The sequence below is a fragment of the Lygodium microphyllum genome, chromosome 11 (assembly GCF_053477565.2).
Source record: "Lygodium microphyllum isolate KBCC chromosome 11, Lygodium_microphyllum_v1.1.10, whole genome shotgun sequence".
Classification (NCBI taxonomy): domain Eukaryota; kingdom Viridiplantae; phylum Streptophyta; class Polypodiopsida; order Schizaeales; family Lygodiaceae; genus Lygodium; species Lygodium microphyllum.
This window is the reverse complement of record NC_141145.1, coordinates 72,260,737-72,391,197: the sequence shown is the minus strand read 5'-3', so window position 1 is coordinate 72,391,197 and position 130,461 is coordinate 72,260,737. Positions and strand designations below refer to the sequence as shown.

General features: G+C 41.5%; 2 protein-coding genes and 1 pseudogene across 5 annotated transcripts; 1 reads left to right on the top strand and 2 right to left on the bottom strand.

The window, feature by feature from the left end:
• The first annotated feature begins 9,194 nt into the window (after positions 1–9,194).
• On the top strand, positions 9,195–78,273 carry APTX (APRATAXIN-like protein). 4 transcript variants are annotated; one of them, XM_087687710.1, is made up of 7 exons: positions 9,195–9,365; positions 49,114–49,343; positions 63,297–64,102; positions 68,109–68,581; positions 68,663–68,898; positions 69,012–69,182; positions 77,272–78,271. In XM_087687710.1, the coding sequence occupies exons 1-7, from the start codon at positions 9,242–9,244 to the stop codon at positions 77,584–77,586; spliced, it is 2,355 nt and encodes a 784-aa protein (XP_087543836.1). In that variant the 5' UTR covers positions 9,195–9,241; the 3' UTR covers positions 77,587–78,271. The 4 variants fall into 4 exon arrangements, with proteins under 4 accessions (XP_087543836.1, XP_087543835.1, XP_087543838.1 ...); XM_087687709.1 differs by having other exon boundaries at positions 68,109–68,898; XM_087687711.1 differs by having other exon boundaries at positions 9,350–9,484; positions 68,109–68,898; positions 77,272–78,272.
• On the bottom strand, positions 54,522–58,056 carry LOC148028951 (uncharacterized; annotated as a pseudogene).
• A 20,696-nt stretch (positions 78,274–98,969) lies between the features above and the next one.
• Positions 98,970–120,035, bottom strand: LOC148028949 (uncharacterized). Its single transcript, XM_087687708.1, has 2 exons — positions 119,452–120,035; positions 98,970–100,108 (listed from the first exon to the last, which is right to left on the bottom strand). The coding sequence occupies exons 1-2, from the start codon at positions 119,576–119,578 to the stop codon at positions 99,348–99,350; spliced, it is 888 nt and encodes a 295-aa protein (XP_087543834.1). The 5' UTR covers positions 119,579–120,035; the 3' UTR covers positions 98,970–99,347.
• Positions 120,036–130,461: the final 10,426 nt, after the last annotated feature.

Below are 130,461 nucleotides of genomic sequence, written 5' to 3'. Positions count from 1 at the left end.
CTTCCCATTCTCATTATCCATCATTGACTCTTCATGATTAGCCACCCCCCCTCATTCTCTTATCCCCTTGCTACCGTTTGGCTCCCACACTAACATGTAGAGTTGCATTTTGGGGCTAACTGTTGCGATCTTGTACCTTCAGCCATTGTAGTCACATTGTTCCTATCTCTGTCTCCTCTTTGTGTTCACTTTCCTTTCCGTTGAGAACTCTTGTAGATTTACGGAATCTTAGTGTATTCCATTCAATAAAAGATAAAGAAATATTGCAAGAGGTGCCCTTTTTGGGGCTAATAAATTGTCCATTGTCCAAGATTAAGTGGTAATGTTGCATCTACAGTTTATGTGATTTTTCTTATTGTTGTAGCTAGTGTAAATCAAGTAATTAAGAGTGTAATGTTGCACTTGACTGGAAGTCTAAGCATTGCTCTAGTAGTGAAATTGTGTTGAGTTGAGTATTACGACAAATATGTCTTCTTATAGTGAAATGGGATCAAATAGTGATGATGCATCTCAATCTGAAAATGCACATAATGAAGGGGGAAATGCAATGATGAATCTTGGAACAGGCTCATAGCATGGATAGCGAGAAGAAAATGTGGGTGTTGACCAAGAAGTGGGTCCTTCTAGGCAACAAGATGTTGGTGACTAGCAAAGAGTGTAAAGAAATACCCTAGCATAGAAATACAAATACAATGGACAAAGCATAAATTGAATAGAACATAGTTAGGGTTAGGGTAACTCAGAGACGATGAACACAATGAAGAATTTGAAATGAATGAATCTATATAATAGAATGCTCATGCAACAAATATACTATGCAATGAATGAATATTGTACCCTGAACTCTTGTGTTTGTAGGACCAAGGTAGAGGCAAAGAGCTAGAGAGAGTGTTGTATTTTGACGGATCCCAAAACGGAACAAGGCAGCCTCTAAAGATTTTTGGATGCAGTAATGTAGCTGTGCTCTGTTGAGGTTGGATTAGTGTTAGATAGGCAAAAGAGGGTGAAAACCAGCAAATGCAAGATTTTGGAGGTGGAGACAGCTTGGGTGCTAGCAAAATGATCAAAACACAACATTTTGATGGATGTGGTGCACTGAACGGCAGCTAATCAGTCAAATGCAGGAGTGTGGAGGGTCATCAAGTTGCATAGGCAGCAAACACAACAAGGAATAGGCCGTTAAGCTGAATGCAGCCTTCTAGGAAGGAAATGACAATTGGCAGCAAATGAGGGTGGAACATGCACGGGGGAGACTAGAAATAGATGCCAAATGGGTGTAAATAATATCGGTTATCTTTGACTAAGATGCCCTTCATGAGCAGGATGTGGTCAACAAAGCTTTAGCGCCTAAAATGTTCAAAAATGAGATTGAATTGAATGGGAGGGAAGGCTGTCTATTTATAGAAAGTTTGGGGTCTCCTAAATTAGGGCTTACATGTGGGACACTACAACTCTCTCGAATTGCTCTTAGTTTAAAAGAATGCTCAAAGTTCATTAATTAACTTAAGTTTCTAAGTTTTAGGGTTGTTTAATGAAAGCTAATGGTAATTTAGCTCAAGACCCCCTCCAAGGCCTAAAGATGGACCCAAAAAGGGACTATAAACAAGCTCATGCCCTTTTTCATTTCTTTTCCCGTTTCCCTATGGTGTGCTACCCCAAAGTAGTTAGGGCATTGGGCAAAAGGTGTATGTCGGCCGCCTAGTGACCTATCAAGGCTATAAAGGCAATGGTTATCTTAGCAAGGGAGCCCAAATATTCATCCCAAAGAGGAGAGAGTGTCAGACAAAGGGTACTTGTGGGTTGCCCAGTGGCCTACTAAGTCGTGCTACAAAGGTGGATGGAAGCACAATGGAATCTTTTTTTTTTGGGAGGGTTTTTCAAAAAGATTTAGCATTAAGTTAGCGTTTTCAAAGATTTTTTGGTTGATTGAGTAATAGTGCTCCAAGGGGAGATAGGGATGGTTAGCCCCAAGATCTTCACAAAACAAACCAACCCGTTCCAATCGCTATTGGGTGTCGATGATGAAGGAAATAGGCTGTGTGTGGAAAGAATCTATGATGGGTATGTTGAGAGGCAAAAAAGAAGAGTAGAAAACAAGCTAGAAAAGCTAAGCAAGGTTATTTCCAAGGTACACTTTTCCATAATTGCCTGCATTGAACATAGCAAACACTCCATGCAAGGAGTTACATGGAAAGAGGCACTAGAGTCTATAATCCAAGTCTGAGTGACACCATCATCAACTGACAAAAGTGCATCAATCACATCAGCCTTGGTAATCTACATATCTTGCATGTGACATACAAGGGCACCATAATCAACTGCACATAATACATCAGTCTTTGTATCTGAAAGCTCCTCTATGACTACACTGGAGGCCACATTGGCCTTTTCCTTGCCTTTGGCTACCTCAAATACATATGTCTTATCCTCTTTCTTCTTTTTGTCTCCTACACTCTTCTTTCTCTCTTGTTCCTTCTTGTAGTACATGCAATCAAGCTTCTTGTGGCCCTTCTGACCACATTGATAGCAAGTAATGTCACTATTTTCCTTTCCTTTGCTCTTGCTTCTGTTTCTCTATCCAACATTTGCATTTTTCTTTTCAGCCCTGCCTCTTACATTATAAGTTGAGTTGCTACCTTCTCCACTAGACATACGTTTAATTTCTTCATTCAAGATTAAACCCCTCACACCATCATATGAGATATTGGGGTTATTACTTAGAGAAACCACCAAGGTCTCCCAAGAATCAGGTAGTGTCATGATAAAAAAAGATCCCCCTCAATTTATCATCAAAATCCAAATTTGCATCCTTGAGCTGATTTAAAATGCCAGTAAATGCACTCAAGTGCTTAGTTGTTGTAGGCTTGGACTCATCCAGTCGCATATTCACCAACTTGCGCATTAAATGCAACTGATTAATAAGTGTGGGGATCTCATTGGTAGTTTTCAGCTTCTCCCATATCGCATAACCTATATCTAAACCTTTAATGTATGTCAAATTTCAATAGTGACACCCATCTTTATGTAAACCACGACGTTTTTGTTAATGTTGGCCCAATGTACATCAGACATTTGTACACGTTTATCTTCCTGCAAAGCATCCTCACAATCGTTTAAGAAAAATATGTCTTGTGTACGGTTTTCTAAAGGCCAAAGCCTTGACCATCAAACCGTTTGATTTCCAACAAACTCTTAATGTATGAATAGGAAGAAGTTGCAACCATTTTTATCACAAGCACAAGAGTAAATGCACTAAACTACAGAAGCACAAGCTGAACCAGCAAATACATTGTTGTTCTTCCCCAAACACTAATAAAACTGTATTGTTTATACATAAACCAGCCACCACACAAGCAAATACTACAGAAAGTTACCAAAGTCTACACAAAACCCCAAAATTCCAGGTCCAACAGTGCATAAATGTCAGCCAATCTTTCCCAGCTAAGCACAATTTCATCAAAATATGAAAACCCCCAATTTTTTGGGGTCCAATGTCAGAAATTTTACTCAAAATAGCAAAATTTTGACAAATTTGGCAAAACCCCCAATTTGATTGAGGTCAACACGCATTATGTCTGCAATTTCTGACATGACTGGTATTACCAGGCATAGATGGGATCAAATGTAGGAAAAGCCCCAAATTCTCAAGCTGAAATTTGCACAGATTTGAAGACTGTGCTTCCAATTCGTGAATCCCTGTTAAGGCAAATGAAAATTTAGAAATTGAAGAAATTTCCAATTTTTAAAAAAACGAAGGGGGGGGGTTTTTCTGGTTGACCCGCCAGGGCGTTGCATGCTTGCTGCCCTCAACTCGTCACTCCCTGCCCGCTAGTGTCGCCTACTTCACGCCCATCCATCGATAGTCGCTTGCTTGTCGCCAGCTCACGCACAGCACCTGCCAGGTTGCCCACGTCTGGTAGTTACATGCGCCACCTGATCGATTGTTCGCGATGTTCCACGCCCACTCGTTGGATGCCATCCCCTGGTGCAGACTAGTCACGGTGGTCATCGGCATGGTTGCCCGACTCCAATTTGTTCACGAACTCCAACTGACTCCTTGCTAGACATGAACTCTAGCTATCTCCCTGCTGGACACCAACTCTAGCCATCTGCATGCCTAACAATCTTGTACCATAAGCTTTGATACCAATTGTTGAAGCTCAGCTCGAGGAGTGAGCAAGTAAGTAAGAGTGATTGAGAGAGAGTGAAGATACTATTGGGGTGTACCAATAATGTGTTGGTACATAAAAGAAAAAAATGTATTTATACTTAGGGCACATAAGGGTGCATTCACATGTACAACTAAATAATGCACGTGTACTATACATGAAAGTGAAAAAGGGCCTTTATCCCAACATACATTGACTCTGATTATGCAAGACATGCAGACAATAGGAAGTCCACCTCTGGCTATGTTTTCACTTTTGCTAGAGGTGTTGTTCCTTGGATGTCTAGGGTGCAAAAATGCATGGCCTTATCTACTACAAAGGCAAAGTATATATTGCAGCCACTGAGGCTTACAAGGAGGTTCTCTGGCTAGGTTGTCTGGTGGTAGACCTTGGGATTACTGATGTGGTCCCTACATTGCATTCCAATTCTATGAGTGCTATTCAGTTGACCAAGGATCTAGTCTTCCATGCGAAGATGAAGCATATTGAGGTGCGCTACCACTTTATTCACAAGGCCATTGAGGACAAGTCCATTGAACTTGTCAAGATCCGGGCAAGATCTCAACAGATCAAAATCCTGTCGATCTACTCATTAAAAGTCTCTTAGCAGAGCGCTTTGCCTTCCTTAGGAAATTGATGGGCATTGGATGAAATGACATCTTTCCTCATCCTGTTGTACTGATAAGTACTTTTCCACTTTTTTTCTTGTTCTCTCCTCACTAGGGCACATTCGCCTTTAAGTGGGAGGTTATTAAGGGTAAAGGCACATGTGCCTAGCCACCCGTGTATTAGTTACACTGACAGTACCCGCATACTCACACACCTGTACACTACAAGTGGCAAGTGCCCATCACTATCACTTCATTTTTTATTCTTTCAATGGCATTTGAATAAAGGAAAGGCCAGTCACACATTGTGACTATCAAAGTTCCCACATTGTGTGTGTCTCTCTCTCTCTTACTCTTGCTTCTTTCACCATAGCTCTTGCTTCTACTTCGTGCTTCCACTTCATGGCTTACCCCCTTCACGTTTTTCTGAAAACACAACTTTCTTCTTGAAGGCAATAACTTTTGATGAGGGAGTTACCTTAAATTTCCTTACACGCGATTAGGGTGTACTTGCACCTAGTTATAACCTAATAATTTGTTTAGAAAATTATAAGCCAGTCTTCTCACTACTCTCTCGAGTACGTGCTCAGTGTAGGGTAGTGGATAGTTATCTCTCTTTCTTGCAGCATTGACTTTTTAATAGTTTACGCATACTCAAATTTTGCCATTCTTGTTCAAGACAATCACTATGGTTGATACCCAGTCAGTGTGCTGGATTTCGTAGATGAATCTGGCCTTTAACAACTTATCTATCTCTTCCTTGGCGGCATGTGCATGCTTTGGATTCATCAAGTATGGCCACTACTTAACGGCTATTACATAAGGAGTCATCAGGATATTATGGGTTATGACCCTCGGATTGACTCCTTTGAGTTCATCCAAGGACCAAGTGAATACATCTATATACTCTCATAGGAGAGCAGCGAGATCAGTCTCCTCTTACTCATTCAGGTCATCACCTATGAACACGGGTCGACGCTTTTCCCCTTCCCCTGCCAAGTTGTCTTCCTTGATCCTAGTAGGCCCTTAGATAGGTTCATTTGCTTGTCCTTGCCTCTTAGCTCCTAACAAGATCATTGCGCTATCACCCTTTTTGAACTTCGTGAAGTGCTTAGTAGGTCCTGGGGTTTCTGTTGTTCTTCGACTTCCAATCCCCTTGGTTGCTTCCTCTTGTCCTCCATCAACCACCTACGCCTTAGGTGGATTGGGAGGTCCCCTTTGGTATATTTGGCCTTAGGTGGTTGGGGCATTTCTGGGTCGCTCTCAGAGCTCACTTCTGACTTGGAGTCAAACTCACAACCTTATCTAGAAGAAGGAGTTTCCCTTGGTGGTTGCAACTCCGAGGTCGATTCTGTTCTAAGGAGTGGTACAACACTTGGTTGACCTAATCCCACTTGCTCGTAGTCTATCACCCCTAGGTGGTCCAACCAAGTATGGTCACAATCTGTTCTGAGGAATCCTCTTTCAATCCTAAAAACATTAGCTTTCTATTGCTTGGAGTCTACTCGTATTTGTTCAATCACTTGGCCATTCGTGTCATACTCTATTGTGTCGACTTCTTCCTCACTTTCCTCATTTGTAGAGTAGTAGTCTTCATACTTGTCATTCGAATTGTTATCGTCTGATAGCTCATCGTCCCCTAAGTTTCTAGCCTCAACCCTCTTCTCGTCCGTGATCAGTGCCCTATTATACATCAGGTTCAAGTTGTGCACTTTGGTCCACTACCACTTTAGCTCGTCCATGAGATCCTTGAGGGGTTTGAGATTAGCAGCAGCCCTCTCATCAAGTATTCAAGGGTTCCCTAGAGTTCGAGTTTGTTAGATGGAATGTGAAAAGGGACAAGTGTTGGTTGTCTGCTGCTAGGGCTCTTGGCCATCATGCAAAGTGGTATTGATGGTGAGGCCTTACCCTTCGCCAACTGAGGTGTTATGGCTTTATGGGACTCACTGAGCTATCCTTACAGCTTGCTTACAATCCTCTTTGTCATTTGACAAAGGCAGGTTGATGGTGGCTAGCACATGCATCCAATCCCGCTCATCCTTGGGGCATGGGATATGCTTCATTAGTGTCCTGTAAGAATTCCTAACACGTGAGACTCCTTTCAAGATAGCGAAGATGGCATCTAGGTTGACTGGCATGCTTTTCCAGGTATCCATATTGACTCTTATAGCCTCCACTATGTTGCCCAAGAACATGAGACTGTTGCCCCAATCTTCTTTCACTTGTGCATTTTGCATTCAAGGTGGGCCAGGTGGGCCTAGTAGGATGTCATAGTCCATTCCCTTCATGACTATGAAATTTACTGAGAATTGGACTCTTGCTATCTTCAAGGGCCAGTCTTTTAATAGACTTTAAGACGCTTGATATAAAAAATTGGAAAGAGTATATTGTATTTATCAATGAAGTGAAAGTGTTTGTGTGAGCATAACCTCTCTTGTGGCCTCTTACAATAAAAAATGTACATAATTTTTCTCATAAAGGATTTGAGCACACACAACAATCAATGGATTCAATAGAGAAAGCTTACTAGAATATAAGAAGAGCTAAGAAATACAAAATTGATAAGAGTAACTAAAATGGAAAGTTGGTGAATAAGAAGGAAAAATAAGACATGAACATGTTACAACACTAAAGAGTAAGATCCAAGGATACAAGTAACAAGATGTGTGTAAAGCAATGTGTTTAGTCACAAACAAAGAAAAGGTTGTTCCATTCACCAAGTATGAATAAGAGGGCCTTCACACAAAAACTATGGCCATTACATTGTGCGTTTATTGCTCTCTCATTTTAACATTTGTTGTGGAAAATACACCTTGCTTTGCAAACTATTCCTCTTTGGGCACAATTTATACAAAATCCAAAAATTAAGATTTTTCATACCTATGGCTTGTGTGAAACCCCTCAAAGACATTTGCATGCATCTGTAAGATGAATCTTGAATGAAGTTTTTTGGGAGTTTTTAAAAATATAAATAGCAATAACAAATAGAAAATCAATAGAAGTATATGAAAGGAAATAGAGGTGAATAAGGAGGCAAAATGAATTGAATGTGATTGTTTATGAAGCTACTTGCCAAGAGGCATCACTATTATTCAAGAGAAACAAGGTCCACATTGTGTATGAAATTCCTTGTGTATATCGAGTACCCATGCATGTCTCCTTAAGTATGGCAACAATATGGGCAAAATAGAAAATGTGATAAGCATGGAAACATAGTGACAAGATCATGGCAACCAAATCTTCAATGTACATGAGCAATCCATAAGCACTATAATTATTTTTCTAAATCGGACATGTCCATACTAGCTTGTGGCACATTTAGTGGGGGTATGCGTATCTGAATAGTATTTCTTTTGGCGGCATGCATGCTTTGAACAAAATCTAGTTGCGGATGTGCAAGCCTATCTTTTTGTTGGGTTAAGGCCTCAACATGTACTTAATAGAATAATACTAAGAAATATAAAGAAAATCTGCATTGTTAAATTTTTTAGTATTTCATAAGAAGTTTTAGACATTTTTCCATATGCAAAAAAAGCTATTTTTCTTCGTTTTCCTCTATAGTGTTCAACATCATAAGCTTTTGCTTGGGAGGAATTGTATACCTAGGTAGGTGCGATTGGGGATAAGGGGATGCATGCCTCCACATAGTGTTCAACATCACGAGCTTTTTCTTGGGAGGAATTGCATACCTAGATAGGTGCGATTGGGGATAAGGGGTTGCATACGGCCACATCCATAGTGTTCAACATCATGAGCTTTTGCAAAGAGAGGGATCACATACCTAACCAAGTGTGGTTGGTGTTAGGGGGCTATGGCAAATACCTAGCTAGGTGCAATTTGGGGGAGGGGATTGTAGACCCCCACCTTGGGCTTGCCACAATCCCCTACCTGCAACAACACCTACCGAGGTATGTAGTCCCTCCCTTAGAAAAGTTCACGATGTTGCTACAATTCCCAATGTGACAATTATAGGGTGAAGGGGCCAATAAAGTGACACCCTCTAAAAGTAAAACATACCCACCCCAATTGAGTGACAATTTCACAAAAAAGATGTTGCTTTTTTAGCCACTCAATATTATGATATGAGTTTTTTAAAATTATAGATGAGCTTAATGGAAGTCAGACGATTGAGCCATGTAATTTTTTTTGTATTTTGTATTTTGTAAAACCTTAAGGCAATGCATCCTTGAGTGTTACTCTATTGGCCCCTCAATGTCACTCTTTGATGAACCCTTCATTTATAACTAGGGCTACTCGATAAAAACATTAAAATGCCCCAACATTTTTTTTTGAGCTTTATAAGATATAAATAGTTTGACCATTAAAAAATATTTATAAAACTCACTTGGAAAAAAAAGTTATAATGGAGGATTGTTAAATAGCACACTATCGACCCCTTTACCGTCGTGGGAATTCATCTCAAACTTCTTGAGTCTTAATTATTTTGACTAATGAAGGGGCATCATGAGTGTGAACGTCAATCTAGACAAGTTCAATCCGATGAAGCGCATCTGCAAGTACGGTCGTGATTGCCAGCGGAAGAATCCCGAACATTGGCGGAGCTTCTATCATCCCACAGAGAATGCAGGTCCTTCGTTTTAGGGTTTTCTTTCTTCTGTTTTTTTGCTCTTCCCTTCGCAGCCATTTGACATACGAGGAAACGCATGTGCAATTAGCTGACATTGCATCACCTCTCTACTTGCTTGGGTGAGTTCCTGCCAAGTGTGGATATCAGGACTGCTCGCCAAAACCATTCATTATAATTAGCTTGTTTGCTGCATATATGTTTGCAACCGATATTGGCTAGAGAGAGTGAGTGTTGTCCTTGCTTGGGCTAGGCCTTCATGTCTGACTGTGGGGGCTACTAAATTTTGGTCAAGTCTAGGGTTGTTTGTTTGAGAAAGTGAAATGGGAAATTCATCTAACAACTTGTTGGTTGAATGATTAGGCGTAGAGTAATGATAATTCATAGAATCCATTAATTTGTTGGTTGAACGATTAGGCGTAGAGTAATGACAATTTAAATAATGCATTGCATGTTAATGGTCACATCCTAATAACGGGTACTTATCTTACATTTCCAAGATGAACATTAGGAAAGTTGTCTTTCTCACAAGAAAACAATTGTTTTGTTGGGATTAGAGGACATGCTCTGAAATGGGGTGGCCACTCTATTTCATAGGGAATCTGCAATCAAGAATTGGTATTGTGAATAGAGACCTAGAGATGCAAAGATCGAGAGACCCGTTTTATTTGGTTGGGATTCTAGGCTGCAAGTGGCAAAGGTCAGGGCTAAATGTATTACTTTCTACTACTTCCTCTTGGCACATGACACCTCCAAATATGGCATAGACACAAGATATCCAGAGAGATCTAAGGAGAGGAGGAAAATGTAGGAGGGACTTTCTCCCCGTATAACACACGTTTCTAAGATTATACGGTACTCAAGACTAAAAGTGATGCTATTGGTGAGAGACTTCAACAATGGGAAGGTGATTAGTAGACATTGCATGGCAGTGATTTCAAGGAGAATGCAATCTAGTTGTACCCCACCCTAGAGGAGGACTATGGATCACCAAGAATATCTCATGATACAAGAGCAATTACACCTTATACTCATGAGCTATTGGAGCTAGGATTGTGGCACCATTTTCTTATGCATAAATGAATGAGGGACTGGCCACCATTGTCTGAGGGGGGGAGGGGGAGGCCCCAGGAGGGGGGACTTTCCCACATGGGGGAGGGAGTAGTATAATGAACATCCTTATCGGGATCTTGAGAGAGAACCCAACTGTACGTGACTTTTTAATATAGGCCTCCTACTACACTTGCCCACAAATCTATATTCACCTACCACTATCATTCATTTCACTAGGAGTGTAGCACTAAACTGGCATTTCTACATTCATGCGTCCTATTTTGCATTACACCTTGCATTACCCCTTGCATCAACTATTTGTTGCATTGTGTTTATGTGAAGTCGGGTGTTTGTAAGGGATGACAACCTTTGAGAGTAGGCACGCTCCAAATAAAAATAGTGGCACTGTGCAAGTATTCTTCCTTTTACCTCATCAAAGAGTGCTCGACTTGGATACCCTTGTACAACAATCACATTTTTGTTAGCAAATTAGTCAGTTCATGGTTGAGTTTGTACTTGTGGTACAATAGGCTGGGCTCAGAGATTATCTAGGCATTTTATTTGTCACTATTTATGGGGATTTGGCATTATTTGCAGCCAGTTGGCCAACAATGTTGGCCGACCAGTCATATTTTTGGCATTTATTTGCCCTATTTATTGTTAGGCTCCCTCCTCCTCATTCATTCATCATCTGTCAGTCCATGGAGAGAGGAAGCATGTGCCAGTGCCTCCACAGTCGATGACTCACATTGCTTCTATACTGTCTTATGTCTTGGTATATGGATTCCATTTCCCGAGCATACATCTGAGTTCTCATCTATATTGTGTTCTTTCTTTCCCTTTCTCTTTTGTCTTGTGTAATAGCAATTTATTAGAGCTTATGTTTACGCTTCCATTGCTGCACCACTTATGATATGGTATTAGATTTCAGGATTTGTGTTTCTGCTATGTTTTCTTGTTGATTTCAGGCCTGTTTTCACCCTTGCTGATCAAGCGGCTGCTGCTCCAACCAGGCGCCTTGTTTTGCTTGCATTTTATGCTGACGTCAGCATCCGTACAGCCTATGCATTCATTTCAGCCTGCGTTTTGGTGTCTCAGTATCTCCTCTTGGCTGGGCGCTTGCATTATTAGGCCGTTTTTATTGCTAGTTCTTGACTTTTTACAGCAGCTTTTATCTTATTTTGATTAGATTTTGGGTTATACTGTATGCGAACTCTTGCTTTTTGTAGTCTGTGCTCGTGGTTTGGCTGTGTTCCCTCTCCAAATCCCTTCTTTTCTCTACTTCTTTTCTAAATCCTCTAGAGATGGCTCCTCCCTGCACATCCAGTGATGACAAGCTCCATGGCCCTGATTATTGCACGTGGAGTGCGGTGATGAAGGCTTGGTTTATCCAGAAGCGGTTATGGTACGTGGTTGGCGGTGCTATGGCATGTCCTCAATAGCCTTCTGTTCCATCTTATTTTGATGAAGACAACCATGAGGAGACAGTGCTTACATGGGATTCGGATGATGCCCGTGCTTATTTAGTATTACTTCGGTGTATTTCCAAAGAAGTCCTACTGGCGGTCACCTTCTATAGGACAGCTTCAGATGTATGGTCGAAGTTGCAGTTGTTGTACGAGGCTTCTTCCACCATGAGGGCCATTACTCTCTATGGCTAGCTCCAACAACTGAAGTTTGAACCCAAAGATACGATTCAATCATTCCTACTTTGTATTACCCAACTCCAGGACTAGCTTCGCACTATGTAGTCTGCCCTATCAGAGGCATGTCTTGTTGGTACGGTACTCTACAAGCTTCCTCGGGAGTTTGATGGAGTGGCGAATGCTTTACGGGCATAGACATCTACGACTCCTGTCAGTTTTTTTCATATGTTCTCGATGCTACTTGAGCATGAGGCGACTTTGCGACTACAGGGGAGGCTTTTGTTACATCATGGAGGTTCAGGTGAGGCTCTTGCTGCTTCAGAGAGGGGTTCAAAGACAAAGAAGTCGAAGGCCCAATGTTACCACTATGGCAAGAAAGGTCATTTAAGGAAGGACTGCAAAGAGTTAGCGGCTTCCAGGAAGAAAAAGGAGCAGAAGACGAAGCGGGATGTGGACTCCTCCGATGACTCCTCATCTATCTCAGATTCCAATTCCGATCCTCCGGGCAAGGCGAAGTCCAAGGTGCGGAAGGGATCCTCTTCTTCTGATCGTGGGAAGGGCTTAGTGGCCCCTTCCTCAGCTACTTTCTAGTGGTGGTGATGAGGTCATCCCTCACAACACTCCAGTGCCAGAGAGGCAGTGTGAGAGGGTGGTGAGATGGGGCAGCCGTGCCTCATCTATATTTCTATACAGATGCACAGAATCCAGAGAGTGACATCCTTGACGCCTTGATCGAAGTCTGGCAGGTACAAATCCTGGAGCTGGAATTGATATCCAGGTTAATGATGGGCTGGTTCTTTGATAGAGAGTGGGTGGCTTTTGTCTGGAGCTCACACGAGGGGACATTTTGGCGGTATGGCCAAAGAAGGGGAATTCATGGTCATTTATGTGCTGTGGCATTGGTGATAGGATGGTCACGTGTGCTACTTCAGAGGCATTGTTGACAAACATTGAGAGTTGCTATGATCTTCTCTATCTTCAGCAACTGGTACGATCGACATCGACATCAGGTTCTCTCCGAGGCACCTTGGCGGTGGCTTGCGCACCCACTACTTGGGTATCCATGGTTTTACTTTGGTGGACATTGTTGTATGTACCATGATGCAACATTATCATTGTATATTGTATTGTATCAGATCACCCATGATTTGAGAGAGGGTGTTACCAGATTAGTCAGTTCATGGTTGAGTCTGTACTTGTGGTACAGCAGGTTGGGCTCAGAGATTATTTAGGCATTTTATTTGTCACTATTTATGGGGATTTGACATTATTTGCAGCCAGTCGGCCAGCATTTAATGCTGGCCAACCAGTCATATTTTTGGCATTTATTTGCCCTATTTATTGGTAGGCTCCCTCCTCATTCATTCATCATTTGACAGTTCTTGGAGAGAGGGAGCATGTGCCAGTGCCTCCACAGCCGGTGACTCACATTGCTTCTGTATTGTCTTATGTTTGCTGGCTGACTAGTCATACTTTTGGCATTTATTTGCCCTATTTATTGTTAGGCTCCCTCCTCATTCATTCATTATCTGACAGTTCTTGGAGAGAGGGAGCATGTGCCAGTGCCTCCACAGTTGGCGACTCACATTGCTTCTGTACTGTCTTATGTCTCGGTATATGGATTCCATTTCCCGAGCATACATCTGAGTTCTCATCTGTATTGTGTTCTTTCTTTCCCTTTCTCTTTTGTCTTGTGTTTTAGGAGTTTATTATAGCTTATGTTTAAGTTTCCATTACTGCACCACTTCTGACAATTTTCTTCATTACTTCTACACCTCTTCACTGACACCCTTGCCACATAATGGTTGTTTATGGGGGATCCTACTGTTCATTTATTGCCTTTCATTAGAAAACAAAAAAGGGCCCATTAAGCTTGGGCTACTGAAAAGATATCTATTGCTGCTGCAATTTTGGTAGGCTCTTGGAGACTCCATTGTGACACCCTTGGTCCAAATGCCTTGGTCTCTTTGGGGTGGAACTTTTGGGGTAAAAGAGGGCAGAGTTAGACTCTCTCTCTCCCTTGGGCACCTTTTTGGGCATGAGAGGGGGTGCCGAACTACTAAAATCAAAGGCCAACATTAACACAAAATGATCATGCATTAAGGCATAATTTTACTTCACAAAAACAACCCAAAAAATCATTATAATAAAAAATGCATTAAAATTTTCAGTAGGACAAATGCCAAAAAATCTCCTTTAAAAGGACATGTTGTGGGCATACTATCTCAACCCAAGTCATTATCATCACTTTGCCTTCAAGTCATTAGCCATTGCCCATGCTCTAGCTGTCCATACCCCTTGGAGAAGGTGCCGCCTAGTGTGAGGTCTCACTATGTTGCCTACTGGTTTGGCCATTCTGTTCAGCCAATCACCAGTAACTGCTAGTTGCTGCGGCTTCGCCCTGCAGGATGTCACTAGCATTGGAGGATTGTTGCCTAGCTTGAGGACATCATCGCCGAGTTGTCGCCATCATCTACAGCCTGCATTTTACTTGTTGCAGCCTGCATTTTTGGCTCTTGGTGGATAGCCAGCTGCCATCATCATCATTTACCTCTTTTGCTGTTTTTGGAGCTGCCATCGTGAAGCTGCCACGTGTTGAAGTTGGAGATGGCAGCTCCAAGCTCAGTACATAGAGTGAATAGTAGAGAGAGAGAGTGAGAGTGTAAACACAGCTTGACAAACGATTAGATTCAAAAGTGTGTAAGTCAAGTACAAAGTACAACCCTTAGACTTTAGGGTCGTGTAAATGCCTTAAGGTGCATTCACACCCGAAATTGGGAAAAAAAACCTCTCTTAGGGAGAGTAAAAGTGCCCCAGTGTCCTATTGTAGATCACGACACTCCTATGTAAGTGTAGGTGTGAGTCAAACACAACAAATCCCCGTAGAGTGAAAAGTGATCAGCATACAAGGATCATCCACGAAAGGAGATCAAATTTAAAGCATTGCGTAATGCTTCAAATTTGTCACGAGGAAGAGCTTTGGTAAAGACGTTTGCCACATTGTTGTTGGTAGCACAATAGACAAGGTTGATATCCTCTGCATGTAGCCTCTCTTTGACAAAGTGATAATGTATCTCTATGTGTTTCGTGTGTGCATGAAACACTGGGATTTGTGGCACTGCAATGGCACTTTGATTGTCAATAAATAAAGGGGTAGACTGTGTGACATATATATCAAGATGAGCTAATAAACATCTCAGCCATACACATTCATCTGTGGTAGTTAAAGTTGCCTTGTATTCAACTTCACAGGACGACGTGGCAATAATGACTTATTTCTTGCTAAGCCAAGAAATGCAAGACGAGCCAAAAAAAAAAAGGCTTCCACTTGTAGAGTAATGTGAATCAAAGTCACCGCCCAATCAGAATCACTGTAAGCATATAACTATAGTGGCCCTCCCTTGGCATAAAGCAATCCAAGAGTCCTGGTGCCTTGCAAGTAACGAAAAACACGCTTCACAGCTTGCTAGTGTGACATGCGTGGGCTGTGCATATATCTGCTCAAGGCTAAAATTGCATATTGAATATTTGGTCTTGTGTTTTATAAATAAATGAGGCATCCAATTGCTGGAGCATATGTATGAATGTCAAACAGATCACTATCATCATGCAAAGACAGCTTGAGTCTAGTTTCCATCAGTGTGCTAACTGGCTTGCAACCTAGAAGCGAAATCTCTCAAGGAGCTTACCAATATATCTGGATTGTGACAATCCAATGCCTCTAGCATCATGAATAAACTGAATGTCCAAATAGTAATTCAAAAGTTTGCTGCAAAATTTTCTTGAATGCTGAAACCTGATCAGCATGTGTCCCTGTGAGCAGAAGATCATCCACATAAAGACAAATGACCAGCAAAGATGCCCCCTCTTTGCACATGTAAAGAGTAGAATGTGGTGGGCTATTAAGGAACCCTTGGCTGAATAAAAAAGCATCAATTTTTGCATAGCAAGCTCATGGAGCTTGCTTCAAACCATACAAAGCCTTTTGCAGCTTGCATATCAAGTGTTCAGATCCTTCAACTGCAAAACCCATGGGCTGCTGAATATACACTTCTTTTTGAAGTTCCCCATGAAAAAATGCAGTTTTAGTGGCAAGTTGGTGTTGAGAAACCCTTCACCCGTAGTTTGCGTTTTTTGCGTTTCTGCGTTTTGCGTTTAGGGTTTGTAGCCCCAAAAAGGGGTGCCATCCTAGACTGGCTGCGCCCATATATAGGCCACTCTCTCATTCATTCCTTACGGCTGATTCATTCAGTCCGTCACCTCCTCTCCAGCCTCTCCACCGCCCTCACACCCCTTCAGGAGGACATTGCGGTTCGTGGTTCGTGGCTGTCTTCATCATCTTCATTGTGCTACGACACCCTTGTTTCCTTGTATCACATTCACTCCATGATTCAGAACTTCATCATTCCATTCATTAGAGTTTCTTCTCTCTTCTCTTCTTTTTTCCATGTTTGCCGAGTTCACTCCGTGTTCCTCCCCGCAAACCCTATTGTCTCGCTGGTACGTCATCTTTTGACATGGTATTAGAGCTGGATCTGCTCAAACAATGGCAAAGATCCTCCACTCCAATGACGGCAAAGACCGGTGGCGAGTTTGGCATCCACTTCTCTTCTTCTTCCGCTGCATCAATATCTCATTTTTGCAGGTTTCAGGTGTTTTCAGCTTGCTGTCCACACCCCTTTGGTGGAGGACATCGCAGTCTCAGCTGTCCCTTGCTGTCATTTACAGTCTGGTGCCTATTTCCAGCCTTCCAACCGTAGTTTGCAGCTGTTTGCAGCAGAGAGACTGTTGCTGATCACTCTCCATTTAGAAAACAATCTCGGTTTTGCAGATTTCAGGTATTACAACTTGCTGCCCACACCCCGGACTCGAAGGACATTGCGGTTCATGCTGGCCATTGTTGTCTACAATAGTTTGGCCCCTGTTTCCAGCCTACCACACACTATTTGGAGCTGATTTCAGCATGCTAACTGCTATTGCTGGTTTTTCCTTCGTTTTTAGTCTTTCTCTCTCCTCACATGTGTTTTTAGTATTTCTCTCTCCTCATCAGAGAAGACAAAGGCTGGTGGTGGGTTCGGCATCAACATTTGATTTCTCTATCATTTCCACTGTGCATCGGGAGATATCCTTTTTCTCCCACCCACCTTCCCTTATCCAGTTTACCACACCGGTACTATGGCGTCTCCCCTGACAGATTGCTCTTCTACTGGGTGTTCCTACTACGGCACGAACGGTCATCTCACCGAAGACTATTGACATCGACCTTTGCTCCCCACTCCTCCGGAGTATATGTGTCTTCCACCAGGCACTCCTTGTGCCATCTCTCCTTTCTGGGCCTCAGAGATTGTTCTGCATCGGCTATCAGTATATTATGCTCAAGGCAATAAGCCACACCCGATGGGCACTAAGTCCTTTCGAGCACATGGAGGCTCTAAGACCTTACAAGGTGATAAGCCCTCCTAGAGACCACCCCACTGTGCGGAGGTTTCACCCACCCACTTCTGGGTACAGTGGCTTCCACGGCACACATCTCCTCCACAGTTCACTCTCCTGAGAGCCTGCGACTGTTCCCCACCCTTGGCTCATCCTAATCCTCATTCTTTTCCACCCTCTTCCACTAGAGTTCGAGAGGCCAATTTTGGGTGCTTTCCGGCTGCTTCTTCCGAGCCCCGGCTACCTTCTTTGGCATGATTGGCGGTACTTCCTTCGTCATCAGATGCTTCACAGTTCGTGAGCCATGAATGGTTGGATTCCCTTTCTCTCTCAGACTGGGATTCAGAGGGGGATTTTCTTACTTCGCCCTCAGAGGGGGCTTCCAGTTCTTCTTCGGCTTCAGAAGGGGCTCCTACTTCTACTCCTTCTGATTCAGGGAGGGACTCTATGTGCCATAAAGTTGTTCACACACCACCACCTTTCACTTTTGAGGAGTGGCTCTCATTTGAGAAGCCATTTTCTCTACTCATACCTAGGATCTAGAGGATCTACCTAGATCAGGGACCTTGGATCTTCAGTAGCGACTTGGTGGCTAGGCCTTCATATTTCTTTCAGCATGGAGTCACAGAGCTAGTGGCTTCTCTCCGGAGTTTGAGTTTCGGGTTCTACAGCTCATCTTGTCTTCTGATTATCTTCAAAGGTCTCATTTCAGGTAGTATTCTCAGATTACAGGGTGGATCTTCTTCGTCCCTTGGTCAGCATGGAGCCAACTCCCAAGATCGAGTACGTGCATATCCTTCTGGTTCTCGGTACCACACAAAGTCGGACATTCCTTCTATTCATTGTATGTTTTCATCATCTTTGTACTAGGGCGCTTGGGCAAGTGAACAATTTTCCCATGAGGGACACTGTCCAAGTGGCACCTGTTGCATGAGCATTTTTCAGCATATAGCATTCCCTCTCCACCTTACTTTTCTCTTGTTCCCCTTTTTGGGCTTGAGAGGGGGTGTTGAGAAACCCTTCACCCTTCACCCGCAGTTTGCGTTTTTTGCGTTTTTGCGTTTTTGCGTTTTTGCGTTTTGCGTTTTGCGTTTAGGGTTTGCAGCCCCAAAAAGAGGTGTGAGGGCGATGGAGAGGTTGGAGAGAAGAGGTGACAGACTGAATGAATCAGCCGTAAGGAATGAATGAGAGAGTCCTCTACCTCACTCTTCTCTTGTTCCCCTTTTTGGGCCTGAGAGGGGGTGTTGAGAAACCCTTCACCTTTCACCTGCAGTTTGCGTTTTTTGCATTTCTGCGTTTTGCGTTTAGGGTTTGCAGCTCCAAAAAGGGGTGCCATCCTAGATTGTTGATTGTGCCTATATAGACTACTCTCTCATTCATTCCTTATGGCTAATTCATTCAGTCCGTCACCTCCTCTCCAGCCTCTCCACCGCCCTCACACCCCTTTAGGAGGACATTGCGGTTCGTGGTTCGTGGCTGTCTTCATCATCTTCATAGTGCTACGATACCCTTGTTCCCTTGTATCACATTCACTCCATGATTCAGAACTTCATCATTCCATTCATCGGAGTTTCTTCTCTCTTCTCTTCTCTTCTCCATGTTTGCCGAGTTCACTCCTTGTTCCTCCCCGCAAACCCTACTGTCTCGCTGGTACGTCATCTTTTGACAGTTGGTGCATAATCCAACCATAATGGGCAGCCAAAGCAGCCATACACCTATCAAGACAATCTCTCCAACACCTCTAACAGGATAAGATGCATTGTTGGCACATTGTATAGATTTACCAACAGGAGCTGCAACAACAAAGGTAAACAAATCCCTACGGGACCCAATGTGCTTGGAAGCACCACTATCAAAGGACCAAGTGCTAGCATCCTCCGTAGAGTTAAAAGCTCTATTTGCCTAAGAATGATCATAATTGGAAGTGTAAAAATAGTAGCCACGGTCAACAACAAACGACACGGACTCTGTAGCAATTGCACTACAAGGTGTATCAAAAACAGACATCTCAGACTTCTTTTTCTCCTTGGCAATGCGTTTCTTGCATTCTGTGATGTAATGACCTAGCTTTTTACAAAAATGGCACTTGCCCTTCTTGGCTTGCCTGCCCCTTCTGCTTCTTGTTCTGTGAAGTGCCTAAACTTCTAGAACTCTGCGGAGCATTCATAGACTGGTTGCCCCTGCCCTTCCGTCTTGCCATAAAAGCTTGTTCTGAGGCTACAACATCCACCCCCATGTTCTTCCTTGTTTGCTCTTCTTCTAGTAGCAAACCAACCAACCGTAGAAAGGTAAGTGGCTGCGGAGAAATTCTCATTGTGAGATTCAATTCCGTGTGAAAGGCCAAATAAGAAGGTGGTAAGGAATTCAAAGTAGTAGAGATTATTTGTGCATTAGAATAATACTCATCTACATTCATCAACTGCTCACGCAAGTCGTGAATTTTGTTAACATGATCTTCCATAGCATCATCTTTGTCCATCTTCACATTTTCAAGCTTCTTTTTCAAGAAAGAAATGTGTGTCTCATTTTCTCTGCAAACATTTGCGCAAGTTTAAGCCATGCCACTCATGAAGAAGTAGCGGATCATATATGCGGGATTATGGATTGCTGAACTACCAATGCAACAAGTGACAATGCTTGGGCATCCGGAGTGTTCCAAGGCTTTTGTGCAATTGTTCTCTGGGGTAGTGGCTGAGTTGGAGCTAGCCTTTGACCACGTGCTCCTTGGGGAGGAGTTGTAGGAGCTACAACTCTAGGAGGGACTTCTTTACCATTAACATACTCCCAACGATTTTTAGCAACAAGCACATTCTTCATCATGAAGGACCACAAAGAATAGTTATTGCTATCCAATCTATCCTCTTTGGATACATAAGTGAATATATCACTTTGTCCTTGATTGGCCACGATAAATGTCACTCTTCCAAAAAGGCACAAGTGCAATAACCAAAGTTGGATTAACCTGGAAATCTGCAAATTTCCAGAAATTACAGCAAACACCAAGCTGTAATTAACAAAATTGTGTCACACTTGATCACTACTGTCCCAATGTGCCGACACTTTTACAGATTTCAGCAAGTAGCATGCTGCCTAATGCAAGAACAGTGCTCAATAGCACTAAAAACACAAAAGCCCCAAAATTTGACCATCCAATGTTTACAATTTCAGTCAATTTCAGACTGAAACTTCAGTACGTATGCCAATGTCTGGCAAACATGCAAAAAGCCCCAATTTTTTGACCCAAATTCCAAGAAATTTCTGCAACTTGTGCCCAAAAGCACTTGTTGAAGAAGAAATGCACCTTTCCCCTGCAAAAGCCCTTTGTTGTAGCTCTGATTTTTCAAATAAAATGATAAAATATACTTGTGATAGCTGAGAGCAAACTGAGATGAGCGGGGCTCGAGCTGTGCATGCTGGAAGTACAGGCGGGACTGCCCAAGCTGGCAGGCAGCAGCCTGGACGAGGCTTGGCATGGAAGCTGTTCGGGGTGAACCTCGAGCTCTGATACCAAATGTTGAAGATGGAGATGGCAGCTCCAAGCTCAGTACATAGAGTGAATAGTAGAGAGAGAGAGAGAGAGAGAGAGAGAGTGTAAACACAGCTTGACACACGATTAGATTCAAAAGTGGGTAAGTCAAGTACAATGTACAACCTTTAGACCTTAGGGTTATGTAAATGCCTTAAGGTGCGTTCACACCCAAAAGTGCGGTAAGTGACCGAACTGTGTAACATAAACACACAAATAAAGAATAATGTAACTCTAGGAAAAAACCTCTCTTATGGAGAGTAAAAAGTGCCCGGGTGTCCTATTGTAGATCATTGACACTCCTATGTGAGCGTAGGTGTGAGTCAAACCCAACAGTTTATTGCTGTCATAAATAGTGAACAGTCGATCAGGTGGCGCATGTGACAACCAGGCGTGGCCAACTTGGTAGGTGTTGCGCGCGAGTTGGTGATGGATAAGCAACTATCGGCGGACGGGTGTGAAGCAGGTGACACAAGCAGGCAGGGAGTGACGGGTCGCCAGCGGCAAGCGGGCCACGTGACGCCCTGGCGGGTCAACCGGAACACCTTGGCGGGGCTTTTCATATTTTGATGAAATTTTGCTTAGCTGGGAAAGATTGGCTGACATTTATGCACTGTTGGACTTGGAATTTTGGGGTTTTGTGCAGAATTTGGTAAATTTCTGCAGTATTTGCTTGTGTGGTGGTTGGTTTATGTATAAATAGCAGAGATTTATTACTGTTTGGGGAAGAACAGCAGTGTTTTCGCTGGTTCAGCTTGTGCTTCTGCAGTTCAGTGCATTTACTCTTGTGTTTGTGATAAAAATGGCTGTAACTTCTTTCAGTTCAGACATTAAGAGTTTGATGGAAATCAAACGGTTTGATGGTCAGGGCTTTGGCCTTTGGAAAGACTGTATGTAGGGCATATTGTTCTTAAAGGATTGTGAGGATGCTTTGCAGGAAGATAAACATGTACAAATGTCTGATGCAGATTGGGCTAGCGTTAACAAAAAGGCTGTGGCTTACATAAAGATCGGTGTCACTGATGACATTTTGATAGACATTAAAGGTTTAGATATAGATTATGCAATATGGGAGAAGCTGAAAACTACCTATGAGATCACCACACCTGTTAATTAGATGCATTTAATGCGCAAGTTGGTGAATATGCGAGTGGATGAGTCCAAGCCTGTAGCTAAGCACTTGAGTGCATCTACTAGCATTTTAAATCAGCTCAAGGATGCAAATTTGGATTTTGATGATAAGTTGAGGGCAATAAGAAAAGTACATTGAAAAGGTACTGGACAGATTTAACATGGTTGAAGCTAAGCCTTTTGGGGTGCCCTTACCTCCATACCTTAAGCTTAGTAAGGCCAACAGCCCAAAAGATGACGTGGAAGCAAATGCTATGAAGGGAGTCCCTTATGCATCTGCTTGTGGCTCTCTTATGTATGCTATGGTTGCTACTCATCCAGACATTGCTCATGCAGTGGGAGTTATCAGCAGTTTATGTCAAATCCTAGCAAACCACATTGGGAAGCTGCCAAGTGTATTCTTCGATACCTAAAGGGTATACAAAGAAAGTGTATTTGCTATGGGCAGGGTGCACTTAGTTTGCAGGGTTATTGTGATGCAGACATGGCAGGTGACTTGGACGCTCATAGGTCCACTTAGTGGGTATGTCTTTACAGTTGCTGGTGGGGCCGTTTCTTGGTGCTCCAGGTTACAGAACATCGTTGCACTGAGTACTACTTAAGCTGAATACATATCAGCTATTGAAGCTTCGAAGGAAGCTATATGGTTAAGCAGACTTGTAGAGGATCTTGGCATGTCTATAAGTACTGCAGTGTTGGGATGTGATAGCCAGAGTGCTCTGTATCTGGCTAAGAATGCCGTGTATCATTCACACACAAAGCATATAGATGTGCGATATCACTTTATCGGACAGATTTTGGAAGATGGTGTAATCACATTGACCAAGATCAAAACATAGGACAACTTTGTAGATGTTCTCACTAAAAGTCTAAGCAAAGCTCAGCATGAGCATCGCATACGACTAGTGGGAGTTGGTTAGAGGTTCACTTCGTGCAATCAGCTGCATTTATTGCAGATCGGTAGTTTTTTCAGCTATTCGACCAGTGCTGGTCGCCTTGCTTATTTTATTGGTATATTCTCACCTATTTGTAGCTCGCTGCATGCCTACCCATCTTCCTTGTCATTCCAAGTGGTGAAGAGATGGGCTCGAGGAGATACCTTGACTACCCACTTGTATATCTTTTTTGCATTTTTTGTTTCTTTTCTCTCTCTCTTTTTCTCGTATTCATTGTCTTTAGTCCTGTCCCTATGCTTCTGCATTCACGACACTCTTAACAACCACTCCCAAGAAAGTCCAAATAGCAACAAAACTTACAATGCAACTTGCAGTATCCAAGAAAGAGCATGCAATTCCAAGTACCAAATATTGTCAAAGAATCCAAAAGTATCAAATACAAATGCATTGTAGCCACAGGGTAACCATGCACGTAAGCTAACCGTGCTTAAGAGATCTCAAACAACTATGAGATCTACCAAGCTATTGTTGGTAGTCATGTTTGTCATGCCATGTCATCTCCTACCTATGAGCAGTCTAAGTCAGATGAGGACTTTAGGAGCTCTAACATGTCTATCGCTTATTTTGATGGAGGAGATAGCTCATTCTAGAGCACTCGCTTTATTGCCTTGCAGTGCATTTTCTTCTCCAGTTGAGATTTCGTGTGCATTTTTTGACCAATTTCTGCATTTGTCAGTTTGCCTCACCTACAGCACACCGTCCACCCTTTCTGGTGTTTTTCTAAGATTTACTTGCATTTTAATAGCATTAATGCTAATCGGACCAGCATTAAATGCTGGTCGGCCAAATTTTTTAGATTTCCGTTGTCTCTGTTCCTTTGTCTTTGTGTTTCCATTCCTTTCCGTTGCGCACTCACATGGTATCACACCATGGTATTGTTGCCTAAGAGAGACACAGAGCTGATTTCTCGTGGAGGAGACCATCCCAAACTACCAAGTGGCCTTGTCACATCAGCGTTTTATTGGGGGTAAAGGCACCTATGCCTAGCCGCCTGTGTATTAGTTACACTAACAATTTCTACATACTCACTCACCTGTATACTGCAGGTGGCGGGCACCCATCACTATCACTTCATTTTATATTCTTTCAGTGATATTTGAATATAGGGAAGGCCGGTCACACATGTTGACTATCGGAGTTCGCACATTGTGTCTCTCTCTCTCTTACTCTTGCTCCTTCCACCATAGCTCTTGCTTCCACTCCGTACTTCCACTTCACAGCTCATTTCCTTCAATTGGTATCGGAGCCATCTTCCCCAAGAGCTTGAGCCTGACCCGGTATTGCTTCAGCTTGTGAAGAAAAGCTTCAGTTCACAGTTTCAATGGCAGCCATGGATTCTTCACGTCGAGGCATGCATTGAGCTCCATCTCCTACCCAGCTTCTTCCCCCCTTTGCAACTTGTTCCAGGGCATCACTCAGTTTGTTTGAGCACCGTAGAGTGCTCCCAAGGCCTCAATACCAGCAACAAGACCAGCAACAAAAGCAGCAGCAACAGCGTGAATTGCACTTGTTGCTGCTGTCCACTCCCTGACAATCTCAGCTCCATCCTCCTACTCCTGCACTCCTCTTGACTCTTGGCAATCTTTGGAATCTTCCCCGACATCTTTGACATGACTTCCCCGACATCTTTGGCATGAGTTTGGGCATCAATTGGAGCTCCTGGTTCAGCCATTAGCTCATAGTTTATGACAGTTTGTAGTATTACAGTTTTGGACCTGATTTGAGCACTCTTTTGCTCAGTCTTTACAGAGGTTTTCATTGCTGTTTATAACAAGGTTGAATGCTATTTTATCAACAATGAGAACATATACCTATTGCTCCCGGGTGCTTACCGATTATTCAGGGTGATGTATCAATGCTTATGGTTCATGTTACATGCTTGGTTATGCTCCCCGATTGCTTTTGAGTTGCGATTGGAGCTTTGAATCTTGACATTGGCTGTCATTCACTATTATATATGGTTATTTGATGCTCGAGTAAGTGTTTTGCAAGTTACTAGGGTTGGATGCTCCTGGATATATGCTACTTGGACCTTGGATGTATGGATGCCCTCCACTTGATGCTTTGAGCTTTGTTTGCTCGTCTAGCATTGGATTTTTTATTCCAATGGGAGCCACTTCTTAACATTTTGGACATTACATTGAGCTTTTGGTTATGCAGTTGAGTTTGAGGGTCCTACAGTGAGACCATGGGACTTGGTGACATGTACATGCTCTTATCATGCTTTATGTACACAGTTGATGCTTAATAGGCTGATTTGACATTCCTCTTGGGCTGGCCCCTATCTCTATCACGATGTTGTCAATGATATATGCGTCTTGGTTGGTTATGTATTGAGCTTCTGTTACATTGCTCAGTCCGTTGTGCTTGCAGTTGGTCTCTTCTGTTACCCATGAGACCCACTCTATGCATGATGGCTATACCTATGGGATGTATCTTAATCTGATACACTGATTCTTTGACGGTTCTTGGTGCCAGTTGCATATTCACTCACTGCTAGTTGGAGCTATTCCTTGGCAGTTGCAGTTTGTCTTATATCAGTGATTGCCCATCTTTGCCTTGATCTCTTATTGTTGTACTTCATTTTCAACATGCTGTAATTGAAATTTACTGCACTATTTATGCGAGTAATGTTAGACAGTCATTTCTTGGACAGACGGTGGACAGCAGATCAGCGTAGGGTGCCACGTCAGCAGGTGCCACATCAGCAGCCTGCAGTTGGACAGTTATTTGGGCATTATTTTCTTACAGTCGGCTGCATTTAATACAGCCGACCTAGTCATTTTTATGCCTTTTCTTTTTTGGCTATTTATAGCCAGTTTGTGGCACACTCCAGCAGTCATTCATTATCAGATTCTGATCTTGAGATGAGTTGGCTGAAACAGATTGTGCTCAGGCTGACGGAGATCGAGGTCATCAAGTCGGAGACACATGCAGATATTTCCTCTGCCCCCGTGTATTTCTGCACTCTTATACAGCATACTACACCGCAAATTTTCTGCGTTTACACTGTCTCCTTTTCTCTCTCTCTCTCTCTCTCTCTCTCTGTATTCACTCCCTCTCAGTCTTTGTCCTACACTTCCGCATCGCTGCACTCTGACATGGTATCAGAGCGGTGAAGATGGACTGACTGAGGGCTGAACCTATCTGAAGAGGAGATTTCAGCGTGACACAAGGCTGCGTTTCCAGGATTCGAGGGCGAGCGGGAGGGCTGCGCATTGGATCAAGGCTGAAGCAAGCGTGAGTGTGCGGGAAAGGAGTCTAATCGGTGAATTTGCTATAGGTTATTGCTGTTCGAAGGGGAGGAAGACTGTGTTTGAGGCCTTCCATTGCAGATTTTACCTTTTCATCACCTCCGGCGGGTGAAGAAGGTTTGGGCAGCAAAGGAAACAACCCTAGAAGGCTGCATTTTCACAGTCAGAGGGGGCTGATTTTGCGTTTGTGCAGGTATCTCAGGCTAACATGTCTATAGAGACTGATTTGGAGTTCCAGGCGATAATGGACAGGAAGGTGCCTGTCCTGCAAGCTCTTCCATCGGATCAAAAGCTTGATGGTGACAATTACCGCATCTGGCGGGTGATGATGTTTGCCATTTTGGAGTCTTATGATTTGGCGGAACTGGTGATGAAGGAGATTAACAGACTCTCGATGAGGGATGAGTCCAAACTCTCTTCCAATGCTCGCGCGGAGTTGACCAAGGCCCAGTCTTATTGGGATAAACTGAATGCCAGGATTCGATCTTTTCTGTTTCTGCTCACATCAAGCACTTGACGGTGGCTCGAGAGATATGGCTGGGGCTTGATCAAATGTACAACCGGATGACCCTGATGAAGAGGTTTTCTTTGGAGGTGCAGACCTTGTTCGTGAATAAGTCTTCTTCGCTTCGGAAACACATCAACAAGCTTCAGATGCAGGTTCAAAATGCGGGGAAGCCTATTTCCTCTGAAGACATGGCGATTACTTTACTATCCTAGTTGCTGCCACGATTCGGTACTTTTTATCCCGCTCTTATTGCATCAAGGCGAGAGTCGACTCTTCGGTGGGAAGAGTTGGTTCTTATGGTCTTGGACCAGGAGGAATAGTTGAAGGGACAGATGCTTCCAAATCAGAGGCTTTGGTTGGTCAAGCCTCTCAGATCGGGGAAGGACCAAAAAAAGGAGGAGGACAACAAATCCAAGAAGGACAAGGAGAAGGAATCGACTTGCCATATTTGTGGAAAGACCGGTCATTGGAAGAAGGATTGCCCCGACAAAGACAAGAAGGACACCAAGAAGGACACGAAGGATTCTGGAGCAGTAGCTGCACCCTCATCAGCTGCTTTTCTACACTTAGCAGTCATTGAGGACTCTACACTGAAGACTTCTGATGCTACGATGGCAGCTCCCCAGACTCGTGAGTGGATCGTGGACAGTGGTGCCTCCCGGCACATGACTCCTTCTCCCGTTTGGTGTTGCCCATTTGCGACCTTCGTGTGGGCAGATTCTCATTGGAGACAGCGCTTTTGTGTCTATTGCTGTGCGGGGTGAGATGCTGCTTATTCCAGATGCACGTGGTGGTACCCACACTTTCAAGGTGTTGCATGTGCCAGGTTTGGGGTATCATTTACTTTCGGTCCATAAGATTTGTGCTCTTGGCCTCTTGGTGGAATTTGACAGTGATATTGTTGGAGTCCTTGATCGTGGATCGAGGAAGGTTCTCTCTACAGGGTATGAGGAGAATGGTGTCTACAAATTCAAGTCTTCTTCAGCTCTTCTTTTCTTCTTACTTCTCAGACACGGTCCGAGTTATGGCATGCTCAGTTTGGCCACCTGAACTACGAGTACCTTCGGAAGGCGTCGCGAGGGTCGTTTGTCCGAGGATTGCCGAACATAGTGGTGAGACATCAGCCATGTGTCTTCTGCATTCGTGGGAAATTGCATCGGGATGTGATTCCCAACAAAGCTTCTAGGCAGTCTACTTCACCCATGGAGCTTGTATCTACGAATCTTTGTGGCCCGATGAGGACCGAGTCTCTGAAGGGGAGCTTGTACTTCATGTTGATCGTAGATGACTACAGTAGGATGACTTGGGCCTATTTCTTGACTTTGAAGTCGAAGGCTTTCTCTCACTTCAAGGATTGTCTTCTCTTTGAAGAGAATCGTTCTGGCCGGCGATTGAAGACCTTGCGTTTAGACAAGGAAGGTGAATTTATGTCTAATGAGTTTGCTCATTTTTGTGCAGATAAGGGCATTCACCAGGAGTTTGCTGACACCATCACTCCCCAAGAGAATGACATTTTGGAGTGGTGTGATCGAGATGGCGCACACCATGATGGAGCACCGACAGACACCTCAGTTTCTATGGGCTGAGGCAGTGGCTACCGCAGTTCACATTCTCAATCGATCTCCCACTTCAGCCGTTGACAGGATGACACCTTTTGAGGCTTACTTCGGGACTAAGCCTGATGTCTCTTATTTCGGGATCTTTGGGTGTGACGCTTATGTACACATTCCGAAGACACAACATAATAAGTTCGAGGCGGCTTCCCGACGACAGGTTTTTGTTGGCTATAGCTCCCAGTCCCAAGGTTATCGTTTGTTTGATCCCGTCAAGCAGGATGTCTACACGAGCCGAGATGTGCGGTTCATGGAAGTTCCGGCCACAAAGGGGGGTGAGGAGCACCCCGTCCTTGGAGATCCAGGAGAGAGTTGGGCTCCCGAGACAGTTCCTTTGGAGCCAGAGTCTCTTGATGGAGATTCTTCTTCTGATTCAGAGTCTTCTTTTTCACCGGCCACCCGTGAGGAGCTTCCGCTGGTGGATGTTCCTGAGTCTTTAGCAGTTGGAGAGCGACGGGGAGAGGTTTGTCCTCCTCGTCGTTGGACCTGTGAATCACTCTGAGATTCAGGGATCGAGGGGGTCCTTGAGGAGTGGGAACCGCAAGATGGACCGCGGAGGTCACTGAGGAACCAAGCACATTTTTCGGAGCTTGTTTGCTCCAACTATTGTTTGCTAACCCATGTTATGCAGGATTGTGAGCCCACTTCAGTAAAGGAGGCTTTGCAGTCTGATCATTGGCGGAAGGCCATGGAAGCCGAGTTGGAGGCTATTGAGAGGAATGGCACTTGGTCTCTTGTGCCTCGTCCGTCTCACAAGAAGGTGATTAGTGTCAAGTGGGTCTTCAAGACCAAGTACCTTAGCGACGGTTCTTTGGACAAGCACAAGGCTCGCCTTGTTGCTAAAGGTTTTGCTCAGTGCCGAGGCATTGATTTCCATGATACTTTTGCCCCCACTGCTCGTATGGCGACTATTCGAGCTGTTCTTGCCTTGGCTGGCCATAGGAGATGACTTGTCTATCAGTTGGATGTGAAGTCGGCCTTTCTGAATGGTGACTTGCAGGACGAGCTCTATGTTGAGCAGCCTCCTGGCTTTGGATCCTCGGATGGAAAAGTTTACCGGCTGAAGAAGGCCTTGTATGGCCTTAAGCAGGCTCTACGTGCATGGAACAAGAAGATTGACTTGTTTCTTCAGTCGAAGTTGGGATATCGGCGCTCCAAGGCCAATCGGCAGCTTTATGTGCACACTTTCGAGGTTGGTCGTGTGTTGTTTGTGTTATATGTTGATGATTTGATTCTGATAGGGAATCATGCACATAAGGTCCGAGAGACCAAGATAGCTTTACATTAGGCATTCGAGATGACGGATTTGGGGCTTCTTCATTTCTTCTTGGGTCACGAGATTTATTAGTCTCAAAGGAGGTACATTCAGGAGCTCTTGGTAACTTTTGAGATGGAGACTTGTCGGCCTATTACTGCTCCTATGGATTCAAATTGGAAGGGTGTTGCTAAGTACAACAACCAAACACTCCCAGCTATCGGGCAAAGTCATCAACAAGAAATCAGCCTTCAGCTTATCATTGAAGGGCTGCAAACCGGAGTTCTGCAATTGACTCAAAATCCCTATGAAAGCACTCAAATGCTCAGATGCTGGCTTAGACTCATCCAACTCCTTGTTCACAAGCTTGTGCATGAGATGCACTTGATTTGTTGGATTTGTATTCTTATAAGCATCCATTAACCTTTTCCCTATAGCATAAGTTGTATCGATACACTTAATGTCTGTAAGTGCATCATCAGATACAACCATTTTAATATATGCAATGGCCTTCTAGTTGAGTCTAGCCCAATCCTCATCTGTCATAGCTGTAGGCTTGGTTTCCAAGAGAGTATCATTATAGTCCTTGAGAAACAAAATGCCTTGCATCCTGTCCTTCCACAGATCAAAGTTAGTGCCATCAAACCTATTGATTTCAAGTAGGGATTTAGTGTCACTGTTGCTAGAAGCATCCTGTCCTTCCACAGATCAAAGTCAGTGTCATCAAACCTCTTGATTTCAAGGAGGGATTTAGTGTTACTCTTGCTAGAAGCATAAGTGGCCATTTTTCAGCAAAGTGCCAAGTACCAATGCTGTATTTTATGTCAGCAAATAACAGGCTGATATTCAGCTAATGTCAGCCAAAAATTTCAGGACATAAGAGCAAGATTTGATCAAATACATGTACAACAGTATAAATGATGACTTTCATCAATGTAACTGAAATTTCAACATACATTCCATGCATACATCATTGCAAAGCAACTCCCACTTCAGCAATATCACCAATAATACATCTGCAATAAGCCCAGACCTGCAAATGATCACTAAGACTACTGCACCATGAATATTCAACAATACATCAACTCAACAGGAGCTGCGTAACATGTGTACTGCATACATATGTACCCAAAAGCACTTCTGATACACGAAAAAACCACCAAAATTCTATGCAATTTCTCCAAAATCTCACAAGTGGGAGATAATAAACTCAAATTACATTGCTTACAGCAACAAGATTGCTTTAGCAACGTCACCAAAGTGCATTTCACACATCAATTTTGCCAAAATTCACAAATTTCAGCAAAAGCCCCAAAATTTCACTGACCAATCTGCCCCGATTGCATTAATACATGTTTCCGAGAGCATAGAACAGGCAAATTTAGCAAAATTTCACAAAATTTTGCATATACCCTAAATTTCTTGGTTCCAAATGTGCACCAATGTCCGTAAATTCGGCTCAACTGAGCAAAATTTCATTGATACATAAAAAGCCCCAAAACTTTTAAAGCCAATGTGCACAATTTTTGCAATTTCCGGGTCAAATGTCATTATTATGCATGAACAACACCGAATCTGGCCTGCGTTGCTTGTGACTTGCTGATGTGACATATAGCAACCAGCATGACTTGTCGTGAGCTATAAAGTGACTTCTGCCAGTTGTCGTCAAGTATCACTTGGTCCATGTTGACTTGAAAATGTCGCATGTGACCTGTTGTTGATTGTTGCCTGCTTACCACGCCGTTGCTTGTTTGTAGAAGTGATGATTTGCGTTTTTCTTTGTGCGCGTGAGATGAAGCTGACTTGCATGGACCTCGGGAAGCGTGCACATCTAAGCCACAAGTGTGATACCAATTTGAAGTTGAGAGTGCACAATAGAAGTGTAGATCAGAAGCATGAGCAACAGTGTTGAGTGTGAGAGAGTGAACACAGAGATAGGTGTAACAGATTGTGATGGTACACAAAGAAAAAATATATTTATATGTTAGGGTACAATAAGGGTGTGTTCACACCGTATAACTTTATACATGGAGACGAAGGGACTTTACACCCAACAACAATGTGACAGATCCTATCTCGAGTTGCATAGGGGTTAGTGAAGTGTGCCGAATGCTCTGGCGCTAAGGCGAAATGCTGAAGCTGAGAATGAAACTTAGGTAGTAAGCCTTGCATCAGCTCAACTATAGCAGAGGCATTACGAGCCTTCCGTGAGCGGACGACCTCGTATGGAACAAGTGCAGGATCGGGTTGGAGTTCCAATCCCTGCACAAGATCCCATAGGTTCTGGGAATCTAGGACATGCCTTATCAAATTAGACAAAGTGGTATAGTTAGACCCGTTGAAATGAGTCTTGTCATTGAATGACTTCTTGGCAGATGAGGAGCTAGAACCATGAGGTGTCGGTGGAGGGGGATAAGTGTGATGTGGTGGTGGATAAGATGGTGGAGGATAAGGAGGGGGATAAGAAGTAGGTAGCTATTCTTAGATGGTATGTTCGGATGAAGCTGAGAATGAAACTTAGGTAGTAAGCCTTGCATCAGCTCAACTATAGCAGAGGCATTACGAGCCTTCCATGAGCGGACGACCTCATATGGAACAAGTGCAGGATCGGGTTGGAGTTCCAATCCCTGCACAAGATCCCATAGTTTCTGGGAATCTAGGACATGCCTTATCAAATTAGACAAAGTGGTATAGTTAGACCCGTTGAAATGAGTCTTATCATTGAATGACTTCTTGGCAGATGAGGAGCTAGAACCATGAGGTGTCGGTGGAGGGGGATAAGTGTGATGTGGTGATGGATAAGATGGTGGAGGATAAGGAGGGGGATAAGAAGTAGGTAGCTATTCTTAGATGGTATGTTCGGATGAAGCTGAGAATGAAACTTAGGTAGTAAGCCTCGCATCAACTCAACTATAGCAGAGGCATTACGAGCCTTCCATGAGCGGACGACCTCGTATGGGACAAGTGCAGGATCGGGTTGGAGTTCCAATCCCTGCACAAGATCCCATAGGTTCTGGGAATCTAGGATATGCCTTATAAAATTAGACAAAGTGGTATAGTTAGACCCGTTGAAATGAGTCTTGTCATTGAATGACTTCTTGGCAGATGAGGAGCTAGAACCATGAGGTGTTGGTGGAGGGGGATAAGTGTGATGTGGTGGTGGATAAGATGGTGGAGGATAAGGAGGGGGATAGGAAGTAGGTAGCTATTCTTAGATGGTATGTTCGGATGGGAATATTCCATCCTAAATTTGAATGTTGTGCTCCCTGCAAAAACGGTTAAAGACTTTAGAGAAAAACTTGCTGCTGTGGTTTACTCGTACGCCTCGAACTTTGAAAGTTGGTGGTTTTTCAGCAAATGTCTTCCAATCATAGAAGTTGGAATTTGCCTCGCTTTTGTATCCTAGGAAATAAGGCCACATACTTGCTAAAATCAACAACAATAAGCATTAGGTACTTAGCCATCCCAAGGGAGATTGTGCCAATGCTGCTTGCCCCATAAACAGATAGGGTATAAAGTGTGGATTTTGGGGGGGGGGGGGGGATCTAGAAGCCCCTCTATGATCTTCTTCTGAGAAGCACGTCGAATGGAGTTAAAAGTTAGGTGCCCATAATGGGCATGCCAAAGTAGCCCAAGCTCATGGGAAGACTACACAACAAGGGTGATGAGCTTGTAAGGCCCACCGTCTTGTGTACTTGTCCAAATAAGAACACGTGTGGAAGAATCCTCAATGGTGACAATATCCTAAGACCAGTTGAGTACCTAGGTGTGTCAAACCATGGACAAAAGTAGTTAAAACCCAAATACAATACATAAAGAACATTGGCTAAAGAATCCTGATGATTTGGTGAAAGGGGAATTGTCCCCAAGGGGAGGTATGAGGGAACCACCAGAGGAGTCCGTGGGGGATGGGAAGGAATTTGTGGAAAAGATAGTGCATAACCCGTAATGGGTGTAGCGATAGACAATTACCTCGGAGGACCATGCATAAGAGAAGGGGAATGGAGTTTGTAAAGCCCACTCTCTTGCCAACCTATTGCGATAACAGCCCTTGTAGAAGAATCCTCAATATAAATGGCATGCTCGGTGAAGACAACTTGGGTACAAAGCCTAGTAAGACTGTAAACTGAGAGGAGGGGAAAGCCCAAGATCGGAACATAAAGGGCCTGTGAAAGGGGGCTCGACCTGCGCGGTCGGGAAACAAGGGTAAAGTGCCAACGCCACAAATAGGCACCGATATAATGTTACCAATAATGACTAAACCCTTAGAAGAGCATAGATCCTGCAACAAATCACCTCTTTGAGTCATATAAGCAGAAGCTCCGCTATCAACCAGCCAAGGCCTCTCAGAAGATGAGGAAACCATTGAAGAAGGCTCCTCCAAGTCAACAATATGAACGAACATGGACTCATGGGTGATCGCTAGAGTGGAGGTAGAAGGCTTGGACGTTTTAGCTCTATCCTGCTCCTGGACGAAGGTGAAGATACTTCTTCCAACATTTCTCCTCTGGATGTGTCTCCTTTCCACAATATGGGCATTGAGGCTTCTCCAAGTTGGAGTCAGAGTTTGAAGAACTCTCTTGTCTCTTAGCCTTTGACTTTTCTTCTTCTTCTTTTCTCATTCCGAATCTACAACAAAAGCTTTGGTGGAGGGGGATCCACTAGCTAGCTCTTTGGCGCATCATACTCGAAACAAGTGGGGCAAGCTCCTCCCATAGAAGCTTCTCATGGGTCCTCGATGTAAAAAGGCTGATGTGGAAGAGATCAAACTAGGGAGATGGCAGCTGAGTCAAAAGAATCATGGCCATATGCTGTCTTTTGATGGTACAAATAAGCAAGCTTTGTCCACACTTACGTTGGTTTCCACAACTTGCGTACATGCACTAGGACAGAATCTTGTAAGCTCATAAGGAGCAAAGATCGAGCTCTAGAATTGAGCCGATCCCATAAGGCCGCACGATCCATCGATGATCCAACTGTGAGATCCTCCATGTTGGGTGTAAAGACCCTTACGCTACTCTTGTGTATATATTTATTGACACATGTAAATACACCCTTGCGGGTGTAAGTGTACCGTACCCAGAGTATAAATACATTCTTTTATTCTTTATGTGTACCACACTGGTACACACCATCTCTCGACTCTTTCACTCTCTCATTGCATTGAATTGCTGCACACACCTCGATTGACGTGCACATTCCTTGAGTGCTTCCTCTCACACTCTTCAAACTGGTATCAGAGCATTCACAAACGTGTAGATCTGTGTAGATTTATGCCTGAAAATTTGGGGCTTTTCCCGGATTTGATGTTGTTTATGCTAAACAGTGATATCTGACCCAGAAATTGCAGACATTGTGTGCATTTGCCTCAAAAATTTGGGCCTTTTCTTACACAAGTGAAATTTTGCTCAGCTGAGCCAATTTCACTGTAATTTGTGCACATTTGGACCTCAAAATTGGGGGTTTTGCAGAATTTGTAAAATTTTTGCAACATTTGTCCGTATTTAATACTTGAAGTAGTGCATCTACATGTGACACACATAATCTTTTTGAGATTCGTAAATTTGATGGCAAAATACATGTACAAATTTTTGTCAGCCATCTCCATGACTTATACACAAGGGCTTACAATCTAAGGCAAAGCTTTTTTTTTTAGAAGGAACATCCGAGTCCTTTTGCCTATCTTTGATGCTTTGGTTGTTGAAGGCATAACTTCACCTGCTGTAGCTGCATGCACCTCCTCTCCTTCAATGTCCAAGCCTCCACTTCTTGTCGGTTGTATACAATTGGTCATTATGTACTTCAAGAGCTTTGCTCTTATATACCAAATGTGCTCACTTGTATAGCAATCCCTTGTAAACTGTCATACATTTGTAAAAAAATATTTTTAGTTCTTTTTTATTTTTTACGATGGACTATTTTGTAATAAAACTCTATCTTAAAGTTCAATATGTTTCACATTACCTTTATAGATTTATTATCATGGTTGATATCAAGGGACTTACTATTGCTTATATAGTTTGGGAGAAACTCAAGGCTACATATGAGAATACAACTCCTGTCAATAAAGTACATCTTATGCGAAAGTTAGTCAACTTGAAGCTTGATGAGTCCAAGCCTGCCTCAGAGCATTTAAATGCTTTCATTGGTATTTTGAGTCAGTTATAGGATGTAGGCTTGCCAGCTTTTGATCCTAAGCAGAGGGCTATCTTCTTGCTCATGACTTTGCCAGATTCATGGGAAACATTGGTTGTGTCATTGAGCAACAATTCCAACTTGACGCTTGATGGTGTGCGTGGTTCTATTCTCAACGAAGAGATTATATGAAAGGCAAGTGGAAAAAATAGTGGATCATGCTACAATGTAAGAGGACGAATTGAAAAGAGGTCAAATGCTGCAATTAAGAACAAATCACCGCAAAAGCAAGGAAAAATAGCAAGATGTCACTTGTTATCAGTGTAGATGCAAAGGGTATAAAAAGCCCGATTGTAGGTACTATAAAAAGCAACAAGAATGCAAGAAGCAGGTTAGTGCAAAAGGTAAAAAGAAGATGGCAGCTCTACCCCCAAAGAAACAGAAAAGGCAAATGTGGTATCTAATGTTGTTATTGAGGAGATAGAAGAAGATAAAGATGCCGATTTGTTGGTTGCATCTTTGGATCCACATGCTATGACATTGGAAGACATATATATCACTAAAAGGGATGTGATAGATGCCTTGTTGTCAACTCATGATGGTTTGTCACAATCGTGGATTGTTGACAGTGGTGCTTCATTTCATGTAACTTCATCTTCAGAGTGTTTTTCATCTTATACAGAAGGTAACCTTGGGAAAGTCTATCTAGGCAACAACCATACATGTGATATTGAAGGAATGGACACCATACATCTAGCTCTTGAAAATGGTCAGGAATTGATCCTTCATGATGTTAGGTATATACCTGGCATTAAGAAGAGCTTGCTTTTTGTGGGCAGCTAGACAGTAGGGGCTACTTTACCACCTTTGGTGGTGGAATATGTAAGGGTTTATGCTAGTTACTAGAGGTGGTAAAAGGGAACTCTATATTATCTCCATTGCAAGGCACTTCCTGGAAAGTTTGTTGCAGTTGTTGAACTGCAGTTACACATGGAGTTATGGCACAAGCGTCTTGGACACATGAGCCAAAAGGGTTTATAGGCACTTTCTTCACTTGGAAGAGTTGATGTGAAAAACTCAAAACTTGACTTTTGTGATGACTGTGTTTTGGGAAAACATATCAAGAGTTCATACTCTCATGGAGCCTCTAGGAAGGCATGTATCTTGGATTTAGTCAATTCTGATGTATGTACCATGCCAATAAAAACTCATAGTGATTGTTGTTATTTTGTCTTTTATTAATAACCATTCTAGAAAGCTATGGGTTTACTTGCGTAAGCAAAAAAGCGAGGCATTGGACGCCTTTAAAAAGTTAATGCATTTGTTAGTACTTTAAAGGGTTTAAAATTAAAATGCATAAGAACAGACAATGGGGGAGAGTATGTATCAAAATAATTCAATTAGTTTTGTGATGTCAATAGGATTAAATGGGAGCTTATAGCTCCTTATAATCTGTCATATAATGGTGTGGCTGAGTGAATGAATCGCAGGTTGTGTGAGAAGATTCGGTGCATGTTGTCCATAGCTAATTTTCCACAATCGTTTTGGGGAGAGGCACTTAAAACCGCGGTGCATATTTGCAACCGATCTCCACACCGTGCACTTGAAAGTGGCATCCCTGAAGAGGTTTGGTCTGGCAAACCCGCTGCATATGACCACTTAAGGCTCTTTGTACATGTACTTGTTGATAGCAGAACCAAACTTGACATGAAATCCCATAGAGGCATTTTCATGGGTTATGGAGATGAAGGTGAAATGGGCTATAGAGTTTGGATTCCAAGCATGGAAAAGATACTATACAGTCGAGATGTGGTATTTAATGGTCAAAGCTGCTGAAAAATGCCACATCTAATGATTTGGACAAAAAAAAAGTGAAATTTCAACATGATCAGCCACTTGAATAGCCATCAACCACTGAAAATTCAGCTCCATTTGATATTGGTTATGATAATCAGCGCATCATCATTGAGCAAGATGAAAATGGGCAGCAAAGGGATGATGAAAATCAGTTTGGGTAACAAAATCGGCATGCTGAAAATGAATTATAGTAGCTTGAAAATGTATTATAGCAACCTGAACATGCAGTTTATTAGTCAAATAATGAGGTCATTGGCATTTCTTTGGATGTGGATTCATTGCTTGATAACACAAATCATTGGGTAAGAAGGTCTACACGTGTTAGGAGACACATATAGAGGTTTGATCCATCTTTGAACTACATTTTACTCACAGACGAGAGTGAGCCTCTTATATATAAAGAAGCATTATCATGTGAGTTAAAGAAAAAGTGGGAGCTAGCTATGCAAGAAGAAATGAAGTCATTGTATCAGAATGATACTTGGGATTTGGTTCCATTACCCAAAGATAGGAAAGCTATTCCTAACAAATGGGTCTATAAAATCAAGTGTGTGGATGACAAACCCAAATATAAAGCCAAGCTTCTGGCCAAGGGCTATACACAAAAAGAGGGGATTGACTTCCAGGAAGTCTTTTCAGGTGTTGTCAAAATGACCACTCTTTGGGTATTGTTTGCTATTGTAGCATCTACGGATCTTGAACTGGATTAGATGGATGTTAGAATTGCATTTCTACATGGTGATTTGGAAGAAGAGTTGTTCATGAAACAACCAGAAGGCTTTGTTATGTCAAGAAAGAAGCACTTGGTGTGTAGGCTTAAGAGAAGCTTGTATGGTTTGAAACAGGCTCCTAGACAGTGGTATAAAAAGTTTGATGCCTTTATGCTCTCACATGGGTTTAAAAGAAGCAATGCAAATGATAGCTTATATATAAAGAAGGCTGATGATGGAAGCCTTATAATACTTCTGCTTTACGTGGATGATATGCTTATTACTGGTAAGCATAAAAGCGAGGTTCATGCATCGAAAAGACAGCTGAATTCAGTATTTTCCATGAAGGACTTGGGTGCAGCTGAACACATTTTGGGCATGCGTGTGACAAGAGATAGAGAGCAACATCTCTTATTTCTCTCACAAGAAAAGTACATCAGCAAAGTACTTGATTGTTCTTCTATGGCAGATGCTAAGCCACTTGGTGTTCCTTTACTACCATACCTTAAGCTTAGGAAAGTAGATTGCCCAAAAGATGATAAGGCAGCCAACTCTATGAAGGGTGTTCCTTATGCTTCAGCTTGTGGTTCACTCATGTATGCTATGGTTGCCACTAGACCTGACATTGCTCATGCAATGGGAGTTGTGAGCAGGTTTACGTCAAATCCTGGCAAAGCACTTTGGGAAGTAGTGAAATGCATCTTCCAGTACCTTAAGGGCACACAAATACATTTGATCTGCAAGGGTATTGTGATGCAGACATGGCAGGTGACTTGGATACTTGCAAGTCTACTAGTGGGTATATATTTATCTTGACTAGTGGGGCAGTTTCTTGGTGCTCTAGATTGCAAAAGATAGTAGCACTTTCTACCACTGAGGTTGAATATATTTCAGCCCACTGAAGCCTCGAAAGAAGCTATTTGGCTTGGTCGTTTGGTCAAGGATTTTGGGCTACCCACCAAAACACATGTACTTGGATGTGATAGCCAGAGTGCTGTATGCCTGGCTAAGAATGCCATGTTTCATGCATGTACCAAACATATTGATCTGTGGTATCACTTCATCAAATAGGTTCTGGATGATGGTCTAGTCACATTCATTAAGATCAAAACACAGAATAACCCTGTAGATGTTCTCACCAAAGTCTTGCAAAGGCTCACCATGAGCATTGCATTTGACTAGTGGGCGTTGATTAAAGGTTCGCTTAAGACCTTTAAGTGGGAGGTTGTTGGGTATAAAGGCCCTTACACTACTCTCGTGTATATATTTATTTACACATGTGAACACACCCTTGTGGGTGTAAGTGTATCATACCCTAAGTATAAATACATTCTTTTATTCTTTGTGTGTACCACATTGGTACATACGCATTTGGCCTGACAGTTTTTAAATGCAGCCGACCTGACAAATTTTTTGGCATTTTCAGTATGCTATAAATAGCCTGACACCAACACCCTTTCATTCATGCAGTTGCAGATCTCAAGGTAGAGATCAGGCAGATTGCAGCAGACTTCGAGGTGTCCAGGAGGGAGACATTTTCGAGGTCGAGATACACAGACATACGGACTGCGTCCGTGTACATATTTGCATTCCTTTGTATTCAGCATACTTTGTACATCAGATCTTCTTGTTCTTTTGGCTCTCTCTCTCTCTCTCTTTCGTAAAGTCTTTCTTTTTTTTTCGTAAATCATAAAGTCTTTCTCTTTCTCTCTCTCTCTCTCTCCTCTCCGTGTTCACCCTACTCATTTAGTCTTGGTCCCACGCTTCTACACCGCTGCACTCTGACATGCTATCAGAGCAGTGAAGACAGATTGACTGAGTGAAGACCCTTCTGAAGAGGAGATTCCATCGCGACATAAGGCTGCGTTTCTAGTGTTCGAGAGCAAGCAAGAGGGCTGCGCATCAAAGCAAGGCTGAAGCGAGTGTGGGCGTGCGGGAAAGGAGCAAAGTTGGTGATGTTGCTGCTGTTCGAAGAGGAGGGATGAGTTTTTGGCCTTGAAGTGCAGCTTTTACCTTTTCATTGCCTCCGGTGGGTGAAGGAGCGCGACGAGCAAACCCTAGTCCTAGCAAGTTGTATTTTCACAGTTAGAGGGGGCTGTTCTTGTATTTTGTAGGTGAAGATGTCTTTTGAGGCCGAGATAGAGGTTTAGGTGATCATGGACCGGAAGGTGCTCGTTCTACCGGCTCTTCCACCAGATCAAAAGCTTGATGGCGATCATGGACCGGAAGGCGATCATGGACCGGAAGGTGCTCGTTCTACCGGAAGGCGATCATGGACCGGAAGGTGCTCGTTCTACCGGCTCTTCCACCAGATCAAAAGCTTGATGGCGAGAACTACTGCATCTGGGGGGTCATGATGCTTGCCATTTTGGAGTCCCATGATTTGGTGGAGCTTGTTATGGAGGTTATCCATCGTCCTTCTTGTGAGACGAGTCCAGACTCTCTTCCAGTGATAAGGTAGAGTTGGCGAGGCACATTGGGATAAACTCAATGCTTGTATCCGCTCGTTTTTATTTCTCTCATGTACTACAGTTGTTATCTTTTATATTGAGCATTTGATGGTGTCCCGAGAGATATGGCTGGAGTTGGATCATATGTATAATCGGATGACTATCATGAAGCGAGTTTCTTGGAAGTGCAGATGTGGACCATGAGTGTCAACAAGTCATCGTCCATGAGGAAGTATATCAACAAGTTGAGGCAACTCCAGATGCAGGTTTAAAACGCAGGGAAGGTGATCACTTCTGAAGATATGGCGATAACTCTCCTGTCACAGTTACCGCCCTGATTCAATGGTTTTTATTTTGCCTTGATTGCTTTAGGGCGGTTTGAGGCTCTTCAGTGGGGGAAGAGTTAGTTCCTATGGTCTTGGACCAAGAGGAGCAACTGAATGGAACCAATGCTTCAAAATTTGAGGCCTTGGTTGGTCAATCCTCTCAGAAGAAGGGGAAGGACCAAAAGAAGGAGGAGGATAAATCTAAGAAGGACAAAGATAAGGAACCTACTTGTCACATTTGTGGCAAAATAGGTCATTGGAAGAAGAATTGCCCTGACAAGGAGAAGAAGGAGATCTTTAAAGGATTTCGGAGCGGTGGCTGCTCCCTCATCAATCACTTTCCTCCATTTGGGGGTGGTTGAGGATTCGCCCTTGACAGCTTTTGATGCTGTGTTGATGGCCCTATACACTCAGGAGTGGATTGTTGATAGTGGTGTCTCGCGGCACATGACTTCTTCAGCAGGTTTTTCTCATTTGCGGCCTTTGCATGGCTAGATTCTCATTAGTGATAGTTTGTCTATTCCCATATAGGGCTAGGGCAACATGCATCTTATTCCAGATGGACATGGTGGTGCCCATGTATCCGAGGTACTTTATGTGCCGGCTTTGGGATATCATTTTCTCTTGGTGCACAAGATTTGTGTCCTCGGCCTTTTGGTTGAATTCGATTTGGATTCTTTTCGGATTCTTGATCGAGGATCGAGACAGGTTCTTTCTTCAGGATACGAGGAGAATAGAGTCTACAAGTTGCGGTCTTCTTCTGCCTTGACTTCTCTTCTTCTTACCTCTTAAACTTAGCCGAGCTTTGGTATGCTCGGTTTGGCCACCTCAATTATGATTACCTATGGAAGGCGTCTAAGGGCCAGTTTATTCGAGGTTTGGGGGATATTGTGGTGAGCTAGCAGCCTTGTATATTCTGCATCCGTGGGAAGGAGACTCGTGATGTTGTTCCCAGCAAGGCTTCGAGGCAGTCTTCCGCACCCTTGGAGCTTGTTTCTACTGATCTTTGTGGATCAGTGAGGATGGAGTCCCTTAGCGAGAGCTTGTATTTCATGCTAATTGTTGACGATTACAGCAAGATGACATGGGCCTATTTCTGGAAGCTCAAGTCGGAGGCTTTTTTCAACTTTAAGGAATGGTTGTTCTTTGAGGAGAACCAATCGGGGCGGAAGTTGAGGACATTACGATCAAATAAGGGTGGAGAATTTGTTTCTAATGAGTTTTTTCGTTTTTGTGCAGACTGTGGTATTCACAGGAGTTTACCAGTACAAACACCTCTCAGGAGAATGGCATCTTGAAGTGGAAGAATTGCAGTGTGATCGAGATGGCCCGTACCATGTTGGAGTATCGTTGGACACCTCAATGTCTTTGGGCTGAGGCTATGGCTACTGCAGTTCATATCCTTAAATGTTCCCCTACTTCTGCTGTTGTTGGTACGACTCCTTATGAGGCGTACTTTGGGTCAAAGCCAAATGTTTCTTATTTTAGGGTTTTTGGGTGTGATGCCTATGTTCACATCTCGAAGACACAACGTGACAAAGTTGAAGCGGCTTCCAAAAGACAGGTGTTTGTGGGCTATAGCTTGCAGTCTCAAGGCAACCGATTGTATGATCCTGTTAAGCGGAATGTCTACACGAGTTGTGGCATTTGGTTGGTGGAGGTTCCAGCCCTAGAGGGGGGTGAGGACCACCCTGTTCATGGAGATCCCAGTGATAGTTGGGCCTCAACGATTGTTCCTTTGGAGCCTATGTCTCTTGAGGACTCTTCTTTGGATGAGAAGTCTAGTTCCCAGCCATCGGATTCACCGATTGCTCCTCCGCTATTAGTGGACCTTCGAGAAACTTTAGCAGATAGAGAGAGACGCAGCGAGATGCGACCTCCTTGTTGGGCCAGTGACACACTTCGAGATTCAGGGATCGAGGGGGTCCCTGAGGAGTGGCAACTGCTGGATGGACCACGGAGGTCACGGAGGGACCAGGCACATTCTATGGAGCTTGTTTGCTCTAACTACTGTTTGATGTCCCGTGTTATGCAGGATAGAGAGCCTACCTCCGTGAAGAAGGCTTTATAGTGTGATCATTGGCGGAAAGTGATGGAAGCTGAGTTGGGAGGCTATTGAGCGGAATGGCACTTGGTACCTTGTGCCTCATTCCTCTCATAAGAAGGTGATTGGTGTCAAATGGGTCTTCAAGACCAAGTACCATAGTGATGGCTCTTTGGACAAGCACAAGGCCCACCTTGTTACTAAAGGTTTTGCTAAGTGACTAAGCATTGATTTCCATGATACTTTTGCCCCCACTGCTTGTATGGTGACGATTTGTGCTGTTCTTGCCTTGATTGGTCATAGGAGATGGCCCGTCTTTGAGTTGGTTGTGAAATCGGCCTTCTTGAACGATGATTTGAAGGAGAAGATCTATGTAGAGCAGCCTCCTGGCTTTGGATCCTCCGATGGGAAGGTTCACAGGTTGAAGAAGGCCTTGTATGGCCTGAAGCAGGCTTTGCGTGCTTGGAATGAGAATATTGATTTGTTCCTCCAAGCAAAGTTGGGCTATCAGTGCTCCAGGGCCAATCCGTAGCTTTATGTGCACACTTTAGAGGGTGGTCGTGTGTTTTTTGTTTTGTATGTTGATGACTTGATTATTACAGGTGACCATGCACAGAAGGTCGAAGAGACGAAGGCAGCCTTACATTAGAAGTTTGAGATGACGGATTTAGGACTTCTCCATTTCTTTTTGGGCACGAGATTTATCAGACTCAGAGCGGGATTTTCATCTCTCAGCAGAGATATGTACAGGAGCTCTTGATGACTTTTGAGATGGAGGATTGCTGGTCCATTTCTACTTATATGGATCCGAACTGGAAGGCCACTTCACACATTCTCCTTTGGCAGATGCTACCCGCTACCTTCAGCTGATTGGATCATTGATTTGGCTTCTCCACACATGGGTTGATCTATGTTTGATCTATGTTTGGCTGTAGGTCTCTTGGCTGGGTTCATGAGTGAACCTCAGCAAGTGCATTGGCAAGCTGCTTAGAGAATACTACGGTTTCTAAGGGGGACCTCTGATCTAGGGATTTACTATCTAGCAAGTACAGGTGATTCTGATCTTGTCCTTGCAGGTTGGAGTGATTTGGATTGGGCTGACGATGTGGACCACAGGTGGTCTACTACAGGCTATTGTTTTACATTGGGTGCAGGTGTTATTTGGGAGTAGGCCAAAGCAGCCCACGGTAGCCCTATCTGCAATTGAGGTGGAGCATCGGGCCGCTCTTCTACCACATGTGAGACTGTGTGGCCTCGGAGATTGTTGGAGGACCTTGGCTGCCCCCAGACTCGTCCTACTATTCTGCGGTGTGACAATGAGAGTTGCATTGCCTTGGCATGGAATCCCGTATTCCATGCTCGAACGAAGCACATAGAGATCGAGTATCACTTTGGCTTGCCCAAATGCAGAAGGAGGGAGGTTATAAGCGTTGCATACTGCAACCTTTGGAACCCCAAAGCACTGCCTCTGGTCATGTGAGAAGGGGCAGCTTGTGTGGAGAGGAGCATGCCGCATCCTTCGCCGTATAGCACCCAGCCTTGGGTGTATCTCATAGGGAGCTTTCTGCTGGCAAGTAGTCAGCCAGGGCCGTCACCTTTTGTATGAGGCTGGGATGCAGGACATGATATTTATGATCGAGGCAGGGTCGTGCGCAGTGGTCGGTCTGGAGGCTCTACCCATCCGCCAGGTACTGGAGCCCATAGCAGACCGCTCGGAGATATGGGAAATCATAGGAAGTCTTACTGGATGGCATATATGGAAGGCGCGGTGTCAGGAGGCTTTCGGTGGAGAGAGACTTTCAGCACATGTGACCTTAGCAGAGCTCTGGACCTCCATCATCCACTCCCTCTGCAGCCGATGGGATCAGAGTCCAAGGCTCGTCAGGAGCTCCGTGGTCACTTCATGTGTACTTGGGGCGGCCAGGGTTTGTTCTTCATGATGCAGGTAGGCAGCCCTAGTTGGTGATATAAAACAACCCCCCCCCCCCCCCCCCCCCCCCCCCCCCCACACAATCGCTTCTTGCCCCCATCCCCCCAGACCACCTTGAGAGGCTTGTATACATGATGTATTGGTGACTTTGCATCAGCTCCAGCTAGTTTGTTGAGCATGAGCATTCTGTTGTAATCAGTTTTTTGAGTAATATAATCAGCCACATTTTACTTGCAAAAAAAAAGCAGCAGTTTTCCAGCCGTGTAGTCATTTGAGAGAGTTTCGGTGTGTGGAGCAGGTTTGTTCATCTGTCAGTGCCACATCAGCAGCAGCCACGCAGGATGCAGTTGGACTGCCACGTGGCAGTTCAGTTGGACTGCTGTACTGTCGGCCAGATTTGCAGCACAGTCGGCTGCATGTAATGCAGCTGACCTGATAGTTTTTTTGGCATTTTTCAGTAGGCTATAAATAGCCTAACACCAACACACTCTTTCATTCATGCAGTTGCAGATTTTAGGGCAGAGATCGGGCAGATTGCAGCAGATTTCGAGGTGTCCAGCAGGAAGACATTGTTGAGGTCGAGATATGCAGACATATGGAGTGCGCCCGTGTACAGATCTGCATTCCTTTGTATTTAACATACTTTATACAGCAGATCTTCTTGTTCTTTTGGCTTTTTTCTCTCTCTCTTCTCTCTGTGTTCACCTTGCTCTCTCTCAGTCTTGGTCCCACGCTTCCGCGCCATTGCACTCTGACACCTTCCTCTAGATGATGATGCTTGAGCACCAAATGCAGTTGCCAGCTAGTAGGAGCTTGTGTTTTCAGCAAACACAGATGTTGATGGCCTCCTTTGCAATGTCCACGAACTTTGTGTCACTCTCGGATACCATGCTTAGATTTGGTGTGAGAGTGCGCAATGGAAGAGAAACACGAATACAGAGAGAAGTAGAAAGAGAGAGAAAGATAGGAAGCAGAAGATGAAGGAAAAATATTATATTGACTGAAAGAGAATTTTGATACAATTATGATGGACTGATGAGTTTGTGCACGCAGCCCAAAGCATTAGTAAGGGCACCAGATCAATCTAATGATGACGGTAGCACCGGAGACGGAGGAAGATGATGGAGTTACAGTGTACATTTGCCAAGGAAGGAAGATGATAATTTGAATGACTACCAAGTGGGGAATGGCTATAAATAGCCACACAACCCCTAAACTAGTCGACTGAAATCTGGAAATGCCATGAATGCTGGTCGACCAGCATTTAATGTTGTTCGTGGCATAATAAATGTCTAGAAAATGACAAATGGCAACCAAAAAATCCGATTGGCAAGGACAATGTCTGGCAGGTGTGGACAACCTGGGAAATGGAGAAATTGCTCTTGGAAAACACACTAAAACGCGACAAACAAAAGAAATGCACCCAGATAGCCACTCTAGAATGAGTAGCCTCCCCCATCAAAACACATGACAGACCTATCAGAGCTCCAAAACTCCTCATTTGACTCAGATTGAGGCTCATAGGCAGGAGACGACAAGGCATGCCAAACATGAGTGCTAACAGGAATGACTCAAATGGTGATTCCATATTACAGAGGAAAGCTGACTTCTCTTATGGCATGGTTGGGTTAGATCAATACCCAGCGGGTTTGTCTATGCGGGATATGGCCTTCCTTGATCTCCTGTACTGTGATACCTATTGTCCTTTGATACTTGACTTGGCATGGATCAAGGATCTTCTTGTTCTACAGGAGTGGAGTGATGCTCCTCACGCATATGTAGGCTAGAGGGAGATGATTGTGATAGGGCAATAGTTGGGCATGTTGATGCTTGAGATACATTCATATGATGGGTTGGATACTAATGGAGCTTTCTACATGCATCAACTTAGTTTGGTGAGTTCAAATCTTGGAGTTGTAATTGACTTCTAGGCCCATGATGGGCTGTTTGATAGAGAGTAGCCTTTGCTCCTAGTTTGAGCTCGCATGAGGGTCCACTTTAGTGATTTGGTTGAAGGCGGGGAATCCTTGTTCATGGTGTGCTTCTGCAGGGCATTAGTGCTAGACAAAGAGATTTAGCTATTTCCACTTTCTGTGATCGGGGTTTGAGTATGCTTGACCTTGACTCGGTGCTTATTCTTAAATGCCTTCTAGAGTGGGAGCCATGATCCAGAGCTAGAGTCTTGTAGTATCTCTAGTGGTGCATTCGAGTACTTTTAAGTGTCGTCTTCGAGCATCCTTTGTCATTTTTGTATGTACTATGGTGGTACAGGCTTCTGGCAAATCATTGCTATGGGACGTGGTGACGGTTCAGGGGCTTATTGTTCCCCATTGTTGTATATTTTATTGTGCTGACCACCCATGGTTTGAGAGAGGGTGTTAGTGATGTACATTTCATGGGTGTTCGGCATTTATTAGGCTTTGTATTGGCCGCCTTATGGGCATTTGGGCAGTCCATTTTGGGGCTAGCTCATTTGTCTTGGGTCTCTCCTCAGTGTCTATATATACTCCATTCCTGCATTCTTATAGTATTAGAGAGAGGGAGTCTGGAGGTATTACTGTGGTCAACACACGTGCCATTCACTTGTGTGGTTTGTAAAGTACATCTCTTGTATTGTGTTGTGGATTCCATTGCCTATTCATTCTTTGAGTTCTTGTGTTCTTGCAGTCTATTACAGCAGCATCTCTCGCTTCCATTGCTGCCCCTATTCTGACAAGTACACCTTCTGCCTTGTCTTAGATAGTCCACAATCAGCCACTATCAACCATGTCTAGTGCAACCATCATGAACTCTCCTCCTTGCTCCCTTTGATCCATGTGTATGCAGTCTGGCTCCATGCTCTTGTTGATGATCAGATGATGATGATGATGATTATGTTGACAAACAATCAATTGCAGATGACAACTGATCAACTGCAAATGTCTTACTTTAAGTAGGCCAAGCATAGATGCTTATCTGGCCACTAGTTCTGATCTATTGTTGTCAGAGTGCGAACATGTGGCCAATTTGCACGTCATCACATGACTCGTTTGACATGTGGCAGTTGCGGTCATTGACACTTCTGCCTGCCACATGATCATCCTGCTTGTGCCTTCATTGGTAGATTAATGGAAACCTTAATGTGGGTGGTGCCAAGGTCTATTACGTTGGGAGCAGCGCACTTTTCAAGGTACAATAACGGAATTTTCTCCTATTCTATTTCAAGGTGGAAACCTTAATGTGGGTGGTGCCAAGGTCTATTACTTGAGAAGCAGCACACTTTTGAAGGTGCAGTAATGGAATTTTCTCCTACTCTATTTCAAACTGAAAATGTGTTTCCAACCTTTGAGAATTAAAAATCTGAAAAGTTCAGGGAGAGAATGACTTGGTGGCACAATGGTTTACTGCCACTAGTGTGAGTCCCATGGTTGCACAAAATATCCATTACTCATTGAACCTTTTAAATGCCCTTTGTGTAAGCTATCCATTAACTATTCACATAGTTTATAATTTCAATAAACACAGCTGGACATCAATACCCTCCCTACAGAGGTCAATATCAAGCCATTGGGCATGTACATTGAAGGTAAATACAAGTGAAGGTGTTAGCAATATTCGTAGATGTGAAATCTATCTAATATTCATAATACAAATTGGAAAGTGTTTCAGCTGTAATGTTATTGTATCTGCATATGTAGTTTGTTGCAGAATTCATGGTTTTTGGTTCTTTCTGATAATATTGAAGAAAAGTTCACAAGATTTGTATGAACATTGGTTTCTTTTGTGATTTTTACAAGTATCATAGAATAGCCATCATATGCTAAGGGTTGTTTTTGGCTTTTTCAAGTGTTGAAGAATACATCACAAGTTACTTTGCAAGACCTTGTTCTCTTTTGCATTGTATATAGATGTTTGAAAATGTTTGCGATTGTTGGATTTATACAGAGGACCTAGGTGGTGATTTAACTAGTGGGGAGCAAAATCATGAAATACTGGACATGGATATTGATAAGTTTTCCTTGGACCACATCAAGCATCACATGGAAAGTGTTCCTATGATTGAAAGCTCAAAAAAGCTACTAGTAATTCTTGTGGGATTACCTGGTAGTGGCAAAAGCACATTTTGTGCTAAGATGTTACAAAGTCAATCTTCAAAGTGGAAACGGATATGTCAGGTATTTAAGTGGCACCAATCACACCTATTTCTTTATGTTTGTGCTTCTCATGATATTATCTTAGGCTAATAAATTGGCTCTCTAATTCATGCATGCCATCTACTTTGAGATCATGGGGCTTTTGTTCCAACATCTTAGGCCGACTGGCAGAGTTGATTACAGGTTAGCTTACATTGGGAGGGATACTATGGTGATTCACACATCCTTGTGGCTCTTGCCCTCTTCTAGGAGACTCTTGTGTAGAGGTCTTGCCCTAGGTGATGCTAGTTGTGGGTGGCCAGCATCTGATCTTGTGAATGTAGATATGTGGCTCTTGGCCTAAGACCAAGCTGTGGAGGGAATAGCAGCACCATGTGGTGATTGCTATGTGAGTGTGCTCTTCTCAAGAAAAGGAAAAGAGTGGGGGGTTGGCATCTTGACAGTGGAGTAGCACTTGAGGCCGGGAATTTCCAACAATAGTGGCAATAGAGAGAACATCCCACTCCTCACCTAGGTGAGTACACTTTTCACCATTTTTATTAATGCCTCTAGTTTTTTCTTCACACTGATTCAGCACACATATCATGGAAAGTGAAGCTGGAACATAGCCAATGCCATCAATCAATCAACAATGAGGTGTATCCATGCTCTATCCCTTAAATATGATGGCCTTATGATAATGTTGTGAGATCGCTCTCACTTTTGATCAGTTTAGTACCATGTTGGTAGAGGGGATGTGTTTGAAGGCTGGAAATGGAGGGAATGCTACATTCTTGACCACGGCCAAACCTGATGGTGAGAAGAAGGATAAAATAAAAAAGTTCAAGAGTAAGCGAGCTAAGAGAAGGTAGTGTTAGCACACTGGTGATACCTGCTGGTGATTTCCAGACTACAAGAAGTTCTGGATAGTTTGGCCTTGGTAAACTAGAACCTACAATATCCTCAACAACACCTATTTTTGCTCTTTTTGTTCCACTTGCAGCTTTCAAAACACCACTATGATGCTTTCAATTCCATGCACAACGCTCTAAAGCCCCTTGGCAAGCAGTACATGATGCATCATTTAAGTCCACAATGGATAGTTGGTTTCATTCAACTTGTCCTCGATAGCCAACATATAGAATACATCATTGTTGCCAGCCATGGCCATTGACTATAATTGATGCAAAAGTTGCCTCTATAGAGAAATATATGCACAAAAACAACCTGCACTATGTAGCATAGTACATAGGATATTGTAAGGACTTTTACTTTTGCTAAATTGACTATTGTTGAAAATTTTGCACAAAAGGACAAAATAGACCACACTATTGGCAATAGTGCAAATGGAGGTTGAAATGAACATGATTAAAAGATGCAAAGGTTTATCAAGCCTCATTCCAATTGGAAGAAATCAAGCAGAGGGTATTGATGGCTTTGCCCAAGAGGTTGAAGTTAGCAATCTAGATAGCTCATGTGTGAGTCTGAGGCCATGTGCATTTTATTATGGCTCTGACCAACATTAAATGTTGGCCAACTTGCTGCCATTTATGGTATATTTGTCCTATTTATATTGGGCTCTGTCCTCGGTGATAGGTTCTATGGAGAGGGAGCTGGTGCTAGTGCCTACGAGCCAGCGACTCACTGTTGTACGCGTCATTCTCATGTTCAGTATATGGATTTGATTTCTTGAGCATTGTTTTGAGTTCTCTTCTTTGCAATGTTCTTTTGTGTTTTTCTCTTTTGTCCTTGTGTTCCAGAGTTTATTATAGCATCTGTTTTTGCTTCCATTGCTACATCCACTTCTGACATCGTATTGGATTTGAAGATCAAGATTCCTGCTGTTGTTTTCTATTGTTTTAGGTCTGCGTTTTGGCTTTTCTACTGTTGATTGGACTTGTTTTTGATTGTGCGACTGATTTCCAGTCTGAGTGACCATCTTTTGCTAAATTTCGGCCCAATTTTTACTCTTTTTCTCAGCATTTTACAGTCTGCCATTTGGGTTTTGGGGAGAGCAAGTTGAGACGACCTATTTTTATGTAGGATGATTACATTTATTGCCAGCAACCACAGTAAACCATTTAATGAATCTCTTGTAATAAGAGCATAATCCCAAGGAACTTCCAACTTTATGAATGCTAGTCAATTCTAGCCATTCTACAATAGCCTTGACTTTTTTGGATCCATCCAAATTCCATCTTTGGATACAATATGGCCCAAGTAGCCATTCTACAATAGCCTTGACTTTTTTGGATCCATCCAAATCCCATCTTTGGATATAATATGTTCCAAGTAGTGAATCTCTTCTAGGAAAAATTCACTCTTTTTGCCATTCACATAAAGTTTGTGTTTGCGGAGTTCTTGAAACATTATTTTCAAGTGTTGCTTATGCTCTTTTTCAGTTTGAATGAATGAAAATGTCATCAAAGAAAGTACTTGTAAACTTTCGATATGCTCCAAAGATTCTTTTCATCATTCTATTAAAGGTTGTAGGAGCATTCGTAAAATCAAATGGTAGCGCAAGAAACTTATACAAACCAAAAACTGTTTTATGAATATCTTGAGAAGCAATCCTTATTTGATGGTAGCCACTCTTTAAGTTAATTTGGCTGAATACTTTGAATCAATCCAATCTATCCAAGATATCATCAATTCTCGGAATGGAAAACCTATTCCAAATTATGATTTTATTGAGGGCCTTGTAGTCCATACATATACGCCAAGATCCATATTTCTTCTTGACTAAGAGGATTGGAGAGCAAAAAGGTGTGGAACTGGGTCTTATTAGACTCTTCTCCAAGAGCTCGATCACTTGCTTCATAATATCCTCTTGTTATGTTAGACTCACATGATAGGGTGGCCTATTTGGAGGTGAGCTCTCAGGAGTGAGATCAATGTGGTGTTCTTTTGGCCTCTCTAGTGGTAACTCGTCAAGTAAAGCATCCGCAGAACAATCTTCATACTCATTTAAGAAACTCATTCGGTCCTTGTTTATATCTGAGATAGACTCTTTAGTTCTAGACTCTTTGTTAGAATCTTTGACAAAAATCAAATATGAGGAAATAGACTTTTTTATTGCTTCATAAATTTGTACATGGGATAAGATGGGAATAGAGTTTTCTTCCACTCCCACATCAAAAGATACATTTTTTTCTCTTGAAAGGGAATCTAAACTTATTTTGATTCCAATCAATAGCTGGATCTGTTCTTCTATGCCAAGATACTCCTAATACAAAATCACAATGACTAAGATCTCCCATGACAAAACTCTCATGAATTACATAATCTCCTATCTCAATTCGTAGTTTCCCAAGAATGGGAGTAACTTCAGACTCTATTCCTTGAAATGCAGTACTTGACATTTTTGGTGTTTCAAACCTCTCCTTTGGTAGATGTAGAGCTTCAACAATTTGGGGATGGATATAATGATGTGTAGCCTTTGTATCAAAATGAATGAGAACAGATTGATTAGCAATCTTATCTTAAGCCATAAAAAGCTTGCTTTTCTCTGGTGAAGTTTCATCCTGTTGTTGCAAGAATTCCTTAGGTACAACATTTACTTGAGGTGTCTTTTGGGGCTGGTTTTCCTTCTTTGCCTTATTAGGTGAGTGACTAGCCATGTGTCCTTGTTTTTCACAAGAGAAACATTGTCCTTCTCTTGTATATTTTGCTAACTTTTGATATGTTAGTTTCTTTTTGAATGGCAAAGGTGGTCTACCTCCATTCTTTTGCTTTGGTTCTTATTTATTTGACTTCTTTTGGTTAAACATCTCGGTCTTCTTCCTTTGTGGTTCTTCTTTTGAGGCTTTACCAAGCATCCATGGCATATACAGTCCTTCAACTTCTAAGGCTGTATCTTGGGCTGCTTCCAAAGTATCAGGCTTTGTCATCTTGACAGCTCGTTGTACTATCAGATGTAATCTATAGATAAACTTTCTCATCACCATATTGGAAAGAACTTCAATAAGAGATGTAAAGTTAAGAGAAACAGCTGCAAATGTGTTGATATATGTTTCAACATTGTCTTGTTTCAGCAAATCCCATTCTTGTCGCACATCGGCTTCAAAGGATGAAGGTTGAAACTTCTTGTTGAACATCTTAAACTCTTTCCAAGACTTGGGTTCCTTTTCCTCTTGAACAACTTTGAGCCATCAATTTAAAGCAACGTCCTTCGGATGCATTTTAGCCATCCTAATTTTCAATTTTTCTACATGATCTTCACTACTAAAAGTAGCATCAAACTGTGTAGTAAAAGATACAACTTTCTAAGAATCTCTCTTACTATAGAAAACACCAAACTTAACGCTTTTCTCTCCAAGTTTGAAGTCTCTTTTAGCATTGTTTTCCTTTACTAAAAGCATCTTTGGAGATTTAGCTACCATGAAAATGACCGGTTCTTTGACTTTCTCCTTGCCCTTCTCCACGGAGAGATTCTTGGGGACAAGAGAAAGCAGCTTGTGTATGATGAGACTTTGAAGTCATCGCTTGGGTGGATCCTCGAATGATAGGTGATGCGTTATCTTTCATAGACTTAGTTGCATAAATAACATTGATATGTTTTATGTTGAGATAGGTCTTCACAGTCGTAATACCATCTGTCTCAAGAGCCTTCTCAGTAAGGAAATCTTCAAAGACCTCCTCTTTAGCCCACACTTTAGCCATTCTCTTCATCAAAGCTTGAATTTTTGGATCGGCTTCCAACTCCTTGTATCTTTGTATCTTCATATAATCGGAGAAGCATACAAATACAAAGTGTTGGGAGCCTGTTCATCAAAATCCTCCTCTTTGCCTCTTGACATGGTGAGAAAGTTGGGGCCAAAGATCTTGTTACCTAGAAAAGTTCTTGCAAAGAAAAACTCCTTATTCTAATACCATTGTAAGCGTGGGGAAGAACGTGAGAATGAAAAAACTTTGAACTTAACCAACTCGACCAATTATCACTATGAAAATGAGAGAGAGAGAGAGAGAGAGAGAGAGAGAGAGAGAGAGAGAGAGAGATGAAATGACCTTTTACGAAAAAAAAGAGAGATGAAATGATATATTAATGTCTACAAAATGCCAAAATCCCCTATGAGACCATGAGTTACAATCATGTGTATGATGGTACAACTGTTTGGGCAAAATATGTAGCACAAAGCAAAATAAGAAAGGAAACTAACTATGGCTATGTGTAAAACATAGAGCTCTATCTAGTAACAATGAGCTCCAAATGGTACAATCTCATGTGGGTATGGAGGGCCTAGCTCTAGCCCGAGCAATAATCCCCTGTATCTACCTATGAAGGTGTCGTCGGTGTCGGTGTCGAGGCCTAGGACGTCTGGATCGGCTAAGTTGAACTGCTCGATCAATCAGTACTCCTTGTCTGTGTGGACTGTGGTGGCGAGAGAGGCTCTCGTATGGACTGTGGTTGTAATTGTATTGAAGTCTTTTGAGTCTCCTTTGCAATGAAGTTTGTGAGCTGCCTTTGTGAAGGGCCTCCGTGTCTTGGAGCAGCTGTACTCCTGAGGCTTATGTCACGAAGCCGTCATATCTCAAGAAGAAAGAGGCTAAGGCATTGCTGATCAATAAAATCCATGACTCTGGATAGTGGTCCAAATCTGTCTCTAAAGAGACAGTGGAAACGACCACGGACCTCATAATATGCTGGGCAGCGGCAGATATAATGATCCTCTGTCTTTGGCTCTAATTGGCATATCTGGCATATGCGCTTCTCTGGTGGGATGGATCTATATCTGCCAGTCTCAATCTCTAGTTGATGTGAGGAGGTGCGCAACTGAACAATAGTACATCTAATCCCATGGGAAAGGTGAGTGTCCATGTATCTCGGGCGAACAATAAATCCATCATCTGTAGTATGAAGGAAATGCTCGCGGTAGAAAGCCATCTTTATCCCTAGCTCCTGCCCTGGCATCAACCATGTCCGCCTGATATCTAACTGGGTAAGATGCATCCTGATGATCTTGCGAATCTCTAACCTGCTCAGATCAAGAGATAGTGCATTAAAGGAGTACTGGAAGGGAGGTAACTTGTCCATGCTAAAGCCATGCAGCGCAAACCAAGTTGACATCTGTGCATACCAACATGAAGTATCACCCTCTCTGGCAAGCTGCGTGGAGGACTCAAGGGCCAACTGTGCATATCTGTGTCTGGGTAAGTCCCATAGGCTATGTATGTATGTGACCAATCAGGTGAGGGCCTTTACCACAATCGGTGTAGTTGCTAGCTCGGCTCTGATGATCTCATGTGGCACTGAGGCCTTATATATGATCATCTTGGATATCATGGACACTAGGGGTTTCTCCATTGACTTCCATCCGTTATAAGTGTGCCCTGATCTGCTATGGTGGTCAAGATTGGGTCCCCCATATCTGTACTTCATAAAGTAGTGTGGATGTGACTAGTGTATCGAAGAGCCATAGCTTGGTGTGGGGTTCTTGGAATTGCACCTGCGAGCACATCCTCTCCAAACCACCTAGTACTGTGTATCCGCGAGTCAGTCTAGTGTCTGTTGCCTCTCGCATATGGGCCCTATGAATAAGATTCCCAGGTATGTATAAGAATCCACATTCTCCAGCTCCTCAGATCTATATGTGAATTTAGGTGTTGATCTCCTGACTCACTGTGGTGTAGTATTAAATACCATTACCTTGGTTTTACCAAGGTTCACTGAAAGCCCACTGTCCAAAGTATAGGAGTGTAAGGCATCCAAGCGTCTCTGTAGACCCTTTGGAGAGTGAGCTATCAATACAATGTCATTTGCATACAATAGGAGAGGTATCCAAGTGCCAGCTAGTGGAGCTCCTCTATCTCCTTCGTGTGAAATATAATCAGCAATCCCATCAATGTATAAGCCAAATAATGTCCGAGAGAGGGGGCATCCCTACTTCACCCAAATGGTGGAGTAAATAGGTGCTGAAAGGCCCTCAGGTGTTTGGACTCTGCCCACAACTCTCTCATACAGTACCAAAATACCCCAACTGAGCTCTTTCGGTACTCCCATGGCATGCAATCTATGTATCAGCCTGTCTCTCGGTATTGTGTCAAAGGCTTTGCAAAAGTCCACAAAGTAGCAATAGGTCCGTCGGCCATGGGCCCTTCCCTCCTCAATGATCGCTTTGAGTGTGAGGATGTGATCCAATGTGGAGAAGCCTCTCCTAAAGCCAGCTTGTCTCTGTGCTCTAAGACCCCACATCTCTGCCCACGTGCTTAACTCATGCTCAAGGATGGAAGCATATAACTTAGCCAATGTATGCCCAACCATGATAGTCTGATAGTTACTGGTTAGAGTAGGGTCTTCTGACTTGAGGATAGGCACAATAATGTTCGTGCTCTAGCTTTCTGGTAGGCCTTCACACATGGCTCTGTTAAACATGTAAGCTAGGAATCCTGCCACCAAATCTCTAGAGAGAGAGAGAAAGAAAGAAAGAAAGTTATATTAAGTCTACAAAAGGCCAAGTTGGCCTATGAGACCAAAAGGTTACATACAAAATGTCTGGGCAGTTTTCCAAGTCCCAGTAAAGCTACTATCTAGTGTTATGGTGAACTAGGTGAGTAGGTACAAAATTGTATATAGACTCGATACAATCTAGATGCACTTCAAGTGCACTGTGGAACTGCTCATGAAGCGTGGTCATCTTAAGATGTCCAGAATGGGCCTGTCTAGCATGGAGAGGTTGAAGCAGCAGGGTATGGCTTCCCGGTGTCGCTGTAGTATCCACTGTATCAGTAGGTGATGTCTCCTGCGAGGGCGTGGGCCTGCTGGGTGTGGGTGGTGAGCTCTGCTTCTCTCTATAGCTCTATCCAAGGTGACTCCTTGGGTGGGGCCACTGGTCGGTTAGCTGCAGTCCTCGTTGTAGAGGGGGTGGCCGAGGGTCTATAGAACTCTTGAAGTGTGCGTTGCTGTGTGTTCCTGGCTGTTTGGTCCCGGACCCGTAGAAGGTGGTCTCTATGTTGGTGTAGCTCCAGGAGGAAGAGCTCGATGCATTTCTGGTCAGGGAAGTCTAGTGTTTGGGAGGGTGGCCAAAATCCCTCCTTGAAGAGATAGTGGAAGTGGCCTCTGATCTTGTAGTACACTGGGCTTCTATATATGTAATGTTCTTTTGTCTCTAGCTCCAGCTGACGGAGTTGGCAGATCCTAACCTTTGGGGGGAGAGAGTCCGCTCCGTATCTGCCTGTCTCGATTCGTAGCTGGTGTGATGACGTACAGAGTTGCCCGATGGCACTTCGGACCCCATGGGACAGGAGTACATCCATGTATCTCGGGTGTATAATGAAGCCGTCATGTGTGAGGCGTAGGAGGTGCTCTCGGTAGAAGGCCGTCTTCTTCCCCAGATCCTCGGCTGGTAACACTCATGTCCTGGCTGTGTGTAGCTGAATAATATCAGCCCTGATGATGCAGTTCAACTCCTCTCGACTAATCTTCAGGTGGTGGCAGTCCAGACTATATTGTAGGGGTGGGAGGTGGTCCATGTATAGCCCATGCAGCTGCAGCCAGCAGGCTTGAGTACGAGCGTACCAGCATTCAGTGTCCCCTTGCGATGCAAGTTGTTTGGATGATTCTAGTGCGAGGCAGGAGTATCTATGTTGCGATAGGCTACAAAGCCTGTGCAAGAAGGTTAGCGCCATCTGGGATAGGGCCTTTGCCATTATAGGTGGTGCTTCCAATTTTGCCCTCACGATCTTGTGTGGTATTGATGGTTTACTTCTGATCAGGCAGGAGATCATCATCACCAGGGGGCGTTCCATGTGCTCCCATCCCTAGTATCTCTCCTCCCCTTCGGGCAGTGGCTGATCTTGTGTGGTTCGCCGTATATGGTAGAGGCTAGACCCCCATATCGGGACCCCATACAGAAGTGCTAGTCCCTCCTCTCCAAGTCTGTCCACATAATCTGATATCTCGTCGATGTAGAGCCCGAACAGGGTGGGGGAGAGGGGGACATCCTTGCTTTATCCCAATAGTGCTAATAATCTCCTCTGACAGCCCTCCCGGTGCTCGGACCTATCTAGTGACAGACTCGTGTAGAGCTAGGATTCCCTATCTCATCTCTGCCGGGACTTCAAGCACTTGCAGTCTCTGCATGAGTCTGGCTCGGGGAATTGTATCAAAGGTCTTGCGGAAGTCCACAAAGTAGGAATACATCCGCTTTCCCTGTGTCCTGTTCTCTTCAATGATGGCTCGGAGTGTGAGGATGTGGTCAAGTGTAGAGTAGCCTCTTCTAAAGCCGGCTTGCCCCCATGCCCGGTGTGTCTTCGCCCATTTGCTTAGCTCATGCTTCAGGATGGATCCGTAGAGCTTAGCCAGCACCGACCATGACCGTCCGGTAGTTTGTGGGAACCATGGGGTCTCCGGCCTTTAGGATTGGTACTATTGTATTAGCTAATCAATTGGATGGGAAGCCTTCACGTAGTACCCTGTTGAATAGGTGGACTAAGAGGGGAGCGATTGTATCTCTAGTGAATGAGAGGTTTCTGCTAATAGTCCCGCATGGTCTTGGGCTGCCGACCATTCTAGAGTCTGTCAATGGCATCACGGACCGTTTCGGTCTTGAAGAAGGTGGAGGCAGTTAGCTTGTCCTCTGGCGGCCGAGGTAGGGGGGTTGTCCCTTCGGCTTCCCCTTGTTGGAGGTGGAGGCGGGTTTCCTTGCATTCCTTATTGTACGAGAGAGAGAGAGAGAGAAGGCGATGCCATGTTGAGAGGGGAACCAGCCCGTGCTCCTTGACAGGAATTTATTGAAACAAACCACGGGCACCGAGTGCTTGAACTGTATACAAAAGGGTTGATTTGTTGTAATTCTGAAAACTAGGGTTGTGAAACCCTAATTTCTACAAACTCCAAGCAACAAACTAATACAAAAGGCTGATTTGCTGTAATTATGAAAATTAGGGTTTTGAAACCCTAATTTTTACAAACTCCAGGCAGCAAGCTGATTTTCTTCTTTAGTTCTTGGATTAGATTAAACTAAGTAGAAATTGCTTCTTGGATGAGAGATAGATAGGAGAGTACAAAGTATGTGGTTGAAATGTTAGCATGAGAGCTTATTCTAAATGAAGAGAAAGACCTCTAATGTATAGGTGTGGGGCTTGGGTGCTCAAAAGTGGAAAGTAGAGGCTACATCTTACTTTTCTAGAGAAAGGAGCTTGCAAACCTTCTACTCTAAAAATCTCTCAAATGGTTAAGAATTTGAGATAATTGCTAAAGACAAAAATTGTTTCTTACGAAATTTTGGAGCCTTTGATGCGAACAAATTTCCATTTGAGCAATATCTAAAAAGAGTAACCTCCTAAATTTTAGGAGTTGCCAAATTTAGCTTCTAGAGAGCTTCATTATATAGGTTCATTGTTTTATGGTTTGTTTTTCCGATCATGAGTATGTGGTTTCACTTTATGAAACCACTCATTATATGAGCTTTTAGTCAATATGACAATTTGAGTGTAAAACTCTTAGTCATTTAAGCTTTTTGGTCAATCTGACCTTCCAACTAAGCTTTTAATTTCTCTTGGGCATCTTGTCAATGGCGACCCAAGTATAATTATAGGGCATTTTGGCCATTGGCCACCCTTGAATGGAAATATAAACATTTAACCATATTTTGAAACACTTAAATAATACAAGTCGCCTTTCAAAGTACATGAGCATCAAATTTTGTTTGGAATCATTGAGCCAATATGCCTTGGTAACATTTGATATATAAAAGGTTTGCACGATGGCTCAATGAAATCCCAATTTCTAAGACTATGGCTTAGAAGAAATTCAATTTTAATCAGCCCAAAAGATTTATGTTTGCCATACAAGAATACAAGTACAAAACAATGTATCTATAGCCCAAAATCAGAACTCGACAAGCATAGAATAGTCTAATATTGAAACAATCCACATACATCAAAATACCGTGTCTAAGAGCACTATCAGCCCTCTAAAACATCACAAATTCCTTGATCTTCACGACAACATACATCCAAGAGTACCATGTAATTGTTAGATTCTTTAAGATAGCAATCTTATCCTAAGCTTGGCTGCAACTTGTTTCCACCATAACTTTCACATATGAACTCTAGATAGGGTCATCCAAGTACTCAAATCAAAGCAAATAGACACAAAAATTGTTTCTTACGAAATTTTGGAGCCTTTGATGCGAACAAATTTCCATTTGAGCAATATCTAAAAAGAGTAACCTCCTAAATTTTAGGAGTTGCCAAATTTAGCTTCTAGAGAGCTTCATTATATAGGTTCATTGTTTTATGGTTTGTTTTTCCGATCATGAGTATGTGGTTTCACTTTATGAAACCACTCATTATATGAGCTTTTAGTCAATATGACAATTTGAGTGTAAAACTCTTAGTCATTTAAGCTTTTTGGTCAATCTGACCTTCCAACTAAGCTTTTAATTTCTCTTGGGCATCTTGTCAATGGCGACCCAAGTATAATTATAGGGCATTTTGGCCATTGGCCACCCTTGAATGGAAATATAAACATTTAACCATATTTTGAAACACTTAAATAATACAAGTCGCCTTTCAAAGTACATGAGCATCAAATTTTGTTTGGAATCATTGAGCCAATATGCCTTGGTAACATTTGATATATAAAAGGTTTGCACGATGGCTCAATGAAATCCCAATTTCTAAGACTATGGCTTAGAAGAAATTCAATTTTAATCAGCCCAAAAGATTTATGTTTGCCATACAAGAATACAAGCACAAAACAATGTATCTATAGCCCAAAATCAGAACTCGACAAGCATAGAATAGTCTAATATTGAAACAATCCACATACATCAAAATACCGTGTCTAAGAGCACTATCAGCCCTCTAAAACATCACAAATTCCTTGATCTTCACGACAACATACATCCAAGAGTACCATGTAATTGTTAGATTCTTTAAGATAGCAATCTTATCCTAAGCTTGGCTGCAACTTGTTTCCACCATAACTTTCACATATGAACTCTAGATAGGGTCATCCAAGTACTCAAATCAAAGCAAATAGACACAAAAATTGTTTCTTACGAAATTTTGGAGCCTTTGATGCGAACAAATTTCCATTTGAGCAATATCTAAAAAGAGTAACCTCCTAAATTTTAGGAGTTGCCAAATTTAGCTTCTAGAGAGCTTCATTATATAGGTTCATTGTTTTATGGTTTGTTTTTCCGATCATGAGTATGTGGTTTCACTTTATGAAACCACTCATTATATGAGCTTTTAGTCAATATGACAATTTGAGTGTAAAACTCTTAGTCATTTAAGCTTTTTGGTCAATCTGACCTTCCAACTAAGCTTTTAATTTCTCTTGGGCATCTTGTCAATGGCGACCCAAGTATAATTATAGGGCATTTTGGCCATTGGCCACCCTTGAATGGAAATATAAACATTTAACCATATTTTGAAACACTTAAATAATACAAGTCGCCTTTCAAAGTACATGAGCATCAAATTTTGTTTGGAATCATTGAGCCAATATGCCTTGGTAACATTTGATATATAAAAGGTTTGCACGATGGCTCAATGAAATCCCAATTTCTAAGACTATGGCTTAGAAGAAATTCAATTTTAATCAGCCCAAAAGATTTATGTTTGCCATACAAGAATACAAGCACAAAACAATGTATCTATAGCCCAAAATCAGAACTCGACAAGCATAGAATAGTCTAATATTGAAACAATCCACATACATCAAAATACCGTGTCTAAGAGCACTATCAGCCCTCTAAAACATCACAAATTCCTTGATCTTCACGACAACATACATCCAAGAGTACCATGTAATTGTTAGATTCTTTAAGATAGCAATCTTATCCTAAGCTTGGCTGCAACTTGTTTCCACCATAACTTTCACATATGAACTCTAGATAGGGTCATCCAAGTACTCAAATCAAAGCAAATAGACCTACTCGACAAGCCGTCGCAGGCACAATTATGAAAATCGTCTTAGAATAGCTGTAAACATGACTTTTCAAAAAATACATTGCTTTTCTATATTTTTAGGCTTGGATGATTTGTAGCACTTAAGTCCTTACATGTGTTTAGATTTACTGAAGTTTTCATCAAATTATTAGAACTTAATAATTGAAACTTAGACTATTTCTGTGGACTAGTTTTGATCTTAGAAAAATCTGTTAGGATCATGAGTAAGTATCCCATAAGCATATATCTGAAATACCTGTACAAATGTCTTTTCCTTGTTTTTCCTTCATTGAAATTATAGCCGCACGATACTAGGTCTATCAAAAGAGAGTTTCAAAAATAAATCACATCCCCTCATGATAGCTTTTAGGAAGTATTAATTTTTCTTGACTTGTCATTTAGTTTGGGGGCTTTAAACAAATACACAACCTTAGCTTCACTACATACAAGTGTTGTTTTCTGGAGGAAATGTGTTATCTAGAGTATGATAGGTGGAAGATGTTATCCCAACCTATATTACTAGTTTTGGGTTGTATAGATGCCTTGGAAGAATTCAGAAGTGTGGCCTCTGGCTAATTATGTTGCATAAGTTGTTTATTAGGATATGTATTTGATTAGTCATTCTTCTCTCCTGTAACAAACAGAAAATACAAAAACATGCAAAAAGAAAATGTAAGGGCAAATAAGAATATCTACTTGCAGTTGAATATGAAGGTCTTTCACTTCCTTGTATCATATGTAGGGTGTGAAAATTTCTAGTTAGAGCATCTACTTGTCACTGAATTACTGAGCTCCTTGGCTTCTTTCCAAGTTCCCATGTACATTAGGCATGTTCTCTAATCTTTTCTGTTTGTAAGGTGTGGAAGTTTGGCACAAAAACAATTCAAGTCAGAGAAGTTGCATGGATTTGATCTTTATAATTTTAGCAGCTCAACAAAAGCTCTTGTATTTAATGCTTCTGTTACTTTTGGAAAAGAGAGAATCAGAGATTATGAAGTAAAGTGAAAGAGCAATGTCAATGCCTTGAGCATTTAGAAGTGACTCTTTCAAATTAGGCTTGACAGTCTTTTGTAAGTCAACTTTTTGTCTTGACAGGATGTTATATCAAATGGAAAGCGGGGATCCAGAGAACAATGCCTGAAGTATGCAGAAGGAGCCTTAAAGCAAGGATATAATGTTCTCATAGATAGATGCAATTTAGATAGGGATCAACGACAGAAATTTGTGGAGCTATCAAGGAAGCTTTGTGTAGAAGCGCATGCACTGGTTTTGGACCTACCTGTGAAACAATGCATCCAGCGTGCATTGCAGCGTACAGCTCATGAGGGTGGGCTTGACAAGAAAAGTGCTCCAGGTGCTATACAGCGGATGGCTCAAATCAGAGAACCACCATCAGAAGCTGAAGGCTTCTCATCCATTTATGTGTGTATGACTGATACAGATGTTGACAAAGCTCTGAGTTTGTACAATTGTTGTATGGACAATGATGTTCAAGGGAGGGATCTTAATGTTTTCAAAGAGTCGCACGGGCAAGGACGAGAAAAATCAGAGATAGAGCATGGACCTGAACAGAACATGAGCAGAATACTAACTCTAGATGAGGGATCTAGAACACTTGCTTTTCCTTCAATTTCTACTTCTGATTTCCAGTTTGATCATGAAAAAGCAGCAGATATTATCATTAATACTGTCCATGAGTTTTTGGAAAACAAAAAACATAATGGACTCAGGCTTAGGCTTGTGGATCTGAAGGAAGACTCAGACATGCTTGTACGTGTCCATCAGAAAGCTACAGAATGTGGCCTGGATTCCAATGAATTCTCCACTCTAGCTGGTGACATAACAAAGCTGCGATCCACACGTGGCATGGACTGCAATTTTATAGCAAATGCCACTAACTGGTGAGGTGACTGGTTGTGATCTCATAGAATCATTACTATAGCAAGAAGGTTAGATACTAAATTATGCTGATAGAATGCCTGCTTTTCTAATGCAAACATTGACCCCTGTCATACTTGAGACACATCAGTTGCAAGAGCTTGCACTTTGATATTCAATACTTAGTTGGAAACCTGTATATCTTAACCTGCCAACATCTTTAAAGGAACTTAGATTCTCATAATCATGAAGAGCTGATCTGCAGATGTAAAATAGTGGATGTTTTTGGGATCATGCAGGGATGAGAAAGTGTTTTGCAGCGGTGCTTCTAAGCACATCACTTCTTGTCAAGAATTATTCTCATCTATTTCTCATGTACCTAAGTGGTGCATAGTCATGTGTGCAAACGATTCCTCTTATGCAATTGAACGCATTGGTAATGTGGAGGTTGCTACTGCTTCTAGAACTTCCATGACATTGCAGGATGTCCTTTATGTGTGAGGCATTAAGAAAAACCTTCTTTCTATCTTAGCCATTGCTACTTTGGGCTTTCATGTTCTCTTCAATGGCCCTCAATGTGCCGTTTATGATGATTTGGTTTTCTTCTTCCAATGTTTGACTAGCACTCTCACATTAGGACTTTATTCTTTTGATTGTTATGATCAGCAGCATGTTGAAATTACTCTTTTTCATACTCCTTCAGCAAGTGATCCTTTCATGGCACATGTTCCTTCAACGCCAATTTTTCAGATTTGGTGATTGTTATTGCATGTATTGATTATTTGCTTATTATTGGGATCAATGCTCTCCAAATTGCAGCACTACAATATCATTTCCATAAGCTAGCTACAGTCATTTATGTTGGTATTCTTCATCCACCATTGGTTCCCCAATTTGTCACCATTGTAGGGGGCCTACCTACACCGACACACCTCAAGGACATCAAGGATTTAAGCCTTTTCTTTGAGCCTATTTCTTCACTTATGCATGGATTCATGGATCGAGATTGGGCTGGTTATTTGGAAGGCATTTTGAAGGCTCATTCATCAAGAGTTTTGAGCTATTCGGCTATCTCTACATTTGATTCCTTTTAAAGCATGATATGTCATTCATTGTATTGTCATAGGTTGCTATATCCATCAGGATGAACATGTGCAACCATGACCTCATATATTATCTCTTCTGGGATTTTGTCATCTTTCCTAGATCAGTCCGCCCATTCCATGGAGGGGGGTTTATAGGCATAGGTTGCTATATCCATTAGGATGAACATGTGCAACCATGACCTCATATATCATCTTTTCTAGGACTTTGTCATCTTTCCTAGATAAATCCGCCCGTTCCATGGAGGGGGTTTTGTAGGCTATCTCATGGGCTATGTCTTGATGCCCTTTGTTCCAAGATTTGGCCTCCTTGGGCATTTAAACTATCATTAAACACAGTTGTTGCCTCTAGTGTTCTAGACGCTAATTGACACTAGGGTTAGGGTTGCATATGCTGGTTAAGCCACTTAGGATTAGGATTAACTATAAAAAGGCACTTTATGCCTCATCAACACATAAGTGTGGCATTTTTCATTGTGGTCACCTTGAGCGTTGTACTCTTTTTCAATCATTAATACATCACCTCTCATTTTATCATCAAGTTCCATTGTGCATCGATTAATTCTTGTGTAATCTTTCATTCTCTATTAATTAATTGTGCAATTACTCCACACCTAGGCCAACAATTGTGACTTAGGTTCTTGGATGCTCCACCATCTGCTACGCAAAGTGCAGGATGACATGTGACCATCTATTGCATGAGCACAGGGTCATGTTGCCCTAGGGAATATGAATCCACTCGCACCGAGGCATTGATTCAAAGGGTGAAGCCATGATGGAAGAAGTGGTGGTCACCTCCATGGTTTTGACTCTAACTTTGGAAGTGGAGTCTTTCTCAAGCTTCTTATAGAAATGCTTGCAATACCCCTTGTTTCTTGCATGTGAAACACTTTGTCGTCGTCCTGCAGCTTTTCTTGCTCCTGCCTTCTTGGGGGAATCTCCTCTCACTACCCTTGGACTTGGCCTTCTCTTTGGATTTTGCAGCAACAAATTGGTTAGCCAGATTGGCCTTCTTGCGCTTCTCTCCCTTTGTTTTGTGTTTTGGTAAAGAGTAATAATATTAATTACCGCAAATGTACAAGAGTACAAGAGTCACAAAGAGCTAAAGAGATGGCAGAACAGCTGAGGGAACTGCCATATGCCAAGAGACTAAATCCTCCTAAGGGAAAAGGCATGCGTGCTAAACAAGATCTAGCTGCCAATAGAGAAGACCTTTCAATCTAGTGACATGACTTTGAACACTAAAACTGGAATAAAGCATAAAGGTATTTCGGGTGACCTAGTTATGCCAACAACCCCAGAATCTGAGAAAATGGAACATTATCTTTGTGTGCGGCTGTGCATGAGTAGAAAATTTCATCTTGCTGAACTCCCAATCAGAGTACCAATTTCATGGCTTGGTTCTAAGGAATCCGGACATTGTGCTTCCACGTTGCCTGAAACAATGGTATGCAAGTTGTTCAAAAATTTGGAATTTGCATGATTATTATAGAGAGAAGTGTGAGAGATGAGTAGAAATTTGGTGGTGAGTGAAAAGTGTCCACATCGTCCTCTTGCTTTTAATCAAAAGATTCACACTCTTTCCTTTGCTGTAACCTGCAGTTTATTGAGTAAAATGTTCAAGAATAGTTGAATGCATCTCGGCCCAGGTGCTCCCTGCATGGGTCTTTAGGTAGTGACTCCCACCAAAGAAACATACCATCCATATGACTCTTTTGCAGACAGAATCTTGAGTTCTTCCATTTGGCACATGAACCAGAAAACAGATTTGCAATACACTTGCTGGTAAGTTTTTAACCTTTGCAAAGCAATCCCTCAATCTCACATTGAATAACATATGGTTCAAAAAAAATCAAGACCTTGAAGTGTACAAATAAAAGTTGTGGTGTCTTCCAAATTGATGACACCCTTTATCCATTAATTAACACTTTGTATATTTGCAAAGTCCCTTGACATTTCAATGTCCTCCAAAATGATGACACAGACTATCCCTGTCTTCTTATCTGACGATATAAATGGTGATCACAAAATTATCATCTGTAGGTTTGTGCTTTTATGCCAATTCAGTTATGTCCAATGCACTATCATACATTTCATGCTCCAAACAATAAAAATTTAAAGTTTCTTTTGTCATTATCATTCCATGAAGTGTCATATAGTTGTCTACAGCTGACTAGCTTTGATGAGGCACAAAAGCAATTTGTAGATCTGCCCTTTACATGCAAAACAGCAACTCGACTGGGAAGGAGCATATAGGAATAAATGCTCAATGGCTTATGATTTCATAATGCACACAAGAACTATGTTTGTACTGGATATTGGCAATACTCCTCAAAGGAAAGTACTTTGGAGTAGTGCTCAATGGCTCATGATTTCATGATGCACACAAGAAATATGTTTGTATTGGATATTGATAATACTCCTCAAAGGAAAGTACTTTGGAGTAGTGCTGGTTTCTTCACTAATTTTTTATGGGCTAAGGGCATTTGACTTTATGAAGATGTGATTGCAGAGATTTTACTAAATGTGGACAGTGGATCTGTCATATGGATGACAAATGACATGGCATATTAAAATGACACTCTAGAATATCATTCAAGTTGCAGTTAGCTCTTTGTACACTTGGAAGTGCATATGTCCTGCTGCATGTTGAGCTTGCTGAAGACTGCCAATCTCATTGTGAAGTCTAAACTGGAGGAAATTAGTACATGCATTTGTATGTAACAGTTACACAGATAAATTGTCTTCTGTTCATAGCAGATAATCATGTTTCTGTTAAAAAATTATGTGTATTATTCAATTATGAGAGCTTTTCAAGTTTCGTTGGTTTAGTCCCAGAATATATTTTGTAGATGGAATTATGTGGATTTTGTTATGCATATGTACTCATTTGCTGGGTGCTTGGGTTTGAACTTGCTGTTTCCAGGCGTTTGAAGGCAGGGGGTGGTGGAGTTAATGCAGCTATCTTCAAAGCCGGGGGGGAGGACTTAGAAACTGTAACCAGAAAACGTGCCAAAACATTAAATCCAGGGACAGCTCTAGCTGTTCCTCTTCCTCCAACATCTCCATTGCATGTTGGTGAAGGTGTTACACATGTTATTCATGTTCTTGGTCCAAACATGAACCCACAAAGACCAAATTATTTACAAGGAGATTATGTTGAGGGATGCAAAGTTTTGCGCGAAACTTACATTTCCTTATTTGAGTGTTTTGCTTCAGCTGTGGAATCTGTATCATGCAGAGACTCTGGTGGACAATGCTCTGAGCTAAGGAGTACACATTCTCTCTCAAATCAAAATAAGCGCCGTAATGCTTTTAGTGTCTTGATGGAATCGGCAAAACATAGGCTTATACATACAAGTAGTGACCAAAAAGAGAAGCATGGAAGGAAAGATACAGGTGCAATTAAAAATGGATTTGAGAAATCCAAACATGATATGCTTGATAGGGATGAGAAAATGACATCTGCACTTGATACAGATGGTGGCTATGCTACTACTTCAGCCAGATCAGACAATAAGGCAAGTTATTCAAATAAGAGTGGCTGGGATGTTCCCAAAGAGAATTTAGACATTCACAGTGTAAAGGTAAAAGCCAAAAGATGGGAACCATGGGCAGAAGCATTACGAAATATTGCCTCGCAGCCTGAAAAACACAAGGATGATGTGCTTCAAGAGACAGACAAAGCTGTTGTAATAGCCGATAAATTTCCCAAGGTAAATAAGGGTTGGCTGCAGGTTCACTTGTATATTGTCTATCACCTCTAGTTTTTGAAGGCTTTGTTTATGTGCTCTAGTTTTTTAAATTTGTACAACTTATGATGATGCAGGGGAAGAAGCATTTGCTTGTAATAGCGAGGGAGGATGGTCTTGACAGCATTGAAGAGTTGAGAAGTTCCCATCTTCAACTTCTACAGCATATGCATGCTTTGGGCCTGACATGGGCCAAGTCTCTAATGAATCAAGATGAATCTTTGGTGTTCCGTATGGGCTATCATTCGGTAAATTCTTCTTTCGAACAACTGTCCTGTTCTCGATCATATATTTTGGAAAAAGGATGAACTCTTGGCAGAACAAAACATGGCTAAAATCTGGGTATTTAGTGAAGCTGCAAGATGATTGACACTGCTAACAAGCAGTTCATCCTCCTCTGAATTATCTGACCCCAAACATGTTAAAAGAACATATGGAAACTGATCAACTACTGGCTGTAGCTAATATTGCTCCTAGCTTTGGTATGTCACTGTTGACCTTGAAGTCTCTACAACCTACTAAGCCAGAATGAGAGCTCATTGAATTACATGCTGTAGGCTGAACTTGACAAATGACACATAGAGCTAGGATCAACACGTGTTGCAAAGAGATGTTGTAAGCATGGAATCATTTAGCTAATCTTTACAAATGTCTATGTCATGGAATGCTCTTTGATAGTTATGTTTGGGTCTGTAGGCATGTTGTCACCGCAAGTCTACAGACTGAGGCCTACTGTAAAAAACTGAGATGCCTGCCCACCGTCTAATGTCCCTCCACAATGGGGTAGATGCCTCTGTAAACAAGAAACATGTAGAAAAATGAATGTGCTGTCTGACCTCCCTCATGCCCATTATTAACTCTTCCTCCTCACGTGCCTATAGCATAGTCTTGTTGCCCTCCTTTTCCTCATCATATTTGATTGACCTCTCACCAAGCAGGTGCTGTTGCTGCTCTTCATGCCACTGCTGTTATCTTCCTGCCTTCCTCCTCTTGCATTGGCATTTCTTCTACTCCTTATTAGAACAGCCCGCTGCCTCCTCCCCCCACTCATCTCCTTTTTTCTTGGGCTTCTCGTTCCCGTTTTGCCACCTCTCTTGTTTCTCATCTCGCCACCCTTTCACCTTCTTTCTGCCTCTTAATTGCTGCAGCTGTTTAACTTCATTCTTCTACCGTGCATGTGCAGGGTGGTTACATCACAAGAGATTTTGTTTGAAGTTCTTGATATGGTGGTTGTTGGCTAGAAACATGATTTCTGTTGTGATCCTTTGAGTCCCCCAACCTTTTTGGTTAAAGAAGAGACCATTGTCAAAAGATGACGTACCAACGAGACAATAGGGTTTGCGGGGAGGAACACGGAGTGAACTCAGCAAACATGGAGAAGAGAAGAGAAGAGAGAAGAAACTCTTATGAATGGAATGATGAAGATTTGAATCATGGAATGAATGTGATACAAGGGAATAAGGGTGCCGTAGCACAAGGAAAATGATGAAGACAGCCACGAACCACGAACCGCAATGTCCTCCTGAAGGGGTGTAAGGATAATGGAGAGGCTGGAGAGAAGAGGTGACGGACTGAATGAATTAGCCGTAAGGAATGAATGAGATAGTGGATGTTGTCCATATATCTCGCACAAAATCAAGCCTCCACAATACCATAGGATACTCTTTAAAGGAGCACCAACAGTGATATCATGTGAAGATATGCTAGGGTTTGCACTGAGAAAATGCAGACTATAGGAACACGAATAAAACCAATAACTCAAAGAGTAACACAATAAATGCAAACTCTAAACTCAAAACTTAAAATGCAAAACTCAAAACTCAAAACTCAAAAACATAAACATAAATAGAGAAGAAAGAGAACTCTAAAGTGGATGAATCAATGCTATAAATGAATGACAGAATGTAGAGAATGCTCAAGGGCAGAGCTATCCAATAGTCGATGCCTCTTGTGAGAGTGGGCTGAGGGAGGTGTTGGTGTGTGTTGTCCACAGGAGATGGATGCCGAGTGCAGTAACCACTAGTTGGAGTAGAGGATGATGAAGAAAAGTGCTGAAAACACAAAAATGACATCCTAAAGATGCAAATGCAAATCAGACCGATATTGGAAATGGAAGGGTAACAGGCTGGAAACCAGAATGCAGCATTCTTTGGGGCTGGAACTGGTAAACACAGCAATGTAATTGCCTGAAGATGATTCCAATTGATCATAGGTAGCAGTGGGAGGTAGGGCGACAGCTATAGACCAGGTAGCAATAGTTGCTTAGAGGGCTGGATGGCTAGTGGAAGAGGGTTGACGGCTGCAACCTGCAAGACATGGATAGGCTGAATGGTGGGTAGCATATATATTTATAGATGCAGAAAGATCCTCCCAAATCGGGGTTTTGCATGTGGGACATACAAACTCTCTAGACTTGCTCTCTATTTAATGAAAATTTTGGTAATTTACATGTTTCAAGGCTGTTTAAAAGAGTTAATCATCATCTCCCCTCCCCCCCCCCCCGCCCATACAAAAAAAAAAAAAAAACAATAAAGAAAAAAACACACAACATATCCATCCATAGAGTTCCATCCTCCATTGCTGGCTACTATATTCTCACGTGCCCCACACCCAACAATTGTATGGGAGATACTAGGTGCTCTCTTGTTATCATGATACCATATATACAATGATGGTGGGCAAGATATTTAGGTCACGCAAAAGTAGATTGAGCTAGTTGAAAGGAGACCTTGTGAAGATATGCTAGGGCTTGCATAGAGAAAATATAGAATGTATGAATACGATTAAAACACAATAACTCAAATAGTAATGCAATAAATACAAACTCTAAACACGAAACTCAAAATACTAAGAGAGAGAAGAGAACTTTGAAATGAATGAATCAATGTTGTGGATGAATGGAAGAGTATATAGAATGCTCAAGGGTAGAGCACTAAATTATGTCAGAGAGTGATGTCCAATGGAGACCGATCCGGAGTGCTATAACTAGTAGTTGGAGCTAAGAGGGTGTTGAATATTGAAGCAAGCAGGTTGGTCACCAAAACATAGCAATTTGGAAACTGAAATCTAGTAAACACAATAGTGTACCACCTAAGCAAGCTGAGAATTGATCACCCAAGGCTGAGAATGGTCAAGTGACATCTAGACTGTTGTGTTCTGATGTAGGTAGCCTGTTGGACAACAAAAACGTAGTTATTGCAGCAATCACGTGGTGGGAGAGATGACAACAGCTTGTGGCTTGACACCAAATGCTGAAAACACGAGTGCTGTGAAGAAATGCTCTAAACGCAAAAAGCACAAAACCAATCGTACGACAAAGCATAGGCTAATAAACTCAAAACACAGTTAGGGTTAGGGTAACTCAGAGACAGTGAACACAATGAATAATAAAGTGAATGAATAATGAATATACAGTGCTCATGTAACAAACACACTATGCAATGAATATCAAACCTCAAACTCTCGTATCTCTTGGATCAAGGTAGAGGTTATGAGTTGTAGAGTGTATCGTACTCAGAACGGATTGTGAATTGCAGCAAAGGCAGCCTCCAAGTATCAAACACTAGCGCATCTAATCCAAACAACAGTGCATAAGAGAGAGAGAGAGACTAAAAATGCAGGTATCTAAGAAGAGAAAAAATCTTAATAATAGCTATTAGGTGTAAATGCAGCAGACAGAGGTGAGAGAATGTCAGGGTGGCAGCCAAAAACCGAAAACACAGCATTCAGAGGAGAGAGAAGATCAGGGCGAGCTTTAGATTGCTGGCGACAGCACTAGATCTTGACGTTAGCATGAAATGCAATACTCAGACAGTAGATGACAGCTCCAGGGTACCAAACAATATCTGCAAACAGGTGGTGAAGGTTGGAATCAGGCGCCAAATAGTAGCAAATAGCTAAGGGAAGCTCTAACCGCAATGTCCTCCATGAACGGGGTGTGGGTAGCATAGATACAGCTCTTGAAATCTGCAAGAACAAGATTAAGGGAGAGTCATGGGTTGCATGCCTATTTATAGAAAGTTTGGGCCACCCAAATTAGGGTTTTGCATGTGGGACACAATAGCTCTCTAGGATCGCATTTCTCTTTAAAATAAGAGGTTTTCTTTCTTAATTAAGCGTGTTTTGGGGCTGTTTAAGTCAAGCTAATGCATTTTTAGCTTAACACCCCCTCTTAGGCCCAAAACAGAGCCATGAGAAATAAGCCCTTAATGTTGATTTTCTTTTGCCTCAAGGCGTCCCATCCGAAAGCATCCAACGCATTGGGCAAAGGGTGCACGTTGGTTGCCTAGTGACCTACCAAGACTATAGAGGCGATGGCAATCTTACCAAGGGAGCCCAAGTGATCACCTTAGAGAGACCAGGGCATCAGACCAAGGGTGCTCGTCAGCTGCCCAAGGGCCTACCAAGTCCTGCAAAGGCGGATGAAATTAGCAATGGACTTTTTGATTTTTAATTTTTTTTTCAAAGCTTTTGGTGTGATTTGTTCAACAGATTTAGCATTAAGTAATGATTTCAAATCAATTTTCATCCCATTGAGTCACTATGCCCTGAAGTATGGGAAAATAAGGATGGATATGTTAGCAGATATGTCAGCTCATGTGTGAGTCTATGCATGCTTTAGGGCTGGGCATTATTTAGGATATCTTAGGCATTTTTTATGGTCTTCATATTGATCATATTTAGCATTTATTGCTGGCCGACCTGATCATATGGAGGACATATTTTTGTCCTATTTATTCAGGCTCTTCCTCCTCAATCAGTCAGTCACTCACCATCACACTTGTGGCTCTTTTGCTGAAGAGAGGAGCCAATGATAGTGCCCACAGCCATTGACTCACCGTTGTATGTGACTGTCTCATGTTGGATATATGGATTCCATTTCTCGAGCATACATCAGAGTTCTCATCTATATTGTGTTATTTAATGTTCATTCTTTCCTTTCTCTTTTGTCTTGTATTCAGCAATTTATTACAGCACATGTTTATGCTTTCATTGCTGCATCCATTTCTGACATGGTATAGCATACTTTGCATCTCATTGTCCAGAGCACCACTTCAGTGGATCCTAAGTTGATTCCACCGGTGGCTATTGTTACCACACCACCATCTCTTCATCACATGGATACCTCATCACCTATTTTTCCTCATCATCAACACCCTAAGTGGATGGATTAGCTTGTACTGTTTTGTGATGTGTTGGGTGTACCCTCCCTACTCCCGTCTTCTCCTCTCGTAGATCCCCCTCTCATCTTGGCGAGAATCTCCTCCGCAATGTTTTGAGGGATCTCCTTGCATGGAGCAACTTGCCCCCCTGTCTTGGAAAGATGTTGGAGAAGCCGAATTGCACCCCTTGTATAGCGCTTCCCGCAATACTTGCATGTCCAATGGTGGGAGTTGGACTTCTTTGTGTCCCCTCTCGACATGGATCACATGCAAATTGAAGGGCTCATGCTTCTCACGAGTCATGGTGCCGATGACAGATAAAGAGGCCCGAGGGTTGGGGTAAAGTTGAAAGAGCAAGAGTGAGAGAGGGGATGGGAGATGAGAATGGCAAATGCTTTGATAGGGTGCGGGATAGAGGGGATGGGAGATGAGATTTGAGAATGGCAAATGCTTCGATAGGGTGCGGGAAAGAGGGGATGGGAGGTGAGATTCGAGAATGACAAATCACAAGTCCATTCAAGAATCAAGATCCAAGAGAGGAAGATGAGAATGGTAAGTCACAAGTGCTTGCTGAATTGGTGTGGAAGCATGGAGGAGAGGAGCACCTTTTGTAGATGAGAGAAGGGTCAAAGTTCAAACAGTCAAAGAGGGGTCAACGGTCAAAGAGAGGGCTGGGAAGGGGAGTGCATGGCTGGAAAAGGGGGTGGGGTGAGGTATCCAAGGCTTCCCACCCCCCAAAAAGTGCCATGCAGGCAGGCGGAGTAAAAACAGGGGCGCAGAAAATGTGTGACGCGGGATCAATGATGCGCAGGCGACGTGACCCAAATAGACCCAAAAGGTCGTACAAATTTGTACAGATACGTACCGTACAGTACCGTACGGTTTGTACTTTACGAACTTGTCTGTATGACATACGAAGGCAACTATGATGCCATATCACCTATTGATAACCAAGATCTACATGTTCTACCTAGTTCGGGGCCTTGGATGTTTCAGCCATGACTTGGTGGCTGGGTCTTCATATCCTTCCAGCATGGAGACACGGAGGTTGTGGCTTCTCTCCCGAGGTTGAGTTTTGGGCACCATCAGTCCATCCTATCTACTATTCTTCACTATAGGTGCATTTCAGCTAGAGGCAGGCCACCAAACTGTTCTTCACACTCCGGTGCACGGTGGTTGCTGGTTATCTTCTTCCTCCACTATGATGGCACATGAGGACTGCATTCTACTTCCTCTACAGCTTTCCTTCACCATTCAGCATTTACCTTGATACCCGACTGCCCAGTGGACTGTGTTTCCCTCCCTTCACGAATCACTGTGCAGATTCCCTTTAGGTGCTGCTGCTTGATCAGCCAGGATAGTGCACTCATCTTAGATCTTTGCTCCATTTTATCAGCATGATTCAGGGTTTATCAATCTTCACTCTTCTTCTGAGTTTTCTTCTCTCAATGTTTGCCATGCACTCTGTGTTTCTCCTGGCAAACCCTACTCTCTCTCTGATATGGTATGAGTGCATACCATCCTGTCACTTATCCTGACAAGTAGGAGGTAGGTGGCAGCTGTGGCAATGGCAGGCTGGCAGGTGGCAAGCTAGGGAAGAGCGGAGGTGGTTGTGGCGAAGGATGGCAGCAGACTGGGAGGGGCTCGTCAGTCCAAGCTTCATGACAGTGACTAACCTGGAAATAAACTGAATGAACCTATGTACAGTGAATAAGAATGTCCAGTAAGGGAATCGGCAAACATACAAGGATTGGAATGAACTGCCGTCTTTTCGTAAGCTTGCTGCTGAGGTGGTCCTAAAAATAGCATACTTGAAATGGAGCTGCACAAACTTTCAACAATTCAAACAATTGATAATGAGCTTCTTGCTTTGGTTGTCAATAACGTGCATCTAATTACTATGTGGTATGCTGCAAATGTTGGCGCCTCTCCATCATTGTTAATGGTTCAGCTCAACTGGCTTCTATGGAATTTCTTGTGGCTGATTGGGTTTCAGCTGCTAGGGTCAAATTGCTTATTTCTAAGCAACCAGCAGTACCAAAAGACAAGGGTGGCATAATTATTTTTTGTTCAAAGTTACAGGATTCACAAGGAAAACTGACCATGAGAGGGGACTTATTGGAGGAGCAAAGTCCAAAGCTATCATTTCAGGTAGAACAAAAGACAGTAAGACCGCTTGCAAGGCTAAGATGGGAGTGGTTCATGTCATAGTGGCTCCTTGATCCTCTCACTATGCTTGTGGCCAGTAGGTGGATCCTGAAACATGAAGGCCTGGTTTCTGAGGAGATAGTTGCTGTGCATATTTGACTTTGGCAGGGCACGATCTCTGAGGTGGAGTTCATGAACCTTCGTGAGGCTGGTGTGCAGGGCCAATACCCTCCTTGACAGGAAAGTCCATTGACACTTTTGGAGCAGATTGTGGAGCAATTGGCATCCTCATTAAATGTGTAACTACTTCCAACTCATGGCTTACGGTCTTTTTCTAGTGGGGACTGAGGAGATGGGTGAGGATGGCAGTTGCAAGAGCAAATGAGTCATTCATGGGCTCCTGCTAAACTGTTTGTGGATTTTCCCAAATATAGAGGGATTGCCAATACAGAAGGTAGCCGCAAAGATGGGTGGCAAGATTGTGAGGGCCAGTTCATAAGTCAGATCTCATGCTCAAGGGAGTTGCACTGACTTAAATGTAATATATAAGTTGACTGCTTCAGGATGTCAGGTTTACATCTGAGTATGTACTTCTATTCTTGTACTTGCTGTCTAGGGCTTACCTAGTTTAATTACATTATTAGTGACAATTGCTAGTTTCCTTTGCAGAAAATGCATTTACACATCATCTTTGATAATCGAATAGCCCAACCAAATGGTAAACTTTCCACATTCACCTGCCAGTTGTGATAATTCATCAAACTATAGCTCTGCAGTCACACTGCTTGCAGCAGCCTAACACCTAATATACTTATGCCAGTGGATTCATTGACATTATGCTCATGTAAGACCAGAGCTGCCATGATTCACAGCACAACTTGTGCTTACAGTACGGAACGATAATGTTTGTAACTATGAGCGCAGTGATTACCTTGTGCAGCAAGTTTACTCAATAACTTGGTAAGGGAGGGAGGGAGCAATGGAGGAAGTGTTCTCAATTGTGTACTTCTTTTTCTTCATTTGACAGGAGCCTTCAATGAGACAACTTCATATGCATGTAATCAGCCAAGATTTTGACTCATCCTCCATGAAAAACAAGAAACATTGGAACTCCTTCACCACCAGGTTTTTTCGTGATTCAAAAGCTGTCATGGATGAATTGGAGAGAACAGGTAGAGTCAAACCATGTGGTGATGAGGATTCCTTGCTTACAATAGAGCTGCGATGTCATAAGTGCCATAGTGTGCACCCAAACATTCCAAAGTTGAAGAACCATGTAAAGAAATGCCACCTTCCCTTTCCTGCTGATTTAATCCAGGAAGGATACCTTATTGCAGCATAACAGAGTTGATCAATTGAAGCTACATCAACACGTGAGATGGATGTGATATTGAATGCCATTTTACCAGTTTTTTGCATGAAATGTATTAGTTTCCTGTACTGGCTGAACTTATTTCAAAAATCTGGAGGAGTTTTGCTTGCATGATACTAAAGAAGTGAGAGTGCAGCATAGCCTAGGTATCCATATGCATATGCATATGCTCAGCATATCTACTGGCTGCCATCAGGAAGTCATTATCAACAGGTAAGGCAGTCCTGTTAAGCCAGACTTTCACTGTTTGGACTACAGCTCCGCATTACGATATACTTTTAAGGTCTTGTACTTAGTTAATGGGGTTGAGGCCCTAATTGGCCTATCCTTATTTGCAACAATGGGAATGTTGTTGGGGGTGTCTCAAATCTGAGATGTAATAGTAAATTCTAGAAGTTAAACATGTGTTGTATAGTTCTGGAGAATTTAAGCAAGCTTATATGAGGTAAATAAGGTGGGTATTTAGAAGATGTTATATTTGCACAGTAAGATCATAAGCCATCTTCTGTTAAGTCTAGTGGAAGCGTCTAGCAGCAATTAGGTTATTTGATGGGTTATCTAGTATATGATGGATAAAGGTGCCCAAATCATTAGACGTGGTGCAACCTCATATTAGCCACACTTGTTTTTTGTGAGACCACTAATTAGCAATTCATCCATGTATAAAGACATGATTGTCAACGCAAGGAATGCACAATTCCTTGCTTTCCATACGCGATGTACCCAATATTTAGTCCAACTGAAGAACTTGGAGTACACTAAAGAACACTAGTAAGATGTTTGTACGTTCAGTGTCTCAAACAATGAAGTGATGCAGTTTGCTACTCTTAGTAAGTCGGGTACATGTCTGTACCATTTTGATGGCTTATTTAAACACCAATGATAATTAACAAGTACATCCAGTTAATGGATGGGGTAAATTTTTATGTCTGTAAATATGAATGAAAGACCTGCACAATGAAACAACCGAGAGTAGCGTTTGTAATGTTATAATTGAATTTCCCCAATGCTTACGTTGTCATTTGCATTAACTTGATAAACATGCCAATGACATTGTAATAAAATCTTGATCTTTCTGCCTATGGACTTGTGATACATTTCAAGTCCATGTCTTTATTGGGCCCATGTCACTGAAAGCACCTCTCTATAATTATGAAACCCATCATCAATATATTCATGTCCAATTGAGGCCAATAATGTCTTCATAAGTTCTTGAATTGCTATTGGCCCACCAAATATGACACTTGCATGTACATTTTCCAAGTGCATAGAGTTGCCTTGTAACAATGGTCTACCTCGCTATTCAATATGATACAAGACTTTTTGCTTGTGCTATATGAGACAAGTCGCATAACGTGCTAGAGTTTTGTCCTCATTATGAGAACTTAAGCAAAAAACTAGTTAATATAGTTGCTTGCCTTGTTGGAACATGACATCCAAGTATAAATATTTGACTGTGCATCTTGGTGAATGGATAAACTCAATCTAGTAATTAAATTTGTTTCTTTTGGAATGTGATTTTCAAAAGAGTTACATTTGGGAGACCTTCATAATTATCCATTATAGTAGAAACCAAGGTGTGAAATTTAACATATGCCATGATGATTGATTGTACAATTTTGAGCCTCACATTTAGGGTTTCATATCCATAGCTTTTAGTATTTCAAAATTTCTCACATTTTTTGCAATATCCAACTTTATGTTTTGTAGCGAGTTTTTGTTCGAAGAGCAAAACAAAGGAGGAGAATAACGAAAGATTCAAGATTAGTGAAAGTGACAATGCACAATATAAAACCAAGAATAGGAATCCTTAAGGAGAGTCACAAGTGCAATGGTTGAGAAGCAACTTACACTCTCCAAAAGCTATCTCACTTTGTACCAAGAATTTGTAAGTTCATGAATGAATGACCATGGCCATGCTCTCCCCTTTTATAGACAAAAATAAAGTTGACACCATACATAGATTGGATATTAATCAAATACTCAATGAAGAGGTTACTCATGAACCTATAATATGGCCTTTTCTAGCACCCTCTTTTAGAACATAGGTAAACAAGCAAACAACAAGAACACCTAGGATGCACCATGGTAGTAGTGTGTATTTGGCTTAGTTCCTCTCAATAAGAAATCGCCTTGAAAAATAAGTCAAAATGTCATAACCTCTATCTAAACGCAAAGTAGTCAAGCTTGCCACCTTGCATGTCTTGCAACCACAAAAGCCTTATAGATAGCTCGTCCACACACTTAGATTTCTCCACTAGAGCATATGCATGCCCTTCGATCCCCTCATGGAAGACCACACAAACAATCAAGTTACATGTCCAATCATGAACCTCGTGTTGGTGGACACAGTAGTCTGAAGGTTTGAATTGTTAGAATATGTAAACTCGATGATACACTCCAAATCCATCAATAATAAAAGAGCATCAATAAGTCATCTCTTCATCCTTGCACCTGTTCGTTTTTTCTATGAGCATGCAAAGGTGTGTGAGATCACTAGAGTTTAGAAGAATTATTCACTCAAGCCATTGGTAGGCCTCAAGTGAACCAATATTATATAGACATACACAAAATCTTGTGCTTTGTCAAGCACAACCATGATATCCACTATAAATCCTTTGCCATTGGAAATTAGTCCTTGACTACCAACATTTTCCTAACAAAAAACTTCAGAAATTTTGTCAAAGCATGCAAACAAAGCAGTGCGAGTACCACAAAGGATTGTATACATTTTTGCTTAGGAGGGTGACAAATTATTATCATGGAAAGAAAATAACCATAGACCTAACTATATTCATTTATTGAAATTGTAATTATGTATGATTTTTATGCATCACAACTCGAATCATTCAAGCAATGAAAATTATCAAGGTTTTTTAAATATAAGATTCTCTTTTCAGTCATCTTTGAAAGAACACCATTTTTACTTGAGTTATTGAAATCCTTTGGGATAGCACATCTACATCTTCTTGTATACTAGACTATGCTCTAAACCACTCAAGGTGCCACTATCATCATATTTCATAATCCATAAAAGCTTGAATCAGTCAAAAATTTATAAAGACGAGAACAAAACATAGTTCAAATTTGAGTGATAGAAGATGATGATACAGAATGGTGTATATGGTGTTTAGGCCTCCCTTCAATAATCATTAAAATACATAGTATGGAAAGTGTGTGTCTTTTTCTCTCTCTCTTGTATTCACACCCATGCATGCACCCCCACATGCATGCGTGCACACGCATGTGCACACACACTTTCACATTCAAAGGACAACTTGAGAAGTGTAACTTGTTTTGTTTCTTCTACGTTGCAGTGTCTCCAATATCTCTACTTTCCTTTTAGATTCCTAGGTCTTCAATACTTTTCCTTTTAGTCTCCAATATATGTTTCTAACTTTTAGTTGGACTTTGTCTATTTTTTGCTTTTACTTTTACTTTTTCCCTTAAAAGCTACCCTCAAAACAAAGAAACAACATGAATCCATGTTATCTGGCATTTTTATGTACAAAAATTTTGTTCCAAGGAAAAAAACGCAAATGTCATAACTTTCACTCAATGATTGGGAATTGAAGAACTGATTGAACAATAGGAATTGTAGCAACAAGTATATTAAAATATCTTATATAAATCATTTTGAATATTTGCCTGAAGTCAAAACTAATACCTATTATCTTTACCATTAGTTAAAGACATTAATAAAACTTGTGTCTATTTGGTCTTGATGTGCATCTTATTTGGGAGGTCTAAACATCTTTTCTAGTCAATCAAGGAGAGTATGTATAATAACACGTGTGCCTTTGTGGTACTATCTCAATATGCATCTCATGGGGGAGCTTCAAACATCTTGTTAAGTACTCAATCAAGGAGTGTGTATACACAGAGAGAGAGAGAGAGAGAGAGAGAGAGAGAGAGAGAGAGAGAGAGAGAGAGAGAGAGAGAGAGAGAGAGAGAGAGAGAGAGAGAGAGAGAGAGTGCGTGTGTGTGTGTGTGTGTGTGTGTGTGTGTGAAGTTATGAATAGGTTTTAACTCCATTTAGAATATCATATGAAATACAATTGTATTTCATGTAACATTGAAATCTTGAATTTCATTGTTTCTATGAAAGAGAACAATGATAAGCTATGAAGTTCAAAAGAATCAACCATTAAGAGTTGATCACATGCTTTGTCTACCAATTGCATGTATAAAACATGATAAGGTTCAAATTGCAGGTTATGTCACTTGTTTCACACCTTGGGATGTGGTAGTTTTGATTACAAGAAAAGCCAAATAGTTAAAAGACCATAGTGTTTCTCTTCCTAAGTGATCTACTTTCTCTATGTGTCTCATACTTTGACCAATCTTCAATTTTCTTTTGGATTCTAACATTGCATTGATCTACTTCTTACACCAATAATAATCCATGTACTCCACTTAAAGATGTAGTCAAAATTAATGGTTTCAAATAAGGTAAAACATTTGTCAATTTGTGTAAGTGCAAGAATAAATGAGGTATAAGCCAAAACATTGTTGAATTCTCTAAGTATACATATCAATAGAGAAATCACATTATAGAAAATTGTGTTGATAGGCGCCAACCAAACATTACATGTCTTTCTATGTACCTAAAGCATTACCCGTGCTATGAACTAGCTAACTTGATGTGTACTTCATATATGAAGGGGTGGATTCAAGGTAAATAGTTTGTAACTATTTGGTTGGTTATGCTTCATATCGTCAACTATCTATTTGCTTAAGAGATTTGACAATTCCAAATCACTATGATTGTTAATCTATTTTGTTCATGGAGCATACAATTCCAAAGGTGTGGACAATTTACCTTATTGTTTCTATATATAATGATCATCCTGAAACTCATATACAGGACTTCAAGATCCAATGCAAGCCCCTTCAACATTGAGTTTATCCCATCCAACATTGAAGTTCTCCAAGACTAATCACTCTTGCGGCCATAGCCAACAAGCTTATACATATGGTTTTTGTGTTCATGCATCAACAATAAACCATTTTATGAGCTTTTTAGCTCCAAAGATAGAGGAGAAAAAGGCTCACGTTTCCCCTAACTTATAGATTTAAAAAAATGTTGTGTGTATCAATAGTGCCAGCTACTTGAACTAGTAAGGCGATCTATCAAGGCAAGTCATGTGCATTTGTTTTACTAGTTACAAGCAAAATTAGTGCAAATCTTGTGAAGGTCAACATAGTGGGAAGCATATCAACCTTCTGAAAAAAATTTGGCTATGTAGACATCCACTTCAACAAGAGCCTTTCAACCTCAACTTCCAACCTTAAAAATCTCAAAACCTTGCATAGCCCATTCTCTCAAGATTCAGGATTTTTTGAATTTTTTATCATTTAGGTCTAAACCCTCATCATAGAACCTTTTTTTCTTATAAAAAGAAATGCATAGAGAAACTATTCATCATCGTTTCATTTTTTTACCATTAAGTATGGAGTATATTGACATGCTAAAGCCATCGGAGCTATCAAAGTGCCTTATGCAATGGTTTGATCTGCATAATGATACATGAAAGAAAAATTGGCAAGCTTTATCTCAAGCTCCAAATTCAAGTTTTTTAAAGGCTAAGATCCAACATTAGTCACATGAGCCAAATCTTCCATTTCCTAATCTAATTGTGTATATCAAACTCTTTATACTTTTTAAGGATTATTCAATGTTCCCAAAGCACATGATTCGGATTATGAGGGGCAGTGAGCTCCCTCTTTATCCCTTTGCTGTCATAATGCTCCTAGCCGAGGATCAATGTAGTAGCACATTGCAAGAGGAAATGGTACACTGACCTAGAGTCAACTACTTACCTCTTAGATGGATGGATATATTGGGCCTATTAGATGATGCCTCTCTAAATGTTATAGTGGGACCCAAGAGAGTGGGTATGGAGGTATCCATTCTATAGGCCATGCAACATGCCTAGAGAGGGTGTTTCATACCATTTCTTGTAGGAAATTTGGAGGAGTAATGGCATGCCCGAGATGTATTGAGCTTGAGGAGACAAAAAGGCACTATCTATGGAACTTTCCTAGAGCTTAAGAGGTATAAATCTCTCAAGTTGATATTCCATAGCATAGCAATGGCCATGGTCATGACTTGTGAGGTTGTCGCTTGGGTGGACAAAGGTATAGGTGCTAACCAATGATTTTATTTCCTCCATTGGTTAGCACCTACAAGATCCCCACTCCAAAATACTCCTGGGCACATTGGACCTAGGAACATTTTCATAGATGGGAGTTGATTGTTACTAGTACTATAATAAAGGGGTATACAACAACAACTACAAGTTCTAGTCAAAGAAGTTGGAGATACTAAGAACCAAAAGCTAATGGAGTGAGAGTGAGCAATTCTAGATAAAGCCCACAAGCAACAATAAGAATAGTCTAGATTGCAAACACGACAACATAAAATAAGAAGGATCCTACTCCTTACAACAATCAAAGTAAAACCGTTGTTATCTATTCAAAGTTTTATATCAATGGGACCAACCACCCAACAAAGGGAAGCTCGCTTTTTCTACTAGCCATGAATTCTATAGAAGCTATTGAGTCCTAATTTTAGTCCTATAGCATTGGGTGAAGTTTAGGATGGACTATTCTTATTATGTAATGTAATAAATTACCATAGCCTACCCTTGAGGGCGAGTGTTCAGTGCCATGGAAGGATACTTAGGATTTACTAGATCAATTCATGGTTTTTAGAACCTTAGTCCAAGAGCACAATTGTGTGCTAGATCTGATGATGCAAGCATTGATGTAACAACAAGAAAAGTTTTAGTTTGAATCCTTGGAGGTTTCTAAATTTACCTTAATTCATGTATTAAAGGCCTATTTAAAGGCATTGGGATCAATGAAGTGAACAAGGTGCATTGATCAATCTCTCTCATTCTCTTTCTAATGTCTCCTCCAATTTGATCCTATATAGCTTCCATGCCATTTCCAACATGCAGTACCTAAATTCAAAGCATTTACAAGATGTGAAGCGCACCTTTTGCTTCTTGTGGGGCACATAAGACTATGTTTCCCTCTCCATATGGTGATGGTTTATAAATGCTTGTTTTTTTGCCATTTTGATTAGGTAGATTGTTAGAACATCGTGTTAAATGCTTGTTTTTCTCTCTCCTTGGTGCTTCTTTTGATCTTGGTTGAGAAAAGTCAACCTACAATGACCATTTCCACTATGAAGATGAGTATAGGGACTGCTTCACAACTATAACTATGTGTGATTTTGATTACTTGTGAATGACATGGGTGTTTCCTACTATCTACTACTGATAGTCTAAGTGCTTTGCTAGTTGTAACAAATCTAGTATTGCATGCTTGCACAAAGCACATTGTTATGTATAGGAGTGTCTCTTAGCACATGAGGTCAACTTGGTCTAGCATATGCAACAACTTGGAAAATCTATTCATGTATTCTCTTCCTTATGGGTATTTGAAGGTTTTTGTGAAACCTTCAACATATCACCCTCTATCCTTGTTCATAACATCATGGAACCTAGGGGAATTTTAGCATAGACTATAATGTTAATTTGTAAACACATGGACCCCATGGGTCTTCTCATGCCTTAAGGGCCATTTTCCCTCAAGCTTGTTACCCTATTTTTATTCATTTTAGAATTTCGAGCCTTCTTTCCATCTTTACATTGGAGCTCACAATGTTGATTTATGATATGCTAGTCATATAGATGCTAACACTAACTCATGTGTAAGGGCACATGAGATTGAAATATTCTTCGTTGGAGAAACAAAATTTTTTAAGCCTTTAGTTCATGGTTTCTTACTAGATTTTCATGGTTTGTAGCTTTGATGCCAAAAGTTTGAAAATGCGAAAATGTTCATTCCTAATGAAGCAACTAAAGGCTTCAAGATACTATAGGGACTGTAACATGTCTTAAGCGTGCTGGCCTTGTCATTTGTCATGGAGCAAACATTGAGTGGATTGTAGAATAGGAATTATTTCAAGCAAGAAGCAATTGTATCTACCTTTACAAAGCAAGCTAATGCTAACAATCTATACGATTAGCTATGGTCTTCTTTTTTTTTTCCCCATGTCTATTTGAAGAATTTAAGCTATGGTTATGGAGATGATTAATGCTATAGAGGAGAAGAGGATGTATCTGATACCATGTTGAAAATGGCACCACCTATCCAAGACAAAATCGGAGAGCCACTAGAGAGTGTGTGTGAGAGAGATTACTAAATGCAACTTGTGTTTTTCATTAACCTAGATGCCTTTAAATAGGCTTTTTGATACATGACTTAAGTTAACCAGATGCCTTTAAATATGCCTTTGATACATGACTTAGGGCAAAGTTGGAGACCTCCAAGGGTAAGCCCCCACAATCACATATTGCACCTCCCTAAATGGGTGGATGCAACCCCCTTGATGTCATGGTGTGCTCTATTTGTTGTTTAGCAATATGTGACCTCTCCTAAAGCAAGGGGACAACCATCTATAACTTTTGTAGAAATCGGGCTAGATTTCTTCTCAATCATGATACCATATCATCTTGTAAACTTCTCATCCATAAAACATGCAAAGGCTCTAGATTCCAAAAGTGCGTTGACATCTAATTCTCAATGTGATGCATAAACTCTTACCATTAACATAAAACTTGAAGTAGAATTAGTAACAAGGAGAGTCCTTCACTTATGATTTTCATCCCACCACATAGCCTCTACTATGGCTTCAAAAAAGATACAAAGAGTGACTATGATTAACATTGCTAAATGATATCCCAACAAAATAAAAATGTGAAAGTTGAAAGGGTCTTGCCTAGTACCTCCAAGCTCGAATAAGAACCTAGTTAGTAAGAACTAAAATGGTGTTGTTGCATTACAAGTATCAAAGGATAGACCCAAGTGCTATCCATGTTGTCAACCACACACAATTAACTTATTAGACTCCATAGAGTAGTGCTATATCAAGAGGAGGAGATTTGATGAAGTGGTTTGCCCAATTAGTGCTTTGCTTTAGTTACATTTGATGAAGTACTTGCTAAAGAATACAAGTGAGTAGATATGGTGAATAGAAAGGAATCTTTATATATATAGTACACAAGCATAGATAAAGAGTGAATGTTATAGCTCATTATTAGAAAGAGATTCGAAACTGCATAAAGTCATTGTCATGCAATAAATTAATCGAAATAGGATATCTTCCAACAAAGATACATCATAGTCCGAGGAGGTAGGTGGAAAAAAAGGTGGGGTAATCTACATAGAATCTCTTCCTAAAAAGATACCTCATTGTCCGAGAAGAAGGTGGGTGGAAAAAGGTCAAAGGTGAGGTCGAAATAACAGAGAAAGGGGTTTCTTTTTTTTTAAGCACATTGTTATTTTCTTTTGAAATGACACCTACACAACCATGGAAATGCATTATCATGTAGGTTATTCGTGCAAACATAAATTCAACCATATTCTAGAAATAGTATTAAAGAAAGTAGTGAGCATGTAATGACTAGTCTAATGGATGGGGGGGTTAAAGGCCACCAATGGTCCATTATTAGAGACGAGTGCTTAAAATATGTAGATTATTATTATTATTATTATTATTAAAATTTAGGAGTATATGATGTTAGCCTTATGTACAAAGTGCTCAAAAGATAAACTCTTTGTGAGAAGATCTATAGAATTATCATCCATATAAACCTTGAGAAGCTCAATCTACTTGTCCTCAAGCACCTCCCTAATAAAGTGATATTTTACATTAATGTGCTTTGTCTTTCCATGAAAGATAGAATTATGCGCCACTTGGATGGCACTCTAACTATTGCAATGCAAAATGGACACATCTTCAATAATGCCTAGATCTCCTACGAGACAAGTAACCCATGCGGCTTCCTTGCATGCCTCAGTGGTGGGTGGCTGGAACATATTTTGTATTGGTGGTGGATAAGATTGTACATGGCTACAATCGAGAGACCCATAAGACTACACCTCCTATGGATGTGAAGACAAAACCTGTCATAGACTTCCTAAAGTCCACATTCCTTATAAAATCACCATCTACATACCCAAGTATAGATGCATCCTTTCTTCCAAAGAAAATGCATATAGCTCTAGTGTCGTTCAAGTATCTCATGATATCTTCACTATCTTCCAATGTTGATTGTCAAGGTTTGATATAAGCCTGCTTATCACTTCCACTATATAAGCAATATTTGGACTTGTAGCAGCCATAACATACATCAAGCTAGCAGCCATGGATGCATCAGGTACCTTGGCCATTTCACAACTAAGTTTAAAATATGGAGGTAAGGTAACATTATTATCCTTCCCCCTCCATATATTGAAGCACTCAAATATCTTCCCAATGTGCTCTTTTTGAGATACATAGACAATCTTCTTATCTCTATCCCTTGTAATACAAATGCCAAGAATGTGACCTCCATTCTCCAAGTCTTTCATGTCAAAGATTTCATGTAACCTTTTCTTCAATGCATCCACATCCACGAGTGACTTCCTAGTAATAAGCATGTCATCCACATAAAGAATCAAGACCATAAGGCTACTATCCAATAGGCTTTTATGTATACAAGTAATAATCAATCTTATTTCTAGTATAGCCTTGATATATCATGCTATAATCAACTAAGGATACACCTTTGTTTTTCTAGGGGGTTAGACAAAGAGCTCAACAATGAAAACAAGATTCAATTGGCTTTGGGGAAAAATAGACATGTATCAATGAGTTTAACACCAACATCTCTCAAGTGTGCAAGTAATATGACATTTCTATGTGTGTACTTTTTTCATGATAGATATGACCAACTCCTTGGATCAACCAATATAAAGGATGCTTTTATGAAATCTTGGGATTCACTGATCCATATCAAAAAGAGAATCGTAGATTTTCTAGTGATTGTCCAATGAAGACTTTCTTAGCATGGTGGATAATGAACCACAAAGCATGGTCAAGCTATAGAATAGAGTTGTCCATATGAAAAAGAGAATCATAGATTTTCTAATGATTGTCCAATGAAGATTCTCTTAGTATGGTGGATAATGAACCACAAAACATGGTTAACCCACATGATGGAGCTATTTTCAGATTCTAATTTGTATCCAATGGCATTGCAAAAAAATGTAATGAAAGTCTAAAAGTAGCTTATGCATCCATAAAGGATGTTTGCAACTTTCAATCTGTAGGTTCCTTGTGGGCCTTACTAGGAACAAATAGCCCATGTGGAAATGGACATCGATTTTGCCTCAAAATTTCACATAGAGAAATGGTCTATAAGGTGTGTTCTTCCAAAGAGCAACAATCCTCCATCATAAGAAAGTCTAGAGTACTCCTTTATTGCTGCTACTTTCTTTTCACCAAGTATTATTAGCCACATCTCAATTGGCATTGGGGATACAATGGTGTATTCACAAAAGTTCCCAAGTTTTCTTATTCATGTCCCTTAAGAGGAGCTTCAAGTGATGTGATGGGATAACATATCACCACAAATAGATTTCTCCTTCTTGTTGACCAAAGTTGAGGTATACCAAGTTGCAGCCAAAATATTAGCCTTCTCCTTAGATTGAGTTGGGGATACAATGGGGGAGTACTCAACATTTTTAAGGCTTGGAGATGGAGAAAGAATTTAAAAATTTGCCCTCAGATAGGGATTTCCAAAAGTGAAAGTAAACAAATTGACAATAAATACATGGTTTAACACCTTCCTTGATGAGTCAACCCAATTATCATGCATTTTCTCATCTTCTTGCTTTGTTATGAGAGCTTTAGTTTTGGCAATGGATGCTTTTGGGTCCAAAAGGTGAGTTTGTTAGAGTTCCATTGTACCCTTCCTATCAGGCCACTATTTTTATTTTGGCCCTAGGATGTAGTTCGTCCTTTTGCTTCTCTAATACTTTTCTCTACTCTAAACATCCTGTTTTTCTCAAGTTTTGATATATCAATACTATTGTCTCATTGGCTATTTGGCCTCTGGTAGATATTAATGAATCTCTCACACACACAATTCAATAGCTCGCTACTACATTAGAATATCCTTCAATAGGGTTTGCTTTATTTCCTTTAGGAGAGGATGCTAATATGATCTTAGTAAGGCTCTGTGTGTGTGTGTGTGTGGGGGGGGGGGGGGGGGGAAGGCACGAGTAAGATCAAGAGCAAGTATCTGTCTCACTGCTGCCAATGTGAAAGGTGTTGAGCTAAAAATGCATTAGCTTTACTTAAACAGTCCCAAAACTTGATTAATGAAGAAATCATTGTTTATTTAAAAGAAACGTGATCCTAGAAAGTTTATGTCCCATAAGCACAAACCCACTTGGGAGGGCCCAAACTTTCTATAAATACGTATGTTGCCCTCCATTCAACCCTCAATCTCGTTTTTGCAAATTTCAGGTGTTTCAGCTTGCTGCTCACACCCCGTTCGCAAAGGATATCTTAGCTAAAGTTGTCCATTGCGGTCTACATTAGTTGATGCTTGATTTCCAACCCTCTTCTCGTAGTTTGAAGCTAATCCCAGCCAGACGACTATTGTTCCTGCACAAACCTGCTATCATACTGTCTGCCACATCATCTGCATCCTGCATCTGGCAGTTTTCTCTCTCTAGCTGTCGCCCAGCTTTTGCAGGCAGTCGCCAGGCTGTCCAACCTACATTTGGCGGTTCTATCTTGTATATTGTCATCCCTATGTTTTAAGTCTTTCTCTCTCCTAGAGGATGTCCTGCTTGCATTTTTAATCTTTCTCTCTCGTCACTGTTGTCTACATCAAATCCAGCTTCTCACTACTATATTTGCTGGTGTTCGACATCTGGAGGCTGCCTTAAGTTGATTCGAGATCTGTTCAGAGGATGACACGCTCTCCAACTCAGTATTCATTCATTGCATAGTGTGTCTGCTACATGAGCATTGCATATTCAACAGTTATATCACTTCAATTATTTTATGTGTTCATTGTCTCTGAGTTACCCTAACCCTAACTATGTTCTTTTATCAGTCTGTGCTTTGTCATACGAGTGTTATTTGTATTTATGTATCAAAGTATTTCTTTACATGGTATTAAAGCTTGATACTCTCTAAGAAACCTAGGCCTTTGATCTGAAAGCTCTTCACAAGAAGCAAGAACAACAATAGGTTCAAATGACTGCGAACACATCAACACCAATTCAGTCTCCACAACAATCTATGCCGAGAACTGAGCGAGAGTGGGCAAAACAACTTGCTCTACAAAGTTCCAACATAGTGGAAGACACTTCTGACAACTCGGAAGAAAGGCTATACAAGCTTTCCACTGAAGAATATCATGTAATCATGGACTTTAAACAAAAGAAGATTGAGAAGCTCAATCGAAGGATTGCCCTTTAGGAGAAGCTACTCAATGAAGATATGCATGAATTTTTCTCTTCAGATATTGCGCATAAATCTAATGATATTGCAAGACCGTCGAGACCTCCCTCAGGGATGGGTTCTGTTGGAGAAAGAGATCTAGAGTATGCTCCATTCTTTCATCCTCTTCCGTCCACTCCGGTTCAAGATACTTTAGATACGTCTTTTGTTCCTTCGTCTTTTACCTCTTCTACTTTGCAATATAATTGTAGAAATCATGAGGAAGATAGAGTACAATCCGTTGACTACGGAAAAGGTTCTCTTAAGAACCCATTCTTGTATGTTAACACACATCGTGGGGATTATAAGAAAAAGCCATGTACCTCTTCTTCTACCCTTCCTTCTTTTCAGTTTTCTTCTCAAAATCAGAATGAATTTGGTGTTTCTATTTCTACATTGCATGGTGCATCATCATTTCATTTTCAATCATCAAATCGTAAAAATGAACAAAATGCATCTACACCTTACCCACCACAAATTCAAAACCCATCCATCCCACCATATTTTTCTGCTGCTTCTCTGCTTCCTTTTACACCATTTACATCCCCTATCACACACCTCATGTTGCACATCATACCGCACCGGTAAGGGGTTATGGAAACATAGGCACCACCTTCAAGACCTCTTTCTTTCCTCAATCGGATGGTGTTCCACCTTCTTCTCACACACTTTCAGAATCATTGCAGCTTGGGTATTTCCCACAATCTCTCCCGAGTATGGATCAGTTGGTACCACAACTTGTCTCTATAGCATTACCTAGTGGACCTCCTGATCATGTTGTTGTGTCCCAACCGAGCTTTGGCTTTCCATGTCCCAGTGCCTCCACCTCCATTGGCACCTTAAGGAAAGCATCAATCGGCACTCATTGGATACTCCCAACCTATTTCTGTCTACCCATCTTTTCCCCCTCATTCTTCCTATCAAACACACCCACCACCACCATCTTACCCCTCCACCTCCATCTTATTCCACTTTCTCGACATCTCATGGTTTCACCTCTTCTTCTGTCAGGCATGCTTTCAATGATAAGACTCGTTTTAACAGGTCAAACTTTACCACTTGGTCGAATTTAATGAGACATGTCCTTGACTCCCAGAACCTATGGAATCTTGTGCAAGGGTTGGAATCCCAACCCGATCCTGCACTTGTTCCATACAAGATTGTCTGCTCATGGAAGGCTAAGAATGCCTCCGCTATTGTTGAGCTGATGCAGGGCTTATTGCCTGAGTTTCGCTCTCAGCTTCAGCATTTTAACTTAGCATCAGAATAATGTGCACACTTGACTGACCGCCGCTATGCGGCTCGAGATAGGACTCCTCGTATAAATCTTGACCATGAGCTCCAACTCTTTAAAATCACTGATCGGGATGACTTGAAAGTCAAGTTGGTTGAGTACCGACAACTTCTTGCCAAATTCTCCACTACGGGGACTTCCAAGTCCTCTGACAATCAAGTCACATTATTTCTTAACAAACTTCCCAAGAAATACTTCAATTTTGTGGAAGGTATAATTTCAAAGCCTATGATGCCTACTTTCTATGAATTTGAGTGTCAGTTATTATGTTGGGCATGGTTGTTCAATTAATTTCATATGAATTCTTCCTCAGAGGGGGCTCTTGTTGCTCATTCTCAGAAGGGGCAACAAGGCAAGAGCAGACAAAATCAAACCTCCACTCAAAATCAAAAACAAAATCGATATGAGAAATCACAAGGAAACTCCCAGTCACAACTTAAACAAGGGTGGAAGAATGTACCTAAAAAGAATAGGTATTGACAACATTGTCAAAAGACCGGCCATTTTGACGACAAGTGTCGCTCAGAGGCCAGAGGCACAGCACCAAAGTCTAAATCTCAAAACCCTACCCCTCAGTCGGGCAATCCCCAATAGGATAGGCAGGGTGATGACAAAAGGCAATCTAAATATCAGACTCATACTACCACCGCTCAGCCATCTCAATCGACAACGTTCTCAACTCCATAGGGCTTGTCTAGCTGGTCTACAGAGGCCCACATCGTCTCCATAGAGACAACAGATGCGAGTCTCGTCTACATCTGTGAGTTGCCTTGTGACGAGGTTACCAAAGAGGCCCACTCGTTACAGCCGAGCACTTTAACTCCTGTTTGGATTATGGACAGTGGAGCTACACATCATATAACTCCTATAGAGGACATTTTTCGTACCGAGCCCTTGCAATCGGGTGGGTCCACGTAGGAAACAACTCCTCGATCAAGATTCAAGCTCAAGGTAGCGTCAATTTGGCCACTAACAAGGGTCCGGATCTGGCTTCGTTGGCCAATGTATACCATGTCCCCCAGCTTGGGGTGAACTTGTTATCTATTCAACAGCTTTGCCAATTGGGGCGAGCAATTTTCTTTACACTGACCACACTCAAGATCCTTGACTTCCATACTGGTTTAGTGATTGCTGTTCCACAGCTTCCAAGCATTAGCCACATCTATGGAGCCTACGAACAATGAGCATCTTTGGCACTTTCGCTTAGGGCATATTGGTTATGACTCTCTTTATGAGTTATCCCGCCGTCAGCTAGTTGAGGGTCTTCCCCACCTAAAACTAGCTCGTGATGTCTGTAAAGCTTGTCAACTTGAAAAGCAACACTATACCCCATTCCCTCAATAGTCCACACATCATACTGAGGAGCCTCTTACATTAATTCGAGTTGATCTTTGTGGGCCAACATCCACTGCCGCCTTAAATGGCGCATTGTACTTCTTTTTTATAGTGGATGATCATTCTCGATACATGTGGGTGTACTTCCTCAAGCATAAGTCAGATGCTTTTAAATATTTTTCTGCTTGGATGCTACTGGTTCATAACCAAACTAGACATCCTGTTGGTTGCATGAGGAATGATAGCGATGGTGAGTTTATCTCCCACGAGTTTTTCGAGTTTCTATTGAAGCATGACATCTCTCGCCACCTCTACTAACTCCCCCTCTCAGGATAGAGTCGTAAAGCGTAGGAGCCAGACAATCATGGAAATGGCATACTCTATGCTATTCGCAACAGAGCTTCCAAAGCACCTTTAGATCGACGTTGTTAACACTTCGGTGTACATCCTCAACCGATGCCCAACTGCGGCTCTTCCTAAGAAGACCCCGTATGAGGCATTTTTTGGCTCTGGCCTGTCATTTCCCACTTCAGAGTCTTTGGGTGTCATGCCTACACACACACACCTGATGATAAGATAGGAAAGCTCACTCCCCGAGCTGATCTCCTTATTTTTTACGAATATTTCTCTGAAGTGAAAGCCTATCATTTGTTCAATCCTCGAACAAACAAGGTGATCGTTAGAAGAGACATTTTTTACGAGAGGGATATCGTACAATCCTTTGCACCATATTCAGATACTATTCCTCCTTTCACATCATCGAAGATAGTGCCTACTGAGCCTGGCCTACTTCCCGCTCCTAACATTACTACAGATTCTTCATCTCCAAGGTCCCCCTTCGCGAGACCCGTTACCTCGCTGGTACTAGTAGACCATGCGAGATTCGAGCATTCTACCACCGGATTCCACTCCAAAAGGACCTAGAGATCTGCCCAGTTTGCTCCTTAAGCTTCATTTGTGTTATTTACAGTTGATTACATAGCGCATTCTGAGCCGGATATATGGCAAGAGACTCTTCAGCACCCTCAATGGCAAGAGGCCATGGAGAAGGAGCTCACGAGTATTGACCGAAATGAGACTGACATTAGTGGATCGTCCAAGCCACAAGAAAGTCATCGAGACAAAGTGGATTTTCATGAGCAAGCTAAAATCCGATGGAACTTTAGATAAGTACAAGGCTCGCCTTGTCGTGCAAGGTTTTCGACAGAAGCATAGTATTGATTATGAAGAGACCTTCGCTTCTACCACGCAGTTAACATCTCTCCGATTGCTTCTCGCGCTAGCCGCTCACCACGGTTGACCGATATATTAGATAGATGTCAAGAGTGCCTTCCTGAATAATTTTTTTGAGGAGAAAGTCTATATGGAGCAGCCACCAAGCTTTCCTTCAAGGAACCCGAGGAACAAGATATTCCACTTACAGAAAGCTCTTTATGGGTTGAAGCAAGTATTGCGATCTTGGTTCCATAGGATGGATGAGTTCTTACAGACTCATGGATACCATTCTACCCCTTATATGACTCAAACTTATACGTTGACTACTTACTCATCACAAGCTCAGATTCTGTTGCCATAGCAGACATCAAGGCAAAGCTTAGTGCTACTTTTGAGATGGCATACCTTGGTTTGTTGTCTTATTTTTTGGGGATGACAATAGTTCGTTCTGGGAGATGTATTTTTGTGTCACAGCAGAAGTACACACTTCAACAAGTGAGATAACACACTTCGGATCAGACACGGCCAGTTGCTACATCTCTTGATCCTACTATCCACTTGTCAAAGGATACCCTAGGACAACCCTTCGATGCACATACATATGCTCTGTTGTAGAAAAACTTCTTTGGTTAAATCACACTAGGCCAGATTTAGCTTACTCAACTAGCATACTCGATCAGTATTTCTCGGCACCTAAGATGTCACATTGGATTGCATGTCTTCTTGTGTTGCATTATTTACGATGTACTTATTCTTATAGCCTGACTTATGGTTCAGGTTTATGTTTACAAGGGTACACTGATTCTAATTGGGTAGGAGATCCTGACACCCGATGTTCTCATGGCGGCTACCTCTTTACCTTGGGTACAACTCCCATTTCTTAGTCTAGCAGCAAAGAAAGAGATGGTGGCGGCTTCCACAACCGAGGCTGAGTACCGGGCTTTCCCTCAATGGCACAACCGAGGCCATCTACCTGAGGAGTTTACTGACAGCACTTTATTTTCCATGCAACTCTTCCACCGTTGTCTACTGCAACAACCAAAGTGTCATTGCCCTTGGGAGCAATTCGATCATTACACCCCAAACACGACATGTGAAAGTCCACTTTTATTTTTTCAAAGAGCAGATTGAGCTAGACACTATCTGCCTAGAGTATATACCTACATCCGATAATTTTGCAGATATTTTGACCAAAGTGGTCAACCGACGGGTTTTTCAGTATCTGTTACTCAAGATCAGTTTGGGAACACCCTCCCCTACTTCAGTTTGATGGGGAGGGAGTGCTTCCGTCCTGCTTTCCCTTCCAGCTTGAGAGGGGGCAACTTCTACTGTTAATAGTGACAATGATGATGCTTAAAGTTTTTTAGATATTCATTCTTTTGTATTGTATTATGGACATTTGTAACTTCATCCGTGCTATCAGGATGATGTGATTGTAAAAGGGTGCTTGGGCAAGTGAACAATTTCCCTGCGAGGACACTGTTCAAGTGACACCGTTACATTGCATCTTGTGTGAGCATGATATCTTACATTACCCTTTGCATTACTCCATGCATTGACATTCTGTTCATGTAAGCATACATCTATACACATTTATTCCTTTTCGGTCTTTTGGAATGGTCAACTGTTGATCCAGCATATTCGTGGCATTTCCCATGGCAAACTCCAAGGCAGTTTTTTCTTAGCTTGCATGCTTGTCTTGCTTACTTCACATGTTTGCTATATCCACACCTTCGCCTTATTCTTCTTCACCGACACCCAGTAATGGTAGGGATAGTATGCTTGTTTTGTGAAGGTCTTGGGTCTGACCATCCTTTATCATTCTCTCGTTTGGGGCACGGATACTTAATAGGACGAAAACTAATCTGGACCCCCAGTTAATGCTAAATCAATCATCCAAAATAAAAAATCAAAAAAAAAAAACACACAATCCATAGAGTTGATTCCATCCGCCTTTGTAGAGCTTGGTAGGCCAATGGGCAGTCAACGTGCACCCTTCGTCCAATGCCCTATCCTCTCTAGGGTGATCACTCGAGCTCCCTTGGTAAGATAACCATCACCTCTGTAGTCTTAGTAGGTCACTAGGCAACCGACACGTACCCTTTGTCCGATGCTCTGGTTGCTTTCGGGTGGAAAACCTTGGGGTAAAAGATCTTTCTCGTAGCACCGTTGTTGGGCCTGAGAGGAGATGTTGAGCTAAAAATGCATTAGCTTTACTTAACAGCCCCAAAACTTGCTTAATTAATGAAGAAACCTTGTTTATTTTAAAGAAACGTAATCTTAGAGAGTTTCTGTGTCCCATAAGCACAAACCCACTTAGGAGGGCCTAAACTTTCTATAAATACGTATGATGTCCTTCATTCAGCCCTCAATCTCGTTTTTGCAGATTTCAAGTGTTTCAGCTTGCTGCCCACACCTCGTCCGCAGAGGACATCTCAGCCAAAGCTATCCAATTGTTGTCGAGTTGGTGCCTGACTTCCAACCCTCTTCTCGCAATTTGAAGCTGATCCTAGCTAGGCGACTATTATTCCTGCACAGACCTGTTGCCGTATTGCTTGCCACGTCATCTACAACCTGCGTCTGGCAATTTTCTCTCTCCTCCAACTGTCGCCTAGCTTCTGCAGGCTATCGCTAGGCTGTCCAGCCTGCATTTGGTAGTTTTCTCTCTTACAAGCTGTCCTGCATGCATTTTAAGTCTCTTACAGACTCTCGCTGGCATTTAGCCTCTCTTTCTCTCCTCACTGCTGTTTGCATCAGATCCAACTTCTCATTGTTGCGTTTGCTGGTGTTCAACATCCGGAGGTTGCCTTGCTACGATTCGAGATCCATTCAGAGTACGACACACTCTCCAACTCATTACCCCTACCCTGATCCTTGAGATACAGGAGTTCGAGGTTCAATATTCATTCACTGCATAGTGTGTTTGCTGCATGAGCATTGTATATTCAGCAATTATATCACTTAAGTTATTTTTTGTGTTCATTGTCTCTGAGTTATCCTAACCCTAACTGTGTCCTTTTATCAATGTATGCTTTGTCGTACGAGTGTTATTTGTGTTTTTGTGTCAGAGTATTTCTTTACAAAAGGATGCCCCTATACTTGTTTTTCCAAACAGAAAACACTGTTAAATTTTGGCCTCATGGATGATAATTGTGTACTGTCCGGCAGCCAATAGGCAAGGTCCGACAACTAGTTGGATTTCGCCTAATCATCTCTTTGCAACCATTTCTAGTCTAACACAAATTCTCATAGCATATGCCCATAGCTTCCTGTAATGATCCAACAAAGCTCATGCACACATGTGCCCCTAAATTTGATTAGGTTTGGCAAGCAAGCTTTCAATCTGAGCCATCACAAATCAGCTCATGTGCCTAGGCTCTCTCCATCCAATAGCTAGCTACAACATTGAAACTCGAGTAAGATCGAGAGCAAGTATCTGTCTCACTACTGCCAATGTGGAAGGATGCCCCTATACTTGTTTGGAACATGGACAATAATTGTGTACTGTCCGACAGCCAATAGGCAAGGTCCGACAACTAGTTGGATTTTGCCTAGTCATCTCTTTGCAACCATTTCTAGCCTAACACAAATTCTCATAGCATATGCCCATAGTTTCCTGTAATGATCCAACAAAGCTCAGGCACACATGTGCCCCTAAATTTGATTAGGTTTGACAAGCAAGCTTTCAATCTGAGGCATCACAAATCAGCTCATGTGCCTAGGCTCTCTCCATTCAATAGCTAGCTACAGCATTGAAACACGAGTAAGATCGAGAGCAGGTATCTGTCTCACTGCTGCCAATGTGGAAGGATGCCCCTATACTTGTTTGGAACATGGACAATAATTGTGTACTGTCCGACAGCCAATAGGCAAGGTCCGACAACCAGTTGGATTTTTCCTAGTCATCTCTTTGCAACCATTTCTAGCCTAACAGAAATTCTCATAGCATATGCCCATAGCTTCCTGTAACGATCCAACAAAGCTCAGGCACACATGTGCCCCTAAATTTGATTAGGTTTGACAAGCAAGCTTTCAATCTAAGCCATCACAAATCAGCTCATGTGCCTAGGCTCTCTCCATCTAATAGCTAGCTACAACATTGAAATGCAGTTTGCTTCTTTAGGAGAACATGCACATAAACAAATTTCGGAGGACTTGCCGATTTAAGTGAATATTATAGCATGAACTTTTGAATGATAACATGAATATGTTCTTACTGCTTGCAACAAGATATATAAGAACCTTCAATGACTCCTTTTGCTGGCTCAAGGATAAGCACCATACATGCTCAAAATCAAGGAATGGAGTTTGAGATCAAGAGTTAGTTTCAATGAAATATAGGAAAACTTGAGCAGGAGATTCCCATCACTAATAGGCAGTCTGATTAATTGCCTGAGCCTTGATTGAAGGGTCAATAAAGAGACCTCTGGCACATTTTGATCAAAGAAGCATGTGGCCAAATCCATCTCTATTTTTCAGACTGATTGATTGCAAGTCCAAGAAGATGCATCTGTGAACAGGCATGAAACATCAACTTTTTGAAGTGTTTGGCATGAGGTCTGTCCAAATCATTGGTGCATTAATGGCAAGTTGCTTGCTTTTATTTATAACCAGGGGAGTCAGCCTGTGCAGTGCAGTTGGTCGATAGACATTCACATCCACCTCCTTCTTCAAAAGGATCACTTGTTTGACAGGGACAACACTACCCCACCAAAAATCACTCAACACACTGAACATCAGTGCCCAGTAATCATTGTTCCTGTCTATCCTAAAAATAGCACTTCCATTCAATGTCCACACATACAGGTCTAACCAGTCTCTATCAAGAATCTCCATAAGCCCTTGTGCTTGAGGCATGTAGTAGTAAGGAGCTGCACGCCAGGGAGTACAGGTTTCTGGTTTCCCTTTATTATGAGGGCACTTTACCTCCAAAACACCACCCTTTTCATACTTTCCAGACAGGCCTTCATCTATCAAACCATCGGGGGAAGCTCCCAGCCAAGCCTGCACATCATCCCCTTCATTGTAGATTTTGAATCCTAAAGCCTCCACAATATTTCCAGTTACTTCTTGATACCGTTCCACTGCCAACGCTTCTTTGCTGGCCCCCCAGTCTGTGGCCACATTTCCAGCAAAGCGTTCCCTCAAACCAACCTTCTCTTCCCAAAGTTCTATTCTTCTATGGACACCCCAAAATCCTAGAGCTGCTGAGAACGAACTTGCAGTCAATCTGTGATCTCTTAAATCATGCCATTCTTCTGACCGTTGCTGGACTATAGAACTGTTTTCATCTGCAGGAACAACAGTGTAGCAATACCACTTGATACTTTTAACATAATCACAAAGAGAGTGAAGACAAGATTGCATTACTCAAAAAGCACCTTGAGCATAAGACTCCACATAGTACAAGCAGCACATTAGATAAACAGAAATATCACATTTCAATTTTTGGTGAAATTTGAAACCGGAAAAATAAATGTATTTTAAAAAGCAGAACACTGCAAAAGAAGAGAACTCGCAAGAATGCTCAAGAAATGGAATCCATATACCAAGACATGAGACAATTACATACAAAAGTGAGTCACTGGCTGCGTAGGCACTGGCACTGGCACTGGCTCCTCTCTCCAATCAAGACCTCCAGGTGATGAATGCACAACTAAGGAGGAGGAGCACAGAATATATAGGACATAAATGTGCCATAAATGACAGTTGGTTGGCCAGCATTTCATGCTGGCCAACTCGCATAAAAAATGCCCTAAAATGCCACAAATAATGCACAATAAAATGCCTAAAATATCTAACACTATGCCCAGCCCAATCTGGCATGCACAAACGCACACATGAGCTGACATATCTGCTAACAGTCTTCAAGGCTGAGGAGTGCAGCAGTGGGCAGCCGGATAGTCACCAAGAGACAATGGGCAGCAACGCATGCAGTATGGGTCGCGTTGCGGCAGTAGGCAAGGAGCCTAGGCAGCGGGCAGCATCAGCTTGGTTGGACCACGGCACGCCAACTACCACGTGGCATCTGAATGACCGCATGGTCAACCAGATTATATATGCCAACCTGCATAATTTTATTGCTTTTCTCTGGCCTATTTAGACCCGCTCGCGTTTGGTCCGCAGCACTTGTTTTTGTGCAAATTTAGAGGTCCCAGCTATTCATATGCACACAGCCCCAGGTACATATTCTGCCCTTTGTATTCAGTGTTCGGCATTCTGCTATCTCTTTCTCTCTCTCTTCTTTCTGTGTTCTACATTGGCATTATGTCTGGTCATACACTCCCACATTGCAGCACTCTAAGATGGTATCAAAGCAGTGTTAAGGGGCTGATCGATTGTGGACACATCATCCTTGCCCTTTGCCTCGTCCTGTCAGAGTGTAGTGAATGAGGAGGTGTATGACTGCACTGAAAGAAAATGAAAACACACACACACATAGACAATAGAACGCAAAAATCTGCAGTAGACAAATGCTGAAATGAAGGAAGCATATGTGTGCCACAGGTTGTCGAGTGTATCTCCACCAAGGATCTCCCTCCACCTACAAAAATCAAGTGGAAATGACTGGGGGACCAGGCCAACCATACATAGACAATTAAAAAATGGCAAAAAATGACCATGTCAAGCAGTAAAAAACTGACTGACGGCTGCATAAATAATTGTAGCATAAAAAACAATAAAGAATGTTGTGTAAAATATGTTGCATGTCACGTGGCACTCCTGCCTGGCCTGCACAACCTGTCCACCTTGATCTGCATACCCAATACCTGCCCATGTGCAATTGCCCAAACTGCTATAAAAATTGTCCGACCTGACCAGGAAATGCATAGATCTCCCTAGAATAGCTGTAGTCTGCCTATGCCCACCGTCCAAGGGATGACTAAATCTCTAACACCCCCTCTCAAAGCCTGGACACAACATTATGCTCAAGCATCCAGGGTGTTGTCAAAGAATAGCTTTCGTAAACAAATCTACCAAGTTATCCTCTATCTTGCAATACACCACATCAATAGTCGCATCCAAGATCTCCTCCCCAATTGGTACTTGTGAGAGTGCCACTGATTTTGAAATGAATGTTGAATACAATGGTGGACTGATCAGTCCCTACACGCAGCCCAAAGCATCAATGAGGCCACTAGATCAGGCTCGAAAATAATGATAGCACCGAAGATGGTGACGATGACGGAGACGGAGTGTGCAACCAACAGTCCTTGGTGGAGACGAAGAAGAATTTTGCAGTCTGAAAGCACCTGCAGAAGATAAGAATGCACTAAATTGGGGTGGTAACTGCAAGAGAAGAGTTATCGCCATGTCCTCCGAAGTAATCCTTCCCTGCATTTTGGAGCTACATCTGCAATTGCCAAAGCTTATTGATATGCTCCCACATGGAAGCGGACTTGGACGTGTTCAACATTCACATCTGTGTCTTCAGGGACACCTAGTTCATCATGGTCATTCGATTGTACAACTAATTCCATTCCAACCATATCTTCCGAGCAACAGTCAAATGCTAAATGGGGACTATCACAGCCGGAGTGCAAGAGAAATAGGAATGATCAGATGTGGGCATCTAGCTTGTCCCAATGTACCTGTACCTTCACCAACTCAACTTCGTCATCAAAAGAAAGGTTGGATAGATCCCAAGCTATAGGAGGATCTAAGGACTCGGTCACAAGCTCCACCAAATCATAGGACTCCAATATGGCAGGCATCATTAACCGCTAGATACCGTAATTCTCCCCGTCAAGCTTCTGATCTTGAGAAAGAGTTGGTAACACAATGACCTTATGGTCCATAATACCCTGAAACTCCATGTTGAGCTCAAAAGATGGTATCACCTGAATAACCTGCACAAAAGCAAAGGCAGCCCCCCTTTGAATTCAAAAATGCAACCTGCAAGGGCTTCCTCTGCTCATCCCGAACCTATTTCAACCATTGAAGGAGGCAATAAAAACTCAAAATCTACAGCAAAAGGCTAAAAGCACAGCCTTTCCTCCTTCACAAATAGCAAAAACCTACAAAAAATCAATAACTTTGTTCCTTTCCCGCACTTCTCCACTCATATCAATCTTGCGTTAATGGCAGCCCTCCGCTCGCCCTAGAATGCTGAAAACGCAACATTTTGTTGCGCTAGAATCTCCAAGTCTGCCCACAATCTATTGGCCCGTCAACACTGCTTTAAAATGATGTCGAAGTTCAACAAATGCGGAAGCGTATGACCGAATTGAAAAAAAATGAACAAGAGAGAAGAGGGAGAAAAGAAATAAGCGTGAGTGTGACAGCTGGAGAGAGAGAGAGAGAGAGAGAGAGAGAGCAGAGTGAAGTACAATTCGATATATGAGTGTACCAACAATGTGTTGGTACACAAAGAATAAAATGTATTTATACTTAGGGCATGTAAGGGTGCATTCACATGTACAATGTGCGTGTACTATACACAGAGGTTAAACCGGGCCTTTATCCCAACAATCTTCCACTTAAAGGTCCGATGTGAACCTCTAACCAACTCCCACTAGTCGTATGCAATGCTTGTGCTGAGCTTTGCTTAGACTTTTAGTGAGAACATCTGCAGGGTTGTCTTGTGTTTTGATCTTGGTCAATGTGATTTGACCATCTTCTAGAATCTGTCTGATGAAGTGATATCGCACATCTATATGCTTTGTGCGTAAATGATACATGGCATTCTTAGCCAAATACACAGCACTCTGGCTATCACATCCCAAAACTGCAATACCCATAGACATGCCTAGATCCTCCATAAGTCTGCTCAACCATATAGCTTTCTTAGAAGCTTCAATAGCCGATATGTATTCACCTTCAGTGGTACTCAGTGCAACGATGTTCTACAACCTGGAACACCAAGACATAGCCCCACCAGCAATTGTGAAGACATACCCGTTGGTGGACCGTGTCCAAGTCACCTGCCATGTCTGCATCACAATAACCCTACAAACTAAGTGCACCCTGCCCATAGCAAATACACTTTCTTTGTGTACTCTTTAGGTATTGAAGAATACACTTGACAGCCTCCCAATGTGTTTTGCCAGGATTTGACATAAACCTCCTAACAACTCCCACTGCATGAGCAATGTCTGGACGAGTAGCAACATAGCATACATAAGAGAGCCACAAGCTGATACATAAGGAACTCCCTTCATAGCATTTGCTTCCATATCATCTTTTGGGCTATTGGCTTTGCTAAGCTTAAGGTAAGGAGGTAAGGGTACCCCAAAAGGCTTAGCTTCAACCATGTTAAATTTGTCTAGTATCTTTTCAATGTACTTTTCTTGAGATAAAAACAGCAATTTCTGCATTCTATCTCTACAAATCCTCATGCCCAAAATATACTCTGCATTTCCCAAATATTTCATGAAGAAGGCTTATTTCAGCTGATTTTTTAGAGCATCCAAGCTAGTATTTCTTTTCCCAGCTAGCAGCATATCATCCACGTACAAAACAAGTATGATGGGGCTGCCATCTGTATCCTTTTTCATGTACAAGCAATGATCTGCATGGCTACGTGTAAACTCATGAGATAGCATAAAAGTGTCAAACCTTTTGTACCACTGCCGTGGTGCTTGCTTCAGCCCATACAAGCTGCATTTTAGCTTACACACCATCTGCTCTTTTCCAGGAACTACAAAGCCCTCCGGCTGTTTCATGTAGATTTCCTCATTAATGTCACCATGCAAAAAATGTGTTTTTACATCCATTTGATACAGCTCTTAAGTCCAATATAGCAATGAGAGCAAAAAGCACACATAGAGTGGTCATTTTCACAACAGGTGAGAAGACCACTTGGAAGTCAATCCCTTCTTTTTGTGCATAGCCTTTGGCAACTAGCCTTGCCTTGTACTTGGGATTCCCATCAACTGTCTTGACTTTGTACACCCATTTGTTTGGAAGAGGCTTCCTTCCTTTGGGCAACGACACAAGATCCCAAGTATTATTTGCATATAGAGATTTAATCTCTTCTTGCATAGCTAGCTCCCACTTACTGCTGAACTCACATGACTTGGCCTCTTTGTATGTAAGAGGCTCACCCTCATCTGTAAACATCACATAATGCAAGGAAGGGTCAAACCTATGTGGTTGCCTTCTTATGCATGTAGACCTGCGTACCCAATTATCAATATTTTCAAGAATTGGGTCTACATTTGGAGGTATATTATTTTCAGCATGTATTGGCTACTGTAAGCCATTTTCAGCATGCTGTTCATGCTGTACAGCACCTTCATTTTCATTATCAGCACCTGCATTTTCATAATCAGCAAGCCTATCTTGCTGTCCGTGACCTCCTTGTGCTCCTATTTGCTGTCCATCATCAACTGGCTCAAAAATAACCGGCTGATCATCAGTTTCGACCTGTGGTACAGCACCATGAGGCTTATTTTCTGAAGTAATAGGTGGCTGCAAAACTCTGAAATTTGACCTTTTTCATATCTTCATTAGAGGCTAAAGTACCTTTCAGCAATTTTGCCTCATTAAACACAACATTACGGCTGCAAATAATTTTATGGGACTGAGATAACCACGCTCTCTAGCCAAATTGACCCTCATCACCATAGCCCATGAAAATGCCTTTGGTGGATTTTGGGTCAAGTTTGTTCCTCAGCTCATCCCTAACATGCACAAAAGCTTCACAGCCAAATATGCGTAAATGGTTATATGAGGCCGATTTGCCTGACCAAACCTCCTCAAGGATGCCATTATTTAAGGACCTGTTTGGAGAGCGGTTGCAAATGTGAACCGCGGTTTTGAGTGCCTCTACCCAAAATTCATGAGGGAGATTAGCAGTGGACAGTATGCACCGCACTCTTTCACATAAAGTCCTATTATATCTTTCAGCCACCCCATTTGAAGAAGGGCTGTAAGGGGCTGTAAGCTCCCTCTTAATACCATGCAAGTCACAAAAGGACTTGAATTCAGTTGATGTGAACTCACCCCCATTATCAGTTCTCAAGCATTTCAGCCTTTTACCTATCTGAGTGGTCACAAAAGCATGAAAAGTTTTAAAAACAACAAACACTTCACTTTTCTTTTTCAACAGGTATACCCAAATCTTCTTGGAACAATCATCAATAAAGGAGACAAAATATGCAGCACCACCCAATAATTTCACGGGCATACTACATACATTAGAATGCACTAAGTCCAAGACATTGGACTTAAGAGAGACACCAAAGTAAAAGGAATTTCTTATTTGCTTTCCAAACTGATACTCATTACAAAAGTCAAGTTTAGAGCCTTTTCCATCAACCCTCTTCAGAGAGGTAAGGACATGTCACAACTCTATAGAAACAGAATTTGTATCCTTTTTCATTAATTTGTCTATATAATGATTTATTAAATTTGTTTCCTTTGCACTAATTAGATATAAAGAAAAGTGCATTGGAGCTGGCAACTGATGAGTGGTCACAGGTTATGGTGGACCCACGCGGTGGGTTAGAGAAAAGATAATTCACACTTCCACCTATATGGCCCGATTGGGCGCCTGTGACCAGAACTCACGCATATCAGGGTTAGACTCGCACACAGAAAGGATTGATGCCTTGAAGTGTGAGCTAGATCCGCCAGAACAGACAATTACAATCAACAAGATGGCATGATCATGAAATGCTTGTACAATATGCATGTGTGGGCTGAAAGCTTGAAATGCACATTTCTTTGCATAGGAAAGTCACATGAAGATTCTGATGCCGTTTTTGCGATGTACACGGAAAAAGCTTTCATATGACACCCATATTGGGGAAGTCCCTAAATTTTAGGAGCCTCGAATTAGCCTAAAAATGCTAGTCCTAAAAAATAGAGATGTCATTCTAAAAATAGTAAATTCTGTACTCTGACTGTGCTTGCTAAATTTGGTTGTTTCTATTCTTGACAGTATTCAGCCCAAAAAGGAAGGCCATAGAGAAGAGACAAGTGTCAAGACACTTGTCGCACAAGTTTCCAAGTGTCCCACCACTTGTCACATCTCATGACATGTGGCTGGACACTTGTCTTGTGCTACTCCACTTTCCCCTTTTGTACTAGCTCTTCCCTCTCCTATAAATAAGAGCTCGTTTTTCTTTATTCAGCATCATTTTTCTTTGCTGTAAACTCATGTACGGCACCCACAGATAGCCAGAAATTGGCCCCATCCATCCCCATCATCATTCCCCACTTCTCCATTATCAAATTCCTCCATATTCCCTCTTCTATCACTGCTGTTTTACAGGACAGCAAGCCTGTAAATTCATTACAGCATCACCTTCTCGAGCTCTTTCTTCCATTTTAGCAACAAGAAGCAAGCCCTATCCATGTACTGCTGATCAACGATGAAGAAAGGCTGATTTCCCCTCTTTCTTCTCTCATACTGTAAAGAAATCAGTTCTTATCATTGCATAATAGATAATGCATGTGTTTGTACATCTTTGCATGATCTTGTGAGAGCGAGAATTACTTCTCCTCACTCTCAGGTTGATTGTAACTGAGCTCTTCCCTAAGGGACTTGGGTTGAGCAAAAATACATTCCCATCTTCAACCCTCAATCTTGTCTCCATTACTTTTACATTTTCATGGCTGTAATTTTGTGAGTAATTTTCATTTTCAACTTTAAGTATTCATTCTATTTTATATTAAATCTTGAAAACAAGCGAATATCATAATTGTTAAGCATACTACGTTGTTCGGGGCGTTTACAGGACATCAAGTCCTTTTTGGCTCATATGGCCTAATCTCTTATGCCATAACTCCAAGTGATTGCAAATTTCAGCAACTGCAAGAAACTTTTCCACAGACCACCACCAAACGGTGTGGTGTAGCCATGCAAGTCAAGCTGACCAACAGATAGTAAACTCTTTTTAATGCCAAGCACATATCTCACATCTTTCAACACAAGCTCTTGCCCATTGTCTAAAGATAAGTGTACAGTGCCAATCCCATCAATGCTACAAGCATGGTTATTTTCAAGATACACCTTTCCATAACTGCCTGCATTGAACATACTCCCAAGCAAGGAGTTACATGGAAAGAGGCACCAGAGTCCACTATCCAAGTCTGAGTGACACCATCATCAACTAACAAAAGTGCATCAATCACATCAGGCTTGGTAATCTGCATATCATGTATATGACATACAAGAGCATCATAATCAACTGCACATGATACATCAACCTCTGTATCGGAAAGCTCCTCTATGCCCACACTAGAGGCCACATTGACCTTTTCTTTGCCTTTGGTTGCCTCAAATGCATCTGTCTTATCTTCCTTCTTCTTTTTATCTCCTGCATTCTTCTTTCTCTCTTGTTCCTTCTTGTAATACCTGCAATCAGGTTTCTTGTGGCCCTTCCGACCACAATGATAGCAAGTAATGTCACTCTTTTCCTTTTCTTTGCTCTTGCTCTTGTTTCTCTATCCTCCATTTGTATTTTTCTTTTCAGCCTTGCCTCTTACATTATAAGCTGAGTTGTTGCCTTCTCCACTAGACATACGCCTAATTTCTTCATTCAAGATAGAACCCCTCACCCCATCATATGAGAGATTGGGGTTATTGCTGAGTGAAACCACCAAGGTCTCCCAAGAGTCAGGTAGTGTCATGATAAAAAAGATCGTCCTCAACTTATCATCAAAGTCCAAATTTGCATCTTTGAGCTGATATAAAATCCCTGTAAATGCACTCAAGTGCCCAACTGTAGGCTTTGACTCATCCAGTCGCATATTCACCAACTTGCGCACTAAATGCACCCAATTAATAGGTGTGGTGATCTCATAGGTAGTTTTCAGCTTCTCCCATATTGCATAACCTGTATCTAAACCCTTAATGTCTGCCAAGATGTCATCAATGATACCCATCTTTATGTAAGCCACAGCTTTTTTATTTACTCTGGCCCAATCTGCATCAGACATTAGTGCGGGTTTATCTTCCTGCAAAGCATCCTCACAATCCTTTAGGAACAAAATGCCTTGCATACGGTCTTTCCAAAGATCAAAGCCATGACCATCAAACCGTTTGATTTCCATCAAACTCTTGATGTCTGAACTGGAAGAAGTTGCAATCATTTTATCACGAACACAAGAGTAAATGCACTAAACTGCAAAAGCACAAGCTGAACCAGTAAAATACACTGCTGTTCTTTCTCAACCAAGAATAAATCTCTACTGTTTGTACATGAACCAATCACCACACGGGCGAAAAATGCAGAAATTTACCAAATTCTACACAAATCCCCAAAATTTGCATAAATGTCAACCAATCTGATCCAATTGAGCAAAATTTTGCCCATACATGAAAAGCCCCAAATTTTTGGGATCCAATGTCAAGAAATTTTGCTCAAAAGAGTAAAATTCTGACTAATTTGGCAAAATCCCCAAATTAATTGACGTCACCACACGCAATGTCTGCAATTTCTGACTCAAAAATCACTGACAAGCATAAACAATGTCAAATCTCGGAAAAGCCCCAAATTTCTAGCTCGATTTTGCAAAGAATTGACAATTGTACTTTCACACGTGAACCCCCGGTTAGAGGAAGGAGTTTCAAGAAAAAAGATTTTGAAGAAAATAATGGTTTTGATAAAAACAAAGAACCGGAATGACGAGTCCGTTGACCCGTATGTCAGGCACGTCTGACGGACATCAGTCCGCGTCGCATTAGGCTGAAGCCCACCAGCGCTTGTCAACCGTCGCGACCATTCTGCCTGGTGACATCGACAGTCTAACCCACGGTCCACCTAGAACGGTCACCGTGTTTTGGACCTAGTTGCGTATCCATCGTGCAATCGCGCTCTGATCAGCCATGTTGTCTGCTAGCTTCACCTATCTCACCAAGTTGTCGTCTGTCTCACATTGCAGTCGACTGTCTTCAGCATGACTTGCTCGCGAGCTACCTGCACTGTCAGCTACCCTTGGTCTCGAGAAACGTGCAGGACCTCGAGCTCTGATACCAGTTGCTAGGAGGTGCTTCACTGAGAGTGACAGAAGTTCGAGGAGGAGTGAGCGTGAGTGTGACAACTGGAGAGAGAGAGAGCAGAGTGAAGTACAATTCGATATATGAGTGTACCAACAATGTGTTGGTACACAAAGAATAAAATGTATTTATACTTAGGGCATGTAAGGGTGCATTCACATGTATAATGAGCATGTACTATACACGGAGGTTAAACTTGGCATTTATCCCAACATAGAATGCATAAATCTACAATAGACAAATGCTGAAATGAAGGAAGCAAATATGTACAACGGGCTGTTGAGTGTATCTCCGCCGAGGACCTCTCTCCACCTACAAAACTCAAGTGGAAATGACCAAGCAATAAAAAATGGCCAAAAAATGACCAGGTTGGCCAATAAAAAACTAGCCAACTGCTACATAAATAATCACAACAATTAAAATAATAATAATAATAATGCGACTTAAAATATGTTGCATGCCACATGGCACTCTTGCCTAGCCTGCACAACCTGACTGCCCTGATCAGCCTACCAGAGACCTGTCCATGTGCTGGCGAGTCCCAAACTGCTGTAAAAAACTATCTGACCTAACCAAGAAATGCATAAATCTACCCTAGAATAACTATAGTCTATTTGTGCCTGTCTAGGGGATGACTAAATCTGTAACACATCCTTCTTCCACAAAGCCAATAACTTCTTGCGATCCTTCCAAAGATGTCCTTGCTGCAAAAGTAGCATTTCTTCTTCTTCTTCTTCTTCTTCTTGTCACCTCTCTCTCCAAGCCACAAGTGTTGTTGGATAGCCACTTCTAGCTCAGGAAGGTAGTCTCTCCTATAACCTAAGAGCAGACACAAGGGATGACTAAATCTCTAACATGTCCTTCTTCTGCAAAGCCAATAACTTCTTGCAATCCTACCAAAGATCCCCCTTCTTGCCGCAAAAGTAGCATTTCCTCCTTTTCTTTTTTGTCACCCCTCTCTCTAGCCACAAGTGATGTTAGATAGCCACCTCTAGTTCAAGAAGGCAGTCTCACCTATAACCTAAGGGCAAACACATATTCTAATGACAATGAGATTTGTTAAGAGTTTTTATCCTTCAATAGGCATCTACAATTAAAGGTTTCCCCCATCCTAAGAGCTCCATTTCACATTAACACAATGCCACTATTCAAGAAATGTAAGGGGAAAATCGAAGTGTTATGCTCAAAGAAACCAACCTTCCTTCTTGGCAAGGGTGGTAAATGACTTGAATTAAGTCAAATTATAATAGGCATTTACACACTTTACAAGTTTATCTTGGACAACCGACACCCGATCGTCCCCAATAACTAGCACCCCTTCCATTATTTGTTTAATTTGTATTGCCAAAGGTTGAAGTACACTAAGATATGGACTCATCTCCTTTAATCTTCAATACAATGGCTATCGTAAATAACTAGTAACACTTACACAACTTGCCTTGATTGAGCTTCAATCTAAGCACAATTGGGCCTTCAATCTCTTGCATGCTAACCACAATAAATGGAGAATGGGCTCATGTCATGAGGACATGTATTTTTGAAACCTCACTTCACATGAGGATTAATTTTTAATCACATGATTAAATAAATGTTGCACATGTGAGGTGCAATTGGGGTCAAAGTAAATTTACGAGCCCGAGACCCGAGAAAATCACGAGATATCAAAGGCAAAAGTTGCTATAAGTTATGTTGCATAGGTACTTGGTGGTATCCAGTGTCAATTGTTAGCATAGGTCATTCATTTAGCCATAAAAGTCAATTGGTGACACTAGAGATGTGGCGTTTAATGGTACCTAACGCCAATCTAATTGTCAAAGATGGCACAGAGAGACTAGGGAGTGGAAGATGACTAACCAATTTAATTATTGGCCAGTCAAATTGTTGTTTTGGGCATCGAAATAATTATTACATGAATTTTCAATAATTAAAGGCCAAAAATTAATATTTAATGATGGATACTATTGGAAAAACCATTTGCGAAGGCTGCCACTTGGCAAACTTGCCCATACAGGCTGGTAAAAGGCTGAAGCAAATGTGGGAGTCTATTTTCAGCCATTGCAGCCAGCAACAAGTGAGTTTTCAGGAGGCAATTGCAAATTCAAACCCTCCACCACTCGGTGATTGAATCCAGGTATAAGGTGACAGTTGATTTGGATGTCTCAGCTCTAGGCGTCAGCATTTAATGCTGTTGTGGCAAGGCAACAATTGCAATTGACTAATTTTCAGTCATTCTTCACAACAAAATCTGAATTTTCTCTCTATAGCTTTCTCTCTCATCTCCTAACCATTTCACAGCCTTGGTCCGAAGATCTCAGCATTTGGACCCTTGGAGGCTGAGAAATTGCAAATTTCTCTACTATAAATCCTAATTTACAGTAAAAATTAGGGTTTAGCAGCAACTTCGGGAAGCCTGCCAAATATTGGAAACTCCAAGACTTGGATTTTTCAAGGTTGAAGGTGAATTTCAGCTAAATTCAGGTGGAGGACTAGGCCAGCCATTGAATTTGGGGCATTTCCATCGTCTATGAAGTGGGTGTCTGAATCAAGGAGCAAAACAGATTGAAGACTTGCTGGTCACTTTGGACAGCAACAGGAGTTTGGATTGAGAAGGGGATCGGGAGAATCCCATTGTAAATCAACTTCTTCTTCAATAAAGCTAAAGAAATACCGAAAGGAACGCCAATTTTGGGGCCAATCGGGTGTGCATTGTCCAAGATCAATAGATAAATATGTATTTTCAGATTTGCATTTATTGTTTGTTGCTGTAACTAAGTTGTAATCAGGGAATTTCAGCTAAATTCAGGTGGAGGACTAGCCAGCCATTGAATTTGGGGCATTTCCATCATCTATGAAGTGGGTGAAGGCCAATTAAGTGCCCGAATCAAGGGGCAAAACAGATTGAAGGCTTGCTGGTCACTTTGGACAGCAAGGGGAGTTTGGATTGCGTAGGGGATCGGGAGAATCCCATTGTAAATCAACTTCTTCTTCAATAAAGCTAAAGAAATACCGAAAGGGGAGCCAATTTTTGGGCCAATCAGGTGTGCATTGTCCAAGAACAATAGGTAAATTTGTATTTTCAGATTTGCATTTATTGTTTGTTGCTGTAATTAAGTTGTAATCAGGGATTTACCACCCATCCATGAAAGGAAGGCTGGTTACAACTCACCCCTCACACCAGCTGCAAATTCTTTGTCTTCAGCTGTTACACCTTGAGTACAAGGTCTCTAGTGAATGGGCACAGATCCCCAAGTGGCTAGCAAACCCTAATTTGCAGCATAGGGGTTCAGCAGCAATTTTTTCAATTGCTCTTCACCCAAAGCTGGAAATGGCTGAGAATTTGCTGACAATGTCTCAAGATGAGAGAGAAAGCTGTAGAGACAGAGTGTGTGTGCTGATTTAAATCACCAGATAGAGAACTCGCTGCTGCTTGCTGCCCAAGACCTGTATCCACTGCTGCCTGCTGGTTTTTGCTGTCCTGTATCAGGTCGCAAGCAGCTAAAACCCCTAGAGATGCTGTCACCAGAGACCTATCACCTCCAAGACCTGTCTCCAGCTGCTGCTTTGCTCCCTCCTAGCTGTAATTGGCTCCTCCTTGCTGGTGCCTGCTGTCTATAGCTTTTTCCTTCCTCTCCTAGCTTCCAGAATGGCTGCACCATACTTAGCCATCCCCCAAACAGCGCTCTCTCAGCTTGCATGAGAAAGTTTGCCACTTGACAGCCTTCTAAATGCAATTTCCAGCAATAACTATTTAATACAGATTTAATTAATTATTCATTTGTCACTGCCCTAAAACTAGCTAGAGCCCATTCACATTTAATGTGCTAACCCTCATGGAACATTAAGTTGTTCCAAGCATTAATTGGCCTAGTACTAGCATTAACTAATTAACTAATGCCTAGACCAAATGTCACTACTAATCATTTTAATAGCCCAATTATGGCTTAGACCCAAACTAACACCATACACCCACAAGTACATGTCCAGGATAACTTCACACAACTTTTGCTAGTATCACCCATCACTCACTTTGGATACTTACCCTGTCACTATGACTTAACTAACTTGCACTTCACATGTGCACCTACGTGCCAAAGCTAAGCATACAACTTTCCAATGACACTTAAAACAAAAATGCTATGCACAATGCAGTGGTATCGCTTAAGCATTGCATTAGAGGGGATTTGTTCACTTGCTTAAGCACCCTTTTATAAGCATGAGCATCAAGATGGAAATGAATGATGATACAAAGATATGAATGAATCAATACAATGACCAAGATCCTATAAGCACCAAGACATGTCACCATGGAAGTTGGAAAGAGAAGTAAGCACCTCCTCTCACCCCAACATGTCAATATTGAAGGGGGGGGAGAAGCACCCAAAAAAGAAGAGTGATGTGCTTGTGCAATAAAAGGACATCTAGACCAAGTAAGGAGGGAAGCTCCACGATCGGTTAGATTGGCAGCTCTCTTGAGAAAGTGGACTCAATTGCTTCAAAATATGGAACCAGATGTAGATGGCAACTTAGCAAGAGAAGTGAAGGTCGCATCTAGTCTTGGGATGATGTTAGAGTGTGCTGCAAAAAAAAAAAGGCAAACACGAAGTGAATAGAGAAGAAGGAGACTCAATGAAATGCAGGAGAAGAAGGATCAAATTGATAAAAGGTTGCAATGGCCAGCCCCAACACACAACAATGAGCATTAATGTGGGCACCAAACAAAAGTAGGGGGATGAGACAAGAATGAGGAGGGTTGGCTGATCTAGTGGATCTAATAAATGAGTGAAGAGATGAGAGGGGCAAGCTACCTATGAATAGGCAAACTAAGGCCACAATTGGGATACAAAATGACTAGATCCAAAATGTGGGCGTCCAAGTCAGCCCGCCCAGCTAACCAAAATGGTTATAGTACCAAAAACAAATTGCACTAGTACCAAATCCATCTTAAGTGTCTAAAACACATAAAATGATAAACAATCACAATGTCACAGCTCCTAATGTCTTCATCTGACTTAAATTGAAGCTCATAGGCAAGAGATGACTATACATGACACAAATGTCTACTAACAGACAAGGAGCGCTTGAGAACCAAAGTCTATGAGAGGGTTGGTGGATCGATCAAATGACCCCTCGTGTGTAACAAGGGCAAGCTAAGTAGATGGTCTTGAAGCCATATGGCCAACATGTCAACTTGGACCAATGTGACTAGCTTGTTAGCATGGATAAGCCTTAGATTTCGAGGATGAATCCCTCTTAGCTACGGAGGAGGGGTAAAAGTGCCCTCCCATGATGTACTCAAGTTTCCGTGTGGGAAAGAGAGTTGAGTTTGAGTTTTGGCCAGATTGCCCTTGGCCTTTGAGCAACATTCATTGACAAAATGACTAGAGTTTTAGCAATGCTAACAACACCTATTTTCCTTGGGGACATTTTGCTAACTCAAATTCAATCCTGGAGTACTTTGCTCCTCACTATCAACTGGGTCTTGTCGCTATTCTTTCTATCCCCTTGTTTTCCTTTTTATATGGTGGAATCAAGACCCCTCTAAATATGGCAGATGGGATTTCTTGTGAAGTTGGTCAAACAACTTTGTGACACACAAAAGTTGACATTCAAATTCATAGAAGATAGGTGACTAGGTTGTGAGATAACTTGCCGCATGAAAGTGAAGAATGGCAACTTCTTCATGAACAAAGTGACTTCATCCTCATCCAACTTAGAGGAGCTAGATGTGGTGAATTCAATTAGTGGGCATTTGTAATCTGCCAACATGATAGTCAAATCATCCCTCTCAATGATCTTGGAGTTCAGGGTCAAGATTGAAAGGTCAAGTATAATCACGAGCCGCATAACGGTAGCCTAGATGTGCCCAACACTCCAACACAAAATTGAAGCACTAGAGTTGTGATTGAGACTCCAGCATAAGACCTTGCATGAGCTCGACTATGTCTATGGTACTTTTTGCCAAGAATGGACTACACCATGTGAGTACCATTGGGGGTTAGGTTGTTGCCCTTGGACCAATTCCAACAAGCCTTGAGAACCCAAGGCATGTCACATCAAATTACCATGTAAAGTTAGAAAAACAAGTCCTATCCATGAACACATCCATGGCTGATGCAAATGCATAGTTGGTTGTGTGAGGAGTCAAATAAGTGAGCGGAATGGAATAAAATTGTGAGTGACTAGTCACTAAGTGCCACATGCACCATCAAACTGCAAGCAAAGTGATTCAACGTGCTTGCACCAACTGAGGTGGCTGACTAGTGTGATGCATGTGCTGAAAAACGTGTATGCTAATCCACTAGGAAATTAACATGTTGACAAAGTGTGTGGCCAACTTATGCATAGGTGCGATACCTGTGTGTGTACCTCCCCATCAATACATGGTTTGGGAGTGGAATTCCCACCACTGATGCAACAAAACTACCTGGCTGAGGGAAAGGAATGTGACCTATGGGATATATACTAAATGGTGTGGTGAATCATGGGATGAATGAATGTGTATGGTGCGAAGGGATTTATTGAATGGGTGAAATGGATGGAAATTCAATTTGTGAAGTTTGATTTTGATTAAGTGATGATAAAGCACAAAAAGCAAATTTATTAAAGCATGAGACATAAATGTATTACCTAACTTCTTTCTATAATGACCTCTTCTTACATTTACATACTAATATGGGTTTGGATCTTCATGAAAACTTTTCAAAACGAGGAAGAAAGAAGAACTTGCAAAGTTCCAATCATATATACCATGCAGCATGTTTGGTGAAATAGATGTCATTGGATAGCTCATGTTTCCCAACTCAGTTGTCCTCTTTTGTTGAGGATTTGTTATGTGCACCGACATGGATCTCTAATTAAGGTGCAAGATCCTCCGGTCAGTGGACTCATATGTCAAAAATGTTGTGTGAGGTGGATAAAGAGCCTCCAAGCTCACTCCAACTTGATGATTTCCAATGTTGTGCATTAGAATCATCTCATATTCCTCGCGAGTGGTCCTGTACATTTGGGATTGGGAATACCAATCCCTCAAATCTGTTGATGTCATGGGTTCTAAAGGAGATAGGTGAGAATACCACTCCCTTTCAACTAACATCATAGGCTCTGAGAAAGAATGCTTTGGTAACAATATGGAAGATATCTAAGAAGGTGTTTTTGTGTTTTGGAAAGCCAAACATTGTTCTTCACAAGGAGAGAGGATCTTTAAGTCTTAGTGTTGAGAAACCACATCACTTCGTACAGTTTCCCTACTTCATTTGCATTTTTGGTTTCCGTTTCCAACCCCAAAAAGGCTTTCTAGGGCCTTTCGAGAGTGTCAGAGTGCCAATCCAAAGACTTAAGTGAGCGAGACTCAAGACTGTTCCTACCTATATATTCTGCACCACCCATTCGTTCTTCACTTCTTCACACCACTAACTCACTTTGTGAGACTATCATCTCTCTCTCTCCTCTCCTTCCATAATCTTTTTCAAGCACCCTATCTCTTCCAACATCAAGTTTGCATTTGGAGCCCATCTTGCTGGCATCAACTTCTCCACCCCAAGATAGCTCATACTAGCCTGGTATCAACATCCCCAACTTGGCAACAACTTCTTCATCTTTGCGTCAACCTCCACTCACCTTGCGTCGTCCACACGGTCCCTTGATTTGCATTTGCAGCTTGTCAACACTCCTGATCATCTAGCGTCATCCTCCTCCTCTTGGTATCAGCATTTGGGCTGCTCTTCCTGCGTTTGACAACTTGCCTCCTCCAGGCAGCATCACCTATTTGTGTTTTGCATCCTAGCTACTCCTCTTCATCAGGACTTCCAATTGACGCTTCCGTCTCATCAGAGGTTGTTCATCCTTGCATTTGGCAGTTTCTTAAATCCCTTCCTTCAAGCAACAATGCACCAGTCCTAGGTGGCATCCAACTTCTACATTTGGGCTATGTAGGAGATCACCTTCATCAGCCACCATCAGTCTTCATCCCTGCATTGCAAATTCAAAGGCTTGGGTTGTCTAGGAGGTCACCTTCATCAACCGTCAATCTTCATCCCTACGTTGCATATTCAAATGCTCCTCACCCTTCAACGGCATTCTTCTTGCTCCAGGTGACACCTCATCATCCCTGCATTTGCAGACTCAGAGGCTTCTTCAGTAGTCTCCTTGCTCCAGGGCATCTTTCATGCTACGGCACCCTTGTATCAAATTCATTTCATTATTTCATTCATTCATCTGAGTTTCTCTTCTCTTCTCTGTGTTTGTTGTACACACTCTATGTTTCTCCCCACAAACCCTACTCTCTAGTTTCTCAGTCATTTCTTGACACTTAAGAGCACCTCTACTTTGCAACCACGTAAAGAAATGGTATGTGAAACACGGAAACATGAAAGAGTGTGACAACACGGAGAACACAATCTGTAGAATGTTGAATGCTAATGAATGAACAATGAGCATGATACAATTAATATGCCCGTGTCTCTAGGACCAGGGCAGAGGAGGCTGAAGGAGTGGATGTCAAAGTGTGTCATACTCAAACAGATCCCAAAGAACACATCAACAGCAGTGTAGGTATTGACTAATGATCTGACAGCAATATAGACAGCAGACCAGGCTGAAAATGCAGCAGCTGAGCAACAAACAGGTGACCAATTGGGCAGCCTGTGTACCACAAAATCAGCAAATGCAGATCTGCTCTGGCTGCAGACAGCTGTAGGAGACTTCCAGGATGCAGGGCAGTCTGCTCTGATGGGAAACTCGGGGTAGCAGGTGTTGGATGCTGAGAGATGTCGATGAAAAGCAGGGCAGCAGCTGACAGGTGCACTGGGTAAAATCAAGTCACCAAGATGTGGACAGGCTGCAAACAGAAGGGACAGCACTCATGAATGTTCCATGAACTGAGGTATCCTCTGGTAGGGGTGTAGCCAGCAGTGCATGATGAGTGGGCTGAAGTTGTGACTGGCTGGAATGAGGGAATAAGGATGCACAAACACAAGACTCCTACTTGTAGAGGATTGGGGGTGTGTTCGTCCTACTGCCAAAAATAAGCCTTTCATTAATAAAAATAAGCATTAATGTGCTATTGGGGCTGTTTTAAGGAGACCAAATTAGAAATTATGTGTAAACCCTAGTATTCATGGCTCAATAGGAGAGAAACCACCGACTGTGCTCAGTTGCTTTGAAGTGCCCATGGGCAATTCTAGTGTTTTCTGTCCTCAATGTTGCATCCACTACCTTACATCCATAAATGCAGTCCCTTCCCTTAATTGCAGAAGATAAACCTTGCAGGCAATGTGGGTTACATATGCTTCTAATGTGCTCTAACAAGACCGGCACACAGCTACCTAGTTAACCTAGGTCAAACTGCTGAATTGTGTAGAATTATTGCGCCCCATCAAGGGGTACTCATCATTAACCAAATGGCCAACCACCACATTTAAGGGCTGCAGGAAGTTTGATGCAGGTTAGAAATTAATTAGCCTTCGTGTCTTTATGCATTCATATCTCAAGAAAATGGCATAACATGTCCGATACCATTCCAGGCGTACTCGTGCAGCAAAAGCATTTCATCAAAGCCAAGTGGCACTGCCGGTTCACAACTGTGATTTCTCAGATCATAGAAAACATATGTGAGCTCTTTACTGATGAACCTGCAAGATGTCAAAGGACAAGTTCAACCGACCGTATGCGAGTTAGAGTACGTACAGATGCCAGTAGGAGGGGCAGGGAGGGAATCATGCGCTAGCACGAGAGTCGACAAACGTGCTTTTCCAGCAGGGTAAATATTGATGCGGAGTGTGAAGGCACAGCAGCGGGTGCTACACTGGAGCATAATGGAATTGCCTGGGCTTAAACCCCCTCCGATATCTGTGTCTCTTCTTCTGTCACACGATTGCTTTAATGGATGAGACCCGTCGCACGTGAGATGTGTCAGAAGTGCTCCTCCGGTTCACAAAATGCGCGAATGAACTGTGTCATCAAAGGAAATCCCCAATTGGTTACAGAAGTTGCAAAATGCTCTGTCTAAGACAATCGGCAGCCATCGTCAGAAGCTTTCTCTAGTGACCAAGAACCCCAGCGGAGGACCTCGCTGTCCTGCATATTTGGGCCCTCTCTCTCTTTTTCTCGTCAATCTATCTGCGCAAGATGGCGTCGCGCTCTCAGCTATCCCTGCTTTGTGGGCTGAGGACGCAGGACAGCTAATAGTCATGGCACACGCAAACTTCCGGGGGGTGAACCTAATTGTCATCACAGCACTTGCGGGGACTCGTTGATCGACTTGGAGAAGCTGACCAAACATGGCACACGGAGACTTGCAACTGCACACCGTCCTCATCACAGGACTCGCATGGATGGGCTACTTGGAGAACTTGATGAACTAGGTTGACACCTGCAAGTGTACACCGTCCTCATCATAGCACTCACATGGATGGGTTCATATACTTGGAGAACTGGATGAACTAGGTTGACATATGCATGTAGCTTTACGCATATCCAAGCTAAATGAATATGTGTCTTTTATCTTATATATCAGACGAACAACACTCACAAGTTTTTGAAGCTAATCAAATTTGAGTAGAAATTTTTCGTATAACTTGAGCTATCATGTTGATAAAGAGTGCCTTGCAAAACATACAAGCAAAAACCATAAAGTCGCTTGGTCAAAGTCTGAGACTTGGTGGCTTTAATTTCACTAATTTTTTGATTAAGAATCAACTTATAACTTCGTAAAAGCATAGTAGTAACACAAAAAAACATATAAACATGCCATATAAATAGCATGTCGAAAAGCTAGTACAAGTCTCTTTCTTGTTTCATAATTATGGGGGAAGGTATCATTCCCCCATCTTTCGAGAAGATATACTCTTTTTTTTGCTTTGCTTTTCTTTTCTTTATTGTTCATTATGAGAAAAAAGAAAAAATGTAGATTCTAACCTTACAAACAATTGTAGGTATGAAGATTGTAGTTGCCTTTACTAAAGTGAAGCATGCAATGATGAGATAAAATTGAGTGACCAAACTACATTAGTTCTAAGTACAACAAGTATTGGTTTCATGTTCAAAAAGAATAACCAATAATTAATAATTTAATTACAAATAACTAAGTAATTAAGTAACTATATATATGTCTTCCTATCACACACACACACACACACACTCTCTCTCTCTCTCTCTCTCTCTCTCTCTCTCTCTCTCTCTCTCTCATATTATTAACTAATAACTATCACTAACTAATTAACTACAATGTTCCATGAGAGTTGTCACTAACTAATTTGCTAATTGGCTAAGTATTGGTTCACTAACTAATAAAGCAATTACTATATACTAACTACACACACACTCTCTCTCTCTCTCTCTTTATTATCTATCACTAACTAATTAACTGCAAGACTACATGATACATGTGACTAACTCAACTATATATACACACTCTCTCTCACCCTCACTATTAATCATCACTAACTAGTTAATTATAGCACTAGATACTAGCTATGGCTAACTAATTAACTAAGTAGTTAAGTAGTTAATTGATTACTTAATATTAACTAATTATTGTTAACTAATAATATTAATTTATGGGTTTTTTTAACACTCTAATCAACTAAATAATCACTAACTACTCTCTCTCTCTCTTTCTCTCTCTCTCGCATTTACAACACTATACAATTAATAATAGTTACACTAACTACATTGCGCTATCCAATAAATTAGTTACACTATACTATCTAATCAATACCCCTAATTAATTAAACTCCACTATCTAGAAAAGTAGTTATGTTATACTATCTAGCTAACTAATCAACACTATATATAATTAACTAATCAGTTATAATACACTCCACTATCTAATGAACTAGACAATATTAATCGACACCAACATTACATAATTACTTGCTGGTAGGTGCAAGACGCACTGCAACACTAGCCAACAACCAGGTAATCAACACTCCCTGCCAACAGGCACAATACTAATAAACTAATCAACACTACCTATCGACGGGCCCAAGGACTGTGGTTGTACTAGCCCACACCTACGCAATCAAGACTACCTAATAGGCATAGGCTGCACATGGTGCTAGGCACGAGAAGACACATCAGCAAAACCACGAATGGTGGGGCACAATGGATGGACGGCAGGACACAACAAATGGATGGCAGGACACTAGCACAACAACACATGATGCAATGCAATACCTAGAGCGTGGTGGTGTGACAATAAAAGGTAGGCACAGGCATAGTGTAGCATGATAGCCAAAGGAAGGCATAGAAGCAACGAACTAGCAAGGTAGTAGCATAAACTGGTAGAGTAGCACCACTTTGACAATCACTAGCAAAGAATGGAAACACACATGGTTGTCAGATCACTACTTCATGAGTTCCATGTCATAATTGCTTTGTCAACTTCATCTTCTCTCATCTTGATCTTCTTCACATTCAACTTCTTTTAAAAGACTGACCATGTTGCTTTGCGAGAAACTTATTACTTTTGCTACTTTTGCGAGAAGGAGATTATGATGCTAAGATGGCGTTGCTTCAAAAGAAACATCCCATCTTGCTTTTGTGAGAACTTAGGCGTTGAATTTGTTTGTGAGAATGCATTAATTTTTTCTTTTTAGCATTGAAAAATTGAACAAATAAGAAAAAATATAAATAAATAACCATCATTAGCTGCATGTGTAAACATGGCAATGCTATACCGCATTATAGAGGAACAAAAGATTGTTGCTCATGCCCCTTTAACACTGGTTTTTTGTAGGCAAGTTCAACAAAGCAACTATTGTGTCAAGATCTAGGAGCACGTTGACACAGATATGAGTGTCACCTCATTGACTTAAGATTTTATTTTTTCTTTTGCTCTTGCATGTGGCTTATTTGACTCTTGAAAACGCAAAGCACACTAGGATTCAATGCCTGCATCTACCCTCATGAAGGCAATGACTTGACAATTTATGATATTTCCAACTTCATTTTTGAATGTTAAATCTAGTGAGCCATGAATTGCATAAAATGGTAAAGAATCAAAGGTACACATGATGCCTGAATTTTGGTGACACTCTTATCAATCCCCATAACATACTATTTGTGGGCTAAAGACACAAGACACCTAAGAGTCATGACACATGCAAACTTTTGGTGGTATGAGTCATCATCATGGTAGCCAAGTGGATTTGTTCATCGACTTACATTCTCTCTTCCCATGTCAATTGTAGGTTGTGGAGCCTATGACAAGTTTCACTTGTGCATGCACTATGTTCTTCAAATGAAATCTTGCTCCACAACAAACTAATTGTCATACTTGTGGAGGGACTTTGGATGAATATTTTCTAAACTATGATTAAATTTGTTTGTCTATGATTTTTAAATGTTTTAATTATTGTTTAGATGGTTGTGGGCCTTATCCTAACCTAATCACGCAAAGATAAGGCACCATGGAGCCACTTTTCAAGAGTTTGAACCCATAAGCTTGCCAAACTCATAGAAACTTTCTTCTAACTAGGATTTTGCTTATTGGAAAAGGTGTTTGTCTCTTTGCTCTACAAGTTGAGTTTGGGTCAATTTATGCACCTAATTAGGGTCAATCAATACAAAGGTCGAATAATGTAACTAGCTTGGTTATGTTTTACACTTATAACACGTTAGTTGGTCTTCTACAAAAATTTAATAAGGGGCAATATTGATGAAGTATGAAGTTTGAGGCCTTGCTTGGCTTATGTCTTGTTTTTGCTACATGGAGTTTTCACACCACCTTAGAGAGCTAAGTCCCCATGTAAGAAAATGGTATTTACATCCATTTGAACCAATCTTACCTTATAGTTGTGCAATGCATCAGATGGAGATAGCTACAACTTGTAGACTTAGTTATATGGCAATGCAAGTTTGCCCTTAAACAAAGGAATTAACTCCCATGTAGTATCATTTTCCAAAGAATACATCTCCAACTTCATAGGCCTTAGCCACTTATGACTTTCATCCCTAGTCATAGCATTGGCATAACAAGAAGACTCAACACAATTTGTGACTGTGACATAGTCTAGAGAGTAAGTGAATCTATTTGGCAGTTGAGGAAATCTTGTAGACCTACATAAAATTGGCTCAACAGCTATCCCACCTGCCTATTCTATAAGACATAAGGCTATCCACCATTCCATAGCACTCTCACATTAGCATTAGCAAGTTGTCCACCATTTCATGACACTCTCATCTCACCATTAGTAGGATGTCTAAGCCCTACATCATGTGGAATAACTAATGCAATCTACTCATATCCTCATTGCCCATCCTCTTGTAATACCAATTTTAAAATCTCAACTATTTTGATAGGCCTCTTATGCATCTTATTCTCATTCAAGATGACATCGTGGCTACATACTATCCTTCTAGATTCAAGATCCCACAAGTAATAGCCCATTTCACTTGACTCTCCGTAGCCAAGAAAAATGCATTTCTTGGACTTAGGATCAAGCTTACTCTGCTTATCCTTATGTATATTCATAAATGTCTAACATCCAAAAGTATGCAAGTGATCATAACTATGTCTCTTGCCAAACCATAACTCCTCGGTATCTTGCTATCTAATGGCTTGGTTAGGATACCTGTTGATCAAATGCACTACTATCTTTACAGCTTCAGTCCAAAATCCATTAGTGAGACAAACATCAGAGAGCATACTACAAACCCTTTCCAAAATGGTCCTAGTCATATAAAAGCATATTCTAAATCTTTGTAAAAGAGCGCCAGGCTCCCTCCTGTGCAATTTATAAATGTAGACGGGCATGGGTGAAGGAACAATGTAAATAAGAAGAGAATAGGGAAAGAGGACCTAGGCTAAAATGGCCAGTCATGTAAAAAAGAGATGGGCGCCCAAAAGGGATTAAGGCTTGTATAAAATGCAAAAAGTGAATGAAGAAGCTTATTCTTGTGTGTGGTCAAAACTAGCTCTCTTCTTCTTCTTCTTCTTCTTCTTCTTCTTCTTCTTACTTGCTTGAGCTTGTGCTTGAGGGAGGGACTATAAGAGAGTGAGGGAGTGAGTGTGTGAGGGTGGGGGGCCATGGTGGAGAAGCTCTCCATCTTCTCCTCTCTTCTTCTTATTCTCTTCTATAAGTTACATCACCATTGCCAAAAATCCAGTGTTGCATACACGCACCAAACACATTGAAATCCAATATCACTATATGCATGATTTGATTGAGGATGGGATAGTAGAGCTTATATATTGTTTAACAAAGGAGAACAAAGTAGATATTTTTACCAAAGCTCTTATAAAGGATCTACTTCGAGTTCATCTTCAAAAACTTGGCATTGGGTTGAGGATGTAGCTCACCTACAAGTGGACGAGGGGTTGTTAAATATGCTCAATGCTCCACCCTCGTAAGGTGCCACCAATGATCCATGATACTCTAAGTTGTAAGGTCCCCATTACGAGGAGATGCCATGTGTAAGCCTAAACATTGGTTGGGCCTCGACTTGTCAGTCGTCAAATGAGGTCTATGTGACCAAATGGCAAAAAGGTGACTTTTGTAAATCTAGCATTTGGGCTAGATAGAGTAATTATGCTTATAGCAACTTGAGGCACTATGCAAAAAGGTGGCCTCTGTGGATCTAGCCTCTGTGTTAGATAGAGTAGTTATACGTGTAGCAACTCGAAGCATAATATATCGAGTTTTGGGATGTAGGAGTTATGAGGGCTATGAAAGTGGCCCCTTGCTTGGGGGGAGGGGGGGTTCAAGGAGGCTAACGGCCCCCCTGATAGGGATCCAAAGGCACCATCCCTAGTTTGACAATAAATTGAATATTCCCTAGCTGACTAAGAAAGGTTCATAATATGGTTAGATAGACCAACTAGACGACCTTCACAGGCTATATATCTTTCACCCAATCATATTTCTTCCAACTACCCTTAAGCTCTTTGCCTATCTTCTATCTAACTATCTTCTGTCTAATCACTATCTAAGCTTTATAGTGAAAGTGTATGGGTTGACATAGCCATCTCTGTATCAATTGAATGGTGGAGGAGTAAGAGTACAACTAGAAGTAAGAGAAACAAGAGTTATGGAGGTTCAAGTAAAGAGAGCAAGATAGTATATGGGAACTCCAATAGTCACAATATGTGGTGTGCCTTCCCTAATTCTATCGTCATAAAAAGAATAAAGAATAAAGTGGTAATAATGGCCAGCTGCCACCTATAGTGTACAAGTGTGTGAGTACTATGTGTAAAGCAAATGTAGTGGCTAGGCATATGTGGCCTTTAAACTCCCAAAACCTCCCACTAAAGGTAAATGTGATAAAGTGAGGTGAAAATAAGAAAAATAATGACAAAGTATAGTGTAGATAGAAGTACAATAGGATGAGGAATAAATATAATCTCATCCTATGCCCATCAACTTCCTAATGCACATAATGTTCCACTAGGAAACTTTTAGCAACATTCTTATCAATTTAGATCTTGAGCAACTCTATTTGCTTGTCCTAAATCACCTCTTTGATGAAGTTATAATGGACCTTAATGTGCTTGGTTTTCACTTGAAAGGCCGAATTAGGTGCCATGTGGATGGTACTCACAAAGTCCAAATTCAATGTAGGAGTCATTGTAATACCAAGGTTTGCAACCAAATGACCAAACTATATGGTCTCTTTGCAAGCCTCAGCGATTACAATATACTCAGCCTCAACCATGCATTTCTACACCTTGGACATCTAAGAAACATCACCTCCAACAAAAATGAAGGCATAACGAGAGGTGAATTTCCTACTATCTGCATGTCCTGCATAATCTAAGTCTACATAGCCCATGACTCTAGTATCCTAGCCACCATAACAAATGCACATATTTGTAGTGTCCTTAAGATATCTCATGATACCCATCATGGCATCCCAATGTCACTAGCCAGGTGTTGCCATATAATGAGCCACAACTCCCATTCCAATTGCTATGTCCAGTCTAGTAGTTGTCATGGGCAGCCAATAGCCTTACCACCCTACATATGGAATCGCTCAAGTACTCTGTGGATGTACTCCTTTTGGAACAAGTAGAGAAGTTCCTTAGAGCGATTGCACATACCAAGTATATGAGAGGCATGCCCACTCCATATCCCTTATCTAAAAGATTTTCTTGAGTTGAGTCTTCAAAGCATCTAGCTCATCATGAGCACTCTCAGCAATCATTATATCTTCAACATATAGTACCAAAATGATAAGGTTACCATCACAAGCCTTCTTTGTGCAAAGACATGGATCCATAGTACTATGGAAATAACCATACGAATACATAAAAGCATCAAATTTATGGTACCATTCAATAGGTCTGTGGTAAATTCTATAGAGACTCTTTCTCAGCTTGCATACTAGATGTTCCCTTCTCTTTTCCACAAAGCCCTTAGGTTGATGCATATAATCCTCATGTAGCTCCCTATGTAAGAATATCATTTTCACATCCATTTGATAAAACTCCAAATCTAACTATGCAACCAAGGGCAAAACCAAGTGTACGGTGATCATCTTGACCACACGGAAGAATATCTTATTAAGTCAAATCCCTTTTCCTATTTAAAACCCTTTGCAACCAACAAGCCTTTTATGCTAGCTTAGGGTGTTGACTAGGGCTACTCTTCAACTTACACAACCACTTGCATAGTAATGCATGTCTACCATTTGGCGAGGAAATCAAGCCCCATGTATGATTTTTTTGCAATGAATCAAACTCAGACTACATGGCCCCCTCCCATGAGTGACTATCACCTCTGTGCATAGCCTCCTCATAAAACCATTATATCATCAATAGTAGGCTATTTAATTGGGGCTAATTGTACTATAATAGAAGGCTCCTCTTAAAAGATTACCCTATGTACCTCAACCACCTACTCTAGTCTCTTATGCATCTTATCCTCCATTGAACACATCATGGCTACAATAACCTTCTAAGATTACAAATCCCAAAGGTGATAGCCCATCTCACTTACATCACCATATCTAAGAAAGATGCATTTGACAAACTTTAGATCCAACTTGTTGCATTTGTCTTTGGAAATATAATAGAAAGCCTCACATTCATTTAAAACATGAGTAGTCAAGAGATGGTAAATACTAAAATGAGTCAAGACTTTCATTCATTTAAGGAACATGTCCCCAAGATGGCAATGCCAATGAGATACATGTGGAAGATCAATCCATGGCCAAAAATTGATCGACAAATCCAAATACAAGTAATGAATACAAGTTGCCAATCTTGGCATCTCTAGCAAAATTGAGGTTTCCATGTGTAACCTTCCATGGAGCATTATCAAAAGATACATGATACCTATCATCATCCAATTGTCTAGTTGAGATAAGGCTTTTAGTCAAGCTGAGGCATGACGTACATTATGTAGCACAAATGGAACACTAATACCAAAATACAGTCTTACATCACCTGTGCCAATAATATCACATACGTGATCATCACCTAGTCTAACTGAACCTATAATAGTGTGGTAGGTATAAAACCAATGATGATGCAAGGTAACATGAAAGGAAGCCTTCAATCAAGAAGCCAACACACTGAGAGTAGGTTGACTAAATAGCAATCAATTGAGTAGCATCAAGTGAAAAAGTAAAAAGTATTTAATCATTTGAACTATACTCCAAGGCATTTATCTCTTCAATCTTAACAATGGACTTCGAAACAATGAGATCATCAAAAGAGTTAGCATTATCGTGCACTTTCCCTTTGCTTTTTTCATGCCTATCATTTTGCATTTTATGGCACTTTGGCCTTATGTGACCTTATTGCTTGCAATAATGACAAGTAAGAGAGGACTTAGGACCATGTGATTTATGGTGTGATTGCCTATGAGACTTAAACTTGCCCCTATTGGGCTATAAGTCTCTACAAAAACAATCACTATTCCCTTTACCATCATGTCTACCTCTAAATGTAAGTGCATAAGGAGTATAGGCTACATCAATGTTCTTCCTCTTCATTTCCTATGTAAGTAAGGTACTCTCTACATCAGAGCATCTAAAGTCATATTCAAGGGGATTAGCACTCATAGCAGTATGAAATGTATTACAAGACTCAAGTAGTGTGACAATTAAGAATAAAGACTTAATGTTATCACCAAACTAAATTCTCTATGAGATATTTGGCCAAAAAGGAAGTGGAACTCATTCAAATGAGTAGACTTAGGAGTGCACTCCTTTATACGAAGGTCCACAAGCTTCTTTAGCTGTCACAAAGATTACATATCTTTTTCCATAAATCATAAGCACCACATTTAGTTGCAATAACATTGAAGTACACTTGCTTAGACAAAGACAAGGTAATGGTGGACTTGCATAGCTCATCAAGCTTTTCCTAATCATCACTATTACAATATTTTGGCTTTATACACTTGGTTTTCAATGGCCTAATTAGTTTATTTTACACCAATACTTACGAAATCTGAGTCGTCCAATACTGGTAGTTATTGCCATCAAACTTCTCTATGTTAAAGATGACACTATCATTAGAAGCATTTGAAACACCCACCATTATGACTACAAACCAAAGAGAATATGGGCCATTGTAACAACAATAGATCAACCCCAAGGTTGAACCAAAGAGCATACAACATGAGAAATATTGAGCAAATACACACTATCCACAAGCACGAAACAATAGAGTGCACAATACAAGTGTCCGCTCTCAAAGAAATTCGTCAAAATTGATTTTTTGCCCGGTTGTCCATAAAACTACAGTAAATACGTGTATACATATAGGAAAAAGACCAAAATTTAAGGCTTCCATTACCATGGATATATACTTAGCAATTAGGAAGTGCAATGCAACTAGTAGTGCAAGATAGAGCACAAACCACTAAGGAACCAAATGCTATTAGGTACATAGCTATAATCTTAAGCAAAAGAGTAGCATGTACATAAACCAAATATGCATAAGAGATCTCCAAAAGCAACAGAGATCCACCAATCTATAAACTAACTCACCACATATGAACAGTGAAGCTCAAGTACATAACCAAAATGCATCCAAAGCTGACAAACCCATTAGATATGAGAAAGTATTGGGTGTACAAACGAAAGCTAAATCAGCCCATAGTCATCAATGTTTGCAAGGATAGTATATATCAAAACCAATTGAGCATATCTACATAGGTATAAGACTTCTAGTGTCTCAAATAGAACAAGCTCTACAATGAAAAATATCAAAGTGCTCCCACAAAAGTAAATCCAGAATGTCCAAGAGCAAGCAAAGCTCAATACACGTGTCTCATGACATTCGGGTACCCAAAGACATAAATCAATACGTCTAGGAGCATATACCCACAATAAGCCTTCACTCTCGTAAATGGGAAACCACTGAAGTAAATAGCCACTACAAATATGTATTCAATGGAGCTCAAATCCAAAGCTTAGAGCTCAACATAAGCCTAAGCATCAATAAATCCATATAGCATCCCCAAAGTGCCTGTAGGCATTTAATATATAAGTCTTCAACCTATAAGCTTTTGTCCATAGGGTATAACAACAAAGAACCCTCCAAGTGCTAAGCTAAACAAGCTCTAATTGGTTCAAAAGGATTTCCTAAGCATCAATACATCATTCAAGCATCACAAACTAGCCCATAAGCATTTGTAGAGCATTAACCAATCAAATACATGTTGCCCAAATAGTGAACAACAGTGTGCCCTAACTTATGGAGCAATGGTTGATCCAAAACTCCTCAAACGATGCTAAAGATGG

Excerpts from the sequence above, each read along its gene's own strand:
- APTX (XM_087687709.1), top strand. The coding sequence starts at position 9,242 with ATGAGTGTGAACGTCAATCTAGACAAGTTCAATCCGATGAAGCGCATC. Across the intron at positions 49,344-63,296 it reads AGTGGAAACGGATATGTCAG|GATGTTATATCAAATGGAAA; the intron begins GTATTTAAGTGG and ends TTGTCTTGACAG. Across the intron at positions 68,899-69,011 it reads TAGCCGATAAATTTCCCAAG|GGGAAGAAGCATTTGCTTGT; the intron begins GTAAATAAGGGT and ends ATGATGATGCAG.
- LOC148028949 (XM_087687708.1), bottom strand. The coding sequence starts at position 119,578 with ATGCTCCAGTGTAGCACCCGCTGCTGTGCCTTCACACTCCGCATCAAT. Across the intron at positions 100,109-119,451 it reads TGCCCCTCCTACTGGCATCT|ATGAAAACAGTTCTATAGTC; the intron begins GTACGTACTCTA and ends TTGTTCCTGCAG.